This window comes from Lissotriton vulgaris, chromosome 5 (genome assembly GCF_964263255.1).
Source record: "Lissotriton vulgaris chromosome 5, aLisVul1.2, whole genome shotgun sequence".
Taxonomy (NCBI): Eukaryota; Metazoa; Chordata; class Amphibia; order Caudata; family Salamandridae; genus Lissotriton; species Lissotriton vulgaris.
The window spans coordinates 1,624,074,754-1,624,218,932 of NC_141693.1; positions in this window are offsets into that span (position 1 = coordinate 1,624,074,754).

Below are 144,179 nucleotides of genomic sequence, written 5' to 3' on the forward strand. Positions count from 1 at the left end.
ATGAAGCCGCGAAGGCAGCTGTACAAAGGGCTTCCGTAGCTGCAATCACTCTTTCAAAACAAAAATAGACGGTGAAACCATGCTCACTGTCAATTGCAAAGCAAAGGCAGCGGAGTGGCGTGACTTCTAAACTATTCACTTGAGTGTACATACATAATTGATGCAAACTCTGTTCCTTTAGCTCGAGTTCCTGGAGTGGGGGGATAGGGTAATCCCAAACAGGAAAAAGAGAGATGCTCTGATTCATGAAGCACATGTGGGAGAGGGTCTGATACATCAAGGGATCTCAAAATCTCTATTAGAATTAAAATAGATGTACTGATGGCGAGGGATGAAAGCCCACATTTAGGAATTCGGAATTAATTGCGATAACTATTACAGAGATCAAAGCTTGGAGCGCCACTAGATTACTGACTACAATGTAGCCAGCCCAGTACAGACACCATTGTTAGATAGCATTAGACTATCCACACTCAAACGTCTCTATGGGCAGAAGTGGTCCCACAAATACTAGGACAAGATACCTTTAGATGTGGCCTCAGCGCTCAGCTGACCCCCGAACTGTTACAAAAGATTTGCGAGTCTTTATTGGCACATAAGCAATCGGCATGCTACATTCTGACCAGGGTCCTGCGTTTAGCTCTCGAGCTTACAAAGAAGCCATGGCTAGCTTGGACGTTGCATTGCAGTACTCAAGTCCATTCCATCCTGAGGGAAATGCGGTAGTGGAAACAAAAAAACGAGACATAAAACAATCTATAACAGCTAGGGTATTAGGTTAGGGTGCCGGGTGGGTTAAACAACTAATAAGTGTCCAACGTAGTATTAATAACCTGCCAAGAAATTTTCTGAGTGGAATCACTCCATATGAAATTCTTTTTGGAACTAGAATGATGGTTGAAGACCTTGATTGTCATACTTCAGTGGTAGAACAAAAACCCTTTGATATCAAAGATCGTTTGGCTGTCTTACAGGACTTAAACGAAACAAGAAGAAACCTAAGCAACACCATCCAAAAGCCAATGACCACTGAAGAAAAACCACTGTCCCAGCAAGACCTGTCTGGATTCCAAAGATTGGGGATCTGGTCAGAGAGAAAATAGCGGATAAGAAGGAATTTGGGCCTTCTTACAGAAAGCCAGTACCTGTACTAGCAATCCACGGATCAAGAACAGTGTTACTGCTGCCCCTTGCTGGAAGAAAGGAGAACCGGTCCGTATCAATTGAACTGGTAAAACCACATCATGAGGCCGATAATAAGTAGTAGGCCCAGTGGACACACAAGATGTAGCAGATGACCAAATCTTTCTACTATCCAAGAGGTTCAAACTGAAAGACTCATCACCTTTGAAGATTCTGCAGTGAGAAAACAAGGAATATGAAATCAAGTCATGGAACTTGTGCCTCTTGAAACTCAAATAACAGTTCGTCAAGAAACACCCGTCTACAATGATGTAGCATCTGACTATACTAACATGTCAAGGGAACAAGCAGCTCCAGCGATTTCAAATAATCCGGAAGCAATACCAACTATTGATAGAACTGCCTCTGGCTATTTCATCAACCTTGATACCTTTTCTGAGGATCCCAGTGAACCTGAAACAGCGTCAAAAAACAAAACTTTCAAGGAACAATTAACGGAACCTGGTCAAGAGCTTGCAAATAAATATCTGGTTTCACCATGGGTTGAATTTTGGATTGGATTAGGTGTATTTTATCTCCTACCATGGCTCATTCCCATTTTAAGTTTGGGAAAGCTGATAGATGGAAAACATATTAAAATGGACACAGCAAGTAAGAACATTACTTTGCTCCTGAAACCACACAAACCATCTCATTGTGAACAATGAGACCTGTCATCTGTGAACATCACAGCGGTTCCTCTAACTGGTAGAATAGCATGGGATAGAACTGATTGTGACATTTATCGCCCTGTCGAGCTGCTGAAGATTCCACATCAATTTAAGGTTTCCTTGAGTGATTTTGTTTCACCTAGTACATTTTCTGATGATTGGTACTTTGAGACTGTTAATAACAGGATGACAGACTTAGAAATGTCAGCAAAATTTGCAAAACATGAATACTTAGAAGGTTCATCAAATTATGAAGAAATTTATTGTTTTAATCATTATGGTCATCATTATTTGCATAATTCAGCAAACCCTAGAGATATTTTAACTTACAATCAATGGGAACATTGTCCAACACCTCCAAAAGGTAGTTCTAAAACATTCTATAGAAAATGTCCATATTTTACAGGTTTTAATGTCACAAACCCAGACAACTTTTTCTTCAAAAATGGTAATTAGACAGGCATGAAAAGCATGTTGACAAAAACAATAAACAGATTAATTTTGCGGCCTTTTATGCAATTGTCCACATTAGGCTTTGACTTTTGGAAAGACAACATTGAGACAAAAACAGTTTGGGGCACAATAGACTGGCAGGTACAAGGTTTAGAAGCATTGTTCAGAGCCTGCATTATCCCAGAACAAATAATGTTCTTAAATTAAACTGTTCAACAGACATCTTGTCTTGTCCTGGCTAAGATAAAAGATTTAAACAAACCGTCTATACCTAGACCCACACCTGATAGTAATAGAACAACACATGAGGAGGTAGACGTAAATTATATTTTACAACAAAACAGAACAAATCCTGATAAGAAAAAATGGTTAATCTGGCCCACAGACACGAATAACTGTCAAGATAGATTCCTGAACAAGACACAAGGGTTTACAGTAACTCGGCCAGATCCAAGATATGTCCAGAGACAACATCTAGGGATAATAACAACTTACAGTGTAGGAAAATGTTGCCTTGAATGGCTGCAAAAATCCACACTCCCAGATATAAAACAACACTTAACTTTACTTAAAGATGGCGTTGACTTACGAGAATTCTTACATGGGCCTCGCAAACCATGTCATAATCGTTTCATATACGCCAATATTTACGCTGCTTACAATGAAGCTTGGAAAGTCACGCAAATGGAAACTGCAGAACGAATACGAGAAATTGATCGTATTAATTTAGAGAAAGCACTCTCTGTAGTTGACAATAGATTAACAACTCTGTCGTCCAGAATTTATTCTTTGGACAGCATCGCATCCTCTGCCATAGACATACTGGAACAGGACCTGCAAATGTTACAACATGGCCAGTCTCAATTACGTTCTATAAAGCTGTTAGGCTGGAAGTTACAAAACCTTTGTTCTGGCTATGTGCCTTGGTGTCTAATCAACACCACGTCATTGTTTTCTGTATTTAACCTTACAGATAAACAAATCTCTTTGTCACAGAGGGGAGCAGACTATACGGTGCTGAGCATAGAAAAACTGAAAAGATTACCTTAACCGTTTCTGAGAAGCCATCAGTTGAATGGATAATACATGGCACCGTCACGATAACAGTGAAAATTTTCCAGTTTCAATATTGCTTAAAACACATACCAGCAGGCCTGCATGAAAGGTTGGGTAAGGAATACATAAAGACGACCTGGGATTTACCATACACACACAAATGTTGGAGTGGGGAAAAGGAGGTATTTCTTAGTGGTAGAAACTGTAAAACCACATTAGGCGGTACACTTCTGTGTCAAGGTATTAATTTACATGGAGCCTGTGAGGGTTCTTCAAACAAGTTATCATGCCACCTGCAGGGTTCCCCAGCAGCAGTGATAGATCCAATTTTAAGGAAGCTTTCCAATGGAAGCTACATGATGCTGAATGATCACAGCTGTTCTGGAATGATGTCAGGGACAGCCTATCTCGTTAGTGTGTCAGCCAGGGTCACTTGTTGTATGCAAGTATTGTTTCCAAAATCTAAGACAGACGAGGAGTCACCTCTATGGCCTTCACTGAACATCTCTTCTATACGAATTGATACTTTAAGCAGAATGAAAGCCATTCTTTTACAAAAACTGTGCCACTGAGCTTGTCCAAAGAGACGTATGATCTGAAAGTTGCATGGTCCTCTGCAGAGATACATGCATTATTATCAACAAACTCCCCAATACATTTCGCAGAAATGTTAGGTCGTATCTTAAACATGTCTGATACCAGCGGTATTGTACATGTATTTAAGATCATTTTTTCGAGACTGTTAGCACCCTTTGAAGCAGTCCTGGCCATTTTTCCTAACTTTGTGTACTCTGTGTTCGGTGGCCTGCCTCTCATCTTGGGACTCGTAGCAGGGATTCTATTTTCATTCCTCCTGTTCTGTTATGGCTAGTCCGGCCCCTAGCGAGACCCAAATTACCATGGCGAATGCTCTTCTGGCAATGACGTATCATGAAAGAATAACACAGATCCTTGGCGTGGCTCGTTGGAGAGATCTGAATACCACATTGTTCCAGTCATTCAGGCCAATCTGGCAAGATTGCATCTTACCTGTTCTACGATGCCTGCTTTGTGGAGAGGAATGCGTGTTAGATATCTGTCTAACACTTCCATTGGCAATGCCAACGGATGTTGACGCATTACTGGGTCCGGTAACGGCTCATGTATTGTGTTGCCCCCAACGGCTACCAATCCTGATGACGGCATTCATTGAGATCTCACCGGCAAATCCAGCTGGAGGTGAGATACGCGGACCAACAGGCACACAGGTACCATCTGCTGCAAACATTGCTAATGCGACTGACGCTGACGGTGATGTTTCACATCTGTGTACAATTGACCTTCTTAATGAAGTGGTTCAACTTTCATCTACTGTGGTAGACGATGTCTTTGCCAGCCTTGATGACTTAATGTTTTCTTCTGACACCGAGAATAACTTTTGAAGTTAGCACACAGCGTTCCTTGAGTTCTGAAATTCGACCTTCACTTTTTTAAAACAAATACCTTCTAACTTTGGAACTCTATTTTTCTACGATTTGACTTGACTTTTTTCCAAAACACAATGAACTTTGGCAATCTGCTTAAAGTAGAACTATTCTTAGAGAACAAGAATTCTTTGAATACTTCCTAGGAACAATATTGACCAAAACTGTTAGTATATTCTGCTATGGTATGGTCTTGATTTTTTCTTCTGTAACTAAGAGCCATTTCATAAATGTAATTTTCATGATTCATTCGGTTACCATTGCTAATATCATATCCTCACATTGAAATCATTGCTTTTAAAATGCGTACTGTACAAATGCTCATTTTATGTGTACAACCATTTTTAAATGCATTTTATGTATTTTTGGGTGGGATTGTAACACATGCTCTAGATTATATGTTTTAAAGCTTGATCTTAGATGAACATGATAATGTGGTGGGTGTTGTATAACATTTTAAGACCCTATTGTAATTTTCCAGATTCACGCCCTCATATAGGTATAAATCACCATATACTTATAAAGGCATAAGAATCATAACCATATTTAGACATAGCTCTTTCAGTCCAAATACGGCAGGGCTACTTCCACTAGTTTTGAAAATCTACAAGATTTCTTGGAAAACTCGGCTTCAGCAGCTAGGGACTTCCCCTTGCACGAAAACTGACTTTTCTAAGAACTCATGAAGTTTTCAAAGAACTGAGACTCTTTGATGACGTTACTATGTCCACCTTTACGTCAAACTCGGTACCTTCAAGGTATAAATATGCGCTCACTTGCCATAGCAAACATTCCGTGGTTTGGAGCAGTTCGACTATCTACGTGCCCAACGCATCCTGTTACAGCAAGTGCAAAAGGAAGCCGACCCTCCAGCAGATGCACTGAGTTAGACCCTGTCTTTTCTCTTGCGGAGAAAACCAGCTCCAGTGTTTCCAAGCTACCCTCATTCCAAATCAAGGTAAGGAGCTGATTAGACCCTAAGAGAAATCTTGGACAGATTCTTGGCAAAGAATATTACATTTATGCTACACCTCACTTACTTCTTCCCTCGTACTAAGCTTAGGTTAGGTACATAGGGGTCGGAGTATTTTAGAAGCACAAGTTGAGTACTTTTAGCCTCTGTTATTTATGTATGTATTTTTCTATGGTCTAGGCACCATACAATGCTATTACAGTATTATTTTATTCTACACTTTTTACTGTATGCATTATATTTTGCAACCAGTTGTACGATTGTAGCAGTTCATTTCTTATGCTTGAGAAAGAAGACTGTTCAATAAATCCTTTTATTGAAAACGCCCGTCTCTCTATTTCTCTGGACCTCTGGTGAAACGAAGCATGCACGATTGACTGAGTGAAATATCTATCTATTGTTTCCATGACTCTGAAGATCAGTTTTATCTTGGGGAAACAAAGTTGTCATGTTTATGCATTTGTCAGAAACTAAATCCCTTCTTGTAAACTCGAGAAAGTTTCTAGTGACCTCTGAGCTAGCTGGCACTCACAATTAAGTCTAATATATTTCGATAGAGACCTAGTCGACATAAGTCCTACGTCACATCTATAGGATATATTATTCCAATGCGCAGAGCCTATTGGGAATATAGGAACTACGATACATGGCGGCCAACATTTGGTAAGGCACTGATTTAACGCTAGATACTAAAGTAACTCAGTCGTGCTTTTCACGGAGACCCCCTTTTTCCCGTAAAATACTCCAATAGATGTCTGCAGTAGGTTAAAGGATAAAAAATCCACCATAACTGAGTAGGACAAAAAATCCTATGTATTAGTTTTTGATTTGGTTCAACATTGAAAGATACAGTGTTCCAAAATATTGTTCACCTTATCTTTGTTTCCTTGAAACTTGCTCTGCAAACATTCATTAAACAATGTCGAATAACGACAACACCGGAGCATGTGGAGCTGCAGTACATGCAAACCAACCGGGCTTTGACGTTACAGGGTTTAATTAAGACGACGTGGATGCTATAATCATCCCGGAGAATGTTAGGAAAACCATAGCTATAAAACTTATAGAAAATGGCCTATCAGCAAGAGGTGGTAGAGTTATATTTGTCATAGAGGCACATGAATATTGGCAGGCAGAGGTATTCTATTCATGGATTATCTTTCCACAAGCAAATCCAACAACACATGTGTTCCTCTTCTAAAAGATAGAGGAACTTCCAGCGGAATACACTCCTTTCGAGGATATTGAAATTCCACTAACTTACCAAGAGCATCAGCTCTGGTTTAAAGGCGCCCTACAACATCAAAATCACATTACCAGGCTTGGTCCACTAGGTAGACCAGGAGCAACATGGCCGGTACTAGCTAGATACACACCACATCTTCACATTAAACAAATGACAGGTCCAGAGCTATTAGCTCAGTTAAATAATTGATTAAAATCCATAGACAATTGGTACAATATGTCATGCGGACTCTAACAGTCCAACCTGATATAAGAATTCCACAGAACACCCCTCATCAGTGGAATACAAACAAAATTACACCACAGACTATACAATCAGCCATTGGTAAATTGCCCGCAAAAAAGGAACAAATTCCATTCTGGTTAGCTCAAAAAATTACTCAAATAGAGGCAGTATTTCCCAATAGTACACCTCATGAGAAATACAGGATTCTAACAATCTGTTTACCAATGGGGATAGCTCCACACGTGGAGGACTGTGACACGTGGGGTACAGTCTTTGCTTCAATCTACACAAAAACACATGGTGTTCCGTCTATGGCAGTAATACCAGACGTCCAGAAACAGATTCAAAATGAATAAGGACCAGAACCTGCCTTGAATCTTGGTATGAAATTACTGAAAGATTTCAAACAGGTCTCAGCTATATTATTAGCTAACATTAAAGGTGAAGCAGCAACCGTGGCAATCCGCCAAAAACTAAAAGAACTTGATGTAACTGAGCAACTGTATGAACTGGCCAGAATAATGGAAAAAACCTATAGAACTAGGAAGAGATAGTTTGGGAGGGAAACCAGTAAACCCGAACTAACAGAAAATCCGGAAAAACATTTATATTAAAAACACACTCACTACTCCTAAAAAGAAGTGGGAAAATACTAGACAGACACTTCCTAAAGAGAAGCGTTCTCAATCCAGAGGTAGGTCTCCTCAAAAGGAGCACTCTGAAAAGAGGTATAACCTCAGAAATAGGATAATTTAACACCATCGCTGCTAGAGAGATTTTCCTCCGGTGCTGGTGTTGATGAAATCCCATTGTTCATGACGAGCTCAGCTCGTCATGAGCACAGCTCCACTGTGCCTCATGATGAGCTGAGCTCGTCATGAGCATCGAAGGGGTTAAGAACCTGATAGATATCAAGATACTGATACACATTCCTCTCTTACCTTTCAGACTTCCTCACAGAAATCCGAAAGAAGAGGACGATCAGAACACAAGGAAGAACGCGTGAAGTCCAAAGACGGTCAACACATTCCAAAAAATAAGAAAACCCAATTCACGAAAAAGAAAGTAGCAAGTCTTAAAATCAGACATGCCGAGGATCTTGTGGACACAACTCAAGAATGGGCAGTGGGCCCAGACAATGCTGGACAGCGCAGCAGAGGTTACCATAGCTCGCAAGATCCTGAAGGATCATCTGGAGACAGTGGACCTGAATGAATGCATTCAAGTTGAAACTGCAGATACCAGGGTTAGTGTACCACATAAGTTATATGAAGTAACACTCCGAATAGATGGGGACATAACTAGGAAAATAAAAGAACTCTTTTGGTAAAAATGATCTAAAGGTTATGACATCCTTCTGGCTGAAAAAGACTGGCCACCTGAATTTGTCAGGGAGTGCCCACACGGCACAGAGATCATTATGCTAGCCTTCTCAAATCATATTCCTATTCATAAAAAATACACCTATGCCAGAAAATGGGATGTGGCCCAGGCTCCAGAATTATATAAAAATCATGTGGGATGGGATGAGGATTCTCCTCACCACAAAATCCAGTAAAAAAATCAACCAACTGCTCAGAAGCAGTATCCAGTTGTGCAGGAAGCTAAAAAAACAAGTCAGGGAGATCTTAGATCAACTTGAATACCAAGGGGTGATTGAAACATGCACCTCGTCCATGAACAATCCTTTGTTTCCTTTCTCCAAACCAGACATTACATATCGTCTTTTTTGGACTACAGACATTTAAATTCCAAAACCTTTGCAGTACAAAATGCACACAGTGCAGCACTGATGAATAACATTGTGCGCAAACAATATAAAACAACACTAGATATTACAAACAGTTTCTTCTGTCAAAACATTGCACCTGAAAGCAGGTACTTGGCCGCTTTCTCAATAATGGGGACACAACAACACTTTTGTCCTCCTCTCCCCTAGGGATTCAAGAACAGTCCAGAGTTATTTTCAGCCAGAGTAATAGAGTTACTACAAACGTATGATGATGAGGCATTATCTTATGTCGATGACATCTATCTTACAGATGATGATTTGGACAGGCACTTGACCAGGGGGAACATCATAATTCTTGGATTCGCCTCTGAAGGGTACAAATTCAACTTCAAAAAATCAAGAATTGCCCACCTCAATGTCCTATTCTTGGGATACGAACTTTCAAGTGATGGGAAAAGCCTGGCAGCAAACTTTTTAGAAAAATGTGCGCTGCTCCAACCTCCAAAAACGCTGAAAAATGTACAGTCAGTTCTAGGATTCCTGAATTTCGGAAGAACTTTCATTCTAAATTATGCAGAAAGGGTTAAACCTCTCTACAAATTAATCAAACCTGATTTCAAACCTACTAATTGGACTCAAAAACACACAGAAATGTTGTGTTCAGTGCAAAGAGACATGTTAGCAACAACCCATTTACAGACACGTGTAAACGAACGCAACCTTGTATTCCGAATCATCCCAGGGAGATGCGGATTCACATACCTAACCTTTATTGAAGCTGAAAAGGTACCATTAGCTTACAAATCACACTTGTACACACAAGCTGAAATGAAATTCAATTCAACAGAAAAAATTCTGTCAATGGTTCAGACTGCGCGAGCAAAAGAGAGAGCCCTCGTGCTGGGTAAACGCATAAAAGTCGTTACTCCTGTACCTGCCTTAGAGGCAGTGACAAAGGCAAGCATTCCGAATGCAAAAGCTCTACATCCGAGATGGATACAATGGGTCAATTCTCTTGCTGCAACAGACGTTGAATACGTTTTTGACCCTTACTTGAAGACACAATAATTTCTCCAATAGGAACAAGAATGTCCTCTGCCCACTGAAATTCTGCCTCTAGAACATTACAGCTGTATAATATATACAGACGGATCAGCACAGTCTGCAATTGGGGGTAAACAAGCTTATAGTGCTGCGTGCGCGATTGTTAAATGTCGCTGGCGTGATGGTAAATTCAGACCCATGGTCACAAAAACTCAATATCTCGGAGACTGTACAGTTCAGCGAGCTGAACTACAGGCTTTCAAGATGGCACTTGAAAATACAGATTGCGAATTCCCCACACTCATAGTGTGCGATTCGTATCACTGCGTCCAGTCTTACAATGAATATCTGCAGAACTGAATTCAAAATGGATTTTAAAACGTAAAAGGTGGCATAATCTGGGAACAATTAGTTCTTTTACAGAAAGAACTACAGAAGACTCACGTGATCCATACACTGAGTCATCAGCGTGATGGCGTTCACGTTGAAGGGAATTCATGGGCTGATGAAGCCGCGAAGGCAGCTGTACAAAGGGCTTCCGTAGCTGCAATCACTCTTTCAAAACAAAAATAGATGGTGAAACCATGCTCACTGTCAATTGCAAAGCAAAGGCAGCGGAGTGGCGTTACTTCTAAACTATTCACTTGAGTGCACATACATAATTGATGCAAACTCTGTTCCTTTAGCTCGAGTTCCTGGAGTGGGGGGATAGGGTAATCCCAAACAGGAAAAAGAGAGGTGCTCTGATTCATGAAGCACATGTGGGAGAGGGTCTGATACATCAAGGGATCTCAAAATCTCTATTAGAATTACAATAGATGTACTTTTAGCTTATGATATTTATTTATGTATTTTTCTATGTTCTAGGCACCATACAATGCTATTACAGTATTATTTAATTCTACTCTTTTTACTGTATGCATTATATTTTGCAACCAGTTTTACGATTGTAGCAGTTCATTTCTTATGCTTGAGAAAGAAGACTGTTCAATAAATCCTTTTATTGAAAACGCCCGTCTCTGTATTTCTCTGCACCTCTGGTGAAACAAAGCCTGCACGATTGACTGAGTGAAATATCTATCAATTGTTTCCACAACTCTGAAGATCAGTTTTATCTTGGGGAAACAAAGTTGTCATGTTTATGCGGTTGTCAGAAACTAAATCCCTTCTTGTGAACTCGAGAAAGTTTCTAGTGACCTCTAAGCTAGCTGTCACTCACAATTAAGTCTAATATATTTCGATAGAGACCTAGTCAACATAAGTCCTATGTCACATCTATAGGATATATTTTTCCAATGCACAGAGCCTATTGGGAATATAGGAACTACACTACTGGGCCTCTTTTCTCCAGGAAAGACCGGATCCAGTCCAAGGCCACATCCCTGATCCAGAGTATCTCGGGATCATGAGATACTCCGTTTGAGGAGTATCTTGTTGTACATGGACTTTGTCTCTTTTCCCCAGGTTTGCATTTCCTTGATACTCTCTTGATGTCAGAATCTGCCAAAACACAGGATACACTCACCCTAGAACAAGTTGCAGGGATAAACTGAATGTTGAGTTGAGAAATGTTACTCGTCTTCAGCAATGCTCTGTTATATAAATACGCTAGCTCAGACAGCAATCTAAAAATATGCCTTTCCTCTCAAAACTTTAACAATGACGCCTTAGGGAACAGGCTGTCCAGATAGTAGCAGACACTGGTGGGGCCAGGCAAAGCGTTACTTGTAATATAAATAAAGTTTAAAAGTCAATGAGAGGCTTTAAAACAGATAATAAACAGAGGCTTACTTGAAAGCTGTGAGGTCGTTTTTCTTTTGTAGTTCCGGTTCTTTTCCTTTATGTAGAATAAGTTTCAGTATATCTTAGGTTTCTCATTTTAATCCTTATTTATCCTCGAGAAAGCTATATTTTACTCACTGTAGGTCCTTTAATCTTCTTTTGCATGCTGTAGGTTCGTAAATCTTTTTTCGCACGCTGTAGGTTCTTTGAAGATGTCCAAACGTGTTTTTGCACGCGTGGGTTCGTATCCCATCCTCGTCGCCAAAAATGTTGTATATAAAGAAGTTCTTGGGTCATGGTATAAATTTCATGTATCTTTATTCATGGATAGTTACAGGTCCAGTTCTTATGATGATAAATAAGAGACCCCACCAGGAGTGACCTCCTTGTCACTCAGCCTGCCTCCAACTGTCAGTAGGCTTAGGCAATCACTACAACATTCTATGATGTCACTTGGTAAACAAACAGTGACATCAAGAGAGTAACAAGGAAATGCAAACCTGGGAAAAGAGACAAAGTCCATGTACAACATATCTCATGGTAGTCTCAAACGCGGCACTTAAGTCCAAAAGGACCAAGGCCGCAGAGTCCCCAGCATCCAAGCTACCCTGAATGGCTTCCAACACCACCAGTAGCGCGGACTCGATACTATGCCGAGATCGAAAACCAGCTGTGATGGGTCAAGGATATCATTCTACTCGATGAATTTAGACAGAGTGGACTTCACATGTGATTCCACCAACTTGTCCAAAAAAGGGAGCTGGGAGATGGCTGGTAGTTTCCCGGTTCGACGGGTTCTAGGGACGTTTTTTTTAGCAATGGGATAACTTTAGCGTGTTTCCACGCCTGAGGTACAGATGCTGACAACAGAAACAGATTACTCAGATCTAAACTTACTTGCGGAGTCCAAGATGGCGGAGTGAGGGCTCTGCTGGCGGCGTTCTGAGAATTCCCTCTCCCTCCACGCTGATGTCGGCAGCGGCGTTTTCCCGAGGATGGTAACGGGATCCACTGATACGGAAGGCTGAAAATTAAACTTGCGAGGAGGGAAAAAGACGGCTGGGGGCCAGCGGCAACAGACGAGTGGAGCAGCTTAAGGGGCAGAAGCAGAGCGCCTACCCAGATCACTCACCTGATACCGGCAGCAGCAGAGGCTTACAGGAGCTTGAGATGGGGCTCTGCTGGCGGCAGTTTGAGAACTCTCTCTCTACACGCTGATGTTGGCAGCGGCAGCGGCTTTCAGGCATTCAGGCGTTTTCCCGAGGACGGTAACGGGATCTACTGATACGGCAGGCACAGAATTAATCTGACGAGGGTAGAGAAAGACGGCTGGGGCCGGCGGCAACAGACAAGCGGAACAGTTGAGGAGAAGAAGCAGTGTGCCTATCCGGATCATTTACCTGCACATTCGCTCTTGGTATTACACGCAGCACCTCCTCATACTGCCTATGCTGCTCTTAATAGATACTCTTGCTGATGCTGTGGCTTGTCCCAAATATTTGGCGCTCAGTGCGAGACTGGCTGGGAAACAGGCTTGCACGATCTGGCAGCGATTTGCTGGGTCTGGCTAAGGCGAGGTTTGCTCTCGTTCCAACAGAAAATATGTCGCCTAAACATCCTCCGCGTACCACGCGGAATACCTAAACCGCTGCAATTGCAGCAGCAGCAGCCGCTATTCACAAGCAAAGTATGGAAGCTGTTTCTACAACATCAGCCCCAACCCCAGCTCTAACTCTTGCTACTCTGGCTATAGACGTAGCAGCTACAGAAAAAAGCGTGATGGGGGGGGCGGAAAAAATGAAAAAGAACATTGAGACAGCGACTTTGGCAGCACCGGCAGCTACTTTAAAGGGGAGCGACAGGAAGGCGGCAGGTAAGACAATTCTGCGCCCTCCTCAATTTGATTGTGGAACTGTTCCTAAAAAAATAAGGCAGAAGGGTACAGAAATTAATGAAGCTGCTCCTCTGGATTTGGATGGAACAGCAGTAAGCCTTAAAACTAACACAACTTTGGTTAATACAAATAATGATGTTGACTCAGATTTACCCACTCAACTGGCAATTTCTCCCATTTCTAATGCAGACTGTGAAAGTCAAGAGACACTAACGTGTGCTGAGGCAATACTAGGAAAAAAGGTGGTAAATGGGGCGGTAAATGGGGTGACAAAAGAGGGGTCCCAAACGTTAAGTATTGCTAAGTCAGCTTCAGATTTGGCATTAATGACCAGTATCATTACACTTGAGCCGCCCATAGCCTGCACTATTCGCTATTTAAGTCGGCTGTCATAATATATGATCAATACCTTCTAGTGACTCTGTTTCTCCTATGTTTGTCTTGTACCTGTCCTCAATGTTAAATGTACAGGTGATCTTGAGAAGGGAAGCCCCCTCTCACAGTTAGATACACTTTAGGGCGTGTAGACACATAGACTACACTACACAACCCCTATTTTAACCCACACATATTTTATTGTCCTGAAGAAAGCCAGATTAGTATAAGGCACTGGCTGAAACATGTTGACACTCCAAGGACGTAGGAGGTCGTAACCCGCCTCTAACGTCCCACAGCCTTATTTTTAACCGCTGACGGAGGCCCTTTTCATAAAGTATCCTCACCCCAGGGACCATCCGCCAAGCCGTTTTAATTTCACATACCTTAACACCCTACACCGCACACACAGTGACATACCTGCTCCGCTGTAATCAGGCGTCGAAGCACACCCGGGACACGCTAGGTGTCACTGGGTGGGCCCGATGATGAAGCATGCCACCAACTAGGTTGGTGGGTGAGGGCTTTCTAAAGACACCCAACAGGTGCCACTGCCACTTGGCAAAACGATACTGAGTCGCTATGTAATTAATAGTAATCTATCATATTAATGTCAGATTAACCCATTCTAGAGCTAGTCTCCTTTTGATATCCATACATATAAACCGGGGATCTGGACTAGATTTCTGGTCCTCTCTCTCCCTCTTGATTCTCGCAATTATTGGCAGCGCGCAGCTGTGAGAGAATACACGACCATGGCCGAAAACCATGGACTGACTTTCTCTGAGAGTGACTTGACAGACATACTGTCTGACCCGTCATTCCAAACTGATTTTAACATCTCCAACACAATCGCACAGACCACGGATTGGGAAACCTTAACAGAAAAGAAGCGCAACAGGATACGCACCATCCTCCACGGCACAATACTAGCCCAATACCTACGAACCAACTCTGCACCAAGGGGGCTACTGGTATCTAATGCACCTAGGATCTTCCTTGACGACCCCACGTTCAGGAAGGACTGGGCACAGATCGCATGGCACTGCACCAGAGACTGGATGATTCTTATCTTAAAAACCGCCAAACGTTTGTCAGACATCCTATCCATCGAGATAGAAGAGACAGAAAGACATTTTAAAGCCACTATAACATCCTTCAAAAAGAAACTTGATGACCAGAACCGGGAGATAAACGAGTACAAAGACTACCTGACCCAGGCGAAATTCAAAAAATTTGAGAAAGACCTCAAAAAATTCTCCTATGCCAAAGTATATCCATACTCAGAGGAGAACTACAACCCTCCAACCAAGGAAACCAACACACCCAACTCCTCAGGGGACGACAGCTCCGTCTCCAGTGACTCCAGCAGCGGATCACAAAAACGAGGAGGCAGAGGACGAAGAGGACAACGATGGCCCAACCACTGGCAAGGAGGACAACCTAACCAATTCTTTGGTTTCCCACCTAACTTAGGCCATATGCAAAACCCCTACTTCGGTTTCCCAAACATGTACCCCCAGGGGCCAATGCCGCTCTTTGGGGGCAACCAGGGCAACACCTTTCCTTTTTTAGGACGGGGCCAGAGACCCGGGAGCCGCAGGAGAACAACCCAACACAACAACGCACAGGTACACTGGGAAGACGAAAACCCGGTGAGTTCCAACACACGCCAGAAGGCGAGGGAAGCAACTCCGGGAACAAGCAGGTAGACAATCCTACTAACCAGCCTTCACTGGTATTCAACCTGTCCAGCACCCCATTATCCTGCAAAGAAATTGCTGTACTGGAGAAAGGCCTGTCATTTGTACCTACCACACGACTGGACAAGTTTAAATTACAAGCGGAATTAGCCCAATTCTTCAGGAAATTGAAACTAAAGTCCTTCTTTGAGAAGGCAAACCAAGATGCCCCCCAACCAGATGAGAACCCCAATACCACAGGACTCAGAGTGAAATCCACCTTTGTCCCTCCACCATCCACCGTGCCAGCAGAAATAACGACCTTCGAGCAAGCGGTTTACAATGACATCGAAAAACTCAACCCGACCAACCACTACAATAATATGTCATGGGAAGATAGGCAGACGATACAACGCCTGCAAAATAACCCCACTCTGGTAATCAAACCAGCAGACAAAGGGGGTGGCATCGTGCTATTGGACAAAACAGACTACGATGCGGAATGTCGGAGATTACTCAGCGACAGCCGGAACTACCGCAGACTGGAGCAGGACCCCACAGAACAACTACGCAATACAGTGCACAACCTTGTCAAAAGGGCAGCAGATGACGAACACATCTCCAAACAGGAGGCCGAATATCTCTGCCCGGATAACACCAGAACCCCATACTTCTACACAGTACCTAAGGTACATAAAGGGGTAATTCCACCACCGGGCAGACCAATAGTATCGGGCATCAACTCCGTTCTAGAGCCACTCTCAAGATATTGTGACTTCTACCTAAACCCCCTGGTACAAAAAACCCCCACTTACATTAGGGACACCAAACACCTTTTGCAGGTCATTGATAACATCCCCTTTGACCCCGAGACTCAGCTACTGGTAGGACTGGATGTGGAAAGCTTATACACCAGCCTCCCACAAGATGCCACCTTACAGGTCCTACATGATATCCTGGAAGAATCCCCCTGGCCATACCAGACACCCAGGAGTTTTGTCATGAATTGTGCAGCCCTTGCCCTTAAAGAAAACTACTTTGAATATGAGGGCACCTTTTACCTACAAACCAACGGAACCTCAATGGGCAGTGTTTTCGCGCCGAGTGTAGCTGGACTCTACGTCCACCACTTTGAGAGCACACACATAAATACGGAAGCCAACCCGTTCAAGAACCACATACTAAAATGGCACCGATATATCGATGATATATTAGTCATCTGGAACGGGCAACAACCTGAACTAGACAACTTCCTGCAATGGCTCAACAACAGGGATCCATACCTCAAGTTCACCTGCACGGCCAGTAACCAGCAACTCGCTTTCTTGGACCTACAAATAACAGCTAAAGGCGGAACCTTGACAACAACAACATATTACAAACCCACGGCAAGAAACTCACTGCTGCATTTCAACAGTTTCCATACCCGGCCCTTAAAAGAGAACTTACCCTTTGGCCAGTTTCTCCGCATTAGAAGGAACTGCTCGGATGTAAACGACTACAAAACACAATCAGCGGACCTAGCCCAAAAACTAGAAAACCGCGGTTACCCTAAGGCGATCATCAAGAAAACCCAGAAGAGGGCAAGAAACCAGAACCGTGACGCACTACTTGAAGACGTCACCAAAGAAAGCGACACACAACCTACTACATGTGTGACTACCTTCAATACTGCCTCCAATGACGTGGCTAAAATAATAATAAAATAGCACTGGAGAATCATTAATTCAGGGCAAAGGAAATGGGAACCCCCCAGGTTCGCCTATAAAAGGTGTCATAACCTCAGAGACCAACTAGTCAGTACCAGACCCAAACCACCACCTAAACCCGACAATACCATCCTCAATGCGTGGGGAATGCCCAAAGTAACCGGACACTACCCATGCAATGACTGCAGTGTCTGTCATTTGACATCCCACACCAAAACCCTGAACTTGGAACCGAATAAAGTGTGGTCCCAAAGGAGCCACACTAATTGCAACTCGCAGAATGTGATCTACTTAATAACCTGCAGATGTGGACTCAGATATGTGGGCATGACCACTCGCAAAGTGAGAACCAGGATCACAGAGCACCGCAGCACAATGCGATGCAAGAAAAACATTAGCAAGTTGACAAACCACTTCATTACCCACGGTCACACCCCCAATGACTTCACCTGGACAGTCATTGAGCAAATACCAGTCAGCCCCATCAACAATGATAAAAAACTACTAAACAAAGAACAAAGATGGATATACCGTCTATCCACAGCCACTGATGGGCTTAATGATGCTATCCCCTGGAACTCCCTGACCCTATGATGGCAATCACATCACCCGGCCATGCAACTCTATGGACCTGTCCAAACACCTACCACCCAGGATATATAACGTCCTCTGGTCTCTATCATCCCCCCCCAGGAAGGCCCTACCGCATGACACTGTGCTAACCTGGCACTTGAGATCAATCTGGTGTCCAAAGCGCTATTCCCCTTGCCATTCATTCCATTTATATATACCAGCACCTGAGAACACCCAGGGCCTTAAGCGCTATCCATTATGCCCCATTAAAATGCCCCTGTCACCTAACATGAGCCAGTGCAGTAGGTAACGGAGAGGTATTTTATTTGATTTTATTTTACATACTGTAGCACTCTGGGCCGTAATCGCTTCTCATAAAGCTACAACATGCTGCCCCCGCCACGCAACTTGAGCCAGTGCAGCAGGTAATTGATCGGCAGCGTGAACAGGGATACTCTCCCATTCGCGCACCGGAATACTAACTACGGCGCATGCGCGGACCACTTCTCGGCCGCGCATGCGCTGTTAACTGCCGTCTACGCATGCGCGGACCACTTCCCGACCGCGCGTGCGTTATCCACAGCCGCCCCGGCACCCGGCAGCCTTACACGCCCACACAGGCGCTTCAGAACCGGGCACTTCAGCGTGCCAATAAGCAACACACCTGAGCGCTATCTAGACCCGCCTAGCGAGTCTCTCTACCATTACTCTTCCAACAGGTGCCCTCAATTATCCAATTCATGACAGTATAAAAACCGGCAACAGCAGCCATTCACTACCGGTTCTGCGAAGGAGGCACAACAGGTCCCACGCTGGTGCTGGCCAGAAATCCTGTGAGTATGCTGAGTATCACTACAATGGGTAAGCGCTTCCCAACTTTTCTCCTACAGGTTCCCTAACCCCAGTGGTCCTACCTCTTTCTCCCTACTAGGGCCACACCCTGCCACTTCAATAACCTTGGAGCAAAAAACAAGCCTTGAAAGCGTAAGAAATGGTCCTTGCGCCACAATTCTTCACCTTTCACTGCAGTAATTTTTACCGCTGTTTTAATCACTTCACTCTCGAAGTTCTAGTGCGATTCCACATTAATGATACCACCAGTATCATTACACTTGAGCCGCCCATAGCCTGCACTATTCGCTATTTAAGTCGGCTGTCATAATATATGATCAATACCTTCTAGTGACTCTGTTTCTCCTATGTTTGTCTTGTACCTGTCCTCAATGTTAAATGTACAGGTGATCTTGAGAAGGGAATCCCCCCTCTCACAGTTAGATACACTTTAGGGCGTGTAGACACATAGACTACACTACACAACCCCTATTTTAACCCACACATATTTTATTGTCCTGAAGAAAGCCAGATTAGTATAAGGCACTGGCTGAAACATGTTGACACTCCAAGGACGTAGGAGGTCGTAACCCGCCTCTAACGTCCCACAGCCTTATTTTTAACCGCTGACGGAGGCCCTTTTAATAAAGTATCCTCACCCCAGGGACCATCCGCCAAGCCGTTTTAATTTCACATACCTTAACACCCTACACCGCACACACAGTGACATACCTGCTCCGCTGTAATCAGGCATCGAAGCACACCCGGGACACGCTAGGTGTCACTGGGTGGGCCCGATGATGAAGCATGCCACCAACTAGGTTGGTGGGTGAGGGCTTTCTAAAGACACCCAACAGGTGCCACTGCCACTTGGCAAAACGATACTGAGTCGCTATGTAATTAATAGTAATCTATCATATTAATGTCAGATTAACCCATTCTAGAGCTAGTCTCCTTTTGATATCCATACATATAAACCGGGGATCTGGACTAGCTTTCTGGTCCTCTCTTTCCCTCTTGATTCTCGCAATTTTGCTATATATGTCATGTACTGTGAATAAATCGCTGACATCTTTCCTGACATCTTTCCTGACATCTTTCCTGACATCTTTCCTGACATCCTTCCTGCCATCATTGCATACCCAAACCCTTGTATTTATGGAATAGATTTCCATGGCTGAGTCATCTTTTATGATTAAAGCCCTTATGACTCAGACACCACGGACTCTGCCTCTCATTTATTGAGCTATTTTCTTTAACTTTCCGAAATTATCTGGCAAATTCGTATACGGTAAAATATTTACCACATAATTTGGCGCCCGAATAGGGACCCCTCCCCCACCCCACGCGCCGGTGATGCGTCGCAGGCTTTGCCCCCGACTACAGCTGTGACGGACCCCATGCGCATCTGCAGGTTTTCCTGTATCTCCCTCAGGCCTACGGAGGTGACAGAGACTGCGGTCGACATCCAGACGAGGCGGTGAGGAGTGCGGAGGATCCCGACCAGAGCCCAGCCGAGAGAGCAGTGTCCGAGGTATCGAGAGGCCCACCAGTAGTGTCGAGGCGCATGCGTAGTGCGCAGCAGCAGCAGTGACGTCGTAGCGGTCCAGTCCAGTCGAGTTTCCGAGGCCTCCTGTTCTGTGCTTCCCGGTGAGTACCGTTGCTGGGGACGTATCAAGACGGGTGCATTGATTTGTGTCCGGTCAAGACGGGTTTGGGTACACAAATCCGGTCTGCACTGTTTTAGCAGTGTATCTGTACTGTTTAGCAGTGCATCTAGTATCCAGATATCCAGTTAATATTGTTTGTTTCGAAATGTTTCAATGTGTTTTAATGTCGTGGTATGAGTGATTGTTTGCATTTTCTTACTGTGTTTATTGTGTCGAGACCGAGGTAGCTATGCCTTTGTTTTCGAAATTGCGACAGATAGGAACTAGGAAAGGGATACTTGAAGAAGCAGTTCCCATCTCACCCAGGGACACTCCAGGATATTTTATGTACCACAAGCACGGCTTAGATGCCATATTATATCTAGACTTGTGGGTGGATTATACGAAAGACTTAGCAGAGAATCAGAGATGGCCCGTTACAGGGACATGGGATGCCGAGTGCATCATGAGAGTAGAGGAAGCGTTATGGAAAAAGAAAGCCAGACAATCACAGAAAGATGCCATTGAATTATGGCGTAAAGAATCACATAGACGGACAGAGAAGGCGCTCAGAAAAGTAGAGAAAAGCAAAGAAGATTCCGAAAAAGCTAAAGGAAAAGAACTACTAGAAGAAGGACAGAGAGTCAGAATAGAACAACACGAAAGACAGAGTAATGCCATTATGATAGGATTGTATCCAGTCCTGGCCGAGGGCCTGCCCAAGGCGACCCCGGAAATACCGAAAGATCTGCCCCCTCCATTGGTTCCGACTAAATTACGTCACAAAACAGCAGCAGATATTTTTCTTTCTTCCTATTTAGACGACGTAGCTCCCGCATATACCAATGTAACCGTACCACCTGTACCTGTACCCCCTGTTGATCATCTGCCCCCAGGTCCGCAACAGCAGACCCCTCCCGCACCACTTCCTGCACCTGTTGTCACTTCCCCTATTGTCCCCCCTGGTATTCATCCGCTTAATCCCTTTGGGGCTGGCGCTGCTCAGGTTCCAACTCCGTTACAGATACCGACCCTACAGCCAGGTTATGCTCAAGCCTCCGCCTCAGGAGGTGCTACAGGAGGTTATCGCACCCCGCCACAGGTACAACGAATGACAATGAGAGAATTAGCAATGCAGCGTACGCCTAAAGCAGCCCCAGCCGAAAAGCTTAGAGAACAGCTTACAGATTGCAGATATGATACAGTGCCCGGTAAAACAGGACCCATGATGTTAGCATCCCTACGTTTAAGACGTGTTACAGATTACTTGGTGTTATTACCAGAAATGCCAGACCATCTAGACAATATATATCATTTTATTAGAACAGGAGAAAGACCCGAGTGTGTTGGTGAAGCCATGTCACGTCAGAAAGTTGAGACACAAGGTTTAATAATGCGATTTTTGGTTAATTGTCTGATAAGGGAACAAGATCAGCCTAGTTTTCCCCAAGAAGAGATGGAACGATTGTCAAGATGGAGTCAGAATATTGCCGAGGGTAAACATGATAGAGAGAGGAGTATTCATGCAATGGTTAGAAAGATCCGTAAAGAAATAATAGTAATACATGCCCGTCGAGAATGTGAAAGGCATTCTGGGTCAGACGATAAAGAGACCTCAGATGAGGAAGTACCAGAGAACGCAACAGAAACCTCGCAACAAGCGGGGGGAGACATGATGGCATATGTAGGTAGAGAGAAACTACATAAACAGTACCCTCTTGATAGGCCCTTCGACAGACCCATTCGTTTGGAAAACAAGAAACGTTACCTTTGTCCGATACCAGAGCGATGTTCCCTTGAACATATATTCCAGATTACTGATAAAGCACTGAAAGAAAGAGTAGGTTATCACGAACTCAATACCTTACGTGATCAGGAACTAGCCCGGTCCGCGGTACAGTGGGCCGGGATGACAGCATATATAAAGATGATTCAGTAGTGCAAACATTTTTAAGTCTTACTGCAGAAGAACAGCGACTAGCTGGTATATACATGACCCAACACCTCATTATACAGTATGAAAACCAAGCATCCGACCCAGGCCCCTGTATAATTTATTGCAGGACTTACTCATGAGAAGATGGAGAGGTCTAGGTACCGATCTAATTGAAATAATTCTAGAACAACGTCACAAGTATAGAACGTTCTTAACTCCACATCTTGTTTCCGTTCCACCCCCAGTCAGGCAATCATATCACCTAGACAAACAGAATCCTTTACGAGAAGTACATCCAGTCAGGAAAGCCGACGATACCCTTGAACGCGTGTTTGTATACACGCCTATAACTAAAATGGAATTGTTAGAAATGAAGAAAATAGTGCCCAGTCATGATAAAGACCCTGCAGGTTTCCACCGTGAAATAAAAGACATGTTACTAATGGGAGACTATACCTATCCCGACATTATGAAGATACTGAAAGTGTTATTGCCTGCCGGTATTTACGAGAAACTCAAGGAAAAAGAATGGGAGGTGGGAGACAAAAAGATTAATTGGGCTGAATTAGAAACTGAAGAAAGTGGTCGAACCCCAGGTTTAGGTCTTGGGGCGAAAACTAAAGCATTACCAGGATTGTTAGTACAGGTCTTGCCAAGATTATTGGCAACTAAAAAGGAGGATTGGGATGCAATCTCAGCCTGCAAACAGAAACACGACGAAGACACTAGTGATTTTTATTCCCGATTCGAGAAATGTTTTATTATCAATAGTGGCCTGAAAACAAGTAGCGAGTCATACCCACACCTTTTTGTATCAAAGTTAGTCGAGAACTCACTGCCCCAGGTGAAAAACCGTGTACTGAAAGTCGAGAGCACATGGCAAGCTAATACGCCTTCCCAAATGTTACAAATGTTACAGTACCACCAGAATAGAATTAGGGAAGAACATGATCACGAACAGAGACGTATGAAAGACACGAAAATGAAAGTACTAGTTGCTCAGTCAGTTCCAGCTGATGGTCATAAAAGGGGTACGACACCATCCAATAATTCAAATTCAGCAGCTCCTGTTAAAGGGATATGCAACTATTGTAAACAGCCAGGTCACTATGTAAACGATTGTGCAGTTCTGAAACACAACATAGCCACAGGTAAAACTAAAGAGAGACCGCGTCCTCCTATACAGGACCAGGTCCAACAACACGTTCCACAGAATGTTCAGCCTATGCAGGTCCCACAACAGACCGTAGCGGTACCACAGCCACAACCCATTGCCGCAACACAACATGTTACACAGCAGATGTACCAGTATGCACAATCTGACTATCCCGATTATCAGCAATACACATGAAACAGCCTAGAGAGGGAGGTTATATATTTACAACAAGGGGTGGTGAGGGACAGAGTCTCTGAATTAAGCAGAAAGCTCTCACCCAGTCAAGAGATCAGGGCTAGATCCAACACCGTTTTTTAGCTCACTGCACCATCCCAGTTTCAGAACCTGGCTGTATGCAAATTAGTCTGTTCCTGTCCCAGTGCATGATGGGAACAGGGCATACCAAACTACAAAAGCCAATTCTTACACTGGGAAGGAAACAAGCTCCCGGGGACCGGTTTCTGGCATTACAGCCGTCTTCGGCCCGGTTTGCTTGAATCCTGATGGTGCAATGAGCAAGGGTCTCACATCTGAGAATACCCTTCCACGCTTAGGGTGGACAAAAATATTTACAACAAGGGGTGGTGAGGGACAGAGTCTCTGAATTAAGCAGAAAGCTCTCACCCAGTCAAGAGATCAGGGCTAGATCCAACACCGTTTTTTAGCTCACTGCACCATCCCAGTTTCAGAACCAGGCTGTATGCATATTAGTCTGTTCCTGTCCCAGTGCATGATGGGAACAGGGCATACCAAACTACAAAAGCCAATTCTTACACTGGGAAGGAAACAAGCTCCCGGGGACCGGTTTCTGGCATTACAGCCGTCTTCGGCCCGGTTTGCTTGAATCCTGATGGTGCAATGAGCAAGGGTCTCACATCTGAGAATACCCTTCCACGCTTAGGGTGGACAAAAATATTTACAACAAGGGGTGGTGAGGGACAGAGTCTCTGAATTAAGCAGAAAGCAAGCCGGGCCGAAGACGGCTGAAATGCCAGAAACCGGTCCCCGGTAGCTTGTCTCCTTTCTGGTGAAGAATTGGCTTGGTAGTTTAGTCTGCCCTGTTCCCATGATGCACTGGGCCAGGGACAGACTGATTTGCATATAGCCAGGTTCTGAGCTGGGAAGGGGCAGTGAGATAAATAACGGTGATGGATCAAGCCCTGATCTTTGGACTGGGTAAGAGTGGTCTGCTTAATTCAGACACTCTGTTCATCACCACCCCCTTTTCTGAATCGTTTTTGGCCACTATAGGTGTGGCAGGGTATACTCAGACATGAGTCCCTTTCTCACTGCTCCATCAGGATTCAAGCAAGCCGGGCCGAAGACGGCTGAAATGCCAGAAACCGGTCCCCGGTAGCTTGTCTCCTTTCTGGTGAAGAATTGGCTTGGTAGTTTAGTCTGCCCTGTTCCCATGATGCACTGGGCCAGGGACAGACTGATTTGCATATAGCAAGGTTCTGACCTGGGATGGGGCAGTGAGATAAATAACGGTGATGGATCAAGCCCTGATCTTTGGACTGGGTAAGAGTGGTCTGCTTAATTCAGACACTCTGTTCATCATATCCCCTTTTCTGAATCGTAGAGAGGGAGGTTGGCTTGCCCCTTATTGAGGTTCCTGTAGATCAAGAAGGCCCTTATGTACACAGTCAGGTATTAGGGAAGGATAGAAAATTTTTGATTGACACAGGGGCAAGCAGAACGACCATCAGTCATGAAGAGGTTCCAGGGGCACCCCTCTCAGGCTCACAGAATGTTTCCCTTGGATTTTCAGGAAAGCCTATAGTCAATGAAGTATCGAAACCTGTTCCCCTAGCAGTTGGTCCATTATCTCGTACTACAGACTTATTACTCACGAAATCATGTCCAGAAAACTTGCTCGGTATAAAGACCCTGAAAGCTCTAGGAGCTGTAATTTGTTGTTCTCCGGAAGGAGTAAGGTTGTTTCTTCGTGATTTCAAAGGACATTATGTATTGAGAGATTTTGACCCCAGGTTACAGAATGTTCCTGCACATTTATGGGCACAAGGCCCCACTGATGTAGGTTGTATGCACATTACTCCATATCGTGTTACACTCAAGCCAGGAGTAGTACTACCACGTATTCGGCAATACAAGTTACCACCAGATGCTGTAGTGGCTTTACTGAAAATCATTGACGAGCTCATTGCACAAGGAGTGGTTGTAGAAACCGACTCCAATGTTTGTAATTCCCCTATCATTCCAATTCTTAAACGTACAGATCCAAATGCACCTCCTGTTTATCGATTAGTCATCGATTTACGAGAATTGAATAAATATATTATACCACAGTATCCTGTGGTCCCGGACATTTCATCCCTATTGACTGCTATTGATTCTGAGGCGACGTTCTTTACTGTAATCGACCTCAAGAACGCCTTCTTTAGTGTCCCCATTGATCCGGAAAGCCAATATCTTTTCGGATCTGTTTACATGGCCGAAGCTTCAAATTTGCACGTGCACCTCAAGGATTTACAGAGAGCCCCAGCATCTACAACCAAGCATTAAAACGACAACTTGACAGTATTCTCATGCCTGCCAACACTGCCAACACTGCCCTACTCCAATACGTCGATGATCTATTGATCACCGCCCGTACCGAACCAGAATGTGAACAAGCATCACTGACAGTTTTGCTTTTCTTGGCGGACAAGGGACACAGGGTGTCTCCTTCGAAGCTACAATTCTGTGCCCAGCAAGTGGTGTACCTTGGGCACTTGCTGTCCAAGTGGGGTAGGCAGCTGACACCTGAACGAATTCAGTTAATTGCACATCTTCCGCAACCCAAGACACAGAAAGAAGTACGAGCCTTTATTGGACTCACTTCCTATTGCAGACAATGGATTCCACAATATGCATTTCTAGCTAAACCACTTATACAGTTGACAACACAGGAGGCAGCGTCTTCGACTGTCCTCCCTTGGACTCAGGAACATACACAAGCTTTTGATGAATTAAAGAAAGCTTTATGTCAAGCACCAGTTTTAGCGACACCATGTTACAGCAAACCTTTTACACTTTTTGTCACAGAACGCGATGGCACAGCTTTGTCGGTTCTCACTCAGGTACAAGCAGACAAACACAAACCGTGTGCTTATTTTTCAAGTACATTAGATCTAGTAGCCCAGGCCCTGCCTGCGTGCTTAAAGTCAGTTGCAGCGACAGCTCTAGCAATCCGACAAAGTGATACCATCGTATTAGGACATCAATTGACAGTACAAGTTCCACATTCTGTAGAGGTTCTCCTAAACAGAACCCAGACTCAACACTTGACTGTAGCACGACTGACAGGTTATGAATTGACATTATTCCAACCACACATAGAAATAAGACGTTGTAATACACTGAATCCTGCTACACTTTTACCATCGAGCACAACAGAACCTACTCCACATGATTGCGTGGAGGTAGTTGACACAGTTACTAAACCCAGACAAGACTTGACAGATGTCGCATTATCCGATCCAGACCTGACACTTTATGTGGATGGTTCATGTTTAAGAACAAGCACAGGAAAATTAGTGGCCGCATATGCAGTGACCACTGAAACTGGAGTTATAGAAACCCATCGCATTGACACCCTGTCAGCCCAAGCAGCAGAGCTCATTGCTCTAACCCAAGCCTGTATACGAGCCAAGGACTTGAAAGTAAACATATACACAGATTCCCGTTATGCATTCGGAGTCGTTCACGACTTCGGTGTCCTCTGGCAAGAAAGAGGTTTCTTGACCTCTCACGGAGCCAAGATACAGCATGGCCCCCTCATTCAAGCTCTGTTAGAAGCAATACATTTTCCTACAGCTATAGCTATCATGAAGTGCAGGGCACATACGAAAGTCATCGACAAGATTTCTCAGGGCAACGATTTTGCAGATCGAATAGCGAAACATACAGCACTGACTCATACTCAAACAACGGACATGACAAAGACTGATGTAACCTCACTGACACATAGTATGACAGTCAGGGACCCCACACAAGATGTCATCGACATACAGACACATGCTACTCCAGATGAAATAAAGAAATGGACTGAACAAGGAGGGGTCCAGACAGATCAAGGATGGATGACGAAGGGAAAGACCACATGGTTTCTCCCCGACTCTATGGTTCAAGTTATCATTAACACAGCACATAGTCCAGCACATTTAGGAGAAAAAGCCATGTTAGACAGTTTACAGAACCTCTGGTTCAACAAGCATTTACGAGCAGCAGCCAAACAGAAAGTGCGTACCTGCATGATCTGTTGTCAGTTCAACCCAGGAAAAGGTGTTCCCGTAGAGCAAGGTGGATTTCATCCTCCCGACTATCCTTTTGAAGTCCTCCAGATGGATTATATTCAGATGGAAAGATGCCGAGGATTCAAGTATGTCCTCGTAGTTGTCTGTGCTCTATCCCGATGGACAGAAGCATATCCCGTCCCAGATTACACTGCCCCGACCACTGCCAAGCAGTTGGTTCGTGAGTTTTTCCCTCGATACGGTTTGCCCCGTGTCGTGTATTCAGATAATGGTCAGCCATTCTCATCCGAACTTATGAAGCAGGTCTCGCTTCTATTGGGGTACCAGTGGAAGTTTCACTGTGTCCGGCATCCTGAGGCAGCAGGTCTCGTGGAGCGGCACAATCAGACTCTGAAAACTCGCCTTGCAAACGTGTGTAAAGAGAAGGGAGTAGATTGGATAGTAGCTTTGCCAGTTGCTCTTTTTTATATGAGAATGGTAGCCCACTCTAGGACAGGGCTATCCCCGTATGAGGTGGTCTTCGGTAGACCTCCTAATATGTGGGGGACGCCTCTGCCTCGAAAAATCACTGATGTTGATAGTACTATGTTGACAGATTACCTTGCTTCCTTGATGTCTGCACTACAATCATGTCGTTCACAGGTTGCAGCAGCCTTCCCAGACAACACCGAGGTGAAGCCACATGAATTGGTCTCGGGTGATGTTGTCGTCGTTTGGAACTTTGACAGATCAAGCCCTTTGGAGCCCCGCTGGAAGGAGCCGAAGATCGTTTTGTTAACAACAAGGACAGCTGTAAAACTGGAGGGGCGCAAAGGTTGGGTGCACTCCAGTCACGTTAAGAGATTCTTTGGACTTCCGCCAAAATCTGAATCCCAGAACTCCCACGTACCAGTGACTGATACCAAACTCCCCCTTCTAGAGAAAACTCCCCAAGAGGAGTATAAACAGAAATTGAGGTCTAGTAAGTCAGACAGTTTAATTGTTTAAGTCCCCTCCAGGGTGAAGCGGTTAGGCAGTTTCTGACAATGTACAAGTTAGACCCAAATAGAGAGAGAGATAGACAGGAGACCAAGAAACGAAAATATTGTAAAAGTCTCCGGAGCAGATGCGTCTGCACATTACTTATTATGTTTTTTCTGAGTCTTGCGATTATTGCAATAAGTTGGATGTTATGCATATATTTTCCTCTTGCACATTCTTTTCCTAATGACACCGTCGAGCACACGTTTAGTGCTCTTCCTCCACACGAATTGTCTTATCGACTTGCGCTGCGTAACAATACATTTATTCGTATGTTACACCATTCTCACCAGATCAACAATGCTACTAATTGTTGGATATGTGGCCGACTCCCTCCCTATCAGAACTACAAGGGAGCTCTGCCCCTCTTTCCTTACCCGTTTACACATAATGGTTCCTGTGGTGCATGGTTTAGTTTAATATCCTCTATAAACACCGAGTCTAGAGTTTCCCAAAGCAATTGGATATGGGGTAATCTAAATACAGTCATGAACAAGGCATGTTTTCCAGATAAGGAGGGTTTTCCGCAAATGACAGGGACAGATCTAGAAAATGAAGTGTATGGATTAGCCAATTTTACACTTAACCTCATGATTCTAAATGTTCAGTCAGAAACCAGTCCAGACTTGCCATCCATATCAGTTTTACCAGCGAAAGGTGTATTATGTGTCAGAAAGAATGGTTCAGTACATCTAGGTCACAGTGACAGCACTACTGTGGTCGAATTCAGTGATAAAGGCAAGTCTACATTTAAAGCTTCCCGACATTCCTATTTCATTTGTGGTCAGACCGCCTATGTCCGTTTACCCCCAGACTGGGATGGTACCTGTTTCATTGCATTCTTACTGCCACCAGTATTCCTAGCCCCATCTGACTATCACAGGAATTCCCGCCTTAATATTGTAAGACACAAGAGAGACCTCCCCATAGTTGATCAGACTGAAACTACATGGGAACAATATACAGATTTTAATAAAGGATTCTTTCCCTATCTAGGTACTGTCTCCAATAGTAAACTGATACGCAAATTAACCAGAATACTTGAAGCCGTAGTGAATGAGACTACTTCTGCCTTGGGCAACTTAACAGAGGAGCAGTCCGCTGTGAGACTTGTCGGTCTTCAGAACCGCCTTGTCCTTGACGTCATCCTGGCCGATAGGGGCGGGGCTTGTAGAGTCATCGGATCCAGTTGCTGCGTGTACCAGACTTCATGAAATTGCCCATCTGATACACCAGAATCCAGGCTCCTGGACTTGGTCCGGTTGGCTCTGGAGTGTAATTACAGCCTGGGGATGGAAGCTACTGTCATTCCTAGGAATCATTTTGGCCATAGTATTCAGTTGTTGCCTATGTCTGCAATGTGGGCCAGCGATTTGCGGCTTGTGCGCCACAGCTTGTATTCCCCATCCAAGTTCACGTTCCCATTCCCGAAGAAAGAAATAAGAGCAGATGTTGTTATATGAACAGATTGATGGTCTCATGAACATCGACATATCATGAAGGGTCCGTAGGGGACAAGGAGGGAATGAGGTCATTGAAATTTTTATGATTAATTGTGTCCCCTATCGTGTACCCCAACGGCTCCATGTACGAGTTTCAAGTACATGTAATTTCCCTCCACCACCGAATCTGGAGACGCAAATACATTTGCGTCCACCGTTAACATGTCCTCTATCAGATCCACCATGAATGGATTGATAATTCAGTTCCTAAGTATGCCGTGCCACCGTCTTTTTATGGTGTACTTTCACGTTTTTCCTGGCTCTGCCGAGCTAGGCCCTGATTTTCTGTCTTCAAGCCATGTCTGCCTCTGCCTCTGAAAGCTGCAGCATGAAGATGCATCCCTGACCTCTGCCTTACTTCCTGCCAAGCGAGCGGTGCCCGGCTCGGCCTGGCCTGCCTGCCAAAAACAGTATTTTACCTTCAAGTTATCAGCGTAGCCTGCTCAGCTCCTCGAAAACACATTCCTGTCTAGTGATTTAGGTAAACATATCCCCGGCTGCAGAGCAAAGAGCAAGTCTCCCTGTCTCCGTGCAAGTAATTTACAGTTCCCGTTGCCAGAGTAGGCCCATGGCCCCGCACGTAGACACGCAGGCACCTATACACGCACTAACATTCAGTATAGAGTAGCCTCTGCCCAAGTGACCTTTCACTCTAGATTAAACATCCTCCAAATACTAGATATCAGATATGTTATAGGGACAGGTCGATCTGACATGCCAGACTTCTGTCTCTTCTACTAGTGCTAGAAGTCAGACCCTTAGCTTCCTCCCGTTGCACGTCAATCACACGTCATATTAGCTGCGCACGCATCCAGGCCACAGGTTTCAGCTGACTCTGCAAGAATTCCCTAAGCATCCACCCACTTGTGACACTTTTCTGTGACGTTTCTAGTACACGCCTATGTGCACACCCTTGTTCACGCCTTTTTGCTACGCACATGTGTTCTTATCATATACATTTCACTTGTCACGCCTACTGTATTCAATGCTATTGTGTCATTTTGCTATATATGTCATGTACTGTGAATAAATCGCTGACATCTTTCCTGACATCTTTCCTGCCATCATTGCATACCCGAACCCTTGTATTGATGGAATAGATTTCCATGGCTCGAGTCATCTTTTATGATTAAAGCCCTTATGACTCAGACACCACGGACTCTGCCTCTCATTTGATTGAGCTATTTTCTTTAACTTTCCGAAATTATCTGGCAAACTCGTATACGGTAAAATATTTACCACACTGGGATTGGGACTCTCAAGTGCAGAGAGCACATAGACTTCCATTTGTCCAAAAACGCCAGAATAGTAAATTCCCACACCCAATTTCGATGCATTTCGGTAATTTCTTGCTCCGACAAGCTGTATGGCAAAAAGCTAAGCCTAATACACCAATAATTATTGACAATCTTACCATCTTTGCACGGTCAGACCTTAGCAAAACTACGATGGACAAAAGATGGGAAATGCGTAAATTAATAGATCCAATCAACAAATTGGGAGGCTCAGCATATCTACAAGAACCTGCCTGACTAAAAGTAATCATGAAAGGACGTACAAACTTCTTCAGCGAAGTTTGGGAGGCACAGGAATATTTGACCAACCTCAATAAGAGTCAACAAAAATAAAGATGGAAAAAAAAGAAAAGCGAGGAGTACATTAGCTGTCTTTAATCGAATTTAAGAATTTAAGAATTTAAGCTACAGATTGGGACACGGATATGGACACTTTCAACACACAAATACTCATCCTTTGCCACTTTTTCTTTTTCTTTACTTGACATCTCGGGTGGGGAGGGGGATTCTTGGTTCCGACCGCAGGCGCTGCCTTGTCACCGGCAGCAGTAGGCAGGGGTGGGAAGGGGGGGGCGTGTCTTTGCAGCTTTGGGTGGGTGTGGGTGATGGGGGAGAAGGGGGAAGGTGGAGGGAGGGTTGGGGAAGAAAAGAAAAATATTTTCAACCTGGTAGAAGAGCGTGACGAGAATCTTTTGTTATTAAAATGTATTCTTTATTTTGAACTATATAAAATAATGCTGTATATTGACACCACTTTTGTCATTAGAGATGCATAACATTAGATGTTTGGCATGGAATGTGTCAGGGTTGAACAACAAACGCAAGAGGCAGTTAGTGGCTGAAGAGTTAAGATTATATAATCCTCATTTAGTGTTTTTGTCAGAAACTCACATTATAGATAAAGATAAGAAGTTGCTAAGTCAATTGGGTTTTGAGTTAGTAACAAATTCCGCAACTACGTCTTCTATAAGAGGGGTTGCCATATTAAAAGACAGAAGGTTCAAGGCAGAAATAACTAAAACACAGGGTGATAAATGGGGGAGATGGGCAATCGCCCAACTTTGCTTCAATAATATGAAGTATGTTGCCTGTGTGGTATATGGACCAAACAAAGAAGAACCAAGAATATTTGAACAACTAAACATTGTGTTATTAGATTGGGAGGGAGAAGTAATAATAATGGGTGACTTCAATTGTATTTTGAATTTTCAGACAGATACAACACGCCCGGGTAATTATAAACGAATGCGTAAAAATAGAACATCTATCTTAGATCTATGCAAATTACATAATGTCAAAGATGTATGGAGCTCGCTATACCCAAACTCTCCAGGATATACTTTTTTCTCAGCCCCCCCATAGGCTATGCTCGCGTTTAGATATGGCTTTTATATCGGACACCCTGATGAGAACTACAAATATGGTAATTTATCCACGTATTACATCTGACCACAATCCCATTATGATTGAGTTTTCGACACCTTTCAAACATAAACCTCCAAGAGCTTTCACTTTTCCTAGGAATTTAATATCAGATACAGCTTTCATCTCACAATTAAAACACCATATAACAGAATTTTTGACTTTTAATAGAAACACAGCTTCATGCTTAACAGTATGGGATGCTTGTAAAGCGAGTATTCGAGGATTCACGCAAACCTTTGTTCTGAAACAGAATCATGAAAGACGAAATCATAATTTAACTTTGACTACCGATATTGCAGCTGAGGAGATAAAGCTTGTAAAAGCTCTAAGAGACAATCTTTCAACCCTGGATATTAGTGCAAACCTTAGCCAGTTAAAATGTAAAACTAAAGAAACTTTATTAAAGAAAAGGAGTGCACAGATCCATAAATATAAATTCTCACAATATGAGGGTGGTGACAAAATTGGAAAAATTTTAGCATTTAAAGTAGCAGAAGACAGAGCAGAATCTATGATATCTCAAATCACAGGGGTTGATAACAAGAGATATAATCGGCCAGATGATATCATTCAACAATTTGCCAAATATTATGAAATCTTGTACATACCAGAGAGCATACCCGACGACTCCATAATCGAAAAATATTTAAAAGAAAATACAACAAATAAGATAACAAGAAATGAGACAGAAGAACTGACCTTAGAAATAACCAATGAAGAACTAAGAGAAGCCATAAAATCACTGCCATTAGGAAAATCAGCGGGCGAGGACACTATTCCCCTGGAAGTTTACAAATCATGTTTGGATGAGCTAACACCCTTTCTTTTAGAAGTAATAAATTACATAGGTAGAACCGGGTCAGCACCCCGTTCTTGGAATAAAGCCAAAATAATTTTTTTCCATAAAAAGTGTAAAAAAGGGTTCCAAAGACAACCAGTAACCAAAGACCCTTTTTATGTTGCCCGGCGGTATCGCCTCTATGACCCACCAATGTTAATCAATGAAGAAGCAGGCGCTGGAGACTGGAAGGCAGGAAACGAGGATTTTATTCTCTCCGGAGGAGAACACATCAATTCAGACAGCAAGTATCGTCACGAGGTGCTCTAACCACATCTCTGAGGCCTGGCCTCTTATACTAGGGTTTATGACCTTTATTGCACATAACACATTCTCGCAACACTTTAGTATTTGAAAGAACATCCTCGGAATCTCCCCTTCAGGCCCGTTCCCACATACATTTACAGTTGGATTCCCCACCCCGGTCACAACAGGTGATGGTTGTCGCACAGCAGGGCATTCCGCCGATTCACGGAATGCATGGGGTTGATCGGATCTCATGGGGTGGGGGCTTTGATCGGCTCGAGGGTCTTTTGATGGGGAGGGGAAGCTTCCTACTGTACGGGGTAATAAACAGTATCCGCAGGGCCAGGTGGCGGCCTGGGAACAAGGAAGACAAACGGGGACACAGGAAAAGGGGGGTTGCATCAAAAGGATCTGAGGCCATGAAAGGAATGAGGGGAGGTGCCGCGCTGGGAACAGGATGGGATTCCGTGGTGAAGCTGCGCTGAAGGGGGGTTTATGACCCAAGGCATGAGAGAGCGGGGGTTGTCAGTGCGCGGGGGATGCTTGCGAGGTTAAGAGAGAGAGAGAGACGCGCTGGCTATCAGCGAGGGGCAGGGAGGCCATGGTGTTCAAAATGGCTGCCGCTTACGCGCACGAATGGGCTTGAAAAGGGGCAAGATGACGCCGATAATGTTCACCAAGTTTGTGTTAATTTTCCACAGTCCTCCCTTTAACATTTCCAAGACATCTTGCTGGCCTATTTAAGCAGCGATCATAAGTAAGGGAGAGGGGACTTAGGCAAAACAACTGTACATAAACATCACATTATAAACATCATATTGAAAAATCTCTTCATCTAGTAGGCGGGTTCATCGTTAAGTTGGTTGTAGAAAAAAGTCATCGTAATGCAATATCAGACTAGAATTACGTAGCGAGGGCGGTGGGTACAGATCATAGATGCTTATAGTCATTTGGAATAAGAACTGGTAAGTTATCATACAAGTAAGTCCTTTTTGCATTCGGCGGGTGCATAGTTAGTCCGATGGTGATTGGGAGAGAAAGGAGATATAGTAAAAATACCAGAGTTCTCGTTGTCTTTTGTCGTCTTCTGTTGGCACTGTTAAGCACCTGGATTACAATTCGGTCTGTCAACAGGAATGTTCATGTGGATTGAGTCGTTGGAGGTCTGCGGGCAGGGGTACATTTTGTCTTGTTTCGCCAGACCTCATAGGAGCAATGCGTTACGGTTTTGGAGCAGGTGCATCTTCTTCCGTAATGCAGAGCATAGATTTGCAATGGAAAATGCAATTGTTCCAGAATTGTGAGATCTGTTTGTTTCTTGAGTCTGTGTGGTGAGCATTTCCAGTCGCTTCCATCATCTTCAAGGCGTTCAGCAGCGGGTAGAACCACATACTTCGTTCATCTTCTCTTTAGAGGCGACCCTTGGTGGAGTTCTAGGTCACCGTTCTAAGATTAACATAGTTCGTGGCCTACTTAGTCGGAGCTCCCTCCCTTCTGACGCAGGGAGTACTCTTCTCTGGGTAGCTCAGTAGGATTTGGAGGAACTTGGGAGTTCGTGTGGAAAGGTGCGGGTGTGAACAGTCCTTATGGTAGGTCGGAGGAGGAGGGGATGGAGCAAGGCCAAGTCGGGGACAGATCAGGGGGGCGGAGGGTTTGCGACAGGCGAGTCCGTAACCATGTTCAGAGAGCGGGGACTTTTTGGCACACGTTGATCATAGAGCAGGGGCTTCAGGTCAGCCCTTTCCTTAGCTTTGTCTGAAACAGTGCCCCGTCCTGCGTCTCCTTACTGCTGTGGTCTCGCCTCGGCCTCCGTCGCTGATGTTCCACAATCCGCAGTCAGGCCGCGTGCTCCCACATCCGGTCTCTTTCTCCTCCGACAGTGATACCCTTAAATGAGTTTTGAAAAGACAGTCTTTAGAGATATTGCAGAAGAAGGTAATTACATAAATCTATTTCTCTCCCAACACCAAGCAACTGGGGTAAGCACTCGCTACATTTGAGATTCTTGCGGCTAACGTATAAACAATTGATGATGGGTTTGCTGGATTCCTTACAACTTCCTTTTGCTGGCTAATTCTTTGGCGCTTTGATGGTTACCACGTTCATTTGTAATAGGTACGAGGTCTGGTACTCATTTATTGCATACGTCTATTATAGTAGATGTCAGTTCTTCTGGTAGAGACCCATTTCCCTAGTACGAGTCTTGCAAGGCTAGGCTGGTCTTCAGGGCCTTGTATTTTACAAAAAAGTGCAACGTGCTATTCACCATAATCTGATAGGCATCCTTCTAAGGGGTGAACATAGGCTAAACAAGTCTGCATTACATAAAAACATCTTATTTGCAACAAGGCTTACTGCAACAAGTCCTTTCGATTTTCGATCTAATTTTCAACTTTGCACACATCTTTCTAACTTTCTATATAAATCCTCGCAACCTGGTTACTACAAAAACTCGGGGGGGTGGTTTGCGATAATTATTAAACTTATCCTCGGGGAAGGAGGGATCTTATGGAAAACATTTGGGAACACAGTGAATTGGAGCAGGGGGCGTTTTTCAGGCTCTCGTTCAGGGCAGCTGACCCCAAACTGGGGGCATTTTTGGGAAGACGGGGGTGTCTCGATCATTGCTTACTGCTTGGGGTATGGGGACAATTTGGAATGGGGATGGTCGCATTACCACAGACATATTTTATCATAGAAGCCACTGACAAATAGTTCCCTGGTTGTGGGTCAAATTTTGGGAACCTCAGTCGTCTTACCTGTCCCTTTCCTATTGGCCAATTTAAATTTCATCCATGTTTAGCATGAAAGGAGAGGTAGTAACGTGGTACCGATACAATTTTATTTAGGACAAATTTGTGCAAATACTTGTGGTATTTGGGGCCAATCAGGAGGTGCACCAGGTTCGTCAATTAGGTGCCAGTCGCTAGGAAGAGGGAAAGTGTGGAGGGGTGAAAGAGTGAGAGAGAGAGGGAGAGAGAGAGAGAGAGAGAGAGAGAGAGAGAGAGAGAGAGAGAGAGAGAGAGAGAGAGAGAGAGAGAGACAATAGGCCAAACAGTACACGTGGGACATGGAGAATGACCGTGTATTGTTTGGGCTATTCAGTGCGTTACCCAATCGTTAGACGTTTCGGGTCTGTGTTAGGATGTAGAAAGCATGCAGTTTTGGGACAGAAGAGCATTAGATCTGGTACAAAAAGGTCGTGTATTGGATAGGGCGTCCTTTTTGTGTCGTCTTGCAGCGGTAGTCTGTTTTCATGCATCGGGCGTGACGTGGTTCCAGATCCCTTATGATACTCTAATCGGGATTCTGATGTAACCTGCAGAAGGAAAAAAGGAGGGAAAGGGGGAGGTGGGGGGACAACTTTCGAACACATCAAATGTACGGGCACGAAAGTCCTTTACTTACCGCATACTCGTACTTATCTCTTCGGGATATAATCCCTTAGGGTTTTGGTTTCCGAAAGTCAAGGGGGCGGGCAATGTGATAGGTGGTTCATGGGGAGGTTCGAGGATGGCACTAAGGATCGTGTGTAGAGAAACGCTTAAAAAGGAATCAGAGGTGCCTAGCGTGAGGTACCTGGTTTTGTAGATGTATCCGGCCTTCGGGATCCTTAAATCATTCCCAAAGCTGTGAGGTTCTAAGGCATATCAGTTCTTCGTTTAACCCGGTACCTTAGTACCTTCGACCACCATATCTTAATAACATTTTATCAATCATCCCGCTTTACTTTACCCATTCTCAGAAGTCGAGGTCCTTCTTCATACGTTAGTGCCTGAGCTTAGTCGCATATTTTGGAGGCAACGTATCATACCTGGGATCCGATCATCAATCCGGGGCCGGACAACCATTTCTCGGATAACCTTAAAAAAAGAGCAGAACGGTTGCGCACAGAAAAACCCTCCCACCGATACCCGCATTTACAAAAGTATGCGATGCCTATTCATAGTTTTTAAGACCTTTATTTGTATAATCATTCAGTACGTAAAATGTGAGAGCACAATCATAATTTGGCCTGACATGTCGTCGATGGAAGCACATACAGTAGGGGTTATTTTATAGCACAAGAACATGTAAAAAGGCCTAATTTATTATTTGCAAGTAACTAAAAACATTTCATTGCGTGACGAGGGAATCAGGGGTATTTTAGTTCATAAATGGAAACACAGTCAAGCTCATCGGAATCGCATTTCCTAGATGTAAACCGTGGGTGTGCATCATAAGCGACGTTATGTACCAGTTACAATAAATATCAAAAAATAGATCGTTCATTGAAATCAACATTTTCACGGAACCCTTCTCAAACGTTCGCCAAGTGAACCCTCCTCCCTTTCCCCTCGAGTGCACAATGGTTCGTATATATATCTTGGTACATCAAGTTTCATTAGTTAAGGAACACCACGAGGCATCCGTTAGTTTCCATTGATACCGGCGCCATTTTGGGCGAGGCCGGCTTAATCCGGAAGTAGCATCAGAGGAAAAAAATGTCCCCGACGATTGGCGGTTGGACCAGGGTCCCTTTCGGCAGTTCAAAAAACTGTGCTAACAGAGGGGCTGGTGGTGTGGACCGTCAATCAAGAGAGGGAGGGGGCAGAGTCTTTCTTACCGGGTCACGTTGATGTTCAGCCGGAACTTGCTCGAGTTCGTTAGCCCATAATGTTCCTGGGTGGTTCAGACGGAAGCTGATGCAGACACGAGAGCACCGCCATCTTGTTGCTGTGCCGTGGTTATTTCATTAGTGATCAATGCAGCTGTTCCCCTCCGGAAGCCTGAAGGGGCTGAGGGCTCTTGGGACTTTGGTAGAATCTTCAAAGTCGAGGGGATGTTTGTCGATGGTGGGGGCTTGCGCCCAGGTGGGCAAGTGCCCGAGTTGCAATTTCGGACAAAGTTACTCCAGCGGCCTAGACCCGCCTTTCGAGGGCCCGGACGCCATTTTGAGGCCCTCCGGCGGCCACCTTTGCCGTATCCATCAGGAGTGGAAGAAACTTCTTGTGATGGCGAAAGACAGAGCATCATGCTGCTGGAGCAGGACATTTTGGTTCGGGGCGCCAGGGTGCAGCAGTGGAGCCTTCGCCTGGGGAGGTGAGAGAGGCTCGTCCGTGCCGCCTTCCTCTCCCGGCGCATCCTACGCCGTCCCTTTGAATCAGGGGCGCACATGATGACCACCCTACACCCCTGATTCCGACTCTTGGGGGACCACTGTACATCCGGTGCTCCGTAATATGCCCGACGGACATTGTGTGTCCTGTACTATGCAAGTATACCAGCCGGGTCTTGTATGTCCTGTGCTAAGGAAATATACCAGTCGGGCATTATGTGTCCTGTGCAGCGTAGGTATATGGCCGTCGCCCGGCTGGAGGACATTGGCGCCGGACCAGGGCAGGGAAGCCTCCTACCTGTGGAGGTGGAAGAGGCTCGTCCGCGTCGCCTCTTCCTCCCTGCCCACCCTGCATCCGTTCCATGGAGGAATTTGTGATGGCCGGACCAGGAGATACGAGGGAGGGGGTCATTTGCAGCCGCCCCCTCCCTACTCGCGGCCCGGGGGACGCCATCCCTGGAAGGGTAGTATGGGAAGACCATTTCATTGCCTGCTTGGTGGAGCCTCCAGGACCTTCTCGCCAGCGGTCTCTTTTTGGCCCATGGTTGCCGGCAGGCCCCGCCCCACACGTGCTATGTGTTTCGGATGGGCGGGACCATCGAACTGTTACATTTGGAGGACTTCCGGAGTGAGCATAATATGTTTTGTATTTTTCCTATTAGTAAAGTTTGTTTTAGAGAGAGTTCTACTAGTTATTCTATTTACCGTTGGTTGTGTGTTTTCTTTACCGTAATTAAATCCTAAGTTATATAATAGACGCTTGGCTTCCTTGAGTCTTTTCTGTAACGGGGGGTAGTTTACACTGGTCTGTAATTGTGTTTGGTTTTTCAGAGTGGGGGAGTAACAGAGAGCAATCAGTCCCAGAACTCTAGCATGTCGTTAAAATTGGTCTGACGAAATCTGTGCCATCGAGCATAATCAAACGGGGTGGTTCTATCTGTCCTGTCCGTACTAGTTTGATTGGTTTTTATTTCGCGCCTTTTCCCTTTTTGTCGGCTTGTCCTTTCTGTCGACCCTCCATTCTTACCTATGCTCTGCAAAGTCGGACATTGGGCTTTCCAGTGCCCGAGACATTTACAGAAAGCACATTGGTTTTGTTTTAAATCTGTTCGTCCTGTGCGTAATGTCGGGGGATTACCTTCGGGTCGTTGTGTTCCGGGGTTGGCTTGTCGGCACATCCCTTTACACCGTTCGCTTTTCATATCTACTCCTCGGGACTGTGCCATCGCTGGCCCTTCCCTTTGCCTACTAGACGTTTGGAGCGTTGTCCGTCGTGTCCCTTCACCTTTTCTAAATTCGTCGCCTTCCCTTCGTCGTGTGGCTTCTTTGCGCCACATACCGAGACTATCGAGCATAATAGGTGTTGTTTCATTCCTACGAAGGGCTATTTCTACCGTTTCTATTTTGTCAAGATCAAAGGATCCTCTCAGTGGCCACTGTCTTTCTCGATCCTTTTTCGTATATTTATGCCACAGCTCACTATAGGCTATAGCGATTAATCCATGCTTCATGAACATGTCCTTATTAGGGGTGCCTTCCAGCGGAGCCGGATGGTTCATCTCTAATAAGCGGTCCGGGTTAAACAGGCTACTAACCAGTGGGGAGAAGACAGGCATGACGGATCACAATGGGATAATAGTCAGCACTACCTATCTTATCACTGCGTGCAAAGACTAGACAGAATATTTCTATTCTACGTTGTTTGCACGTAGTGAATACCTCATGAACCAATCTTGAGCAATCAATCAATGTTAGGTCAAAAATAAAAAATCAATATGGTCAATGGGGAGAATAAGTAAGCTCGCAAAGGTTCGCGTCACCTACCCTTTCACTATCTGTAAAGAGGGGACCTATTCTTCCCTGTTTGCAGACAGAGAATCTCCAGAAAACAATCTATAACAGTTAATCAATGGGGGGAAGGGGCAATTGTTCAGTGGGGGAGAAAGATAGGTCCGACGGGTGCGTACCTATCCTTCGCTGTTTATAAAGGGAGAGCCTGTTGTTTCTCCGTTTGCAGACAGCGAATCTCCAATAAATTAACAAAAAGTAATACTAGTATTTTCTCAACAATTATCAATCACTTTCAATTATCTATCACTTTCGCAATTCGTCGTGTTTACACGACCTTACCCGGACCGCATGGACAGTTTCCTGTCTTCCGAATCCAGCGCCCGATCGTCCTCTTCTCTTCGTACTTCTCGTGGCACTCCTAATGGTTCCCAGTCAGGACCGCAGATCACTCGAGAGAGGTCTGTTCGGAACCAGTGAAGTTCGGATGATCGGCTGTCAGACGAGGGTCTATCGGACAGGGTACCTTCCGATCGTTGCAGTCGTTCACTCTGTCGTCAGGACCTCTCCCACTGGATCCACGAGTCGCTGATGGGCCCCACGTTTGGGACGCCAATTGTAAAAAAGGGTTCCAAAGACAACCAGTAACCAAAGACCCTTTTTATGTTGCCCGGCGGTATCGCCTCTATGACCCACCAATGTTAATCAATGAAGAAGCAGGCGCTGGAGACTGGAAGGCAGGAAACGAGGATTTTATTCTCTCCGGAGGAGAACACATCAATTCAGACAGCAAGTATCGTCACGAGGTGCTCTAACCACATCTCTGAGGCCTGGCCTCTTATACTAGGGTTTATGACCTTTATTGCACATAACACATTCTCGCAACACTTTAGTATTTGAAAGAACATCCTCGGAATCTCCCCTTCAGGCCCGTTCCCACATACATTTACAGTTGGATTCCCCACCCCGGTCACAACAGGTGATGGTTGTCGCACAGCAGGGCATTCCGCCGATTCACGGAATGCATGGGGTTGATCGGATCTCATGGGGTGGGGGCTTTGATCGGCTCGAGGGTCTTTTGATGGGGAGGGGAAGCTTCCTACTGTACGGGGTAATAAACAGTATCCGCAGGGCCAGGTGGCGGCCTGGGAACAAGGAAGACAAACGGGGACACAGGAAAAGGGGGGTTGCATCAAAAGGATCTGAGGCCATGAAAGGAATGAGGGGAGGTGCCGCGCTGGGAACAGGATGGGATTCCGTGGTGAAGCTGCGCTGAAGGGGGGTTTATGACCCAAGGCATGAGAGAGCGGGGGTTGTCAGTGCGCGGGGGGATGCTTGCGAGGTTAAGAGAGAGAGAGAGACGCGCTGGCTATCAGCGAGGGGCAGGGAGGCCATGGTGTTCAAAATGGCTGCCGCTTACACGCACGAATGGGCTTGAAAAGGGGCAAGATGACGCCGATAATGTTCACCAAGTTTGTGTCAATTTTCCACAAAAGGGTAAACCCAAAGAGGAGATGGGCTCATATAGGCCAATCTCCTTGATTAATGTTGATGCAAAGATTTTTGCAAAATGTTTGGCTAGAAGATTAGCACCACTAATGCCAAAAATTGTTAATATGCAACAACATGGGTTTATAACAGGGAGAGACACATCAGCTCATGTTAATTCGGCAATAACGGCGTTCGATATAGCAGAAATAGAGGCTACCCCCCTGGCTATGATAATGCTTGACGCTGAAAAAGCGTTTGATCGGGTGGGGTGGGACTATTTATGGCATGTAATGGGGTCAATGGGGTTTGGAGGAAAATTTTTAAACCGGATTCGGGCACTCTATGACAATCCAATAGTATATACTAGTTATGGTGGTCTTACGTCACATTGTTTTCCAATCAAAAGAGGTACACGTCAGGGGTGTCCCCTTTCACCCTTATTGTTTGCCATTTCATTAGAACCGTTTTTAAAAGCTCTTGATACTCAGACAGGAATAAGACCCTTTAAGACTGACAGTCAAAGATTAAAAATCTGCGTATGCGGATGACATCGCTGTATACTCGATTGAAACAATTGATTCTTTAACAGCTATCAAACTCAAAGCATCAAAATTTGGCAAGGTATCAGGTTATAAGTTAAATGTCTACAAAACTCAAATAATAGTGAATTTTGTTCCCTCTCAACCAGTGCCTGAAATATGCAAGATTGCGACATATCTCGGAATTAGAATTACCTCAAATAATAAAGAAATCAATAACATCAACTATAAAAATCTAATGAAAACTACTACTGCGAGCTTAAAAAATGGCACCGACTTCCATTAAATTTAATCGGGAGAATAAACGTGATAAAAATGAAAATTATACCTAAATACCTATATTTATTTAGAGCAATTCCTTTGGCACAAAACTGGCTTTTTTTAATCAATTAGACAAGATTTTCTGTAACTTTATCTGGGGATATAAGAAGGCTAGGAGATCACTGAAAATGCTAAAAAATCAAATAGGATCTGGTGGTCTTGACTTTCCAGATATGGAATTATATTTCTTTTATAAGACGTATTCGATCGCTACTAAATGAAGAGGACACACTGTTTTATCATCATTTATCACTAAAGGGAGATGCTAAACAATTTTTTCTTCGTATCACAGATCCTAACTTCTACAAAAGAGTTAAATTTAAGACTGCACGAGATATAGTAAGAATATGGAAGGATATACTCACTCACTGTAAAACCACTATATTTCATTCACAATTAATATTATGGGAAAATCCCGGGCTGCCTAGTATATTTAGCGACGGGGTATTCCGTAGATGGCATTTGAAAGGTATTATGTTTCTGGGCGATTTATATAATTCTCAAGGCATGTTGGATTTTTCTACTTTAAAACAACTATATGGATTATCTGATACGCATAGATTCAAATATATGCAAATATATGACTTTTTAATACGGAAGAATAGAATCAACACCCTGGCGAGCGGGGGTATTTGGGAACTTCTAAATTCTAAAAAAGAAAAATCAATAATTAGCTCGGCATATAAATTCTTTATAGGTCTAAGATCTGACGATAATGATACACTAGCTAATAAATGGAATCTAAAGCTCGGAACTAATATAACAGGAAAACAAATAAGTAAATCCTATACTAATATTCATGATCATGTAAGATCATCTAATTTGCGATTACAACAATATAGAACTATATACATGTTATATTATACCCCAGAAAGACTTTCTAAATGGTCCCCGAATAACGAAATGAGAGAAAAAACTAAATGTCCGAAATGTGATGAGTACGCGGCAGACCTTGTCAAAATGCTGTTCTCATGCCCGAAATTAGAGAAATTCTGGGAAGAAGTGGGAAAGATCCTAAATACAAAAAATATTCTTAGCTCACCAATAACTGCACCCATGGTAATGATAGGCCCTCATCTGTCAAACCAACCACATTACATATTATTATCAATCCTATTCTCCTGTGCCAAATTAACTTTAGACAGGGCCTGGATTAATCCCAACCCACCCAGTGTTCTGGAATGGTGGAACCTGGTTAACGAAATAAAAATTATGGAATGTACGCTGGCAGAACTCAGGGGAATCCGGTCACTAAAGAAATATGAGAAAATCTGGGGGAACTTTGAAATGAACTAATATACCAAAGACTTTTTGTTTATCTGTCTTCTCTCTTATATGATATTATGTCAAATCAATGTTTGAAAAAGCGAAATGATTGATCAATTTATGAATAATTGTATATTTACTTGATGAATGGAGACTATGTCGAATGTTTTGTCGTTTTAATACCAGGTGAAAATAAAAAAAAAATTGGAAAAAAAAACAGATCTAAACTTACAGGAGAGATCAGAGAGTGGAACTGTCGAAAGTGGGCAGGTGTAAAAGGGTCGGCCTGAGAGCCTGATTTAATTTTTGAGCAGAGGGCCTCAAATCCTCCTTAACAACCACTGCAATACCGCCCCCTCTCCCCGCCTCTATTAATGGTCTCTAACACATAGCCTTGAGGAAGAGCCAACCAAGGCTCTGCCGTTGAGTTTTGAGTGAGCCATGTCTCCGTTAGGAATAAAGCATCCGGGGACTCATCAGATAAGAAGGCAAACACCTCAGTGTGGTGTTTCACCAGAGAGCGTCAGTTCAAGCTGAAAAACATGTACTCCGTATGTCCTGATGGACATAAGACCCGCTCCACCAGGGCTAGTCCCTGCATTTAAGCAGTCCGGGCGGTCTGGGCCCCAGCAACTGTCCTGCTGACCTTACACTCCCCCCAAGGTGACGGAAATGCTCCAGCCGCCCCGGGAGAGCTACCACCTAGTGCCTTACCCAGCCTCCCCGGACTTCCCAACAATGCAGGAACAGGTACATTTAAAAGCGTAGCGGCGATGCAAGCTGGGAAACTTGTGTAAGTTTAAAAGCATAGCGAAATGCTGTAAGTGTGTAGGAAAATTGTTAAAAGCAAAGTGCTAGAAAGAAACAAAAGTTCACGCTCCCGGCTCACACCTCAATTCATCTGCACATGGCCATATCTCTCTGTAGGAAAAATGAGGATGCACTGTGAATGTGACTGATCATGTGCACGAATAGGCATGCCACCACCAATGTCAGCACACCTGCAACATTGTGCACCTGTGTCTGAGTTGTGTGCAGGAATGTGCATGTTCATATAGGTGGACTTTACTACACATACACAACCTTGCGCATAACTCAGGCACACATGCACAATGTTGCTGGTGTGCTGACATATGTGGTGGCATGTCTCTTTGTGCACATGATCAGTCACATTCACAGTGCTTCATCATTTTGGCGTCAGAGAGAGATGCGTCCTGGTGCAGACGATTTGTATACGTGTGGTGATGAGGCAAGGGAACCATTTTGCCACACTGCCACTTCTCAAGTTAATGTGCCCTTTGCAATTTGATGTAGAACTTATTTTGTTGTTTGATGTTGATCTTGGACTATATTGGACTTACTTTTAGTGCACATTTCCAAGTCTGTGTGCCTGCCAATATGTGTTCCGCAATGTATTGTTTGAGTAGGGTGATATGTGTCTATGCCACCATGGACAAGGGTATCCGGGACATGATACACAGTAATTTTGGGTATGCAATGCAATATATTTGATTGTACATGAGTGCCATTGGGGCCATCCACCCCCGTCATCCCAGTCCCTGGTTATTACTCACCCTGGTGATGTTCTATCTAGTCACGTTCAGCAGGACCCTGGCCCGCAACCCCAACCACCGTCTCAACACTGATGACTTTGGATACCTACTCCTCCAACTCATCTAGCTCATCCTGTGGCGCTGGACTCCCACCTCCAGTCTGCTTTGCTGCTTTCAAGTTGACTGCTAGTTTCTCCTCGGTCTTGCACTTAGTATGAGGCCAGCGCTTCTTGCAGTTGTACACTGTCCTCCTCCTCTCTCCGACGGCATTCACCTTGGACACAATGTCCTGCCATATTTCCTTTCTACTTGCCAATGTCACTGTGGAGGTGGCAAACAGTTCTTGCTGGTGTAAATTCACCTCCACAATCAGGACTTGGTTTTCTTGCTGGCTGATCTTGGGGTTCCTCTTCCTCTTGTCCTTCACATAGGTCTCTGGCTGGTCCTCTTGGGGATTTGTGGGGTTGTTTGTGTCCTCTGCACTAGTCCCAGCTTCATCCATAGCTCTGCTGCTATTTTCCATTTTTTTCTTCTGCTCTGCTGGTCTTAAGTAGTGCATTGTTATGCTGAACATGAGAAATGCAGGGTTGGTGCAAATTACCAATCCGATTCTGTTGTTCATTGGCCCATCACCACTTTTTTTACGTTAGTGTAAGACTTTTTATTGCCGTCACGCTTGTTGCTAATACACCGCTAACACAGCGATAGATTACGGCATTCACCAGCGACAAAACATCTCACGCTAAACGTGAATAGCGATAAATATTGCCATTTGTTGCTAATATCCCCCTATGTGTTTAGAAAATTGCAGAACATACCATGTTTTTTACATGGCGTTTTGACTCTTGAGAATTCCAACACACTCGTTTTCGGAAATACTCAGAGATCCAAAGATGATAGTCCTCCCTCCAAGTCTTCAATAAAGCTTGGAAAATACTTTGTATTTGCCCCACAAACTGGAGAAGGTCTTCAAGCTTTCTCAGTTCCAAAGGAAGGGGTTTCTTGTTTTACAAAATGTGATCAAAAGTTATTTTCATATCCTTACTCTCTAAACCTCAATCTAGAATAGCTGGCTCACAGTCACAATGTCACAGTTCACCCTAGATTGTATATCTGCATTCTTCTACTCAGAAGCTGGAAGCCATTACCTTTGTAACACTCAAGGTTCCAATGAAAGCCAATCCAGAGCATTCGGATTGATGAAATATAATGAAGCCACTTCACCCGGAGGGGGGCACATTCTGCTGTATTCTATACCTTCTGTTTTTTTCAGACATTGATGTACTGTAACCCACTCTGGTTAACATGGGCTAGTGGTACCCTCTGAAGTCATGGTCACCAGTGGTAAATCTTTTTTCAGGATTTAGAGGTCTTTTAACCTCCTTCAGCACCTGAAGTTTTAAATACCATATCTTCATCATGAAGACAAGTTTTTCGGATGGTCCGAGCGAAGCATGGTGCTCCATGCCAGCTATCATTGTGAGGGTGATAGGAGAAAGAAAAGTCAGATTAATCAAGCTTTATACACATACATTCGTCAAACAAATACATACACCTACCCTGTGTCTATACACTTAATCTGTCTTGAAGTCAACTAGACAATTCATCAGAACTAGAGAGACTTCACATTGATTTTGAAGAACACATCCAAAATCTACTTTTCATAACAAGGGCACAACTACAATTCTTCACTTGACCAACTGAACATCTAATAGATGATGGTGATATACAACAATTGTAAAGGGAACACTAAAATTCCCAGGGATTATCTTAACAATATTAATATCAAACCCGGCAATGTCTGGTTTTGGAACAAACAGAACCAGCATAACCTTCCCTGAACTTTCACTGTGTTTGCTCCATCTGAAATCACACCTATAGAGTAAAAAGGTAGTGTTTCCCATGAAATATCATTCTTCATAAAAAAAATCCTTTAAAATGCTTACAAATTTGAACGTATTGATATACCGTTTTGAAGAGGCAAAGAAAATGTATTTGTTTTCAATAACCACCTCAAAGTCATTATTGAAGTAATGTACTGAGGTAAAATGGTTAGCAGAAGCTGGAAATTCCCTCCCCAAGACAGTTTTAGGTATGTCAGCAAGTAAATGGGATAATATAATTAATAAACCCTCTACAAAATGCTTTTCTGTTTTCTATGTTTTCACTAACCACACCAGATTTATGCAGATACCTAACTCTATTAGCCATCATTTCCGTGGTTAACAATTATATGGAGAACCGGCCACCATAATCTTTTTCTTGGTACATAACATTTCAGTTAAGTTTGTCAAACACAGTGCTGTTGAGCAAGAATTATTTTGGTAAATGTAAGACAGTGAATGTGGCTGAAAGTCCACCACAACTAACAAGGTCACTAACCTGTTAGGTCCAGCCAAATGTTTCAATAATTTAAACCTACCTCAACCCCTGGTAGCTATGGCACAGAGGAGACAGGCTTAACTTAAAGAAAGTGTGAAAAGTGTTTAAAATGATGAAAACAGTTAAATGTCAAAGACACAACATAATAGAAATCCCATCCTAATTCATAATGATAGAGAACAATGCAATGAGCAAAACAACATCAAAGTGAATAAAATCTAATAAGTGGAACAAAAGATATACATTTGAGAAGATTAAAGGTATTACATATGCAAAGAAAAAGTAAAGCACTAATGATATATAGTTGTATTGATTCAAATCAAGACACAATTTCAGGCCAAACGCAATACAGTATGGATCAGCTACACCAAGCAGATTCAGCCCAGGGAGAGATTTGACCTTGGGACTTAATCTCTGGAATGGAAGTCTAATCCTTCCAGTATGGCAAGTTTACAGACAGTATGTGAGAAGACTTCCATAAGACCAGACAGCCATTGGACGGAATACCACTGGAGCTATTGGTTTGGGAAGGAAATTAACATTTCATACCTCTTGTCTTCTAGATACTTTTCATGCCTTTGCCTGGTCAAGAATTCGTAATTTAGACTTTGTCTCTTTTTCAGAGTCCTTCAGCAGGAAAAGGTTGCAGGCTGTATCTGATGAGAATTCCACAGGGCCAGATACCATATCGCAAATAGCCCGCTGAACTGGACCTGCTGCTATGGAGAAGCTCCAAGCTGAAGTAACTTGCTTCTTTAGGTCAGAGCATCTTGAATTTTTGTTCCCAGTCCTCCATATTTCTGGTAGTCTAAACATTTTTCTAACTTTTCAGAGATGTTAGGTGAAGTCCAGTTAGACACAGTCCAGGGACTTATGACATCGGGGACAACACCTGGGGTTGCAGACTCACTCCAGGAGAGGTCAATAGCAGGGTCCAGCACAGGTCCAATTGCAACTGGTCAGGCTGAAACTCCAGCGATAGGGCTCTTGCAGCATGTCGTGTCCCTGTAGCTTACACAGGAGGTCAGCCAACTTAATCATAGGTTCCCATTCTTTGTACTGGGTACAAGTGGGGAAGGTCCAGCACTTCTGGTCTCCTCACAGGTGTCAATCAGTGCAGGGGAGTATTTTACAGCATTGTTAGTCCAGCACCACAGGCCCCAAAAGGAACCAAATATGTGCAATTTACCCATCGAGGCACCTGCTTGGGCCTCTGAGGGTCCAGGGGCACAGCACTCTGCCTGGCTTGGTAGATGGGATGAAGGAGCTAACGGCTTCCAGTCAAGAAAGAAAAATCTGTTGTTGACACCACCATGAGCGTGCTCCACCACAATATGACATATTTAATATCATACTGGAATAATAGACCTTTGAACGTATTGAGTTAAGTGAAATGACCACTCAGGGAAATCACCCATATATTAGCTTCAATTGATATTAAATTCTGAACGGTGCTATAAGGTGAGGAGAACCACCAACATCCCCCAAAATTGCACATGTCTGTAGAGTATCTAAACATTTATCTGCACATGGCATGCATAAATATTAGCACAGTATTTTGACTTTCTTGTTTTTCTTTCTTTATTCTTATAGTTTCCCTTCAGCCAACACGTGTTTCATCGCATACACTGGGAAATCGTCCCACGACTTTCTAAAGGCTGTATAAATACAAACAAAATACTGATGTAACACCATACATACACTGGTGTACATTATCACATTAGAAGTACCCTGTGTCTAGAGGTATAATTATACACCTCTAAGGAGAAACATCTGGTAAAACCCACAAGGTAGAACAAATGAACATGACACTCATGCCAAAAAGGGCGCAACCTTACTATTTAGCCAAACTATAGGGGGCGAAAATGTGAAATCCCTGATCACCTGGTGATTGGTGATGGAGAAAAAACAATTGTGATGACAAAGTGAAAAGGCTAAATACCAATCTGTGACCGTGTGCTGGTTCAAAAACCGTGAAGACACTTATCTGGCATTGATTAAAGAACAGCCTAAAAAGGGACTGTTGATTGTCAGATGCGAGCGGCAAATCACATAAAACAGACAATAAGTGATGTATTTATATAAATAAATTAAAAAATAAAACAAATTTCAGTGCATGCGCTGAGACGCTTTTGCCGTTTCAGCGCACGCAATGAAATTCATTTTATTTATTTACTTATTTACATCACTCTGGTCAGACATGGGCAGGAGTTTACAACCCCTCACCATGCCCCTCGCCGCCCCACACCACTGCCCCAAACCACTCCCTCCACAAGCCGCTACTGACTGTGGATACATTGTTAAACTTTGAGGGACTGTGCAGGGAGTTAGAGATAGTATACATGTGCCAATTGGGCGTGTGTTATGGAGATATCTGTTAAATATCTGTGTATCAATTGGGTGCAGTGCATATGGATTTGTGTTGGGATCGTGATGGGACATATACGTTTCTATCATAGATACGTTAACACACTTGTTGCTACTCTGACAACATAATGGATATGCAAGCGGGGACATGCGTTTGCATTTTGGACAAGCAAGCATGACCTCAAAAGTTTGTGGCTGGTTGGTGTGTTATGGGATGAATAAGGTGGTGCTGTGCCTCGGTGTCTATTGATTTCTGGCTTGAAAGTTGAGATATGTGCACTTTAAGTATTGTATGCATCTTACATAATGATAGATACGATTATTTCGATTATTCCTTGTAGGAGATCATACAGTATTACATCCCCTGGATGTTCAGTACGTTCAGTAAGAACAAGAAAACAGCACTCTCAGGGGGGGCTATATGTGCCAACAGTTCTTTATTAGCAACCCAGCACAGACAAGATGCGTTTGACATCAACATAGAAAGAAGACTACGAAACAATGCCTTAGACATCGCCCATCCAGGGCAATATTGGAGTACTGTAAATACGGTAATAGGAGAGTTGATTTTAGCCTTCTCTATTTCACAACTTGAAGACCATGAATTTTTGAATGAATATACTTTCTTTTTTCATGTTTAAATTGCACTTTCCAAAATGGCGACAAGTATGCAATTTCGTAGTCTTCTTTCTATGTTGATGTCATACACACTGTGATTGAAGCAATGCATTTAAAAGAAATGGCGGCGCGTTCAAATTTGCAATTGACAAAGGCTAAGCGCCAAAACGCGTCGTGTCTGTGCTGGGTTGCTAATAAAGAACTGTTGGCACTTATAACCCCCCCTGAGAGTGCTGTTTTCTTGTTCTTACTGAACGTGGAGGAAATTTGGGAGCTGTTATTTTTCGGCGGGCACACCCCCGTCTTGAAGAGCACCCGCTCGAGTGTGCAGCAGGATGGTGGGTTCTGGAGCATGAATTTAACTTTTCCCGCTGCATCGTGAAGTAAAGATTGAAACTGTGACCAACGTGGATCAACGCGGCCGCTTGGGATATGGTTTACCGGGAGCCTTTTTCCACAAAGACGTCATGAGAAATCTGTGAATAACAGCAGTCGACGTTTGGATATTGTATCAGACTCCGGTAAGCTGCTGTCAACTCTGTTTCCTCACACGGTATTTCATTGACTTTACTTGCACAGAGCGAAGAGGGATTAGCGCACATAACTGGAAAGCTGCGGCCGCAGCATTCAACTACAAGATTATGTTTTGTGAGACAGAACGCAAGGAAGCCTCGCTAGGAATGTTAAAAAAAAGCATAATGATAATGAGACTAATAAAGCGGGTCTGAGTAATGCAATTGGAAATGCCACCAGCCTAACCACGAAACTAGCCACTTTGGAGCGCTTATATGAACGCGAAATTCGCAAGTGGTGGGAGGCAACCTCATTACAAAACTATATTGAGGTTAATCGTGTGCCAAGAGGCCTTAGAATCTACACCATACCTGCTTACGAAAATCCTGACCCTTTATTATTGGATGCATGGGCTGAACACATAGCAGACTCATGTAAAGGCATGTTGGTGATTCTGATACGATTTGCATGGAGTGACCGCGATAAAGCATTAGCCTCAATAAAAGATCTAGAAGAAGAACTACTTAAAGAACAGGATCAGGATAATTTAAATGACAAACGAGAACAAATGAAAAAACGATTGAAAACATATGAGAAAAAAATCAAACAACTTAAGGAAGATAAGTTTGACAGAGACGAACGTGATTACAGACTGGATAGAGTACTAACATCCTCTAAAAAATATGACAACCCTAGGAAAGAGCTCCAGAAAAAACAAACAGGTCCTCCACCTATTGTGCCTGAAACTTCAGAATCAGAAGTAACACCGGATGAGGACTCGCATGAGGAAGGGGCTGGGGGCTCCCACTCCCTCACATTTTTACAAAGAATTCAAAATCATGAGAAAGCAACAACTGGAGGGCGGCAGAGGGAAACCACTGGAAAGAAGAGCGGGACGAGGAAGACGAGGGGGGGCCAAAAACGTAGTAGGCTCACCCCCAATGACCCGCAGCAAAAAGACCTACAACAAGAGAAACTAAAGTTGATAGACAATCTTTCTGTTATCAACTTGACACCGAAAACACTAACTAAGGAAGAGGAAGTCATACTCAAACTAGGTCTTTCTTTCTGTCCACAAAGAAAATTTGAATTTGCACAAACCCGAATAGACTTGTTCAAATTTGTGAGAAAGTTAAAGTTGCATAAATTCTTTAAATTAAGACCTGCTCCGGTGAAACCTATCAGGAGAGCACAGCAAGAAACCTCAGAAGGTTTATCCTGTAAAGACTTGGGTGGAGTAATTACCATGGAAGAACTTAGAACAGAGATCATGGAAGGGGAACATCTCAGTATAACTAACACACAAATGGTGACAGCCATGGACATCCAACTAAAAGGTGGCTGGAGCTCTTTCAAACCTGCGTCTGTTTTTATGCCTCCTACTATGACTGATGCGATTGACACTTTTTCGGAAGCTGTGATTAAAGATCTTGTGAGATTAAGACATGATATTCAATATCAGAACAAAACAACAAATTTCTCCAAACAACATCAAATGGCTTTCAATAAACTTTGTGATGATTCATCCCTTGTATGTAAACCTTCGGACAAGGGAGGTAATATCGTGTTAATGACTAAAACACACTATATGAAATGGAAGCCTATCGACAGCTAAGTGACACCAACTGTTATTTGAAAATCACGAATACTGATTACCAACGGAGTATTTAGGAATTTCATGACATGATCGCGAAATGGTATGAGAAAGACATGTTGAACAGTGATGAATTTCTATTCTTCCGTTGTTTGAATCCTATCACCCCAACATTTTATCACCTTCCTAAGGTGCATAAAGACAATCTTAATCCTCCAGGACGACCTATTGTAGCCTCACTAGGAGGACTAACTAAACATCTCTCTATGTACATTGACTTCTTTTTGTTTCCATTTGTGACTGCCTTGAATTCCTATCTCAAGGATACTACTATTTTTTTTTATCTGATGGGGAACTTTGTCTGGCAAAATGGATACTGTATGATGGCGATGGATATCACCAGTCTATACACAAGTATTGCACATACAGACGGGTTGAAGGCTGTCCATAGTTTTTTACAAACGAGAGAGATTGGGTACTTTGAGCACAACAAAATGCCAATTGAATTTCTAACTTTCAGCTTGAATAACAACATATTTGTGTTCAATGGACAGCTATATAGGCAAATGTCAGGTGTAGCCATGGGTTCCTGTTCCTCCCCCAGCTACGCAAATCTTTGCGTTGGCTGGTGGGAGGAACAGATAGCCTGGGCTAACATCAATGTCATATGGAATCACAAGATTAAAGCGTGGCATCGATACATTGATGATCTTTTTATTATCTATGGGGAATCTATAGCTGAAGCCACTACATATGCTGATGTACTGAACAATAACAATGTTAATTTGAGATTCAGTGGTGAAATTAGTGAACAAAGTGTTAACTTCTTGGATCTTACTGTGTATATTGAAGGAGGACAACTGCAAACCAAATTGTTTCGGAAGAGTACTGCTGGCAATTGCACATTGCATGCAACCAGCAACCGCTCGAAAAAACTGATCAAGAGTATCCCGTATGGGGAACTCTTGAGGTTGAAAAGAAACAATTCCACAGAAATTGAAATCCAAAAATCTGGGAAACTCAGCATGGACCGCTTTAGAGTTCGTGGGTACAAAGAGGAAGTGCTAGAACAGGCCTTAAATAAAGTCAATAAAGGCCCAGATCTGAGCTGCTAAAAGCCAAACATACAGAGGTCAAAGATCAAGGGAGTTTTAGACTCATTACAACTTATTCAGAGAATTCTGAACAAGTGAGAAAGATACTTAGTAAAAACTGGAACATTTTACTGACGGACAAAATAATCAAAGATGATTTACCATCCAATCCATTAGTAACATTTCGCAAAGCTAGGGCTTTGAGAGATGATCTGGTGCATAGTCATCATCTGACGAAACCAAGTATCTCGAGTAAAATACCATTAAATGGTTTCTTTCGCTGTGGCCGCTGTAAAGCCTGCAAAATCAGTAAAAGGACCCTGACATACACCATACCTGGCCTTAAATTCCCCCAGAAAATCAGCACATTTCTGACGTGTACCACACCATATGCAATTTATTGCTTGGTATGTCCTTGCGGGTTAAGATACATCGGTAGCACGATTAATCCTGTAAAATTGCGCATATTGGAACATATGCGTGCTATCAATAACACCGATGAATCCTATCCAGTTGCCAGACATTTCAACAAACTACATGGGCACAATAGGGACCTATTGGCTTATTTCTGTCTGGACAGCGTACCACCCCTTCCAAGAGGAGGAGACTGTCTGCAAAAATTACGACGGTTAGAATCACGCTTTATCATAGATTTACAGAGTAAGAGTCCTTTTGGGCTTAACACACATGAGGAATTAGCTGTACATTTGGGGTATTAAATATAAGAATGAATTCCTTTTATTGTTTGTTAACTGTTTTATATATTGTTTTCTCCATTTTCAGGAGGAATATGCTTGATGAACTGATACATTTATTATTGCATTGTTTTAAATAAGATGTGACACAACAGTGATAAAGCCCGTTTGTGGGCGTTAATAACAATGCCTTAGGCATCGCCCATCCAAGGCAATATTGGAGTACTGTAAATACGGTAATAGGAGAGTTGATTTTAGCCTTCTCTATTTGACAACTTGAAGACCATGAATTTTTGAATGTGTATACTTTCTTTTTTCATGTTTAAAATGCACTTTCTAAAATGGCGACAAGTATGCAATTTTGTAGTCTTCTTTCTATGTTGATGTCATACACACTGTGATTGAAGCTATGCATTTAAAAGAAATGGCGGCGCGTTCAAACTTGCAATTGACAAAGGCTAAGCGCCGAAACGCGTCTTGTCTGTGCTGGGTTGCTAATAAAGAACTGTTGGCACTTATAACCCCCCCTGAGAGTGCTGTTTTCTTGTTCTTATAGAACGTGGAGGAAATTTGGGAGCAGTTATTTTTCGGCGGGCACACCCCCGCCTTGAAGAGCACCCGCTCGAGTGTGCAGCAGGCTGGTGGTTTCTGGAGCATGAATATATATATATATATTTATACATATTTTCAGAGCTTGTGGATTGGTCAGACGGAGACTTTTTCTGAATAAATAAACAATTTTAAAGCAGAAGATGGATATTTTACCCTTTGTGGGTTGGAATATCACCACATAAGAAGTAGGTTCTCCAGCTGTGTGGCAGATTTAGAAATGGAAGTAGGCATACACACCAGTAATTTGTTCTGATGGGTTTTCTTATTTTCACAGAAGAATATACCAAAGATGTAGAGGTATTTGAAATGCATTCTCACATACGCATGACTTTGGGCTTTAAGGTGGATATGTTGATCACTCTTCGATCACATATTGTCTGTTTTATGTGATTTGGTGCTTGCATCTGACAATCTACTGTCCCTATTTAGGCTGTTCTTTAATCAATGCCAGATAACTGTCATCATGGTTTTTGAACCAGCACACAGTCACAGATTGGTATTTAGCCTTTTCACTTAGTCGTCACAATTGTTTTTTCTCTAGTGCCAATCACCAGTTGATCAGGGATTTCACTTTTTCACCCCCTAAAGTTTGGCTTAATAGTAAGGTTGGGCCCTTGATTGGCATGCGTGTCATGTTCATTAGTTCTACCTTGTGCATTTTACTACATGTTTCTCCTTAGAGGTGTATAATTAAACATCTAGACATAGGGAACTGCTAATGTGATAATGTACTCCAGTGCATGTATGATGTTACATTGGTCTTTTGTTTGTGTTTATACAGCCTTGAGAAAGTCACGGGAAGATTTAACAGTGTATGTGACAAAACACGTGTTGGCTGAAGAGAAACTATAAGAATAAAGAATGAAAAGTAAAATAGAAACTTAAAATACTGTGTTAATATTTATGTATGCAATGTGCAGATAAATGTTTAGACAAATTACAGACGTGTGCTGAGGATTTCCTTTGTATATTGCAATAATAGTTACATTGTTGGAAAATGGCCCTCTCTGCAGCGTCAACCCCTAACTTTTTGCATTCCTCCTTTACTTTTTGTGATATTGTTTTGATGGCCCTGGGGCTCTTAGCACTGTACCACTGCTAACCAGAGCTAAAGTGCATGTATTCTCCGTAAAGCATGGTAATATTGGCTCATCGCTAGGTGGCAGATTTAATTTACTTACAAGTCCCTAGTAAAGTGCACTTTATTTTCCCATGGCATCTGTAAAGAAAATGTTACTAGAGTGCCTGCAGCACTTATTGTGCCACCCACTTCAGTAGTCCTCTAGCCATAGCTAGAGGCCCGCCATTGCAGAGGCAGTGTGTGCATTTTAAATTACAATTTTGGCCTGACTAGTTACTGAAAGCAGGGAATCCATCAGGAATGTGTGTGTGTGATGTTGAAAATGATGAAAGAGCAGCAGTGGAAGGAAAAAGGTGGCTAAAGGATACCCTGGAGAAATTCATAAAAAGGTCAGTGAGGTCTGGTTATATACACCCTGCAGACTTTAAACAACTATCAACTACTAAAAAGTAAGTACTAGAAAGAGTATCTTCCATTTAATTACAACATCATCTGAAATCAGCAGCAGTTTTGTAGGCTGGCAATCTAGATTTTGGCCCAAAGATGGGAACTAAGGAGGCTCTAGTAGATGTTGAGATATCGATCTGAACCATCAAGAACAGAGGAGATTAATTCTCTAGATTGTTTTAGACTTCTCATTTTGCTAGGACACCCTTGACCATTCAACTTCATTGGAAAGACTGAGAGCCAGATGTAGGTAATCCCAGTTTACCGAATCTGAAATAGCGAATCATACCGATTCGGTATTTAAGAGCAGGTAAATAGGATGTAGGTAATTTTTTGTTAATAATTACCGAATCGGTAAATTAGGTAATTACCAAATCAGTATTTACCGATTCGGTAATTACCATTCATTCCTATGGGCCTGGAGGCCCATAGGAATGAAGGTCAATTACTGAATCGGTAAATACCAATTCGGTAAAAGGGGAAAACATTGAAGGGTTGTAGGCTGTCACTTTGACACCCTGTTGCACCCCTCAATTGGGTATGGGTGCACATGTTGCAGACATACATGCCCTAAGGGCATGAAAATGCTTTTTGAAAGGTTTTCTTAATTTACCACCAACTTCTAGTTGGTAGTAAATAACGAATTCTTAACTAAGGAATGCACTAACTTAAGTGCTTCCTACATCCTGGATTCGGTAATTTACTGAATCAGTATGTTAATAATTCAGTATTTTACCGAATTATTAAATTATCTATTCGGTAAAATACCGAATCCTACAAAAAATGACACCTACATCTGGAAAGCCCAACACCGGTAGGTAACGGCCGAAATTCGGTAATTTTGGGTGACCTACATCTGGCCCTGAGGGAGCTGTGGAGTTAATGGGTAGATGGTTTGAAACATTTGTATATAATCACTAAACAAGGAGTTTCCTAGTTTACGTATTGTCACTTTAGTATCAATTGTTCTATGGTATCTCCAATGGACTTGTGGGAACATCTTATTTTGTCTATTTATATACTCCAAGATGACAGAAGTACAAGACAAGATGTCATGATTATGAGACCAATGGTATTGGTCTTGTCTGTCACCTTGTTATAAAAAGGGATACTGAAATGAGTGCAGCATTTATGTACTTTTTCGTTAATAATCATGTGAAGTCTAATTTCACATTGAGTCCACCAGGACCGGAGCATTGGGAGAAATTCCAATTGTGCTCTTTTAAAAGTACAATACAATCAACATCCTCATATTTAACAGTGATTTGTTCATGCATAATCCAACAGAATTCAGAATTCAAATGATCCAGTTATTTAAAGTGAGTGACTAGTTTTGTAGTCAGTTTTTCACATGTTCTTGCATTCTTACTTTCCTTTACTTCATGTCATACTAATGTATATGTTCGGTAAGGGACATGTTAATTGGTAGATTAAATTAGCAAAATTAAAATAGGTTTAGCTCCTCTGTTACCAAACATGTCCAGATCTAAGGGTCACTGATTTGGTGTGTTTAGTCTGGGAGCACACATTAGAGTTTCCAAAAGAACTATGTCCAATAGCTTAGGGAGGCCCAACAGAGTAAGATGCTTCTCTACTGTCCTCATTGATTGGGGATGTTTCAAATGTACTTCAGAAATGTTTGTCTGTCTTTGGAAGGAAACCTGGCTACTGATATCTCTGCACCACCTGTCTATTATTATTTTCTTCATGCTAGCAGCTAATAGATCAGATGTCGAGACAATTGTGATGCTTCATTCTTTGTTTTTCCTTACTAATGCTGCCCATGGTGTGTTGAATACAAGTTTGATAGCCTCATCGATTTTGGGTATTGTCTTTGAAATATTTTTGGCTTGAAAACATCTGATTGCCTCATAATGTTTTTAGTACTACTCCAAGGTCTCCTAACTCTAAAGAAATTAACCACTGTTGATTTGTTCTATATATTTTGTAGATAGAACAATGTGTAATCTAACAGTGAGTTCTAATCTTTATTTTTATGTAGTACACTAATCCTTAGGGCCCCTCTGAGGCTTCCACCTGTAAGTCTAAGAAGGTACTGCCCCTGCCCAAACTCAATAACCTGCCAAATACAAAACACGCCATCTATGAATATTCTCCACAATTTGACATTTGACTTATGGGGGTTGTACTCTGAATGTAAAATGTATTTTGGAAAGGGGCGAACACTCGGTCCCCCCGAACGTATGGTGGGGTGCCCCGATCCCCCCGGGAAACCATTTTGGGCGGGAGGCGTGTCTCGGCTGGTATGCCCGAAGCGGCGTAGCCGGGGCGCGCCTTTTCCCGCCCAAGAGGGGTTGTCCTAGACACCTACACCGTTGGACACGCCCCGTAGGCGGTTGGAGGAGGGTCCACGCCCCCCCGAGGAAGAATAAAAGGAGCAACAATCCAAGAAAGCATCCTCTTGTTCCTGTGCTTGGAAGCTGCACCCCCTCGTTGCACGTGTGAGCCCGAGACGGAACAAGGAGCCAATTTTGAGAGCTTGTAATTTTTGTGTTTCTCTTTCAGTGAGTCCGAAGCTTTGGATCCAGGACCTCGAATCGAATATCCGTAGACGATGCCTGGCAAGAAGGTCGGAAAGAAGGTTGGGACCGAACAAATGCTTCGCATGGGACATGGCGAACATGAAGAAGCAGATGGCGGCAATGAATGGCACGGGTAGACCGAAGAAAGTCATCGGACCAGCATTGCCGGGAGTAGTCCCTGCCGGGAGAGGTAAAAGGGCCAGGAATAGGGCGGCAGTAGGGGAGGCCCCGGTGCCCGAGTCCCCTCCAGCAAGCCCGGTCGGTCCGGTAGAGGCCCCAGTTCCGATCCCGAACGCGGGACAGCCGATCCCTGTAGTAGTGATGCCCGTTAGCGAGGAGGATATGCCCCCCGAACTGGCCGCCCAGTTGGCGACATGGTTGGGCAAGAACAACGAGAGTGGTGGGGCACCAGGAGACACGGCCGAAGAGGCCAGGTTAATAATGAAGCAGTTGCAGCAATCGAGAGATTCTGCGAAGGCACCTTGTCCTCTTGTTTCCCCGCAGGTTCCCTTGGAAAGGCCGGCGGCAAGCGTTGGAGCGGCAGCAACAACAGATACAGCTACCGGTTCGGGTAAGCAGCCGTTGCCAATGGCGGGGGTGGGGTCGTTACCCTCAAGGAGGGAAAGGGTGGTGCAGCATATTCCGATGGATGTGAAAGAAAGGATCTGGTCTGATAAATATGTGAATATGTTTTCTCTGTTGACCGATCACTATGAGATAGAGCACGTTAAAAATCAGAAGGAGTTGTTACATCCGAGTGTATGGCGTGCAAAAATGGCGAGTTTCAGAGTAGATGAAACGATCGCTAATTGGGCCAGGGCCTTTGGAATGTTCACTGCAATCATGGGGGAACGTAGGCCTGAACTGTTGGCGGAATTAGCCTGTTATCAAACACGTATTATGGAATTTTATGAATCGTACGAAGGCAATCAATGGATGAGTTATGATAACAAATTTCGTAAAGCCAAGGAGCACGACTCATCCCTGACGTGGGATTGTTTCGACTCCATTTCATGGCAGAAGCAAGGTATGACGAACTCGGCGAAGTCGTCTTCTTTGGGCGGGAATGGGACAGAGCCTTCCCGCCATTATTCGGCGGCGCCCTTTCGGGCAGGCGCCAACGGGGATCAGCACACAAAGAATAATGGAACCTCAGGTAAAAAAGGGGTTTGTTGGAGCTTTAACAGAGGCAAGTGCACTAGGCCGCAAGGGACATGCAAGTTCAGGCATGAGTGTGCAGGGTGTGGGCAGTCTTCACACCCCGAGAGTTTGTGCAGAGCCAAGAATGGCGAGACGGGAGGTAGAGGAGGAGCCAAACAGGTCTAACATCGACCGAGGGGCACCGTTACCTACTCCCGTTGACATCAGGGCAATGATCCCTTGGCTAAACGAATACCCTGATCATGTCTTCGCTGGGGTGTTGCGAGATGGTTTCTTGTATGGTTTCCGCATCCCGGCGGGGGATTTTCAGGGGGAAGCACAGTGTAAAAATCAACTATCTGTTCAACAAAATACGGCGGTGGTGCAGGAACAAAATTGCGAAAGAGGTGACCTGAGGTCGGGTTGCGGGACCGTATGCGAATCCGCCTGTTGTTAACTTTGTTTGTTCACCTTTGGGAGTAGTCCCCAAGAAGGACCAGGGTGAGTTTCGATTAATCCATAATTTATCCGCTTCTAGGGGTCTTTCGGTGAACGATGTGATTGACCCGGGAGTTTGTTCGGTGCGGTACGCATCCTTTGATGAGGCCGTCGCCATGTTGAATCGCCTGGGGCCCGGAGCGCTGATGGCTAAATCAGATATCGAGTCAGCATTCCGGTTGCTCCCGGTACACCCACAAGATCAGCGTCTCTTAGGTTTTGTGTTTCAAGGGCGCTACTACATGGATAAATGTATGCTGATGGGTTGCTCCATCTCCTGTGCGTATTTTGAGAAGTTCAGTACGTTTTTGCAATGGGCGTTCACCAGAGCCACGGGCTTCACTCAGGTTATGCATTACCTTGATGATTTTCTGTTTCTGGGGGCAGCCAGGGGCACGGAATGTGAACTGGCTTTGAATGAATTTTGTAATATCATGAAAAATTTCGGCGTGCCATTGGCACCAGGCAAGACAGTGGGGCCATCTACTTCACTCGAGTTTCTGGGAATTGAGCTCGATTCAGTGGAGGGGTGCTTCCGTTTACCCATGGGGAAGGTAATGAAATTTAAGGCCTCTCTTGGAATATGCCTTGGTGAGAGGAAAGTAACTCTCCATCAGTTGCAACAAACTGTGGGTCAGCTGAACTTCGCCCTTAGGGTAATACCGATGGCTTGCCCCTTTTTCCGCTCTATCGCACAAGCCATGGTGGGCCTCAAGGAAGGGCACCACCGCACACGACTGTCAGCAGAGGTTCGCCAGGATATGCGCATATGGCTGGCATTTCTGGCGGATTTCAACGGTCGTGTCGTGTGGAACAAACCATCAGCTTCCTCTGAGGAGCTGGGGTTGTGGACCGACTCGGCAGGAAGTGTGGGTTTTGGCGCCATCTTTGGTAATCGATGGTCGGCGCAAACATGGCCAGCGTGGTGGCACGATAGTGGGCTCACAGGTAACATTGGGTTTCTTGACCTGTTCCCCATTCTGGTAGCCTTGAAAACTTGGCCAGAGGGGTTTCGTGATCACGCTGTAGTGTTCTGGTCTGATAATATGACTGTTGTGGAATGTATCAACAATCAGGCAGCACGCTGCAAGTGGATTTTGAGATTACTGAAGGAAATTGTCCTGCTATGTATGAGATTAAACGTCCAATTTAGGGCAAGACACGTGCCGGGGGTACTGAACCAGGCAGCTGATGCACTCTCTCGTTCCCATATGCAGGCCTTCCGGGGTTTTCTGCCCTCAGCGGACTTGGTGGCGGCACCATTTCCCGAAGCTCTCTGGTCTCTCGGTGCCCCGGATTACAAAACCTCGTGGGAGAGAGTCTAGCGCCCAGGACAAGGAAGGCATATGAAGGAGCGTTCCGTTCCTATTGGTCATTTTTGGGTCCAGCTAGGGGCGAGCATTGGGGGCAGGAGGAGTATGTCCTGAAATTTCTGGTAGCATTACATCAGGCAGGCCGATCATTGGCAACAGCCAATAGGCACAAGGCCGCCATTGCCTTTATGGCACAGGCACATGGCATCCAGGACCCCACATCGTCCTTTCTCGTAAAGAAGGCACTGCGTGGGTGGCAACGCCTTGAGGGCCGTAGGGAGGATGAGAGGCACCCGATAGATCTAGCGAGGTTGTCCATGTTAATGTCCGTACTCCCTGCGACTTGTTCATCTCAAACGGAGACAGTGCTGTTCCGGGCCACTTTTGCATTAGCATTCCATGGGGCTATGCGGGTAAGCGAGCTGGTAGAGAGGAATAAGCAGGATACGGGGGGAGGTCTGTGTCGAGAACACATTCAGATAAGGGGTGACACAATGGTGGTCACAATAGCCAAGTCCAAGACCGATCAGGGAGCCATCGGGGACAGTGTGGTAATCCAGCGGATCCCGGGGTCTCCCATGTCCCCGGTAAAATGAATGAATGAATTCGGATTTCTAAAGCGCGGGTAGCTGCCCTGAGGCGTCCAAGCGCTAAGAATATTGCTGAGGTTTAAGTTGGAAGGAAGGCAGATTCAGCTTCATTGATTATGCAGTAAACAGTAGCGTGTTCAGCTGTTTGCGGAAGGAGAGAATGTCAGGGTTTGATCTGAGATGCTGAGGCAAGGCGTTCCACTTTTTTGCGACATTGTAGGAGAAGGAACGGCCTCCGGACCTTGATTTCTTTATTTGCGGCACAGTGGCTAGATTAGCAGAGGTGGAACGCAGCTGTCTAGTGGGTAGGTAGGGTGTGATGAGAGGGAGATTGATAGCCGGGCCTCGAGACCAGAAAGTCTGGTGTGCGATGCAGAGTGATTTAAAATCTACTCTTTCCTTTACGGGGAGCCAGTGCAGTATCCTTAGTCCTGGTTTTACTGAGGATCTGCGGGGGATTTGTAAAAGTGTTCTGGCTGCGCAGTTCTGTATTAATTGTAGTTTGCGTAAAGTGAAGTCAGGAGCTCCGAGATACAATGCGTTTCCATAGTCCAGCCGCGATTGGATCAGGCCCAGGACTACGGTTTTTCTTGCTTCAAAGGGGAGTAGAGGCAGGATCTTCCTGATGACTCTCAAGATGCCGAAGCAAGTGGCAGAAAGTTTTGTTGCCTGTTGGTCAAAGGACAGGGACCTGTCGAGCCAGACACCAAGGCTCTTAATAGCGTCTTTGGGAGCTGGAGCCGGACCTAAGCTGGGGGGCCAGAGAGTGTCTATGGTAGATGGTAAAGTGTGACCCAGGAGCATGAGCTCTGTCTTGTCTCCATTAAGTTTGAGACAAGACTTGGTCATCCAGCTTTTGACCGTTTCCAGGCAACCTGCGAGATCTACATTCGCCGAGGGACCGCCTGCCTGTGCCAAGGAGACCACCAGCTGGGTATCGTCCGCGTAGGTAACGATCTTAATACCAAACGGGCGGACGATCTCAGCCAGCGGCCTCATGTAGACGTTAAATAACGTTGGGCTTAGGGATGATCCCTGCGGGACTCCGCACCCCAGAGGCTTGCTGGAGGAGGTGACATTGCCCTCGTACACCTGGAAGGATCTATCGCTCAGGTAGGATTTGAGCCACTCCAGAGCTCTGTCAGATATTCCGATGTCCAGGAGACGCTGCAAGAGGATACCGTGGTTAACGGTATCGAATGCGGCGCTTAGATCGAGGAGGATGATTGCCACCGATCCTCCCCGATCTACGATTCTCCTGGACTCCTCCGTGACTGCCAGCAGTGCCGTCTCGGTCCCATGCTTGGGGCGAAAGCCAGTCTGGGATGGATCGAGCAGTTGGTATTGTTCGAGAAAAGTTGTTACTATACTGTTTATGTGTTTCTCCAGGATTTTGGCTGCCCAAGGCAGCAGGGAGATCGGGCGGAAATTGTTGAAGTTCTTGGTGTCAAGGTTAGGTTTTTTGACCAGGGCCCTCACCATAGCCTGCTTCCACGCTGTTGGTACTGTGCTAGTAGCGATCGAGGTATTGAGTACTCCAAGCAGTGTGGGAAGGATGGTTTGAATAGCCGAGACTAGAACATATGGGGGTGCTGGGTCTCTGGGGGAGCCCGACTTCACTTGGTGCATGAGGGAGGTGAGGTGATCTGCCTGCAACTGGGGGAATTCCTCCAGCACCGGAGGGTGATAGGGTGAGTGGTTATGAGGGGGACCAGGGAGTGCTTTAGTCAGAACAATCTGTTCTGTAGATGGAAATGATGAGTAAATAAGGTTGATTTTCTGAGAGAAGAAATTAGCCAGGTCTTCACAGCGGAGCTGTGGATTCTCCGTTATAGACGGAGGGGTAGGGAGGGTGGTGAGGCTTTTGACTATTTTGTATATCTCTTTCGAGCTGGAGCTGGCCTCTGCGATCTGGTTAGAGTAGTATGATGATTGCGCACTTTTTATGTCTTTTTTGTATAGTCTGATGGCGTCTCTGTAAATAGTTTTATCTGTTTCCGCGTATCCTAGTCGCCATTTGCGTTCCAGTCTCTTACAGAAACGCTTTTTCTCCCTTAGTTCGATGGAATACCAGGGAGCTGAAATTCTAGATCTTTTGAAAACTGTTTTCTTCAAGGGGAGCGTGGCGTTTAGGGAACTCTGGATCCATTAATTGAATATTTCATTGGCCTGTGAGGGGGTCTGGCCGATTGAGGGAATAGATTTTTGTAGTTCCTGGGTCCACTGGGCCAGCGGTATTTTAGACCAATTTCGGGTTTCTTGGACAGTGGGTGTTGGGAGTGTAGGTTTCTCTGTTGTCCAGAGCAACGGGACTAAGGCATGGTCTGTCCAAGGAAGTGCTATAGAAGGACAGGCCTTCAAATGGGGACAGTTGCTGAAAACTGGATCCAGCAAGTGGCCTTTCGTATGTGTAGGAGATGAGACCAGCTGAAGCAACTGCAGGGCAGATAGGTCCCTGCTTAATTTGTTAGCGATGGAGTTATTGGTGTCGTCAAAGTGTATATTGAGATCGCCCAATAGCGTGAAGTTGGAAGGAGAAACGGCCAAACCGGCGACTAGCGGTGGCAAAGTTTCGTAGAACTGTTTGGGAGTGCCTGGTGGGCGGTATATAAGTGTTCCGGAGAAACTTAAATTGGGGGAGAATTCCAAGGTAAAGGACATGCTTTCACATTCCGGAAAGGGGTTAGGGGTGCAGCGACAGGTGAAACAGTCTTTAAAAATGATGGCTTGTCCACCCCCTCTATCCTGTTCCCGGTCCAGTCTTACAATTTGATATTCCTTCCCCAGGATTTGAACCAATTCGGGGTCAGAGTGAGGGGTAAGCCATGTCTCCGTTAGAAAGAGAACGTCCGGTTTTTCCTCTTCAATTAACAGGGAGAGCTCTGTGCAGTGTCTGGGAAGAGACCTGCAATTCAGTAGGAACAGTCTAAAGAGTTGTTGGTTTGATGTGGGGGGTTTAGGCTTGAGGTGAGTCTTGCAGTCATTGCATTGGGAAGGTAGCTCGAGTGGGCCGTGTTTATGGGCACAAGACAAGTTTACCTGAGAATTGATGGTTCGAAGTTCATCGGAGGTATAGTGCCAGGTTTGCGTAACAGGAGATGTAGGGGTTGTGGCCCCTGGTCCCGGCCCGTCGCGGACGGGCGCAGACGGGCTTGCCTTAGGCGCGCCTTCGGCGCGCAAACGGCGCGCCCGCTGCGCTCGTCCGCTGCGCTTCCTAGGGTTACACATTTTTGTATGGTCAGGGAACAACGCTAGGGGCGTGGCCTGAGAAGGGGGCGTGGCCAGCAAACTCGCCGGTAATGTCGGCGTGGTGCTTGATCCTTTAGCGAGGATCCGCTGCGCGCTGGCAGGGAGGTATGCCCAGTTAAAAGGCGTGGAGGAGTATTTAGCGCAGAGGGCGGCATCATGGGGGGGGAGCTTGCTGAGACACAACGACGCCACCCCACTGACTAGATTTCAGTTCCAGCGGGTGTTAACAATGGCAATCGCGGCAGCGGGCTTGAACCCGAGCGATTTCGGGACCCATTCCTTCCGGGTAGGGGCTGCTACAGAGGCTACAGCCAGGGGTCTGAGTGTTGAAAAAGGGAAACAGTTGGGGCGTTGGTCCTCGAATTGTTATAAGAGGTATGTGCGGTTGCACATGTTGTGAAGCTAATGTCATGCACTCACGCTTCTTGTTTTCTGTTTGGTTTACAGTTTCGCGAGCAGGCTTTGCGGGGCGGACTGTGCAGTCGACCCGACACCTGGGGACCAGCGGTCAAAGATCACCGGCTGAGGGAAGAGTGGTGTGGGTCGTTGGCCACTCATACGTGAGGCGCGCCGCGGACGTATTCAAAGCAGGTGACATGATTCACGTGGCTGGGGAATACGGGTATAGGGTGACCTTCCACGGAAGGGGCGGGCTCTGTATTGACCAGTTTCAAGGTTTTATGGAGGGACTGTTAGGGCGGACAAGGTCACCGCCGTCTGTAATCATAGTGCATCTTGGGGGCAATGATTTGGTGACCATTGGTCGACGAGTACTTCTCGAGTCAATCTTATCCTCAGTAAGTTGGTTGGCGAGAAGGGTTCCGGGGTGCACGATTGCATGGTCACACATGATTCCTCGGAAGGTGTGGCGGGGGGCCCTCTCTGTGTCAGCCTTGAATCACTCAGTAAAAAAGGTTAATAACAAACTGGGTAGGTTGTTTCGTACAGGAAATTTGCATTGTGTTCCGCGTGGATGTATCCGGGGGGACCATATGTATCTGGAAGACGGGGTCCATTTGTCCCGGGAGGGAAATGTCTTACTCATAGGTCACTTCATAGCTTGGTTAATAAGTTGGTGTAGCCATGACCTTTAGTAGGAGTTTTTTTGGGGGTCCGGATAGCCGGTCAACTATCCGGCCTGTGGCGGTAAGGTCATGATCGGTGAGCAGTAATTGGAAGATCCCTAGAGGTGGGGCGCCACCCATTATGGATGGGAGCGCCCGGGGGGAGCCGGCCATTGGCCCCTCACACGGGGAGGCGGTACCCTCTAAGGATGGGGCCGCCGAAAGGGAAGGCGGTCAAGGCCCCTCCCTGGGGAGGAGGGGCTACGGGCCCCTCCTGGGAATTTCCCGGGGCCAGGACATCCGCGACGGCGGATGTGGTAAGCAGTGTGGGGTGGGAGGGGGGTCTACGCTACCTTCTAGACACCTCACACGAGTCCTCGGACGACCACCAAGATGGCGTCGAGTAAATATGGGGCCCCTGTTAAGACAAGGGAAATTGGAAGTTGGCACAGAGGTACAGTCCTCTGTGCGCCCGCCCCTCACAAGTAAGGGGGGGAGTTCTGGTTTAGGGATCTGACACCGGTTACGACCTTGCCGTTGGCCCGTAATGTTAGGATGTACAATTTGAATTTTGAGAAATGCATTTACAGGATGTTTTAGAAATCGGCTAGGAGAACCTTTGTATTAGAGATATGTTAAGGTTAGCCAATAAACATCGAATGTGTAAATGAAATTGTACATGATATGAAACTGTTATTTTAATGTTTTAATTTTGTTTCATATTTTTAATAAATACGGCCGGGAGGGTAACTCCCTCCCGCCTTCCAAAAGCTCAAGAACTGTTTCCGTCTTCCCATTTCTTGGGGATTGTGTTGGGATGGGGTGACGGGTATCCCGGCCATATGCAAATTCACTGTCATAAATGTTAACCAGGCTGGGGAAGACCCTAACCCCATAGACACAAACTGAAATGTGAAAAAAGCAATTGTTCCTCAAACCTGCAATAGTTTCTTGTAAAGGTAAGTTGAAAGCATTGCAGTATAAAGGTACAAGGTGTATCATAAAACCACTCACTTTTCTCTGAGTCAGAATCTAAACCTACATCATGTAGGGTACTCCATATATCTGTAGTGTTTCTCACAAAAGACTGTTTATTAATTATTGTTTACCTCAGCAAATTGTCTGCATATATTTAAAGGCCACCTTAAAGGGAGCTAATGAACGACCTCGGTACCCTGGAAGTGGGATGACATTTATGTTTATCTTTTGCAGAATATAAAAAGCTGGGGTCTTAGGCTTCTTCTCAATCATTAACTCTGCTTCTGGGTGATTAATCCAGCCAGACATGTAGCTGTCTGCTTCTAAGTTCTGTATTATTTCCTGTTCCTATTTAGTAGTATCTATAGTAAAGGGAGTATGGGTTTGCCAAGGAGGCAAAAACTCATCCAGAATTTCCCAGAATTCTTTCTGATAGGAAAAAGTTTATTCAACTTTGTTGAGAAAGAAGACATTCTTTCTTAAGGATTCTTATAATGTATGGTGAAATAAGTATTATTTAAATGTACATCTGTGCACATTGATATAACTTATTTCATCTCAGATATATGTTATACAAGTTTTGGTGTTACATACCTTTTCAGAGAACCAAAGAATTCATGGTCTTCTTTTGCCATCAATTTCTTTATACTTATTATCATATGAATTTGATACGTAGGGTAAAACAATGGCATAGAAAAACCTTTAATCTATTCCTTTGCAGATATATTCATGGTGTGTAGGAGATGTTGCTGGGTCAATTGACAGAGCCTCCATGGGTTTTACCATCACAATCACCTTTCTGGTGGCCCAATGTCAGTGGAAATCAGGACAGAGTGACTGACATTTCTGGGCAACCTTTCTGATGCAATCTTCAGGAGCAGACTATGAGCCTCAGATCCGATGTAAATCATTTCATTGCAAGAAATAACCCGTTCTTAGCTGTGTTCCCAACATGCCAGTGCAAAACTTCTAGCATGTGGCAACATTTCTTTTTTCTGAAGATGGAGCTGTCCTTGAGGTTCTGAAATGATCCCAGTATGCATGGTAGACATGAAGTCACATTCCTTTTTTACTCCGATTGAAATTTTAAACATGGTAGCCACTTCAAGGAAAAATATCAGCCAACAAGGTTTACCAGTCTGAATAAAATAGCTGGGACTCTGTATCAGTCAGCATTAACCTTGTGTGAAGGATTCATTGGGAGTGATGCTTTTTTACATCTACCATCACACTGAGCAATAACCAAATTCACAGGAATCTGACAGGAATAGCGGTTTACTTGTGGAAAGGAGATTTGGATAAGAAAGAAAATAGAGAGACAGGACGCCTCTATTCTGACTCCTCATTTCTGTTGGTCAAGGATATTGTGGATGTCTATTAGACAAAATGATGTATTTTGAAACATATCTTGAAGGGTGTTATACTAACTCTCTGTGCTTTAACGTAACAATGGTAATTCCAGAAAATGAAGCATACAAAGTATGACAATCTCATATGCAGCATATATGCATGCTAACAGTTCTCCCTATGATGTGAACAACTAAATCAAGCTACATTACTATACATTGTCTTGTGGACGATGAGTTATAGTTTCGACTTTGATTTCTGTTATTCCTACCAATGTTAAATTCTGTTGTTCACCACAATTATCAATGTGTTTAAGACTTTTACAAGTCCTATAACTTGTGCATCACATCCATATATACTTATTCAAATTAGTCAGTTCTAAGTATCCCTTCTGTCCTGTTACAGGATAGTGTCAGAGTAGTGTTTATAATTATGTAACAATTATGTAACAAGCAAATTCTTGAAAGAGTTCAAATAAGTGTTCGAGAAAATATTCTGAATTACAATTATGTAACAATTATGTAACAAGCAAATTCTTGGAAGAGTTCAAATAAGTGTTCGAGAAAATGTTCTGAAGTTTGCATTCACTAACTACATGACTCTTCAGAAAGGTTTTCTGTATTCCCAATGCTCAAGAAACAAGTCAATGAAATAGGTTTCTGCAAGGAAATTCTGAGTTATGTGTAAAAAGGTATTTGCCGCAGCTTCAGAGTATTATGATTGCCTAAAAAAGGACTTTCTCAGCCAAAGGAAGGTATACCTGATAATTCGAAAAAAGACAACTTTTTCTCCATCATGAGCACTACAACTAATGGCCAGCTGAACCACACCCACATCCAGAACCTATGCCAGGAACTGCAGAATAATCATCAACAGCAAACTGGAAGTGACTGGACAAGTCAAGGCCATCACTGCATCCTGCCTCCTCACCTGAAGATGCTAAAGAAGATCTTCAAATGGCTACCATGCAACACAAGAAATACTGTCATTCAAGCTCTAGTCATAGAGATCTGATAGATGTTATTTATTCTTTATGTATATTTGATATTTCTTCTTTGTTGTTATGTATCTAGTTTTTCCTTTTTTTCCTCCTATTTTATCTTTTTTACATATATATACTCTTACTTTTTTAGTTTACAAAAGACATATTTACATACAAAACATTAGGATAATTTCACATAAAATCCGTTTTCTTTAAAACAACATCATCTCTGTTTGAAACTTAATATAAACGCAGAATTAATTCCTTCAACGCGTTTCGGCGGTCGCCTTCCTCAGGAAATCTGCCTTGTTCTTTGCTATAATAACCGTGGCTAGAATGATGAAAAAGTAATACTTTAGTATTTATCTTATGCACAGATTTATTTAATCCTCATGTCTAGCTGTTTACTTCATTCTGTTGTATCTCTATAAATGATTATATCCTTATCTGTTACATTTATGCAAGTCCCTAAGCGATCAGTAAGCCCTCACTGGCTAGGTGCTGTCATATCTACATACATATGCATTTTTTTTACACACCATGTACATACTATTCATCTATTTCATTTTCTCTGTATTGTTCTATACAGTATGTACATCTCTGTCAGATTTACTTTTTTGACTCATTAAACATCATAATTTGGCCTTTTGCTTGCAGATGGGAGCTTCAAGGGTAAAAAACAAGACTTATTGGGTGTCGAAGGAGCCCAGGACAAGTAACCCAAATGGGAGAAAATCCTTCCCTTGAAGATGTGTCCCGTTTTTACTAGGTCTTATACTAGTAAAGATAGTAGCATTCTAGTACCTTGTTTGTAAGGGCGTCGGGGCTTCCAATAGATTTATTTTTACACTTGTACCAGATTTAACAAGGAACCGGGTCTTTGTTTCTGAAAGAAGGGGGATATATCTATCAACAACTTTCTCTTTACCTAAAGATTATTATATTTCTATCCCGCTGCCTAAATTACCTCCAGTGTTGGTTATCCTTAACTGTACTTGGCTGTCTATCCGTCTTGTATCCAAAATGGCAAAATTGCTTCTATTTTGTCAAAACAGGTGCTCAGGATATAAAGGTTATTACCTACATTGGAGGACACAAGGACATCGTTTTCTATTTGAATCTGTGGATGTTATCACACATTTTATCCATTGTGTCGATCTAGCGTAATTTACCTGTAGATAGTCAGTTTGCTCCGCTAAATTTTCTGCCTCTTTCAGTTTAGCCGGTCTAGAAGTCCGGTTGACCAAAACGTTGTAATTGCCTGCACTCGAGATAGCAGTGATATATGACCTATGACAAGAGGCACAGTAACATCGTTTTAATTTCAAATTTTAACTGTTAAATCGGTATGCTAACCTCTGTTTAGAATGGCACAACCCTTACCTTAAGTAGGTTTTCAAAGTCTTTTACTCTTATTAGTTTGGCCAGCTCAAAGGGTTTTACTTCTTGATAACCCCGGGTGTTACTTCCTTACGTTTAGCCATCTGTCTTAAAGGGGGGAAAGAGAGTATATACTTGGTTGTTTATCTTCGAAACCAGTGACCTCATTAAAAATATTGTTAGTGCCTCTATCTATTCGGGTGTGCGAGACATACCTGATGTTTTTTCGGATGAGGTCCTCGATGTGCCACTGGTTCTGGTTCGGGTCTAACAGCCGCTCGTTAGTTAGAGCCTTTTCATAACAAACTATCTGGCGCCAAAATTACTTACGTGGCGCGCCCTCTCGCGAGATTACGCGTTGGTATAGTGCTGCCTGTTCTGTTTACCTGTTGTATCTCAGCTAATGGTTCCGCCATTTTATCCTAGTTACTCAGGCACTGGATCTGTATGCTGGCTCATTGTGAATTGAGAAACGTGATCACTACGTTTACCATAGCCATTTATTGTTATGCTATGATGTTTTTTTTTGATGAGCCAAATCTAAAAAGTTTAAAGTGGATCCCTATATATTACAGTGACAACGAGGGATGTTTTACCAAGAATAAACTCTTTCTAATTTGTGTTCTGCACCTAAAGTATTCGATCGGTTTATCTTAAGATACGTTCACATCATTATATTTGTGAGTGGATAACAGGGCAACAATGGGATACTTATTAAGATAGATTACTGCCATCTGCAGGCAATGTATGTCATCAACAGTATTACATCTGAAATCTAATATACATTTTTTGCTGTTATGGTTCTGTGTATAATCTAAGTACACAATTTCTGTGGTCTTGCTATCCCCTATCTAGTTACTAATTCTTTTTATTTCTTGTTATTGGCTACACACCTATCATAAGATGGCTTGCTCCCATGGAATTTCAGCATTCAATCCACTGATAGCCGTCCCCAAAACAAAAATCCAGTATACTTCTCTCATTTTGCGTATTTTTTCTTGGTCATACCCTGCTCTTGGGTGTATTCTCTCTAGAATATACCATGTTATGTCATCCGGTGTGTGTTCTTCTTCTACAAAATGACTAACCATAGGGGCAGCCAACTTCCTTGTTCTTATAGCTGACCTTTGCTCAGTTAATCTGACGTTGAGGGCTCTTCCTGTTTGCCCTACGTAGCCTTTACCGCAGGGGCAAATGATGAGGTAGACTACATTTGTACTTCTGCAGTTGTTAAGGTCAGCAGGTTGTATTAGTTGCTTATTAAAAGTCAGGCTTGTCCCCTCTATGGCCGATCCACACGATTTACAAGTAGAGCATTTGTAGTTACCTACTACTGATTCCAGATTTGTCAATGATTGTTGCTTAGGGTCAGTTTTGATGGCCATTCTAGACCTTACTATATGGTCTTTCAGTGTTTTATTTCTTTTGTATGCAAAAATGGGTTTAGGCAGTCTATCTTGTTTGGGGACATTTACATTTAGTATGTGCCAATTGGCACTTACTGTCTGTCTGATTCTTTCGTTAATGCTTGAATGCTTTGTAACGAAAACTAGCTGGGGAGTGTTTTTCTCCGTTTTGGGTTGTAACAGTATTTGACGGTCAAAGAACCGAGCTCTTTTGAATGAGTCTCTTATCAGTTTCTTGGGATACCCTCTGGACAAGAACTTTTCTTTCATTGCTGTGGCTCTAGTGTCATAGTCCTGTATGTTAGTACAATTGCGCCTTAGCCTTAAAAATTCTCCAAATCTCACGCTATTTTTTTGGATTGTTGGGTGAAAACTATCATAGTGGAGTAACGTGTTTTTTGAAGTTGGCTTGACGAACATGTCCACTATTAGTGACTGATCTTGATGTTTTATCTCTACATCTAAGTAAGATACCTGTTCTCTGCTTGTGTGGTGTGTAAATTTGATATTGTTGTCGCATAGATTTATCCATTGTAAGTATTCGTCTAGCGTGTCTTCATTATCAAGCCAAATGAAGAACACGTCGTCTATATATCTGGCCCAGTTACATACAGACTCAAAAAATTGGGTTATTTCATTGAATACAAATTGTGCTTCGAAATGGGCCATATAAATATTGGCAATTGTAGGGGCACAAGAAGCCCCCATGCTGACTCCTTGTTGCTGTTTGTATAGCTTGCCATTGAATTCGAACACATTGTCATTAAGCACTATGTTCAAGCATTCTAGTAGAAAGACACTTGGGCACTGTATTTGGTACTTCTGTATAAACCAATGTGTAGCTGTTAGTGCTCCTGCTATTGGAATGTTGCTATACAGGGCTACAATGTCCATTGTAACTAGAATGTTAGCCGTATTGCAGAATGGTACATTCTCCACAAGGTTTATAATTTGTCTGGTATCTTTCACATGTCCTGGGATGTTTGCTACATGTGGGCACAAGATTGTATCTATGTATTTGGCCAGGGGTTCAGTTACTGAACCTATGGTTGTTACAATGGGTCTTAGAGGCCGATCTTGTATGTCTTTGTGCACCTTGGGGATGCCATAGATGCTTGCTAGTCTTGGCTTTTCCACATTTAGGTATTCACTTTCTTTGTCACATATTTCACAGTTTCTTAGCGCTTGATTGGTCACTTTTCTGATTTTCTTTTTGTCTCACTGGTCAGATCTTTGGTTATTGGGGCATAAAAGTGTTGATCGCTCAACATTTCTTCCATTTTCGCTATATATTGCGCTGTTTCATAGACCACAATGCCTCCCCCTTTATCACATGCTTTCACTGTGATGTTTTGATCTTTTTTGATCATATTCATTGCTTCATATTGGTTTTTGGTAAGGTTAAACTGTGGTCTAGGAGCATAGTTGGCGATATCTGTGAACTTTTCGTTCATAATCTGCTCAAAGATTGCTACCTGAGGTGGCACCTGTTCTAAGGTTGGTGTGAAGACAGACTTGGGTTTTAGACCTGACAAGTTAGATGGTTCTACGTCTAGATCTTTGTTTAGGAAGAAGAATTTTAATCTTATTTTTCTAAGGAACGTTTGAAGATCTCTAAATAAATCGAATTTATTTAGTCCTGAATGTGGGGCAAATGAAAGACCCTTAGATAGTACTGTGATGGTATTGGGTGGAAGAGTCTGTGATGTCAGATTAAAGATGGGTAATTGATCTAGTTCCTCCAATACCGGTTGTTCCTTGTTTCTAGGTATTGGTCGTATCCCATCTCATGATGTGCCGGGTACTGATATTCCTGTGGTGGAGGATTCTGAAATGTTTGATGGTATTGTGGTCTCCAATTCGAGCGTCTTGGTGGGCGCTGTCCTAAAAAAGGCCGTCTACTTTGGTATCTAGAGTTTGGCCTGCCCCGTTGGTATCCTCCATCATATGAGGCACCATCACTGTCTGTACCTGAGGACTCAGAGAACGTGTTCACCCTTTTTCCATATCTGTTTTGTCTGTACCCCCAGTTCTCTGCCCCATTATCTTTATTGGTGTAAAAGTTGTCCGATAAATAGGGGTATACTGTTTCTTTCTTAAAGAATTTTATGTCTTTCTGCAGTTTTTCTGTTTTTCTTTTTATAAGATAGTCTGCATATGAATTTAAGTCTTTTTCTATGTCATCCAGTGTCTTTTTTACGTCTTCCACTATTCCTGATTTTTTGATTTTATCTTCAAGTTCTGCTATTTCCTGTGCCAATTCTTGTAGCATTCCTTTGGATGTTTCCACTATTAGCATCATGTAGTCCCTGGAGCACCTGTTCGATATCATGGACCAGTGCTCCAGGAACTCCCTGATGTGTGTGAATAGGCCTGGGATATTTCGTATCCTAAGTCCCTTTGGTATGATCCCAGCTTTAAGGTATTGGAGCATAAAATGCCCATGCTGTTCTATGCGTTTTAACTTTTTTCTTAGCCCCAATAAGGTGATTACATCCTTATTTTTATCTTCACCTGTTGTTGAGGATTCTCCAAATGAAACTGAGCTCCCCACCATGTTCGCGTATTGTTCGTCTGTAAATCCAAATGCTGGTAATTTGGCCATCGTAACACTATTTATGCTCTTAGTTAGTGTTTAATGAGCTAGTAGAGTGTAATTATTGTATCGCACTAGTAGTTATGTATTGCACCTTGGCCCGAGGCCCACCATCAACTTAGGGATTCACTAGATCTAATTGATTGGACTTGACAAATGCTTGTCGTCTCTGATGTGAAACTTATGAACCCCTCACGGACCTGCCGCGAGTATATCTTTCTAGGAAAAATGGGGCCCCTGCCTTATAGGATAAACCCTAGCAAGGTAAAGTATTTTTGGGAAAATGGAATGTGCACACCGGGTTATGTGTACTGGTAATTCATGAGTAACTTAGACATGCATTTTATAGAGGGATGGCCCACCTAACACCTGATTATTCCGGTGTTAAAATTTGTTCTGCCTGCGCTTTGCCTTGTTGTTGATTTGCTGAGAAGGCTTTGAAAGCACTGCATTGTTTGTATTGACAGAGTGTTATTTGAAAGCATCTTCCTATCCTGTGATGAGGGGAGAGGACAGACAGCTGTTGTTTGGAGATATAAAAGGCTTATGTGGTTATTTAGGGTATGGCAGATACGTTGCATCTACCATATATGGAGAGATACCCTTCCCCCAAAATGCGTGGTTCCCACTTTTCAAGAAAAATAGGGCTTGGTTCACAAACTGCATTTTCATGTGCATACAGTAGTACTACAAAAACAACAATTGATGGACAGAATGCAGAACAATGTCATACATTCACCCCAGTACAGAAATCTGGGCCTAAATCCATCGTTTTTTTGCACTCCACACCACCCCAGTTCAGACATGGCCATACGCAAATCAGCCTTGACCCTGTGCCTCATGGGAACAGTCCAGCCCGAACTGCAAAGCCATGTCTTTCCTGGACCAGAATCAAGCATCCTAGGAGCGGTTTCTGGCTATCAGCCGGCTTCAGCCAGGCTAGCTTGACTCCAGTGGTGTGGAGAGCATGGGACTCACGTCTGAGCATACCTATCCCACTCGGGGTGACAAATGCAAAAACAACAATTGATTGACAGAATGCAGAATAATGTCATACATTCACCCCAGTACAGAGATCTGGGCCTAAATACATCGTTTGTTTGCACTCCACACCACCCCAGTTCAGACATGGCATATGCAAATCAGCCAGTGGTCAAGAGACAGTCTTTAAATGCGAAATCTTATTAGAAATTTGATTTTTTTACATATGTTTAGGAATGCCAGACATCGATCATGTGATTCACGATGTGCATACCAGACACTTCCTTATGAACATAAAAAGTAAAAGGACGTCAATTCAGACTACTCTGTTTTGGCTATATGTCTGTTTTTGTTCTTATTAAACGTTGTCATGGTGAAAAGAAGATATTTGTCATAGACGAATGTTGCATCAGGTATTCTATCTAGGTCAATAATCGAATTACATGACATATTCACAGATCTTACAAGGATAAGGTCATACAACGTCTGCGTTGAATGGTAGACATGACAATGATTCTGCATAAATCTATAAATATGGTGACTCCTATTGCCTAAGATTGTGAAGATGGCAACCTCCATTATCTTAAATGTCATCAGAGCCTAAATAGAATAGAGTCAGACCTTAGGGGCTTTACGTCAGAACTTCTTTGCTAACAAAATGTTTAAAATAGTGCCTATGGATCCTATCAAACTGAGGATCTAGTGCAAGACCTATTGCAAACACCTAGCAAGATTGTAACAAATGGTTAAATGCTCCACTTAACGGCAGTCCATAGCCCTTGTTATTGCCACATAATGTTCAGAGAACTGAAAATAGCCTAACACTCACCCCATCACTGCCACCAACAGCGCAGCAAGGAATGCACTGCTCTGCTTCAAAAGAAAAGGGCAGGAATACACTATGGGGCAGATTTATGAGGCCCTTGCGCCACGTTTACGCCGCTGTTGCGTGACGCAAGGCGGCGTAAACGTGGCGCATCCCTACGAACGATTTACAACGTGACGCATCTAGGCAGATGCGTCACGTTGTAAAGCCCTGCGCCGCTTGTGGGCGTTCTGGCGCAGGGTGGGCGTTCCGGGGCAGGTGCGCCTCGCAAAAGTGGCTGAGTGAAATCTATGAGATTTCACTCAGTCACTTTTAAGCCAATGCTGCGTCAAAAGCCTGCGCCTGCTTGAAGCAGGCGTAGGTCTTGACGCAGCATTGTTAAAATGGGGCACCCCCGAGCCTTGCTGGAGCTGCGTCGCGCTTGCGATGCAACTACAGCAATGCGCCACATTTCCGGCACAGATGCGTCACGCATCTGTGCCGTTTTTGCACCATGGTGCGCCGCATTATAAATGCGGCGCACCATGGCTGGCGGAGCTGTGGCGCACTGTGGCGCACGTTAACTGGCGCATCCCTGGGGATGCGCCAGTTAACATAAATCTGCCCCTATATCTTTGAGATATGGTGCATTCCTGTCCTTTTTTGCTGGGCTTGCGCACAATGGGTTGCTATGCGCCAACGCAGGCACCCTTACACCATGGTGCAAGGGTGTCTGCGTTCTAGGGGTGATTGTTTTTGTGCAGTAAGGGAAACTTTCCTGCACAAAATTAATCACAAGATGTTTTTTCCTCTTTCTATGTGTGCTTCAGAATGAAGCACACATAGAAAGAGGAATACACAAGGAGAAATAAGGATATTTCTCCTCGTTGCACCTTCCTAATGCCACCCCTGGGATGGCGCTAAAATCTGGAACATTCCCACGTTTACAATTCTTCGTAAATCTGGGAATGCTTCAGGTTCCATGGGTGTTGTGTGGGAACATCCACAGCAACAGATATGGAACGGCCCTTTCACGTATTGTACTGTGTCAAAGGGGCACATGTTTACAAGGCCATGAAAAGCCACGCAAAGTGGCTTTGTGTGGCCTTGTACATATGCTGTAGCACATTGCACAACTGAAGCATTTAAAAAGTGATGCTCAGGTGGCGCAAAAGTGCAGCAAGAGGCCTAGTAAAAGAGGCCCTTAGCCCTCAACAATTAAGGTGGTACTCCCCTACTGAAACTTCAAGTGAGGATGTCATTCGCTTTCAGGTGTTGTGTGCTCAACATAACATCCCTTTCAGGCTTCTGTTACAAGTGGAAAGGTTCTCATGAGCATCAGACCCCACTACCCACAATTTGGGCCCAAAGAAGTCTGTGTGCAATTAGACTGTGATAAAAGCAACGGTTATTGAGCAGGCTGACTCACCCGTATATTCACTGTCAATATTCTGAATTAAGACAAATATTTAGGACACTGACTGTAGCCAATCGCTCACCCTAATGTATACTCGAAGGCAAAATCAGATTTAACGATCCAACATCATCGATATCCTATCTTTCAAGCTATTGAATTGGAAAATAAATATGTTTAAAAAAATGGTCTGTTTGACACAAGCCCATGCTACATTAGTCTCTGAGCTGTTCATCCCAGTATTCATTTGGGAGACAAAAATCTGTCCACCCTGTTTTATATTCCTTCAGTGGTATTACTGCTTAGTGATACCTGCCCGCCATAGACCTAATTATTTAGCTAGCAACAAATGTTCACAGGGAACTCATTTTGATTTCTTTTCTCCATTTTTCACAAGTTTTAACCTTTGCAATAATTTAATCATAAACTGGGAAAAATAAACAGAGTCTAGAATAGGTGGAATCCATCTACCTAGATTAATTAAATAATTATAATATTAATTGATGCTGTGAAGAAGGTAGCCCGAGGAATATATTGATTTTTAATCACTTCAGACGAAATTAGTAATATATGTATTCATCATTACAAAAATATTTATAAAATAACACACCAATGTATATTTACAATGCAGAAGCAGTGATATGTACGTTTGTTTAAGAAGGAATAGACAGTGACCCCAGTGAAGTGACCATAACCAACGCTTATTAAAACATATAGGGGCATATTACCAAGCAATATCGATAATTATCGCTATTGCTTGGTTTGAGGCAAAACTTTACCGTTGAGCTGCGGCGATTTTTATCGCAGATAAACCTTGGTATTACCAAGGTTTATCGCAAATGCGATAAAAATCGCCCTAATTCATGAATATCGCTGAAAAGTCAGCGATATTCATGCATTACCGAGCTAATGCTCTTAGCCATGTTATCCACCTCCCATTGGATAACATGGCTAAGAACTGCTCAGGGCAGGTGTTAGCTTTTTAGCGCGAATATCTCCAAAAGTTGGTAATAGGAGATAGAGATGTTAGCGACTGTTTCCAGTCGCTAACATCTTGGCACGCCCACTTTGCATGTCATTAGTGATAAATATCACTGACATGCAAAGTGGGGCCCAAGATGGTCGCTATCTCCTACTAACTGGTGTTAGCGACAGCTAGGTAATAGGGAGATAATTTTATCTCCGCTTTCTTGGCTTTTAAAGCCAAAAAAGCCGAGATAAACCCCTTGATAATATGCCCCATAGTGACTTTTAAAATGTCAAACTACAGGTCATTGGAGAAAAAGGGTGTCTTTTGTGTTTCTTATTCACTTTTCCAGACCAAGGACCAGGCTTCTTCTCTGGCGCTTTTAAGACTATTCCTAATGGTTGCTGACAACGTTTCAACTGTACTGTGTATCGGAGGGTCTCTTCAAAACAGGGATTTCCTGGGGTCTGCAAGGCTTTGATTGTAATTAGTAGGGTTTGTTGGGTGATGTTTGAGAACTACGTGAAAGAATTATTGAAGAAAAAGGCTTACCTAGGAGCACTTAAAGTAAAGTGTAGCATGTCTTCTTTAATTCCATTAATCGATACCCTGTCTATCGTTAATTCTAGTACTTCAGCATTGATGTATATTCTTTTTTAGTTCAGTTCCTAGAGGGGGGGACGATGGAGGAGGTTTTAATTGACAGTGCAGTCATGATAACTAATATACATAGTGACTGAGGGGGTTGTAGCTCACCATGTAGAACATAGAATCAGACATAACGAGGATCGCCAGTGGATGTGAATGATATCATCCTGATCAGTGGGTCTCAGTCATAGGGACAGAATTAACGCGGATGTGACTTAATTGAAGCAGCCCATAAGTGCAGAGTACCGTAGTAAGGGACTCGTCACAAGTAGGGCAATGCGGCTGCTCGTGACCAGATATGATTTAAGAAGTGTTGCGGTTAGCCAAATTAATCAGGGAGGAAGCCATTGTTACATGGCCAATAGTATATACTTGGATCAAGAAGCCATCGGAGAATGCCAATCAGCGGATCCCCTAGAGAATCACTTCCATCCAGTCTCGCTTATCAAACTCTGTGGTTTCGTTATAGAAATAGAAGAAGATGTGGCCTCTTGCAGGCCGAATGCAAGGACGGGAAGGGGCATTTTGAGAAAGAGATAGTTCAGTCAAAAGTGGAGGCCATCTTGAAAGGCGAGAATGTGTCCAGTTAATCTCTTCAAAGTGTGAAATCTTATAAGTTACTTTTGGCTCTGCCTTAGCCTAGCCATTTAGCCAATTGATGGACTATTAATGCAATAGATTTTTGATAATATCATACTTTGTACAGTAGAGTAAATTATCTGTGTTTGATATGGCAGCCATCTTAAAGTTGAGTTGTCAGTCTTTTATACATCAGCGCATCTCCTATGCACAGCTTGTTGTTGGTTTTCAGCAATCACAGTGACAGAAGGAGTACAATTTGAGGAGCAGGTCTAAGAGGCTCATTTAGATATGGAGGCCATCTGAGAGGGAGTCATTGGTGAGGGAGTAATCTGTCAATTATTACATGTACATATTATGCACAGTATGTTAATAATTCACATGCTAATGTATGTTATGATCGCGCCAGATATTGTGTTTTCTCAAATATTTTATACCACATGTAATACCATCTCAGAACAATTTTAGGTACATGTTACAGAGTAGTTGCATCAGGGATCACGAGTGACAAAAAAGTGCATGATGCAGGATTTAAATTGTGACAACATTGTCATGGGATCGCGTAGTTGGTTTTACAGTGACTAGAATGCAGACAGCTTGACAATAGATCGTATCTTATAGGAGGTCATCTCACATGTATTTCATCAATGATTATCATTATAGAGATTAATTGGATTCACCCAGTTTATCTACTACTCATGGATGAGCATCCAAAACCATATCTACTGTTTATACGTCCAGACTGGCGACATACGTCTAGTATGATCATACGTCTAGGCAGATCATAAACCTAATTCAGAGTAACATACTTGCACCATTCCTCTAGACTGTTTAACACCTGTCTAATCCGTTGTATTTGTATATCCATTTACACTCTAGACTCTGTAAAATCAAAGAGAAGTCACCACCTCTTTGGGGGATTTTAGCTTTTTCAATGATCTACCAATGCAGGTCATCAGCTGTGTGGGTTTTTTCTTTATAGTGTTGTACTAGTGGGACATTTTCCGTTAGACATCGTATTTGACTTGTATGCTGTCCACTATGTGCCTTGACAGGTTGTGATGTCTGACCAATATATATTAAGTTGCACAGACATCATATGCAGTCAATTACATGTGAGGTGGAACAATTCTTATGATCCTGTAGGGTCATCCTAATATCTTCATGTACTAATTCCTTGGTGTAAGTGGTGTTAGTGGTGTAATGGGTGGTAGTCCCCACATGTTAACAATTGTGCCCTCCTGTTTGTAAGTGCTAGTGTCAGAGTGTACCAGATGATCTCTAATGTTATTACCTTTTCTATGCGAGAAAAAAGTGGAAGTTCTTTGAATATCTTCATGGTATTCAGTGTGGGCCAGTGCTGTGTGCTGGTTTTGACAATTGTTGTGCTATGTGAACAGAGGGATGTTGCACAAATATTTTTGTTAAAGGGGTCTTTTGTTTGGGCTTTAGCATCTCTTCTCGTGGGCGATACCAGGCCCTTTTCATGGATGTTTTGACAAAACTTTTCAGATATCCTCTTTCTCTTAGTTTGCCACTTAGTATACTTCTTTCTCTTCTTTTTCGGTGCAATTTCTACGCAATCTCCAAAATTGGCCATATGGAGTCTATCTTTTATAGCCCGAGAATGGAAAATGATGTATTGTAATAGTGTGTTCCGTTCTGTAGAATTCCTGTATAGGCTCACAATATGTTCATTATCTGTGTTCTTTAGCTCCAGATCCAGAAAGGGGATCCTTTTATATTGGTATTGTAAGTGAAGGTGAGTGAAGATTGACAACTATGTAGATATGATGTAAACTGTATGAGTCGGTCTTTAGTACCCTTCCAAATCAAAAAAATGTCATCAATATAGCGCTTCCAGCATTTAATGTTCTCATGGAACGGATTGTCTCTGGAAGTAATGTGTTCATGCTCCAGATTGCCAACATACAAATCGGTTAAATTTGGGGCAAACATAGCCGCCAGTGATGTTCCTTAGCACTGTTGCTGGTATGTAGAGTTGCACATAAAGTGGTGAGAGGTCACCACAATTTCTAAGACATCTGTGATAAATGCCATGGGACCTGGCATGCTGCAGGGCGTGAGTCAAGGATTCTTTTTATTACCTCAATGCTTTCATTCTGGGGAGTGTTCATGTATAAGGATTCTATATCTAGTTACTAGAATATCTTTGTAGGACCTGGATTCACCAGTTCCCCGGGGGTAGCTTGGCCCTAGCAGGTAGGCACCCGAAGCTTAGGTGTAAAGTGACCACACAGCACACACATCCACTGAGACGGGGAACAAACACAATGACTGAGACCACATCAGTAAGTTTTGATTCAAATCAATACATTTTATCTAAGCATCAAAATCACGACTGGTAAATCATTTAGTGCAGATCAATAATCACAGTAGCAATGACTCATTAAACATTTCATCAGGGGAGCAACTATTTCACCAGGCAAGAGCAAAACATTTCATGGGGTAAAGATAAGCATCACATCCGGTAGGAATGAAACCTTTCATCTGGTAAGAGTCAACGTTTCATCACGTAAGAATAAACATTCCTGCAATTAGAAGTACACAGGTCATTAGAAACCCGGCAACATCTTATTATGTAGGAAAAAAACCTTTCATTAGACAAGCGTAAGTAGATCACTCTTGTAGCAGGAGTAGAACATTTCATCAAAGGTAAATCACTTTATCAGCAAAGTAAAACATTGCATTAGCCAGGTGAAGCATGTAAAACTTTGGGCCAGGGGACTAATAAAACAGCCCAAAACATTGCTACTTTTAGGACCTGCCTAGGGGCAGGTAAGAACAACCAGTCCCCCAACGTGGGGCTAAATCTTTAATCAGGCTCTGGCCCCCCCAAAGTCATCTCTCAGGGCTCTGGCCACGTGCCAGTACTTTAATTGGCAAATTAGGGCCTACGGGCCCAACAACAGTCTGCCCCAGGGGAGGGGAAAACTCTGCCTTCTCCGGCCTTCCGCCCTCCTCCCCGGGGGTTACCTTGGTCTTCGGGCCTCCTCAGCCCCTTGCGGCACCGAGGGCCACCTGGGGCAAATCACAACGCCTGACAGGGCAGCCTCAGCTGCACGGACAACCTGGGCTGCGGCGGTGAGTGGGGGGCAGATAGCGCTTCGAGTAGACAGTGCTCCAGGGCACACACACAGCGCTGGGTAGATATATTGCTTGGGGCACTTAGCAGGTTACAGCGCTTCAGGCAGCCACAGTCTTTAGGCTCACAGCGCTTCTCAGAGTACAGCAGGGGTGCGCTGAGGAGCAGCACAGTTCGGTTTAGTTTTAGGCAGGTTAGCAAAGGGGATGATGCAGGATAGTGCAGGGGCCACAGGTGCAGACAGAGGGGGCAGGGATGGCACAGCCCAGTACCTGATTGAACCCTAGTAGTCCTGTGGCATTTAGGTTTCTTCTTGGCGCTTGGTGGTTCCTGCGCCCTTGGTAGACAGTAGGTTCTTGGTTTCTTGGAAGGGGGAGTTGAGTTGAAGGCTGCTGACAGGTTTCCTCAGCAGGTCACTGCAGGTGGTCCCTGGGTTCCCCTCCAGCTGGGCCAGATCAGTGGGCTAGTTCAGTGTTCCTCACACAGCTAGGTAGGCAGCGCCTAAACCCTGTAACCCCCAGTGGTATAGGTTTCTGACTAGGCCCTAGTCTCCTGCGTAGGGTCCCCCAGGTCAGTGATGCATCAACTGACTAAAAACTTTCCCTTCTCTCTTTATATATGCCCAGGTAAGGTGACAACCCTCAAAGCCGGCAAAAACAGACTCCGCCCCTATTCTAGAATGTTCCAGGAGCTTACCTAGTCTAGCTATGGGCAGGCAAGGCAGGGTGGTATGGCAACAATGTTTAAGGGTTCCAGCCAGCTCCTGGCAACTAGAAGTGCTTTTAGGACCGGAGCTGAATGCTCGGAGATCCCGTCTCGGCGTCTTTACTGGCGGTAGTAAAGACGCCGAGACGGGATCTCCGAGCATTCAGCTCCGGTCTCTTCACCTTTTCGAGCACTTGTTGAGTCTGATGCGTACTTCATAGGACTCACAGGCTCCCTGTTGAAAAGTCAGCATACACAAGACTCTTTCAACCCAAGCGCACAGATTACATCGACTCTCAACCAGAAGTGTAACTTGCAATACAACTCCATCTAGTTTGCGACCCCTGACGAAGGGGCTCGTGCCCCGAAATGCATTGGGTGGACATCAAATGTATTGTCATTGTGATGTATGATATATACTTGAAGACAGTTATGTATATGTTGACAAATTAATATGCGCTTCAACAAATGTAACATGGATTTAAATGTTATGCTTATTTAAGTTGACTTTTTGATGAAAATTTAAATAAATGTACTAACGTCCAAATTGCAAATCGAGTAGTGCGTGCTGGTGTCCTGGTTCTCAACCAGGCCTAAAATACTTCTCCATTCTATTACAACGGACCCGGTGGAGAGGGCAGGTCACAAGGAGCAGCACAAGGCAGCTAATCTCCGACACACATAGGAGCAAAGCCTTATGCGTGGACCACCGGGTACTGTTGAAGCCTGGTTACTATACTGAATCGGGTAGATCCAGGTTAAAACAGGTACATTTACTAGTAGATGCTTCTTCTGCTATGAATAAACTGTGTTACCAGTAGATTTTAGGTGTAGATAGTTTTCTTTTTTCGGTCCTGAAAAATCACGAGTACATTCACGTCACGCGAGAAACATGTTGACCTACGCCTTCTAACAAAGGACACTCTGACACTAAACATTACACTTGGATGAGTGCCTTGTTCACTGTTTTTAACTAGGATAGGAGACCCCCAGAATAAATTAATCTATGCCAAGTACTCCCAATCCTATTTTAACTCACCACTGCAAATCTACATGATTCTGGCCCCACACCCACACTTCTCCATACGGCTGTTGGATAAAAGATCTCCGATAAAGTGCCCCTTTTTAGGGAGCCCATTGGGTATTGCACTGCAGACCCAACGAGGAGCAGCTCATATGATGAAGCATGACACCTGAGAGGGTGTGTGAGGGCATTACAATCCAACTAATGGATTTCCAACTGTAGACCCAAAGTGGCCATAGCTGGACCCAGTCTTTTGTTGACTCTGTGACTCTGCCACTAGAGGACCAGCTTAGCACCACTTTTCTGATATTGCAACAGGGGCTCCTGTTTATGCTGGACCTCCCACTACCCTGCGAGTGGAATAAGCCCCACCCTCCCTCATCTTTGTATACAACTCTACTCTATGCCACTACACTATATAACACTTTACTCCACTGTTTGCCACTCTACGATACTCTATTCCTCTTTATGTCATTCTATAGCACTCTACTCCACTGTACTCTATGACACACTACTCCACTTCACTACTCAACTCAATGCCACTGTATGTCACTCCACTCTATGGCACTCTAACACACATAACTCTATTTAACTCTTCAACACACCACTCCACTCTCACCCCTTCACTCTAAGACAGTCTACAACATACCTCTCTTTGACACGCCACTCCACTGTACTCTATGATACCCCATTCTAATGTTTGCCCCTCCAGTCTACTCCACGGCATGCCACTACACTCCACCCTACGGCACAAAACACCACTCTGCTCTACGAAACTCCACTCTACATCACTCTGTGCCACAATACTGTATTGCAGGACACTCTACACGAAAACACTGTATGCCACAACACTGTATGCAATGACACTTTATGACACCGCACTGTACAACACAACACCGTATGCCACTCCACTCTGTAAAACAACACTGTACAGAACTCTACTTCGTTCTAGGGCTCTCTATGCCCCTCTACTCTATGACACTGTACTCCGCTCCATGCCACTGTATGCTACTCCCTCTATACCATTCCATGTCACTTTACTCCACTCTTCTCTGACACACTACTTCAATCTACAACACTAAACTACTACTCCTCTTTACCCCACTCTATGCCACTGCACTCTACAACACTCTATGTCACTCTATGACACACTGTACTCCATTCTATGCCACTCCACTCTACAATACTGTGCTGTACAATACTCCACTGCACTCTTTACCACCCCACTCAACTCTAGGACTCTTCACTCTATGTCACTACACTCTAGAACACTCTACTTCACTGTATGCCCATCTACTCTACAGTACTGTACTCCACTCAGTGACACTCTACAACATGCCACTCCCCTCTGCAGCACACCACTCCACTTTATGGCATGCCACTCCACTGTAGAATAAACCACTCCATTCTATGATACTCCTCTCCCCTCTATGAAACTCCACTCTACTCTACGACACTCCATGCCACTCTGAGGGATTCTATGACATGCCAATCCACTCTACTCAACATCATGCCACACCATTCTATGGAACTCCTCTCTACGCTACTCAAATCTACACCACTCCACTCTAAGGCACTGTGCAACATGCCACTCTATGATACACAATTCCACTCCATGCCACTCCAGTCTACTCTACGGCATACCAGTCCACTCTATGCCACTCCACTCTATGGCATGACACGCAACGACATGACACTCTTTGACACTGTACTCTGGGACACAACATTCTTCACCACTCAACTCTAAAGCACTCCACTCTATGACACACTACTACCCTCAATGCCACTCCACCCTATAACACTGTACTCCACTCTATGGCACTGTATAACACTCCGCTCCACTCTTTGTCACTCTAAGATACTGTACTCCACCCTGCCAAACTGTATACAACTCCCTCTATTCCACTCCATGCTACTTTACTTCACTTTACTCTAGGACACACTACTACACTCTACATGACCTCTCCACTTTATGCCACTCCACTCTATAACACTCTTGCCATTCCACTCTATCCCTCTCTACAACACTCTACTCCACTTTACAACACTCCACTCTACAACACTGTACTGAACTCTATCTCACTCCACTCTACTCCACTCTGTGATACTGTACAATACTCCACTGTACAACACACTTTCTTCTCTACGACACCCCAGTTTATGACACTGCACTGTATAATACTCTCCTCCAATGTACTTTACTACAATCCACTCAATGACTCTCCACTCAAACACATTCCACTGTATGATTTCAATCACATTTTTATTTAAAAAAAACAATGAAATTCAACAAAAACAGTAAAAGGTTACAAATGTGTTATAGTTAGGAAAATGTCAAATAATATGTCTGTACAAAATAAACAAACAGCACAAATATTAGAAATTCAAAAGTTATAGTTATAATTAAGAGTTTTAATTTACTCCTTGGTCAAAATTCAGGGCCTAGCATGGTCGGTAAAACTGAGGAGGTGAGACCTTTAGATTTTCCGACAATCAAGCTGGCATATCATATTAATCATTATTTGAGAAGCAGCACATGAGGGGGGCTTAAAGGTCAGTGGAAAGGGAAAGTAGTGCAGATCGTGAGAGGTACTTAAAACACAGTATGTTTTCAAATAACCATGTTTTAAGAACTTCAAAACAGAGAAAAGGTTGTGTATATTTTTTCTCTGAGTGAAATCGACACCATAGCAGACTGAAAGCTCCTTTACAGACCTATTTATTCAAAAATGTATTAGGGCAGTATATTACCCCAAACACCCCACTGAATCCATGTTCTGCCAAAAGTTACTATAACTACCAGACCTCCGTACACAATATTGGAAACTTGTTAGGAAGATGACATTAACTATAACTCTCACCTTCTCCACGCATAGCTTATGACCTTTCATATTACATAATGTGTACTGTGTTAAGTCATGACATACATGTTAAAAGTCATACCATCTAAAATTACATCATTTTCCAAAGGAGTGTGCAAGTGCTGTTCCTAAGGACAGCTCCTAACATCTCAGAAAACCTGTGATTTGAAGGAATTTGGGACTTAAGTCCTCTGGAGGACCGGGCCAAGACTGGCAAGCTATTCCACCTGAGGCGCGTTGTGTCTGGACTGAAAAAACAGGTTTCTCCTAATTGGAGCTTCTCACAAGCAGTATATCCATTTCAGAAGGTCATTGGTGTGAAGGTATTCAACCTCATGTAGCCCTCTCCAGATACAGCCCACAGCCTTGCCCCACAGCAGGATTGTGAAAAAGAGGCTAATTCTGAACATAGAAATCTTCGCGGGTCAAAGGCACCAAAAGTGTTTGACCAGCAAGAGGACTATCCTGGACGCAAAACTAGAATTTTACAGCTTGGAGCTTTTCCTGCCAAAAACAACAGCTTCACCAGGACATCGCCAATTCCTACCTAATTTCATTGAGCCCTCCTTGGATATTGACTTCTACCTTGCCCCGCTGAACGATTAGTTGTTTGGCATTTCCATTCAAAATTTAAATAAAATACATATTTCTGGTTCCCCTTCTTAGATTTAATTCCTTTTTATGTCATTATATTCACTACATTGTTCTCCTTTTTGTATGCTTTACACCTTTTTTTTTAGTTAAGCCTTTCTGCTCTGTGCCATAACTGACCGGCTTTGAACTTGGGTTTGACTTACCGAAACCTCTAGCAGGACCTAACAAGTTAGTGAACATGTTACTTGTAGTGGATCAATATCAAGCCTAATTAAACATGCCCTTTGTCACAAAGATCAAGATGAAAGAACATGGTGACAAATCAAGATTATCATCTTTTTATTCCTGGAGTTAAAGCTTAGTTGTTCTCTCATTTTCATCCTGTTCCTGTATTTAAAATGAGGTTTTCATGTCAATATTTTGCTGCATTTGATGTCACTCACTATTGTGGCCTTACTTTTGAAGTTGCTTCACACTTGGACGATTCATTGCATATTTCATTCTCCCCTACTGAAATCTCATGTACGGATCCTTCCCAGCAGCTTCTAACTCACCTACTGCAAATCATGAGAAAAGGACAAACATTTCATCAACCATATCAACAATAAATGTTACAAATTTGTGGAGAGCTAAACAAATAAAAACATAATACCACTTTTTGAATTAAAGAACTATTTCATTAATTTCTTGGGCATATCAATATTAATTCATTAGTTCTTCATTTTTATTTTGCAAGTTTGCATCATTACATTCGTAACCTTACTTCCAAAATGCAGTGTTGCTTGTTTAAATGATATTTATGTAGTACAGTCAAACACTTTCAAATTTAAATAGTCAATTCACATTCATATCAAATGCAAACATTGGTTTATTTGATGCTGTGCAGCCAACACGTGTTTTGTGGCTTACAATTAACTGGCGCTTCTTCAGGGCTGTTAAGAATTAATATTTGCTGCGTAATAAGAAAATTCACATTAATTGGTCAAATAAAAAAAAGCATATCATCTAAAATATAGACAGCAATGTTCTCAAATTCATGAACATGATTTACTTAATATCTCAAAGGAAACCGAGGTAATAAAAGCAAAGCAGATTGAACAACAAATGTGTCATTACAAATAAGCATTCACAGCATTAAAAGCTCTGGCTTTTCTGTTGAAGTTGCCTAACACTTGGAAGATTCATTGTATATTTCATCCTACCAAATTGAAACCCCATGTCCTGATTCTTACCGACACCTTCTGACTGAACATCTGCAAATCATCTTACAAGAAAAAACATAATATGGGGGGGAAACAAACTGTGATTCTCTGTTGTTTCAAGTCAGTCATAAAGCTGTGTTTATTTAGACCGCAGTCTATAAACATTCCCACAAATACATCCTACAACAATACATACAATACAAGAGGTAAAAAGAGAAACATCCAATAAATAAAACCTACAGTAAGGTATGTGAAATAAATATCACTGGGGATCTCGTATAAATCAACCTATTCCCTTACATGTTACCGAACAAACCTTTTAAAATCCCTCATATAGCGATAGAAAATGCATCAATTTCAAACGCAACATCCAGGAACAGGCTATGAGCTTGGTCACGGTTTAAAATTCCATGTTTGATAAAAAGTGGTTTCAAAAGTGCTTTCGGCTCATCTAAAAACAATAAAAGCAATCCATTACATTTTGTCTTCAACCCACAGGTTGACATACTCTGCTCATCTCATCTCTCATCACTGCTTTTGCATTCCTATCTACATAACATAGGTTTTTCCCAACCCTAAATTTTAAGGCAGGGTCCCTAAGCATAAGATTAGGTAGGGCATCAATATATAAAAAACAATTGTCCTCGCTCTATTTAACATAAATTGAGTGGAGGTTTTTCCCCCCAAACACTGCAGATCCTCATCTATTGCACTGTTAGCTACAAGAAAGCGTAGCTCCTGTTTGGGGATCTGCAATCCCTCCTTCGACTGTCTGGATTTATAGTCAGCCTAGTACAGAGCACCTTTAACATATATCTTACTTGAGTCTCTCATTTCAGTTCATTATTCTCTATCTCAGCTTTACAGAGTTGAGATATTTTGATGGTGTCTTCCTTTGTTAATCTCTGCCAAAACGTCAGAGTGAGCAAATTGTGGGGGCAAGATGGCCGCTGACTGACTGCAGCGGACAGTCGCACTCAGCTCACTCTCCTGCCATGGAGAAACCTGACCATGAGAATGCTGGCATGATTGGGTCGATTGAGCTCTCCTACCTTTTACGGAATCTGGCACCTTCGCGCTGGATACATAGAATTGCGAAACTTTTGACTCACCGACTTCTGCGTCCCTTCTCTGGCAAGATCTGGCATCTACAGGACGGTGTGATAATGGCACCAAAAGGAATCAAGCAGCAACAGAAGGAGATGGATCCCACAAAGCGGCCTCCGCCAGCAAGCGGCGGCAAGGATAGTAAGGAGGCACCAGTCCTGGCTTCACGAACCGCAGCACAACTTAGGAAAAACCTGGGAAAGCAAACAGAGATATCTCGTGGTAATGGCGCTGTAACCGAGACAAGAGGTGCAAGGGATTCCACGAAAAACATCGCTAGCGGTGGCACCAGAGTAAGATCCGCGGGAGCAGGCATCAAGAACCAGCACCTTCGGCAATCTACGCTAAAGGAGGCATTTCCAGCTAAAACCACAGAGAACCCAGTATCGACAGGCAGCACGGCAGAGAACGAGGCTGGTCAAACCGATGATGCCGGGAAAGCTGTTGCTGAGCAACAACGGAGGCAGAGTCAGAACAAGCCACAAGCCGATGATGCTGCTGTTGCTGCTACACCCGAAGAAGCTGCAGGGGAAAGGCAAGAGGAGGACATTGCCAGACCCGCGAGGAGTTCACAACTGCAGCACACAAGTAAGGGGGCAGACTCTATAACTAACGATAACAATACTGAAATCCCTGAAAACCTGGAAACCAGTTATAAAGAGACTATTGGTATATTCACTGGGTCGGCATGCTCCCCTGGGGGAAAAACTTTGGAAAGGCCAGTGCAAGCATTGAGGCAAACATCGAGGGAGCAGCAGAAGGAATGTCCCAACCCCCGGCAAAGGGGGGTTTCCAGGTACACCGGAGGCTGAATGTTTTTATTCAGTAAACGAGGAGTCGGACTCCTATCACTCATGCGAGGGGGGAGATGATAGCTTGCCCACAGACTCAGGCTCGAAGGTTGAAACAAAATCATCTGTCCAGAAAGCACCACCAGGGCATAAAAACTTTCAAAAAGCTAGAAAGAAGATTAAATCTCAAATGAATTCTCCACATAGCCCCACAGCGCAAGGTTCTGACTCAAAGCTTTGTTGGGACAACTCGGCGACCTCCCTGTTATATCAAGAGGATGCAGCTGAAGGCCCCCAGATTGAGGGAGGTGGTATTAAGAATACTCCTCTGACCACCTCTTTAGACTTATTATACACAACCCTGAAACAGATGCAGTCTGAGGCTAGATCTGAAAGTCGCAGAGCTAAAGTGGCGGCAAAAAAGATCCAGAGCTCCATGAGGAAAATGAATAAATTATATGAGGAAATGGCAGACACAGTTTCTCATGCGCAGGAGCGGACAGGCAGATTGGAAGAGGATGTTAGTCTCTGGCAGGAATTTAACCCTTTAATTGCTGCCGTCGGCCAACGGTCGTCATGAGCGCTACCTCCCCAGTGCTGCGCACCACCGTTGGCGGACGGGTCAGCATTCGTCCTCCGAACGTTCAGCACTGGGCGCTGAACGTTCGACGCTGGGAACGGGTTAAAGAAGTGCAGGAAAAAATCTCAGAGGACATGCAATGGAAAATGGAAGATTTCGAGAAGCGCCAGCGGCGAAACAGCATAAGACTTTTGGGGGTTGCAGAAGGACTGGAGGGGCAGGATGCTAGGGCATATGTGGTTAGGATGCTTAAGGGTGCTTTTCCTGAGGCCACAACATGGAATTGGGAAAGCGAAGTGCAAAGGGCACATCGTTTTCCTCTAGTGCAGAGTAAAACCTATGGGGCCTCACAAGATCCAAAGCCTAGAGCGATCCTGATATATGTTGTGAATTTTCTCGCAAGGCAGGAGATAATGGATAAAGCAAGGCCAGAGGCAAGGCGCACATTTGAAGGGGTATCTTTTTTTGCACGTCCCGACTTCTGCCACGCCACTGTGGAGAGAAGGTGGCGGCTCAGACAGCTTATTACACCATGCCAGAATCTAGGGCATGAAGCATACCTGCTATACCCAGCAAGATTAAAGATTATTGTAAAAGACCATCCAAGGATGTTTGCCTCCAAAATTAAGGCCCAGGAATATATTAATGAGCTGAGGAAGCAAAAGGGTGGTTAGAAAGGAGAAGTCTCAGATGCCTTAAAGATAGGTTTAGGCTTGGGTTGTTTTCTCTCTTTCATAAGGTCAGGAATTCTAGAAATACACATAGGAGCTACATGGGAGAAGGGTGGGTGGTGCACTCAAAAGTTGCCACACATAGGTCATGCTTGACCTATTTGCCCGTAGAGGGGGGGGGTCTGGGAGGGGAGGGAGGGGACGAAGGGGGGGAGGTTCGGGAAGGGGGGCACTTTCAGGTTGCACAGCTTGTACAGTACACACATTATAGTATGGTTGTATTTCTCTTTGTTATTTTGTTTGAGTCGGTTCTATTTGAAGGCAAGATATTTGTTGTATTCTAATGACATGCAGAATTGCATCGATTAATATCTGTGGCCTTAATGAGGCGAACAAGAGACTTAGAGTTGCTGCACTGCCTACAACACTTCGTTTGGACCTAGTCTGTTTACAGGAAATGCACATAAAGGGGGCGAAGGGGTACCTTTTGGAGCAGCTGGGGTTTAATCCATTGGCAAACACTAAGCAGGGGACAAGAACTAGTGGTGTAGCGGTGTTGGGTAGGAGCAGGGACGTGGTTGTTATTAGGAAGAAAGAGGATCATGGGGTAGATGGATAATTATGGAAATAAACTACAAGGGGGAGAAACTCACGCTGGCTACAGTATATGGCTCTACGGAGGATGACCCCGATATTTTTCAATATCTAGATACAGAGTTGGCACAATGGCCCGAGCCAATTGCTTGCTGCGCTGATTTTAACATTCATGACCTTGCTAGCTCATTTACAAAACAAGGGGAAGAGGAAGAAGAAAACATATAGAGCACTTGCAGCCATGGAACAGCATAATTCCTTAGTAGATCAATACATTAGGGCTACACCTGAATATAGATGGCAGCACATTCTTCTCCGCCCCCCACAAAGTTATGGTCAGGCTGGATTATATCTTGGTATCAAGCCCTTTTGGTTCCGGGTTCCCAGCTTGAAAGACAGCCCCGGGTTGTGTCAGACCATAGCCCATTGGTTCTAATGATTAAAATAGGTCAAGCTCAAAGAAGGGATACGCATTGGACTTTTGAAGGAGCATTGTTAAAAGATGAGGCATACCGTAAGTGTATGGAGGTGTGGATTAAGAACTTCTGGGACATAAATAGAGGGACAGCATCTCAGGGGATGGTCTGGGATGCCTTCAAGGCTAGGATCAGGGGAGAGACACTGAGCTTTGCATTACATAAACAGAAGAAGGAGAAAGCTACGGTAGGAGAACTATGCAAATGTCTCCTTAAAGTGGAAGAAGAACTATCCCTAGGTATCCAGCAGCAACTTCCAGTGGAACCACATTTGCTAAAAATTATCGCGCTTAGGGCAGAAGCCGCAGAATGTATTGCCAAGAAAGCCATGGAGAATTATCTCACTAAAAAGGAAAGTGCATACGAGTTAAGTGAGAGAGTTGGCCATATACTAGCCATACGTACCAGGCAGAGACTAGCTTCATCCGATATCAAGGAGATCATTGATTGGCAGGGTAATTCTGTCTCTGAACCAGATATGGTGAGAGAAGTGTTTAGGAAATTCTACACGGATCTATATACTCCGGATATTGGAAGGGGAGCGGTGGATACAGTAAGGTGCCTCAGCGCTATTCATCCTCCGAGCTTGCCAGAGGAAGAAAAGATGGCTCTAGATTCACCAATTCAGCTAGAGGAATTCACCTCAGCTTTGAGCAGCCTCCCCTCGGGCAAGACTGCCGGCACGGACCAGATCCCGGTAGAATTTTATAAAGTATTTCAAGGAGTATTGTGTTTCTATATGTTTAACACGATGGTGCAGGCACAGCAGGGGGAATCTATCCCAAATTCATGGGGAGGGGCGGACATTATTGTAATATTAAAGAAAGGGAAACCCCCGCTAGCTCCAGGTTCATACAGGCCAATCACATTAATGAATGCTGACGCAAAAATCTTCTCCAAAATATTAGCGAAAAGGCTAGCTAGGATCATTGAGAGTTTGGTAAGCCCATCACAGCATGGTTTTATCCCTGGCAAAGGCACCACCCAGCATATCAGGCAGGTAGTCACAATGTTTGACGCGGCAGGAATCCCGGGAGACCCTATGGCAACACTGTTTTTAGATGCAGAGAAGGCGTTTGATCGGGTCTCCAGGGATTATCTCTGGGCAGCTATGAGGTGGTGCGGAATAGATGAAGGATACATAAAGGCTATCCAGACCCTGTATAAAGAACCAACTGCTAGGATCAGGGTTAATAGGGGGTACTCAATGGCGGTTAAGGTCTTCAGGGGAACTAGGCAAGGATGCCCCTCCTCACCCCTACTGTTCGCACTATACCTGTATCCTTTGCTGCGAAGATTGGAAGCTAATCCCGATATCCCACCACTAAGGACAAATGGTCGGGAGGTAAAAACACTGGCTTACGCGGATGACGTGGCTATTTTAACATCCAACCCGACTTTAGCTATTAGGGAGGTGGAGGACGAAGCTCAGTTGTTCGGGCAGGTCTCAGGTTACAGATTGAAACAAAATAAGACTCAGATATTGAAAATAGGTATACATGCTGTAATGATCTATGAGTCGTTAGCTCTGCAGTGTACTTGGGGGTGGAGATCTCGGCCGATGTGGATAAGGTGGTGGAGAATAATATGATTCCTCTAATGACAACTGTAAGGGTAGACTTAGAAAGAATGAATAATCTGCATCTATCCCTTGTGGGTTGCACTAATGTCATCAAGATGCTGGTTCTCCCAAAATGTCTTTATTTTTTTAAAGCTATTCCTTTATATTTTGAAGCAAGGTGGTTTAATGCATTGGAGGCAATCCTGAATAGATTCATCTGGGCTCATGGCAAGACACGGAGGGCTTATAGGTTTATCTCCTTTCCAAGAGAGCGAAGTGGTTGGGGTGCCCCTGATTTTAGGTTATATTATTAGGCGGCAGCTCTACAATACATGCGGGGGTTGATTGGGGGTAAGGGTCTTGATCAAAGGGTTACTAGCAGTTCCACTGAGGTTTATGCAGCGGTTTTGGGGGTCGAGGTGGAAATTTTTTTTTTGAATTGCATTGATTTTGTATATTATAAGAGGACGAGATTTAAGACAGTTAGCGCCGCTATTAAAATTTGGAATACTTTTCAGAAAAAAGCTGGACTGGGGAGATATAATAGATATACAAATCTATATAGGAATAGATCCTTCCCAGAGGCAGTCTTCGCGGACTCAACTATGGCTGGATGGGCTGATAAAGGGATAGTAAAGATTGGGGATATCATGGACGATACCGGGGTGGTACAGTTTGCAGTACTAATTAAAAAAAATATGGTATTGACAGTAGGAGTTTTTTTAAGTACTTGCAGGTCAGGAGCTTTTTGAATACTAAACAGGGAGGGCCTGCTGGGTTTGGTAGTAATGAAATAATTTTGGATAAAATAAGGAAAGGTGGTGACTGCTCGATTTGTAGCTTTTATGCATGTTTAGCTGCAGGTAAACCTGAGGATATAGGTAAATATAGTAACAAATGGGCAGGGAAATTAAGTATCGAACCACAGTGGTTCCAGGAGTCATTGGACCTGAGATGTACAATTCTCTGCTCGGCTCCTTTGAGGGCTCAGCACTACAAAACACTATACTCGTTATACTTCACCCCAGCTAGGATAGCAAAATGGGGGGGTACCGCGGAGATTTCTTGTCCTCGGTGTAATTTCCCAGTAGCAGATATTGTGCATATCTTTGCAACCTGTCCCCAATTGCATACTCTTATTAGAGATATAGAGATCTTTTTAGATAGCTCATTACGTATTCAAATAACACTTACACCTACCTGGATACTATTAGAGGTTAGCCCAGAGGCCGATACCTTCCAGCGGGAATTTATGTTTATAGCCATGGCAGTCTACAGATTAGGTATAGCCAGGGCTTGGTTGGATTAACCCCCCCCCCCCCCCGGTACTACAAATATGGCTGTCTAACCTTTTGGCTGCCTATAATTTGGAAAAAGCAATCTATGCGTGGAAAGGCAGGAGACGGAGACAGCTTGGTTTGAGAATATGGGACCCTATTAGTCGATTGAAGGAGGATTTGGAGCTGGTTTGAATACTCAGAAGAGATGCATCTGCCATTGATTGTTGATTGTTGTATGTACTAAACCATCTGTACTTTTTTTTCCTTTTTTTTTCTCTCTTGTTTTTATTCTTTAAGGCTCTCTTATCCTGTCTTTTTGGCTCCCATAGATTAGTGAGAGTGTTTTTTAGGTCAAATGCTTCAGTCCCTAATGGATATCACTAAGGAGCTCACTACGCCATAACTTATTGTAATGAAAATGAATTGCAATATATTCTTAGTTTATATAAACTGTTATGGTTAGGATGTACTGTATAAGGCTGTGCTATGATGTATAATATGTGGAAGAAAAGCTGAAACATTTTTTAATAAAAAGATTTTTAAAAAAACATCAGAGTGGTTACTACCCCAAACAGCTCTCAGAGTGGCTACTACCCCCAAAAAGCTCCAGGCCATGAGCTGGCACTCTAACCTTATGGCTTGAACCATTGCTGAGGGAGGCAATGTGAAGTGCCTTTTCACACATTTACCATCTTCAGGATTACAATCCAGTGTGGCACTTCAGATTAGTACTTTCACCCCGTATTGGAATTGGGGGTGGGCCATTGCAATAAGAGCAGATTGTATGGGGTGTGAGGACTGCCCACCATATTTCTGGCTAAATTGTTGTAAGCCCCATACCAAGGACAATGCTGTTATTTCTAATGATTCAACATGTGTCTCCAATGTACCTGTGTATCAAACCACATGCCCAGGTATTGGTATTCTTCTTGTTTTTCAAGGTAATCCTCAATTCAGAAAGATGGAGGTGAGGGTGTTATATTTCCTACTGCCCCATCTTTTTATTGAACACTTATGGGCTACAGTGAAGAAAATATGTCCTCAGGCATACCTTTGTAGCGTGACTGCTGCGGCTTTTAAACATGCAGGTGAGCCTGTTAAAATAATCCCTTTTGATTAGCATGAAACCTACTTAAACATATTACATATATCATCACTAAGTAAGTCTTGTAGCTCACAAAGTAGGATGCCCAGTATTTAAATGTGACACATGCAAGAATTTTGTGTTGGCATGTGTCTACATTGACTAGCCCTAAAAGCTAATATTATTATAGAGGTCTATAGCTGGCCCCAAAAAGAAAAGTTCAAAATAAAATATTATTTCTGTAAACTAGGGATTAAGGAAACTACAGTGTAAAATCAACCACTGATTATAATATTTATAAAACATTCAATTCCGCGGTAAAGTTGTATTTTTGAAAAATACTAATGAAAAACAACTTAAAAAACGAAAGTTTGTGTGTCTAAACCTTCAGTAGGTTAATAAGTATTATGTGAGCAGAAAGCCAATCCACACAACAAATCAATGTGATCTTAGTAATCTTCAACAAAGGTTTAAGAAAGCAGTAACACGGATGTGTTCTTTTTGTGTCGTTTTATTTAATTTTTGATATATATATTGAGAACATGAAACCAGCCGACACGTGTTTCGTCAAGCAGGGAGTTAACCCGTGACTCTTCAGGGCTGTAAAAAGGGCATGAGGACTGCGGGGTCGGCAGACCTGCACCATACCCGGCGAGACCCGCCACCATTCTACTCCTGGATTACCCTCGAACACCAGATGTTAATCACGACGACTACATCTTCTTCTCGGCTTTACCCGCCGTTTTTCTATCGCCCATCCACGTTTACCAAGACACATTCCCACAATCAAGTTTGCTCTGCGGGAACACCCGATTAGGACCGGGTATCACTGTTCCACCGACCCCGCTCCTCATGCCCTTTTTACAGCCCTGAAGAGTCACGGATTAACTCCCTGCTTGACGAAACACGTGTCGGCTGGTTTCATGTTTTCAATATATATATCAAAAATTAAATAAAACGACAAAAAGAACACATCCGTGTTACTGCTTTCTTAAACCTTTGTTGAAGATTACTAAGATCACATTGATTTGTTGTGTGCATTGGCTTTCTGCTCACAAGTTACTACAGGGAAGGATCCCTGCCATCCCTGTTTCACAGAGTTTAGGGTGCCATTTGCACCAACCATAAATAAACATTGCTCCCGACTGATCCACTACTCGTTGAGCGCCACTACATTTCTGAAAACAAACAAACCCATCGCAGAACCTCAGTTAATAAGTATTAGCCTATGAGTATCTAGTCAATGTCACTGCTTCCTCTTAATGACTCGGTTACTTACCGGTAATGTTCATTACTCCGAGTCATAGTCTTCCTAGTCACAGTCACAAAGGAGCACCCCGTGTTCCAGACTCAGCATTTACCCATAAATTAAAAAGGTCCTCACCCAGTATGGCAGCCTGACAGGAAGTACCTGTCACCTGGCCTATAAGAGTGGGACCAGCACAGGAAACATCCTGAAATACAACAGCAGAAACAAAAGAAAAGACATGTGTTCGTCCCTCCCACCACCAAGGGAGGGCGGGAGGGAATATGACTGTGATGAGGAAGACTATGACCCGGAGTAATGAACATTACCGGTCAGTAACCGAGTCATTACCCTCCTCGTCCGTCTTCCTCGTCACAGTCACAAAGGAGCGTATACCCAAGCGCCGGACGAACAAAGAAACAGACATCCAGGATGTAAGGAAAAAACAATGCGGACAATCACAACCATTGAACAGCCGCAAGGACGACGGAGCCAGAATCCCCAGAAGACCCAATCCCAACTGCAAAGAAACAGGAGAAGAAGACATGTGGGGAGGCCCAAGGCGCCAAAGCACAAAGTACTAACAAGGAGGCCCCTAGAGAGAAGTCCAGGAGGAAGGCACACACTGAGTGGAACTACCCCGAACAACCGGGGGAAGGGAGATCCCCGGAAGCAGGAATGCCAATACCAACCAAAAAAGGGGCACAAACCCACAACCCTGAGAATAAGAGTCTCAAGCCGACCCTGAGGGAAAGAGTCACAAGCACAACCGACTGAGCCAGCCAGGGAGAGAAGCGGACCGAACCCAATGGGAACAGAGGCCTGCGCAGGACGACGGCCCTGGCGGGCAACCCCAAGGGCAACAAGAAAAAGCCCACCAGGTGAAGGGAGGCTGCAAGCTAAGGCAGCACCAGAGCCCAAGGCAAGCCCGGGAACGAAGCCGTAACCCCAGCCCAAAGTGGGGCAGCGAGGACATTGATGAGAAGGACCGGGCAAGACCAAGGCCCAGGTAAGCAGGGAAGAAACGCAAGAAGAGGATTACAAGCAAAAGACAAGCACCACCAACGGTGCCCAAATGAAAAGAACCAGAATGCAAAGCACGAAGGACCAAAGGAAGATCCCCAAGGGGGAACAGGTGAAGCAAGGACAGGCCGTCGCAGGAAAAAAAAAAACAAGCAGAAGTCAAGAAGTTAAAGACCCAAGGGAGACAAGAGAGGACCCCCGGAGAGCCACAATGGCGGACAACCAGCAGTGGAGAGCAGAGAAACACAAACCGCACCGAAGGAACTCAAGTAAAGAACCCTCCCACAGCTAACAGGGAGAAACCCAGTGAAGAAGAAAACCGCCAGTAACGGCCCCAGACCCCAAGGGTACAGCACAAGGAATAAGTATGAACCAAGTGTTGAGGGAGCCAGAGCTACCAGAGACACAAGACGCTCCACAGAGCCACAGCTCCATGGTTGAAACAGTGCCTCAACCATTGACCGTAAACAACAAATCAGGGAAACGCCTGAAAATGAACACACAATCCGTGGAGGAAGTATTGTGACCTGAAACACCAGGCCACAACAACACCGCCACCAACCTCCAAACCTCCAACGCCAATCGGCTGAGCGCCAGACGAAACAGGAGAGGAAAGCGGAGTGGAGAAGGGGACAGCGGGAACCACCACATAGGTGCTAAAGCCAGGAAGGAGCTGGGGACACCAAGGCAGGTGAGGCACCAATCACCAACACCCCATGCAACGAAGAAGGGTGGAAACCACAGCAGAAGAGCAAACTGAAGGGATGTAAGAGAACCAACCAGGACCACCTGAAGCACCCTGCCAGGACCAGCCAAACCACACGCGACCCATCCGCGCCGAATCAAAAAGAGGAGAGCGAGCGTCCCCCAAAGGCGAAGGAGGCACAGGTCACACAAAGACCAGATGGACCTGAACTCCACACATCAACAGGAGAAGGTCAAAGGGCACAGGAGCAGCGAACACAGCAGCCAGTGCCACCCAAGATGAGTACCCCCAGCGAAAAGGGGGGGTATCAAGAACCCTGAGCCAAAAGTTAAGCGCAGGTAAAGGGCATAGATGGCCAAGCCACAACAACGCCAAAACAGCCAGGACAAAATGTAGACGAGAAAGAAGTACCAGTCGACCCGAACCAGCCACCTGCGAGAGCCGATGCCACCAGAGGCACAAGACCAACCGTTGAGTGAAAACCCCTGGGAGAACCAAGCCCCCCAGGAGCAAGCATTAGACCCTCCAGGGGAGCCAAGGCCGAAGGAAACACGCGAGGGACAGACGGCAACCCAAAGAAGAGGATACAAAAAGGAGGAGCCATGGTGGGGGAAGTCGCCCAAACCCCCATTAGCAAAGCGCACGATCACCCGTATGGAAAGAGACACTGAAAGACAATGTTTGTTGCCCAACTCAATGGCACACACAACATCGACCTGAGAAGGACGAAAGGCGGAGCGGGCCCTCCGGGATTGGAACCTGTGACCAAGAGGAGGAAAACAAGCATCAGCAGTGGATGCATTAGTCCACCGAGCAACCAGCCCCTCACCACAGGTAGCCCACAGCACCAGATTAACATGGCAGGCACACATCCAGGAACAAACTAGGCCCGACCATGCAGCACCTAGGGCAAGAACAGCAACACTTCTGAAAGAGAGGATGACCGAGAACAAACAAGAGCAGGAGTTCAAAGGTCATACAGCTGTAGGCACCAAAGGGTCAAGGAGCCAGAAGGGCCCCCGAGGAAACGAGAGGCAGGAGCCGCACTAACACACCAACAAGCCCGAAAGTACATAGAGGACCATGGTCAAGAGACCCAAGAAAGGGCAGAGACCACTGATGGGACCGAAACAGAGAATACAACCATAGAGCGAACACAAACCCAAGGGGAAGAGGCAGAGAGGGCCAAGGCGACTCAACGAGGCGAAGCCGACTGTGAAACCTGAAACAAAGCAGAAGGCACACAAAAGAAGCAGCGGACACGCAGAGCTGGATGAACCAGCCTTAGAGCAGCACCCCAGGAGGTAGAGAACACAAAGAAAGTATCAGTGCCTGTAGTAACACGTCAGAATTATTTCCTGTGTGAGGTAGCGCACAAGTGGTGCAAGGCACCCTGATTGGGGCACATGCGAGCACAAAGAGACAAGCCAGGCATAATGTCCGGAGATTGCTAAATTTACAAAAGAAACCCCACCCCGAAAGGGCCTAGAGGAATCCTGTCCAAGAAAGGGGATGAACGCATGATCCAAAAACTCTCATCAAGTGAAAACCAAATGTAGGAGGGGAATGGCGGCTGTATACAAAGGGGGACACTAGAGCAGACCTCGGAAAATAACAAAGTCAAGATAAATTACCGAGACCGGACAAACAAACCGCCTCGGACACTGTAGATGGGTGTTCTGCAGGAACACAGAGAACAAAAAAGGATGTTTCCTGTGTTGGTCCCACCCTTATAGGCCAGGTGACAGGTACTTCCTGTCAGGTGGCCATATTAGGTGAGGACCCTTTTAATTTATGGGTAAATGCTGTCTCTGTAACACGGGGTGCTCCTTTGTGACTGTGACGAGCAAGAAGGACGAGGAAGGTAAGGAGCTGTGAAACTGCTTCCAGAGCAGAAACAATAGCCCACACCTTTTTTCCAGGAATACCTCAGTTTTTGGCATCTGCCTCCTGTTTTCTGGGTAGGGCAGCAGTGTTGAGTTTAGTAATTTCATTAACTAAAAAGGGGCGTTATAGTTGTGTGTCATAGGAGAGGTCTCCGGTCAGGAGGCATGCATAGAACTTCACTCACACCATTCACATATTATGGTATGTCTGGGATGCGTGTGCTGGTTCAGGATGCAACAGCAAAAACAGGAGAATGGACCACAACTCCCCCAAACCATTGGAGTTGTGAGTAAGGCATTTCCTGAGTGAAACCACTTGATTGGCAACAGAATATAAATCCCTCCCATGGAACAGACCAGTGGTTGACAATCTGTTATGGTTAGCAAGCACAGTACTTGGAGATGATCTGTTGTTCAGCTGTGGCGAACCTGTCTCACCCGTGAACTTCCTCGTATTCAGTTCAGTGTTCCAGGATGGGTGTGTGTCCTTCACTGGCAGTGTTTCTTATGTAGCGTCAGTTCGGGCCACATTTTGGTATGCTGAGCCGTCGGTGAAGACAACCAGCCACAGTCTCACCAGCCAGAATCCTCCCTGTTATGCTTCAGAGCATTTCTCCAGCTCAGAATCTTGCTTCGTTTTCACGCGGGACGCAGAGGCATGCATATCCCTTGCAAAGTGAGCCTCGTCAACTTGTGAGGAAAACAGGAGAGGTGAGCAGTACATGAATTGGGACTGTCAGCTTACAGATAAGTGCATGCATAGCGCATTTTTCGTGCTATTTTCTTTTGTACTTTTATTTTTACTGTCAGAACTACTCAGAGCGATCTATTTCAGAGATGTCTCATGCTCTGTGATCTGGGACATTTCAATGCATCTGTATTCCTTTCCACACTGCAATTATAGCGGTCATTTTGGATTATGATAGGCAAGACTTTCTGGGATGCAGGGAAGGCATGGCTTGGCACTTTGGACTGGACTGTTCCCATGAGGCACAGGGTCAGACTGATTTGCATATAGCCATGTTTGAACTGGGGTGGCAGAGTGGGCTAAAGAACGGTGATGGATTAAACCCAGATCTTTTGACTGGGTGTGAGTGTTTGATTGATTCAGATGCTCCGTCCATCACCACCCCCTTTTGTACCGCTTTTGGCCGCCATAAGTGTGGCAGGGTATGCTCTGGCGTGAGTCCCTTGCTCACATTGCCACTGGATTCAAGCAAGCCGGGCTTAAGACGGCTGGAATGCCAGAAACCGGTCCCGCAAGCTTGTTTCCGGTCTAGGGAAGGCATGGCTTGGCAGTTCGGGCTGGATTGTTCCCATGAGGTCTGATTTAGTTTTGGCAGATGGGATAGACTGGCTGAAAAGGCGGGGGGTTATTAATTCTCGCAGGTGTTTGAAACAGTGCTAAATGAAATAGTGTGAAAGGTGTTTTGTTTGGGAAAAGTAAATGCGGTGCCACAGGTGGGGGAAAAATACTCTCAAACCCCCAGAAATAGGGACCAGATGGTCCGAAACAATACATTTCAACAAGTCCTATTCACACGCAATAGCGTACAACACAAATAGTAAAACACTGTTCTTGTAATTCATAAATGAAGAAGTTGTAGTCCTTTAGCAGTGTGGTTCGCTATATAATGCAGTGTGCCTGCGTAAAACCAGCCAACACCTGTTTCGTCAGTGGATTGTGATACCCTTGACTTCTTCAGGGCTGGAGAACAACATGGAAAGTAAATTATGTTATAAAATTGTCTGCAATGATAGTGAATGTACAGACAAAAAACACAAACACGACACACCTGTATAAATAGTTACAATACCAGGTGTGCCCAAATGATAGAATGTTATTCCAGAAAACACCCCAAGGAAAACGACCAAACTACCCATGAGAAAGTAAGAGGTATTAGATTTGAATCTATGTAATTTGAAAAGGAAAAGACAAAGATCCAATTAGGGATAAGGGGCGTAAAAGGGTCAAAAGATGGAAAAGGAAGCTGTAGAAAAAGAAGAGAAAGAAAATACAATGAGGACAATAAGGGAAGTACTGAGAGGAAAAGGAAAAGAAAGAGCGGAGACCACGATGTTCCAGTGGGTGAAGTCATGGCCGTGTGTGATTGAAGCTGGAACCCGAAGAGCGGCAAATGTGACTTGTCAGAGAGACCACTTACTAAGGAATAAACCACCTGCTGTTTAGGTGCCAGTGAAACTGAAGCTATGTTAAAAATGAATGAGCTAAAACCAAACGTGCACCTATGCAAGACAAGACGTACCTGTAGTGAGTTAAATAAGTGCTTAGACCTATGGGACAAACAGAATAAGCATCCCAGTTAGACACTAGTATTTCAAACTGATTGAGTTTCTAATTGAAACGCACCTAATCGGACAGACTACAGCATGAATGCCCCCATTGCTCACCTTTAAACTGGTGTTAATTCTGACACAGTCGGTTATTCTGCAATAACTAATTCTGTGTAACTCCAGTATTTCCAAATCTGTGGGTTTAGAAGACCATGTAATCCCTGTCAATAATTTAATCTTTAGGGCCATCCAAAGGTTTATCCAATACTGGCATTCGAGCACACTAAAAGGCGAAGGCGCAAATAGTATCTGAGTACTTCAATGGCCATAAAATTAGAATATTCACATTCTAAACTTCTCCTGCCAAATCCAGAAGCTTCACTCACATCTCGTCCAATGGCTACCTGACTTCAAGAGGACATCTTCAGATACAGCCTACAGCCTTGCCCCTAGACTGCGCTATTGTTTCTCCATTTGCTGTCGCCCAGAGTAGAGTTCTGCAAACTGCAAACAGCATTGTGGGAAATGTTGGTGCTTGAAGTGCAAAGGCTTAGACGGGAGAAAGATATCAAATTCTTCTTCGTAAGCAGAGTCCATGCCATATATTGGGAGAAACAGGCATGGATAATGCTTATGAATAGCGCTTTCCAAGATGATGGTCTTTCCAGAGATTACTCTCTGAGGGCCAGATGTAGGTAATCCCAATTTACTTATACTCAAATACTGGATTTTACCAATTTGGTATTTAAGAATAGGTAAATGGGATGTAGATACAGTTTCGGTAAAAATTAACGAATTGGTAAGATTCGGTATTTATAGAATCAGTATTTACCGATTCGTTAATTGCCATTTATTCCTATGGGCCCGGAGGCCCATAGGAATAAATGGCAATTACCGAAGCGGTAAATACCGATTCGGTAAAATGGGGTAAACATTCAAGTGTGCCAAGGTGTCACTTTGGCACCCTGTTGCACCCCTGAATCGTGCTTGTGTGCAGATGTGGCACACATACATGCCCTGTCTGGCACATGGCACAGTTGAAAATGCACAGATTTGCATTTTCAAAGGTATTCGTTATTTACCACCAACTTATAGTTGGTGGTAAATAATGAATCCTAAAATGGGAAAAGCACTCATTTGAGTGCTTCCTACATTGTGAATTCGGTAATTTACCGATTCGGTATTTTAGGGAATCTGTAATTTACTGATTCCTTAAAATACCGAATCGGTATATTACCGAATTTGCAATTTAGGCCACTTACATCTCAGTAGCCTAATACCGGTCGGTAACATGCAAAAATCGGTAATTTTGGCCGTTACCGACCGGTATTGGGCGACCTACATCTGTCCCCAAATGTCCTTATTCAAGATGAAGTTGAGTGTTTTTCTGTGATGTCAGTTCATGTTCATTAAGTCTTCATTGCGATTTTTCATCATAAAAGACAGGAATTTCCTAAAATAAAACAGATTTCATTCATTTCTAAAATACACCATCATTCTCTAAGTCTAAAACTGTACCACAACAACAATAATTAATAAGGTAATTTATATACAAATACATGTTAAGAAGTTCCTAAAAAAAGATTAAATATGTTCTTTGGCAAAAAGACTTAATCTTCATTAGTTAATTTACAAAAACCTAATCTGCTTATGAACCACAAAATACATTAATATTCAAACTACATCCGCTACTAAAGGGTCCCATATTTCATCATTTACCAGCTACTTTGCCCCCCATTTTATTACGTAAGGCCCATGCCCAGCTCAAAAACTTTGTTACACCAATTACGACAAGGTTTGTAGTGTCTGATTTCATTATTCTCTTAGCAACCATTGCCGATCTTGTGCTCAAAATCCAGCATTCTGGTGTCAATCAAATACTCCTCGGCTGGTGATAAACAGGGCATACAAATAAAAAATGTTCAATGCTTTCACTGAGATCATGGTAAAATATGCACTTATCGCTACTTTCAGAATTCCATTTGCTTTTGAACCTCCATAGGGGTAATGTACCTATTCTAAACTGGTGGTACAATTTACAGTTATGAGGCTTCTTAATAAGATCCCAGTATCCTTCCATGAGAGTATCATCCTTTAGGTCAAGAAAATCCCTTGACAGTGACTGGGAGATATGAGAGGAGAATCTCTTGATTTTAACCACCTCCCAGTAAGCTGCTCTAAAGGACCTTTTCGAGGGAAATTCTGCAACATCTGGGTGTTCCCATAGATTCTGCATCCCCATATCAGCCAACAAGAACCTTATTGCAGACAACGATGGGATCTTATGTGATCGACTCAACCCCCTCACTTCCAATAAAGCCTTAGCGTACAATGAAAGTTCTGGGGTGGTCCATAGATGCCTCCAAAAAGCAAGTGGTCTGTAGGGTGCTACATCTACATGTGCGAGACAGCCAAGGTCAAAAAACAGTGGTAAGAGGGGGGACGGTTGCAGCAAACCTACTAGCAATCTCATAAATTTATTTTGGGCTAGAGAAAGTGGAGATAAGTTGCTAAAACCCCAAATTTCAGCACCATATATTATGGCTGGACTAATTTTGGTTGTATATATCTTAACAATTGGGGCTATAGGTTTAGTTAAGGACAACCTATGCTCCGTAACCAGGGCGTGGGCCAACTGGGCATGCTTTAAAGCTAGCATTTCAACTTGGGGCTTCCAACTTAATTTCTCATTAAATGTAACGCCCAAGTAGGTAAAGACGTCCGTCTGCTCCAGTAAGGCGACATCCATATAAACACTCACCTTAAATGGCTTGGACCTGTGGAGCACCATAAACTTTGTCTTTCCTACGTTGAGCACCAGCTCATGTTCGCAGCAGAACTCCTCGAAACGAGACAGTGCCAGCTTTAGTCTCTGTCTCGTTTTGGAAATAAGCAGGGTGTCATCCGCGAACATGAGCAGTGGAACTTTCATGCCAGCTAATATTGGCGCATCAGTTGGGTTGTTTTCAAAGTACTGGACCTCCCCATTTATAAATAGAGAAGACAGGGTGGGAGCCAGGACACACCCCTGACGAACCCCTTTAGTAACCTTAAACCTTTCTGTGGTTTTGCCTTTTTTGCCCCAGCGAACCTACCCGTAAGTATGTTCATGTAATTTACGAAGATGGCAACCAAACAATGAGGCATCCCCATTTTCAATAGTGCCCTCCATAATTTCTCCCTTGGAACGGGATTAAATGCGGATTGTAAATCCACAAACGCCGCAAAAAGCGAACCCCCCCTAAAACCACCTCCTTCCAATAGATTAACACAAATCTGAAAGCCTGGTCAAGAGTCCTATATGAGACCGAAACCCTGCCTGTAAGGGTGTTCAGATGTCCCCTTCAATTATCCATCCCTGGATCCTCCCCAGGACTAGTCTCAACACTATTTTATGGGCAGCCTCAATTAGACTGATAGGTCTGTAATTTGCAGGTGCAGAGTGATCCCCCTTCTTTTAGATCGGTATGATCTCTGCACCTGACCAGGATGCTGGGGGCAGAGCACCACCAGCTATAGCATTTGCTAGTAGGTTTAAATAGGGAACCCATAGGTCTTGATTTTGTTTAGACAGATCTGCGGGGATGCAGTCTGGCCCTGGGTCCTTACCACTTGGGACTAGTTTCAACACAGACTCCACCTCTCTGCATGAAAACTTCAATGGTTCTTCAGATAAGATAAGAGGAACAATCTCATCGCTGCTAATTGATGCCCTAAATTGAGATTCAAAAAACGACACCCATTGTTCGGGTTTGACGTGGTTATATGGTTTCTGTGGATTATTCCCCCATTTGAGTAAGTGCCAAAACTGGGTCATGTTTCTCCCATTGCATGCCTGCAACAGGTCCTTCCATCTATCTTCATCCCACTCTCTCTTGGCTTGTCTCCGGGAGGCTTTATAATTTGCTCTGCACTGTTTAATATCGCCCAGTGACCTTGACCTGATAGCTACCACAAGGGATTTGTACGCCAATCTACAAGTATTGTTGTACCATGAACTTAGCTTAAGAGGTCGTGTCAAGTGCTATTTTTAATAAAAAACTTTTTCAGACCCGTAAAAAGTTCATTGTGTACATCCGGTAAAATCAGATTTAACTCCTCCTGAGTCTTACAGTCAGAGAGTGACGTCAAGGAACCCGAAACCAAGACCCTGATCTGTTTAATGTTACTCTCATTAATGGCTACCCTTGCCCAATGGACCCTTCTTTGGCCATTTTCAATAGTTAAAGTTTCTTGGGTTGTATCCCCTTCCCTCTGCAAGAGACTACAAAAACGTCTATCAATCATCTTTAAAATCAGAGGGTTGTGATCGCTTTCTGGCCTCATCTGAACCTCCAAACCATTGGAGATGTGAGTAAGGCATTTCCTGAGTGAAACCACTTGATTGGCAACAGAATATAAATCCCTCTCATGGAACAGACCAGTGGTTGACAATCTGTTATGGTTAGCAAGCACAGTACTTGGAGATGATCTGTTGTTCAGCTGTGGTGAACCTGTCTCATCCGTTTACTTCCTCGTATTCAGTTCAGTGTTCCAGGATGGGTGTGTGGCGTGTGTCCCTCACTGGCAGTGTTTCTTATGTAGCGTCAGTTCGGGCCACATTTTGGTATGCTGAGCCGTCGGTGAAGACAACCAGCCACAGTCTCACCAGCCAGAATCCTCCCTGTTATGCTTCACAGCATTTCTCCAGCTCAGAATCTTGCTTCGTCTTCACGCGGGACGCAGAGGCATGCATATCCCTTGCAAAGTGAGCCTTCCCAGAACGCCTCGTCAACTTGTGAGGAAAACAGGAGAGAGGTGAGCAGTACATAAATTGGGACTGTCATCTTACAGATAAGTGCATGCATAGCGCATTTTTCGTGCTATTTTCTTTTGTACTTTTATTTTTACTGTCAGAACTACTCAGAGCGATCTATTTCAGAGATGTCTCGTGCTCTGTGATCTGGGACATTTCAATGCATCTGTATTCCTTTCCACACTGCAATTATAGCTGTCATTTCGGATTATGATAGGCAAGACTTACTGGGATGCAGGGAAGGCATGGCTTGGCACTTCGGACTGGACTGTTCCCATGAGGCACAGGGTCAGACTGATTTGCATATAGCCATGTCTGAACTGGGGTGGTGGAGTGGGCTAAAGAACAGTGATGGATTAAACCCAGATCTTTTGACTGGGTGTGAGTGTTTGATTGGTTCAGATGCTCCTTCCATTACCACCCCCTTTTGTACCGCTTTTGGCCGCCATAAGTTGGCAGGGTATACTCAGACGTGAGTCCCTTGCTCACTTTGCCACTGGATTCAAGCAAGCCGGGCTGAAGACGGCTGGAATGCCAAAAAACGATCCAGGAAGCTTGTTTCCGGTCCGGTCCAGGGAAGGCATGGCTTGGCAGTTCGGGCTGGACTGTTCCCATGAGGTCTGATTTAGTTTTGGCAGATGGGATACACTGGCTGAAAAGGCGGGGGGGGGGAGGTTATTAATTCTCACAGGTGATTGAAACAGTGCTAAATGAAATAGTGTGAAAGGTGTTTTGTTTGGTAAAAGTAAATGCGGTGCACAGGTGGGGGGAAAAAAACTCTCAAACCCCCAGAAACAGGGACCAGATGGTCTGAAACAATGAATTTCAACAAGTCCTATTCACACGCAATAGCGTACAACACAAATAGTAAAGCACTGTTCTTGTAATTCATAAATGAAGAAGTTGTAGTCCTTTAGCAGTGTGGTTCGCTATATAATGCAGTGTTCCTGCGCAAAACCAGCCAACACATGTTTCGTCACTGGATTGTAATACCCTTATCTTCTTCAGGGCTGGAGAACAACATGGAAAGTAAATTATGTTATAAAATTGTCTGTAATGATAGTGATTGTACAGACAAAAAACACAAACACGACACACCTGTATAGATAGTTACAGTACCAGGTCTGCCCAAATGATAGAATATTATTCCAGAAAACCCCCCAAGGAACACGACCAAACTACCCATGAGAAAGTAAGAGGTATTAGATTTGAAACTGTGTAATTTGAAAAGGAAAAGACAAAGATCCAATTAGGGATATGGAGCGTAAAAGGGTCAAAAGATCGAAAAGGAAGATGTAGAAAAAGAAGAGAAAGAAAATACAATGAGGACAATAAGGGAAGTACTGAGAGGAAAAGGAAAAGAAAGAGCGGAGACCACGATGTTCCAGTGGGTGAAGTCATGACTGTGTGTGATTGAAGCTGGAACCCGAAGAGCGGCAAATGTGACTTGTCAGAGAGACCACTTACTAAGGAATAAACCACCTGCTATTTAGGTGCCGGTGAAACTGAAGCTATGCTAAAAATGAATGAGCTAAAACCAAACGTGCACGTATGCAAGACAAGACGTACCTTTAGTGAGTTAAATAAGTGCTTAGTCCTATGGGACAAACAGAATAAGCATCCCAGTTAGACACTATTATTTCAAACTGATTGAGTTTCTAATTGAAACGCATCTAATAGGACAGACTACAGCATGAATGCCCCCATTGCCCACCTTTAAACTGGTGTTCATTCCGACACAGTCGGTTATTCTGCAATAACTAATTTTGTGTAACTCCAGTATTTCCAAATCTGTGGTTTTAAAAGACGATGTAATCCCTGTCAATAATTTAATCTGTAGGGCCATCCAAAGGTTTATCCAATACTGGCATTCGAGCACACTAAAAGGCGAAGGCGCAAATAGTATCTGAGTACTTCAATGGCCATAAAATTAGAATTTTCGCACTCTAAACTTCTCCTGCCAAATCCAGAAGCTTCACACACATCTCGTCCAATGGCTACCTGACTTCAAGAGGACATCTTCAGATACAGCCTACAGCCTTGCCCCTAGACTGCGCTATTGTTTCTCCATTTGCTGTCGCCCAGAGTAGAGTTCTGCAAACTGCAAACAGCATTGTGGGAAATGTTGGTGCTTGAAGTGCAAAGGCTTAGACGGGAGACAGATATCAAATTCTTCTTCGTAAGCAGAGTCCATGACATATATTGGGAGAAACAGGCATGGATAATGCTTATGAATAGCGCTTTCCAAGATGATGGTCTTTCCAGAGATTACTCTCTGAGGGCCAGATGTAGGTAATCCCAATTTACTTATACTCAAATACTGGATTTTACCAATTCGGTATTTAAGAATAGGTAAATGGGATGTAGATACAGTTTCGGCAAAAATTAACGAATTGGTAAGATTCGGTATTTACCAAATCGGTATTTACTGGTTCGTTAATTGCCATTCATTCCTATGGGCCTGGAGGCCCATAGGAAAAAATGGCAATTACCGAATCGGTAAATACCAATTCGGTAAAATGGGGTAAACATTCAAGTGTGCCAAGGTGTCACTTTGGCACCCTGTTGCACCCCTGAATCGTGCTTGTGTGCAGATGTACAGAAAACAGAACAAGGTGGCTGGACAGGAAAGTTGACAAAACAAATTTGTGCCACGTAGTCAATATATACCACGTGATCACCGGGTAGGAATCCCAAAACACATTTATTTTCTTTTTTTGACTCAAGTTATTAAAGTTTCAAAGACACGAACACAAACAAAACGACTGTTACGACAGTGGATTCATGATAACAATATCTACAAATGTACAATTTTTACAGATATACAACACTTACAAAGATGAATCAAGCAAAACAATTGGGCAAGACACACCAAAACAATACCAAATTCAGTGAACAATATAGATTGTGATTATATACAGTGCAAAAGCTTCAAAGAATCAAGCAAATATGTGACCAGTCCGTCGAACTATGGGACCATGGGACAGGCGGAGGAGATGGAATGGAATGCCTGCCTGTCAACCGAGCCTGTGGTTAAATGTTTTATAGTGGGTTGCACCACTAGGACCCAAGGTAATCGGTAGAATTCTATCCTAGGGGCACCCTTGGCGTTTGCCACAGGGTGGAAGTGTCGGCGCGTTTTGAACCAGCGTTAGTACAGGTTCTATTCAGGACAGGGACTGGGGATCGTGATTCTGTACAATGGCAAAGAAATAGCCTTGATGTCGGTAAATCTCAATCAGACAAAATTTCTGTACTTCGTCCAGGGTTGGGCTGGAAATGCTGTGCCCGCAAGGCGGTACACGTTCGTGGTTGGACACAGCTCACATGTTGAAGCGTCTGTGTTTATCGTAACTGAAGGAACAACCACACCAGCAAGCGGTTAATTGCTCGTGCTGGGACTTTGAAAGGTGGAATCAATCCGGCGTTTCGAGAAGCAGCGCAGTCAGTAAGACTTACTGACTGCGCTGCTTCTCGAAACGCCGGATTGATTCCACCTTTCAAAGTCCCAGCACGAGCAATTAACCGCTTGCTGGTGTGGTTGTTCCTTCAGTTACGATAAACACAGACGCTTCAACATGTGAGCTGTGTCCAACCACGAACGTGTACCGCCTTGCGGGCACAGCATTTCCAGCCCAACCCTGGTCGAAGTACATACATTTTGTCTGATTGAGATTTACCGACATCAAGGCTATTTCTTTGCCATTGTACAGAATCACGATCCCCAGTCCCTGTCCTGAAGAGAACCTGTTCTAACGCTGGTTCGAAACGCGTCGACACTTCCACCTTGTGGCAAACGCCAAGTGTGCCCCTAGGATAGAATTCTACCGATTACCTTGGGTCCTAGTGGTGCAACCCACTATAAAACATTTAACCATAGGCTCGGTTGACAGGCAGGCATTCCATTCCATCTCCTCCGCCTGTCCCATGGTCCCATAGTTCGACGGACTGGTCACATATTTGCTTGATTCTTTGAAGCTTTTGCACTGTATATAATCACAATCTATATTGTTCACTGAATTTGGTATTGTTTTGGTGTGTCTTGCCCAATTGTTTTGCTTGATTCATCTTTGTAAGTGTTGTATATCTGTAAAAATTGTACATTTGTAGATATTGTTATCATGAATCCACTGTCGTAACAGTCGTTTTGTTTGTGTTCGTGTCTTTGAAACTTTAATAACTTGAGTCAAAAAAAGAAAATAAATTTGTTTTGGGATTCCTACCCGGTGATCACGTGGTATATATTGACTACGTGGCACAAATTTGTTTTGTCAACTTTCCTGTCCAGCCACCTTGTTCTGTTTTCTCTGTTGTTGCGATCCTGGCTGGGCAGACGTTGGATCCAAAACCTTCACTGTTTCACAGTGTGTGCAGATGTGGCACACATACATGCCCTATCTGCCAAATGGCACAGTTGAAAATGCACAGATTTGCATTTTCAAAGGTATTCGTTATTTACCACCAACTTATAGTTGGTGGTAAATAATGAATCCTAAAATGGGAAAAGCACTCATTTGAGAGCTTCCTAAATTGCGAATTCGGTCATTTACCGATTCGATATTTTAGGGAATCGGTAATTTACCGATTCCTTAAAATACCGAATCGGTATATTACCGAATTTGTTATTTAGGCCACTTACATCTCAGTAGCCTAATACCGGTCGGTAACATGCAAAAATCGGTAATTTCGGCCGTTACCGACCGGTATTGGGCGACCTACATCTGTCCCCAAATGTCCTTATTCAAGATGAAGTTGAGTGTTTTTCTGTGATGTCAGTTCATGTTCATTAAGTCTTCATTGCGATTTAAGTCTTACTGACTGCGCTGCTTCTCGAAACGCCGGATTGATTCCACCTTTCAAAGTCCCAGCACGAGCAATTAACCGCTTGCTGGTGTGGTTGTTCCTTCAGTTACGATAAACTCAGACGCTTCAACATGTGAGCTGTGTCCAACCACGAACGTGTACCGCCTTGCGGGCACAGCATTTCCAGCCCAACCCTGGTCGAAGTACAGAAATTTTGTCTGATTGAGATTTACCGACATCAAGGCTATTTCTTTGCCATTGTACAGAATCACGATCCCCAGTCCCTGTCCTGAAGAGAACCTGTACTAACGCTGGTTCGAAACGCGTCGACACTTCCACACTGTGGCAAACGCCAAGGGTGCCCCTAGGATAGAATTCTACCGATTACCTTGGGTCCTAGTGGTGCAACCCACTATAAAACATTTAACCACAGGCTTGGTTGACAGGCAGGCATTCCATTCCATCTCCTCCGCCTGTCCCATGGTCCCATAGTCCGACGGACTGGTCACATATTTGCTTGATTCTTTGAAGCTTTTGCACTGTATATAATCACAATCTATATTGTTCACTGAATTTGGTATTGTTTTGGTGTGTCTTGCCCAATTGTTTTGCTTGATTCATCTTTGTAAGTGTTGTATATCTGTAAAAATTGTACATTTGTAGATATTGTTATCATGAATCCACTGTAGTAACAGTCATTTTGTTTGTGTTCGTGTCTTTGAAACTTTAATAACTTGAGTCAAAAAAAGAAAATAAATTTGTTTTGGGATTCCTACCCGGTGATCACGTTGTATATATTGACTACGTGGCACAAATTTGTTTTGTCAACTTTCCTGTCCAGCCACCTTGTTCTGTTTTCTCTGTTGTTGCGATCCTGGCTGGGCAGACGTTGGATCCAAAACCTTTACTGTTTCACAGTGTGTGCAGATGTGGCACACATACATGCCCTATCTGCCAAATGGCACAGTTGAAAATGCACAGATTTGCATTTTCAAAGGTATTCGTTATTTACCACCAACTTATAGTTGGTGGTAAATAATGAATCCTAAAATGGGAAAAGCACTCATTTGAGTGCTTCCTACATTGCGAATTCGGTAATTTACCAATTCGGTATTTTAGGGAATCGGTAATTTACCGATTCCTTAAAATACCGAATCGGTATATTACCGAATTTGTTATTTAGGCGACTTACATCTCAGTAGCCTAATACCGGTCGGTAACATGCAAAAATCGGTAATTTCGGCCGTTACCGACCGGTATTGGGCGACCTACATCTGTCCCCAAATGTCCTTATTCAAGATGAAGTTGAGTGTTTTTCTGTGATGTCAGTTCATGTTCATTAAGTCTTCATTGCGATTTTTCATCATAAAAGACAGGAATTTCCTAAAATAAAACAGATTTCATTCATTTCTAAAATACACCATCATACTCTAAGTCTAAAACTGTACCACAACAACAATAATTAATAAGGTAATTTATATACAAATGCATGTTAAGAAGTTCCTAAAAAAAGATTAAATATGTTCTTTGGCAAAAAGACTTAATCTTCATCAGTTAATTTACAAAAACCTAATCTGCTTATGAACCACAAAATACATTAATATTCAAACTACATCCGCTACAAAAGGGTCCCATATTTCATCATTTACCAGCTACTTTGCCCCCCATTTTATTACGTAAGGCCCATGCCCAGCTCAAAAACTTTGTTACACCAATTACGACAAGGTTTGTAGTGTCTGATTTCATTATTCTCTTAGCAACCATTGCCGATCTTGTGCTCAAAATCCAGCATACTGGTGTCAATCAAATACTCCTCAGCTGGTGATAAACAGGGCAGACAAATAAAAAATGTTCAATGCTTTCACTGAGATCATGGTAAAATATGCACTTATCGCTACTTTCAGAATTCCATTTGCTTTTGAACCTCCGTAGGGGTAATGTACCTATTCTAAACTGGTGGTACAATTTACAGTTATGAGGCTTCTTAATAAGATCCCAGTATCCTTCCATGAGAGTATCATCCTTTAAGTCAAGAAAATCCCTTGACAGTGACTGGGAGATATGAGAGGAGAATCTCTTGATTTTAACCACCTCCCAGTAAGCTGCTCTAAAGGACCTTTTCGAGGGAAATTCTGCAACATATGGGTGTTCCCATAGATTCTGCATCCCCATATCAGCCAACAAGAACCTTATTGCAAACAACGATGGGATCTTATGTGATCGACTCAACCCCCTCACTTCCAATAAAGCCTTAGCGTACAATGAAAGTTCTGGGGTGGTCCATAGATGCCTCCAAAAAGCAAGTGGTCTGTAGGGTGCTACATCTACATGTGCGAGACAGCCAAGGTAAAAAAACAGTGGTAAGAGGGAGGACGATTGCAGCAAACCTACTAGCAATCTCATAAATTTATTTTGGGCTAGAGAAAGTGGAGATAAGTTGCTAAAACCCCAAATTTCAGCACCATATATTATGGCTGGACTAATTTTGGTTGTATATATCTTAACAATTGGGGCTATAGGTTTAGTTAAGGACAACCTATGCTCCGTAACCAGGGCGTGGGCCAACTGGGCATGCTTTAAAGCTAGCATTTCAACTTGGGGCTTCCAACTTAATTTCTCATTAAATGTAACGCCCAAGTAGGTAAAGACGTCCGTCTGCTCCAGTAAGCCGACATCCATATAAACACTCACCTTAAATGGCTTGGACCTGTGGAGCACCATAAACTTTGTCTTTCCTACGTTGAGCACCAGCTCATGTTCGCAGCAGAACTCCTCGAAACGAGACAGTGCCAGCTGTAGTCTCTGTCTCGTTTTGGAAATAAGCAGGGTGTCATCCGCGAACATGAGCAGTGGAACTTTCATGCCAGCTAATATTGGCGCATCAGTTGGGTTGTTTTCAAAGTACTGGACCACCCCATTTATAAATAGAGAAAACAGGGTGGGAGCCAGCACACACCCCTGACGAACCCCTTTAGTAACCTTAAACCTTTCTGTGGTTTTGCCTTTTTTGCCCCAGCGAACCTACCCGTAAGTATGTTCATGTAATTTACGAAGATGGCAACCAAACAATGAGGCATCCCCATTTTCAATAGTAACCTCCATAATTTCTCCCTTGGAACGGGATTAAATGCGGATTGTAAATCCACAAACGCCGCAAAAAGCAAACCCCCCCTAAAACCACCTCCTTCCAATAGATTAACACAAATCTGAAAGCCTGTTCAAGAGTTCTATATGAGACCGAAACCCTGCCTGTAAGGGTGTTAAGATGTCCCCTTCAATTATCCATCCCTGGATCCTCCCCAGCACTAGTCTCAACACTATTTTATGGGCAGCCTCAATTAGACTGATAGGTCTGTAATTTGCAGGTGCAGAGTGATCCCCCTTCTTTTAGATCGGTATGATCTCTGCACCTGACCAGGATGCTGGGGGCAGAGCACCACCAGCTATAGTATTTGCTAGTAGGTTTAAATAGGGAACCCATAGGCCTTGATTTTGTTTAGACAGATCTGCGGGGATGCAGTCTGGCCCTGGGGCCTTACCACTTGGGACTAGTTTCAACACAGACTCCACCTCTCTGCATGAAAACTTCAATGGTTCTTCAGATAAGATAAGAGGAACAATCTCATCGCTGCTAATTGATGCCCTAAATTGAGCTTCAAAAAACGACACCCACTGTTCGGGTTTGACGTGGTTACATGGGTTCTGTTGCTGTGGATTATTCCCCCATTTGAGTAAGTGCCAAAACTGGGTCATGTTTCTCCCATTGCATGCCTGCAACAGGTCCTTCCATCTATCTTCATCCCACTCTCTCTTGGCTTGTCTCCGGGAGGCTTTATAATTTGCTCTGCACTGTTTAATATCGCCCAGTGACTCTGACCTGATAGCTACCACAAGGGATTTGTACGCCAATCTACAGGTATTGTTGTACCATGAACTTAACTTAAGAGGTCGTGTCTTATTACAAGTGCTATTTTTAATAAAAAACTTTTTCAGACCCGTAAAAAGTTTATTGTGTACATCCGGTAAAATCAGATTTAACTCCTCCTGAGTCTTACAGTCAGAGAGTGACGTCAAGGAACCCGAAACCAAGACCCTGATCTGTTTAATGTTACTCTCATTAATGGCTACCCTTGCCCACTGGACCCTTCTTTGGCCATTTTCAATAGTTACTGTTTCTTCGATTGTATCCCCGTCCCTCTGCAAGAGACTACAAAAACGTCTATCAATAATTTTTAAAATCAGAGGGTTGTGATCGCTCTCTGGCCTCATCTGAACCTCCATATCTAAAACTGATGGCCATAATTCCACATTGACAAGAACGTAGTTTATACGACTACCTGTTCTACCATTGTCAAATGTATTTGCTCCCTGCCTATCAGACTGTGTCCTCCCGTTAACCGCCCTCAAGCCCCTTTCCAAACAAAGCCCCTTCAACTGGAGGGCGGCCTCGGACCATTTCCTTATTGGTTTGAGGTCCAACTGTGGTATGCCCCATATTGCATCCACCTCTTCACTCAGCCTTCCATATTTGCAACCTAAGGGTTCAAAGCAAGTATTAAAATCCCTGTCTATGATCAAACTACTAGTGTTTGTTTCGGAAATCAGGTGTCTTTCAAGAGTTGTTATAACATTTGAGCTCCTACCGCCTGGTTGACCCCGCGAATAGACATTATAGATTATTAGGTCTAGCCCGTTTAATGAGCTAACCCGTATAGCCATTATGTCCAGGTAATCAATATAACAACAAAGAGAGAGACAGGGAGAGTTATGGGACACTCTTTTTCCCCGGTTATGTCTATTAAACAAGAAAAGAGTGTTGTATGGTTTACAAAAAGACCACAATAGGAGCAAAAGAAACTAGACTCACTTAGGTTAGTTAGGAAAGCCGTCACTCACCAACCTGGTGGTGACATGCTTCATCATTGGGCCCCACTAAAGAGGCAGAGTGCCTCTTTAGTGTGCTTCAACGCCAGGCCTACTGCGGAGCGGGTTTTTTTGTGAGTTCAGGCGTGCAGTGAGAATAAATAAAATTAAATGGTGGTGAGGGATTAAAAAATGTCTTCAGTGTATCCAAAAAATATTTATTAAATGATCACTAGGACATAAGTAAAAACATTAGTGTAGGAAATTAGTCCACAATTAGTTTGTGGTTATTTCCAAGATTATCTACTGTCAGTCTAAGGTGTGGCATCACACTGTCCCATTAGCGTGGGTAGTAGATTGGGCGGTATTCCTTGGGTTGCTATTATATAAACTTTGTTCTATCTTTTCTAGCCTTTCAACCACTAAATCCAATCTCTTGGATATTGGGTCGATAAGAGCTGCTAATTGTTTACTTATTAATGAGCAGAGTTCCTCTACATTAAACTGAGTGTTGAAGCATGTTACCTGCTTAGGTTGGGAAATTAACGAAGTTGGTGCTGGATTGGTGGCACAATCAGCAACCGAGATAGTGGCACCCGACTCCCCAAAATTGTGTACCCTATTGGGTTTCTTAGTGGTAGCTAGTGGGTTGTGAATTGGCTAGTATTCGGCCTTTCCTTTTTTTAGTTGGTGGTTCAACCATGTGACCCCCATAGCTTTCTTCCCCCTAGTTGTTACCATGAAAGGGCTTTGTATACCAGCCTGGGCTTGTGGATTACCCGTAGTGGGAGATGAGGACACATCATGAGACAGACTAAGGGAAGTTATGTCACAGGCTGGTTCTAAGTCATTACTTGGCAAATTTTTAGGTATCTGGGCAGAGGTCAGGGAGCTTACCCAGGGAGGTAAAGGTTCCAATGAGAGCCTTCGCTCGGTAGCCTGAATCTCATGCAATAAAACAGATTCTGCGCGATTTAAAAAAGCATCGAGAGTTCCCACCACCCTATCCTCAACCTTCCTTTTACTCATATTCAAGCGGGCCTCGGAGCCAACAATTAAATACAACTAATCAAATTTACAAAGAAAGGAACGTTAAAAAGGGAATGAAATGCTTACAGTTCTACACAAAGTGTCAATACAGTGACCCGGCCTGGCCTCCTCTGGCCTCTGATGGGCGCGAACGGGCCCGCCCTTGGCCCGGGCAGCGCCCAGACAGGCCCGCGTGCGTCCCACGCCGCGGCAGCCCGACCGTCCTTTTGGGCGCCTCCTGGCGCTGTCTGCTGGCGTCAGTGGTGTGCGCACCGCATGAGATGCTGGAAGGTGTAGTTTGCCTCCCCTCCGGCGTCCGTCCTCACGAAAATGGCCCGATGACTCTCGGTGGTGCCGGCTCCAGCAACAATGGTGCCCCAGCAGGTAAGATCAGGGTGAGAATGACTCTTGGCAGTGGCAGGGAATACACAATGAGCTCCCGCGCCACGGGAGCCTGACCGTCCTTTTGGGTGCCTCCTGGCGCTGTCTGCTGGCGTCAGCGGGGTGCGCGCCACTTGGGACGCTGAGAGGTGTAGTTTGCGTCCCCTCCGGCATTCGTCCTCACGCCAATGGCACCGATGACTCTCGGCGGTGGCGGCTCCTGCAACAACGGTGCCCCAGCAGGTAAGATCAGGGTGAGAATGACTCTTGGCAGTGGCGGCGAATTCACAACAAGCTCCTTCATGTTCGAATTGCATACAATGAGGTACCGACAAGTGACAAATGTGTCACAACACATTTGCTTCCTTATTTTCTTTTTTTTAATTTAAACAATTTTTATTGTCAACAAGACAGCAATATTTACACATTATGATGAGACATATTTTAGATTATTCAAGGAAAAAATACATAAAGAAGCACAGAACAAAACCTTCTTAAGAGTACTTCTCCATCCATATATAAACACTCTTGACATAATAATATATAATTTAGATCCTTATATTCTATAGCCAAACTTAGGGCCTCATTAGGATTGAGGTTAAGCCGCATCCTACGGGCCGGCGGAAGTCACCGCCGGCCCGGAGGATGCGGATTAACCGCTGCAGACAGAAAAAAGACCCCCCGGCAGATTAGGATGGCTGGGGGATCTTTTTCCGTCTGCCGCTTTTCCGCCGCGGTCGCCTTCCGACTGCGGCAGAAAAGCTCCAACATGGCTGGCGGTGTCTATCAATCATCAATCAATCATGGGCATTTGTATAGCGAGCTACTCAAGGTGCTGGGGGGGAGTGGTCCGTTATTGCTCGAAGAGCCAGGTCTTGAGGAGCTTCGTGAAGGAGAGATGATCCTGGGTCAGCCGGAGGTGGATCGGGAGGGAATTCCTTGTCTTGGCTGCCAGGTAGGAGAAGATTTTCTCCCCGCGGTGGCTTTGCGGATGTGTGGTACGGCGGCGAGGACGGGGCTGGTCGATCGTAGCTGGCGGGTTGGTGCGTAGAAGGTCAGGCGGTTGTTGAGGTACTTGGGGCCCAGGTCGTGGAGTGCCTTGTGTGCGTGTGTGAGGAGCCTGAACGTGATCCTCTTGCTTACGGGGAGCCAGTGGAGGTCTCTCAGATGGCCGGAAATGTGGCTATGTCGGGGGATGTCCAGGACGAGTCGTGTGGAGGCGTTCTGGATGCGCTGGAGTATTTTCTGAAGTTTGGCTGTGGTTCCGGCGTAGAGGGTGTTTCCGTAGTCCAGTCGGGTGGTGACGAGTGCCTGGGTGATCGTCTTCCTGGTATTGGTGGGGATCCATCGGACGATCATACGGAGCATGCGCAGGGTGTTGAAGCAAGATGACGAGACGGCGCTGATTTGCCCGGTCATCGAGAGGGAGGAGTTCAGGATGAAGCCCAGGTTGCGTGCATGGTCCATTGGTTTTGGGGTGGATCCCAGGGCAGAGGGCCACCAGGAGTCGTCCCAGGCGGAGGGCGATGATCCCAGGATGAGGACTTCTGTTTTGTCTGAGTTTAGTTTCAGGCGGCTGTTCTTCATCCATTCGGCTACGTCTTTTATCCCTTCGTGTAGGCTGGTTCTTGCGGTGGTGGGGTCGTTGGTGAGGGAGAGGATTAGCTGGGTGTCGTCGGCGTAGGAGATGATGTTGAGGTTGTGTTTGCGTGCGATGGCTGCGTGAGGGCTCATGTAGACGTTGAAGAGGGTTGGGCTGAGTGAAGACCCTTGTGGTACACCGCAGATGACTTCAGTGGCCTTGGATCTGAACGTGGGGAGGCGGACTCTCTGGGTTCTTCCGGCGAGGAACGAGATGATCCACTCCAGTGCCTTCTCTCGGATTCCGATGTTGCTGAGGCGCTGTACTAGGGTGCGGTGGCAGACAGTGTTGAACGCTGCAGAGAGGTCCAAGAGGATGAGGGCCGCTGTTTCCCCATTGTCGAGCAGGGATCTGATGTCGTCAGTGGCTGCGATGAGGGCGGTCTCGGTGCTGTGGTTGGCTCGGAAGCCGGACTGTGAGGGGTCGAGGGATCCGTTCGTCTCGAGGAAGGCGGCCCCAGCGGACGGTCCCTCCTACTCTGGGGTGGCGGACAGACGCAGGCCCGCCCGCCATCCTAATGAGGCCCTTAATTGCTTCCTACTCAATGGAGTTTATTGCCCTGGCTGGATCAATTGTAAAAAAACAGCAATATCATTCGCATAAGCAGTGACTTTAAGCTGAGTTGTACCTGATACTAGTGGGATATTTTTGGGATTATATTGCAGTGCACCTAAAAATGGTTCAATGTAAAAGGCAAACAACAGGGGAGAGGGAAGGCATCCTTGTCTAGTACCGCATAGGATTGGAAATGATAGTGATTATAAGCCTGAGTATAGTAATTTAGCTTGAGTTTTAATGTAGAGAGATTGTATCCATTACCCAAATTGCCCTTTAAATCCCAATGTTGCAAGTGTAGCCCACAGAAAATCCCACCCCACCCAATCAAAAAACCTGTTTGGCCTCTAAAAGAAGCATGCTAAGATCAATTGACATCATTCCAGCCATATCAAATGCTCCCACTGTCGTATTAACATGAGCTGTGGTACCCCTACCATGAATAAAACCATGTTGCTGGCTAGATACCAGCCCGGGTATTATTGGAGCTAAATGGTTGGCCAAAATCTTTGCGAAAATCTTAGCATCAAAATTGATTAGTGAAATTGGTCGGGAAGAACTGCATTCTTTGGGTGGTTTCTCTATTTTCAGAAAAAAAAACGATCTGTCATGTTCCAAGAATCTGGTATCGCCCCACTTGAACCGATATACTGGATAGCAGTCCTAAAAGGTGGGATCAAAATATTTTTCAAGGCATAGATTCTTCCCCAGCTACCTTCCCAGAAGGCAGAGTAGATATTGCCATACTTATTTCTTCATACAAGATGTCATTATCTAATAAGGCCGCCCTCCTCCTCACTTATAACTGGGAGATTACTACCATTGTAAGTCTCCCTCTACTGATGTTGTACTTTGTGTATACAGCTTTTGATAAAATACGAAGAACTGTTCCAAGGTTGTTTGTGGATGTGTATGTAAGATCCCGTTTGTACCTTTTTATAGCTTTTATCTGGGTTTTAGCACTCTCATCTGCAACTTTGTAAGCAAGCACCATTCCTATTGGTTTCCCATATTCGTATTGTGAAAACTGGTGCTTGCTGTAATTCACAGCAATTCTCTCCCTAAATGAATTTTTTGTAGTTGTTCCTGCGTCTATCACATGGAGAAGCAGCTGATCTTGATCACTAGTGCCTCATGGAATCGCATCTGCATTTTGCATTTTAGCTTCCCGTAATGCTTGAATGACAGCCCTACCTGAAGCTTTCCACTCTTTATTCTGCTGAAAAATGTATTGTTGAGTTATCCCTCTTATAAATGGCTTCATTGTATCCCGGACAATAATGGGGGAAGCTTATCCTACATTCTCCTTAAAAAAAGCCTCTTGTTGTTTATTAATAATAGTCAAGTACCCACTATCCATGAGTAAATATTGTGGGAAGGAAAAACATTTGAGTGGCCTACATTCACTTGTAACCTTAAAGGATAATAGAATGGGATTGTGGTCAGAAGTGATCCGAGGGCACACTTCCATTTCTGCTGTCAATAAAATATTATCCGAGACACATGCCATATCTATTCTAGAGTATTGCCTGTGTGGGGCAGAGTAATAAATATAACCTGGGATAGTTGGATAAAGCGATCTCCATACGTCTTTTAAAGACTGCAGCTACCCTATTTCTAGTCTTGCAGTCAGTTTCTTCCGCATTCTTTGAGTAGCTGCCTGATTTGTTGAATTTACACTATTATCCATAACACAATTAAAATCTCCCATAATCAGACGCTCCCATTGCCAATTTAACAGTACCATATTTAAGGTATCATAAACAGCAGGATCATCTACATTGGAGCCATATACTGAACCGTAAACATATTTCTTGCCCTTCATTATTTGTGCAAGTGCCAATCTTCTCCTCTGATCAGCCAATTTTTTATGCACATTACAAGCAAACTTTTAATCTTTTAATATAGAAGATTACCTAACTGAAGTCCTTTGTGATGTACATACTATTGTTTCATATCCAAGCTGCTTCAGTAGACCCCGATCCTTGTAAGGAAGATGTGTTTCTGTTAAGAGAACTATCTGAGGTCGGTACATTTTTACTTCCTCCCGTACCAGTTGCCTCTTAATTCCACTATTAAGGCCTGCAACATTCCAAGCTATACACTTAACCCACTCTATATTGATGTTGTTTACGTCAATCGTGCTGCTATCACTTCTAGTACTATTCTTTATTATCCTGAAAATTTTGTATTTTTTCATTCTAATTACAGTTGTACTTACTAAATAACTATGTGCCCCACTGTTGACATTTTGTGTCCCCTCTACCTTCTCTTCATACACCCACCCCACTCCCTTTTCACCCCATACTACACCCCCACCCTGTGTCGCCAAGGAAGAATCCTCCCCTTTTCAAGCTGCCAATGAATTTGGCAGCTGCATAGAGACAGAGCAGCCACGGTGCCCCAACACATCACCCCACACACAAAAAAGTTAAAAAAGAAGAAAGGACTGGCACATTTGAAAACCACAAACCAAGGACAGAAAAAAACAAAGAAGGCACAAAGAAGTCAGAAAGGAGGAGAAAGAGATCGAAAGAGAGAAAGTAACCACATCAGCAAATCCCTGTGAAGGAAGGGTTAGCTTTCACCCATGACTTTGCCTAGACCAGCTAAGAAGACCAGAAATATAACTCGTAAGTTTTTTTCTCCCCTTCTATTTGCCATTTACAGAGAGTTTGCTAGGCCTCTTGTTCAGCAATGGCCAGGGGTCTCGAGATCCTTGTTTTTTTTTACCAAGGGACATCTATGTGCTCTTTGTAATTGACAGCCCCAATCCCAATCTGACAGGTTGGGATAAGCCTTTTGAAAGAGCTGGACAACATATGCTCTAGGGTCTCACCCCTCCTTCGCCTCCAGAACCCCAAACAGCCATGAATTGTTCTGTTGCTGTCATTTCACTGAATCCTCTATCTTGGCCTGCATAGATAGTACCTGAACATCATGTATTTGGACCGAGCTAGCCGTTAGAGTAGTGGATTCTTCTGTATCTGGGACTCTTTGCTGTCGTCCAAGATGTCTTGCAAGAGTGTCCCAATTTTCAGTGTCACCTCCTTTAGCGACTGTTAGATACTGTGATTATCTGCTCTAGCCTGTGCATAGTGCTCCTGTGCTTTGAGTCTTTGGTCATTTAGGCCTGAATGATCAGCAAGAGTGATGGCTAATTAAGAACGTGAATGTGGTCCAGAGTATTCTTGGACTTGTGTTCCTCCATTTTCTGACCATCCTCATTAGGAGGGACAGATGTTGATGGCGAACATGAGACCCAGGGATAAGTGTCCGTCTAGTAGCTATTGCTATCTCTGGGCTGACACCCACTGTATCCCTTATTTCAGTAGTGACACCGTTGTCTATTATGCCAGTACCTGAAAGTCATGATATTATTGATTTAACCTCTCCCTTGGCCTGTACCCATCTGCGCAAGAGGCTTCTATATGAGATATTTTTACCATGTAGGGGAACGTTCTGCTGCAACTGGCTTCTATGTATGTAACTTTAGCCTTTTCCTGTTTCTTTCTGGCATTAGATATATTAGGCAAACTTGTCTCAGCTGGGCCTGGGCTTCATATACTGGTTTCATCAGCACTGGTGATGTCGACACTGTTGGCTACTCATGCCTTATCACATATGTCATAGGACTATCTGTTTCTTGGTGAGTCCCTTGTGACTCAAATAGCACTTCCACGCTACCCGATATTCTTCCACTGCTCCTGGGCAGAACCACAGCCACAAATAGTGAAGTGTTGGGACTCACACTAGTAGGAGTTACTACTTTGTCTTTGTGTCTCTCCGTACAGCCAGCCAATTTGCTAGATGTTAAAATTTCCCTCTCAGATTCTGTGGAGATTCCCTCGTGCTCCTTACTGGCTTCCATTCCCTCGTTAAGATTGGCCCCTGTTCCCAGTACATCCAGTAATGGTGATCGCGCTTCGGTGAATACATTGTAGCGCTATCTAAATTCATAGTATTCCCAGTCTGGTTCATGAGAATAATTTGCTCTGGCCAAGAACCTCTGGGTCTACACTGTAGCCTTCCTTATTTTCCAGGTGTTGCACTGGAATTGTTTTCAATATGACATCTGCAATTGTATTGCCAGCTGATTTATTTAGGGAGCTTGTTAAAAAGAGATCTGCCGCTTTATCCTACTGCAAGAGTCGCAGAAGCGGCATACCTACTTTTCACCTCTTCTTTCTGCCCTCATACCAGGCAGTGGTAAAAAGATGTTGTTAGTAAGAGAAAACAGAAGGTCAACCTGTCTAACTTCAAGTAATTGGTAGGCCTCTATTAGTACATGGTGTTTCACTAGGTTTTATTCTGTTGCCTTTCCTACTCAACCTCTATGTGATGTACCTCGTCCATCTTATCCAATCCCAGGGATTCTCATTTTTCATCTATATTTATGAAACCCAGACCACCCTGCAACTCAGTAAAAAAAGCTATACAATAAGTCACCAACCTATCCTATTGTTGGGCTGTGTAAAAAATTGGATAAGATGGAACCAACTCAAACTCATGGAATACAAAAGATAAATTCTGCTTCCCCCCGGGGCCTTTGCTGTTCTGGGACCCTCCTATTAGCTCGAATCCTTAAAGGAGAGATTTGTCTTACTATTGTGCATTGAGAACCTGAGCATAACATTTGAGAACCTCCATCTGTCTGCTCTGAAAAATGCCATTGTAGATGAAGTTTTTGTTGACGGGTGCTATCAGGGTTCACACCCACCTTGTCATGACCCAGAAGTTTGGCTGTGGCACATGCCAATCTGGACGTCTCACCCAGATACCACCAAGTGTAGAGTGAATTTTTTCGTGTTCAATGGGTTTGTGCCTTCAAAATCCTATGGGTTTATAGGTTAATCCCGAATTCCACACAGAATGTGTTTGGTAAAGGAATAGAATACTCTGTTAAAGTGGTCTTTTCTTGTTTATTCGAGAAAATGATTGTAGAAAGTAAAGAAAAAGCCAAATCGTGTTTTGGCCAAGGGCCAGCAGGCTAGAGCTTTCTCAAGGCTGTTTTTAGTTGTATATAGGAAATAAACACAGTGTGTCCACAGGAAAAATTATATAATGATGAATGGTGTGTGGTGCCCAATCGAAAAGGTTATAATGGTGCAATAATAGACCATGATACAAAAGATAAATCTCCCCCGTGATGAAAGAGATTTTGTAGAGTGGGATTAGGAAGATAAAAAATATATATATAATAAGCAAGGCATAATAAAATAAGGTACACATCTAAAAAAACTGTGAAAAGGGCATCACTAGTGATATATATATATATATATATTTTGAGTAAAGAACATATTTAGAGAGGATGTATGTTGGAGGTAAGGATACACTCTTAAACTGTGAGACATATGTGCTGCATTGGGCACAGACACTTTGTGGTCCAAGGTATGCATTACGATATTCCAATAATATAGTTTCATTTTTCAATAGCTAATTAGCCAAAGGTATCACAGAAAACAATCCTAATTGGACATCAGAATGGAAAGGGGCGACCACTCGGTCCCCCCGAATGTATGGTTGGGTGCCCCGATCCTCCCGGGAAACCATTTTGGGCGGGAGGCGTGGCTCGGCTGGTATGCCCGAAGTGGCGTAGCCGGGGTGTGCCTTTTCCCGCCCAGGAGTGGTTGTCCTAGACACCCGCACGGAAGACCACGCCCAGTAGGCGTACCGGAGGAGGGTCCCCGCCCTCCCGCAGATGGATAAAAAGAGCGGGAATCCGAAGAAGCATCCTCTTGTTCCTGTGCTCTGAAGGCTGCACCCACTCGTTGCTCGTGAGCCCTCGACGGAACAAGCGGCAATTTTGAGAACTTGTAATCTTGTTATTTCTCTTTCAGTTATTTGGAGTACGAAGGATCCAGGACCTCGTTGATCAACTAGAGCTGAGTACTCGAAGCCATGGCCGGCAAGAAAGCAGGAAAAGGCTCCGAGATGGAGAAGGTATTGCGCCATTTGTCCAACCGAATGGCGAGCATGGACCGAAAGCTCGGAAAAGTTGACTCAATCGGCCGGGGTTTGGCCGAAGTTAAGAAGCAGTTAGCGGCCCAGAACAGCTCAGGCCGCCCTAAAAAGGTAATAGGCCCGGCCTTGCCGGGAGTGGTCCCTGAGGGTAGGGGAAGCGTGTTAAGAGGAGGGCGGTTTCTGGGGAAGATCCGGTGCCCGAGGTACCCCCAGTCGCCCCCATTACACCGGCGGTCAGCCCGGTACCAAACCCAGATATAGGTTTTCCGATCCCGGTTGTAATTACCCCTGTTAATACGAGGAGGTGCCCCCGGAACTGGCCATCCAGTTAGCGGCAGTGCTGCCCTGGCTCAAGAAGAAAGCGGGGGGGTAGTGGCCGCGGGAGACCCGGCCGAGGAAGCTAGGCTAATAACCGAGCAGTTACGGCAATCGAGAGAGGCCGCGATGGCGAATGTTCCTCTTGTTCCTCCACAGGTGGCGCCGGGAGGACCTGCAGTTAGCTGGGAAAAGGCGGCAGACACGACGGTCGAACCTGGTAAGCACACATTGCCAATGGCAGGGGAGGGTTCATTACCTTCAAGGCGTGAAAGGGTGGCCCAGCACATCCCTGCGGCCACGAAGGAACTGATATGGGGGGAGAAATATGTGAATATGTTTTCCTTGTTGACTGACCATCGCGAGATGGAATATGCAAAATCCCAGAAAGATTTGTGACACCCCAGTGTATGGCGGGACAAGATGGCGGAATTTAGGGTCAATGAGACTGTAGCAAATTGGGCCAAGGCCTTTTCGATATTTACGGCAGTCATGGGGGAACGCAAACCAGAAGTTATGACCGAGTTGACTTGTTATCAGAATAGGATTATGGATTTTTATACCATGTATGAGGGGGATGAGTGGAAAGGATATGATATGAAATTCCGTAAAGCGAAAGAGTTTGATGCGACTTTGACCTGGGATTGCCTCGACTCGGTGTCATGGCACAAGCAGCTCTTGCTCGGGGCAGCAGGTACGTCCTCGCCGGGCGGGAGCAGGTCTGAGTCAGTCCGCCAAAAACCCACGGTGCCCTTTCGAGCGGGCGCCGGTGGGGAATATCAGCCCAAGGCCGGCAGGAACGGCGGCAAGCGGGGGGTTTCTTGGGGCTTCAATAGAGGCAACTGTAACAGGCCCCAGGGAACATGTAGGTTCCGGCATGCGTGTGCAGGCTGTGGGAACTCCTCACACCCGGAGAGTAGCTGTAGATCAAAAAACAGCGGAACAGGCGGAAAAGGGGGGTCTAAGCAGGAGTGAGGTGGTACGTTGTACCCGGTTGCCTACACCTATCGATATCATGGCGCTGACTCCTTGGTTGAACAGATACCCTGATCATGTGTCCGCTGGGGTGTTGAGGAATGGATTCCTATATGGCTTCAACATCCTGGCGGGAGATTTTCGGGGGGACTCTTTTTGTAAAAATCAGTTATCTGTCCAACATAACCCAAGTGTGGCTGCAAGGAAAATCTCCAAAGAAGTCAGCTTGGGGCGGGTGGCGGGGCCTTTTCATCGCCCGCCAGTGGCGGATTTCGTGTGTTCTCCGCTAGGGGTGGTCAAAAAGAAAGACCCGGGGGAGTTTAGACTCATTCACAACTTGTCTGCCCCAAAAGGTTCTTCGGTGAACGAAGCCAATGACCCGGATATTTGTTCAGTGCGTTACGCATCGTTCGACGATGCCGTGGCCATTTTAAATCACCTGGGCCCCGGAATGCTGATGGCGAAATCAAACATCGAATCAGCATTCCGGCTGCTCCCGGTACACCCGCGAGATCAGCGATTGCTAGGTTTTGCTTTTCAGGGGAGTTATTACATGGATAAATGCATGCCTATGGGTTGCTCTATTTCTTGTGCCTATTTTGAAATGTTCAGCTGTTTTTTGGAGTGGGCATTCACCGAGGCCACAGGGCATAGGCATGTTATGCACTATCTGGATGACTTCCTGTTCCTGGGAGCAGCCGGCGATACGAAATGTGCGCAGGCACTGCAGGACTTCTGCATCCTCATACGGGAGTTCGGAGTCCCATTGGCACCAGGTAAGACGGTCGGACCATCTACTTCACTGGAGTTTCTGGGAATTGAGCTCGATTCTGTGGAGGGATGTTTCCGTTTGCCGATCGAAAAGGTGGCCAAGTTTAGGGCTTCCTTGACACAATGCCTGGGCAAGGAGAAGGTGACCCTGCACCAGTTACAGCAAACAGTGGGTCAGCTTAACTTTGCCTTGAGGGTGATACCAATGGCCCGCCCCTTCTCACGCTCTATTGCACAAGCTATGGTCGGTCTCAAGGAGGGACACCACCGTACGAGACTGTCGGCAGAGGTTCGCCAGGATATGCGCATTTGGTTGGCATTTCTGGCGGACTTCAACGGTCAAGTTGTGTGGAACAAGCCACCAGCATCTTTAGATGAACTAGGTCTGTGGACGGACTCAGCTGGGAGCGTGGGATTTGGCGCCATCTTTGGTAACCGATGGTCGGCGCAAGTATGGCTGACGTGGTGGCACTCCAGCGGTCTGACAGGTAACATTGGGTTCTTGGAACTGTTCCCCATTTGGGTTGCTCTGATGGCATGGCCAGACCATTTCAGGGACAGCTCAGTGGTGTTTTGGTCGGATAATATGACTGTGGTTGAGTGCATTAACCAGCAGGCAGCCCGCTGCCACTGGCTCCTGAGACTGTTGAAAGAAATTGTACTACTTTGCATGAGATTGAATGTACAGTTCAGGGCAAAACATGTGCCAGGCGTACTGAACCATGCAGCTGATGCACTCTCTCGTTCACATATGCAGGCGTTCAGGGGCTATCTACCCACAGCGGACCTAGTGGCGGCACCGTTTTCCGAAGCACTATGGCTAATCGGTGCCCCGGATTGCAAGACCTCGTGGCAGCCAGTTTCGCCCCCAGGACAAGGAAGGCATACGAAGGAGCGTTTCGTTCCTACTGCACATTTTTGGGTCCAACAGGGAGACAGGGCTGGGGTCAGGAGGAATCCTTCCTGGGGTTCCTGGTAGCGCTGCACAGAGAAGGCCGATCAGCGGCAACGGCCAATAGGCATAGGGCGGCTATTTTATTCATGGCGCAGGCGCATGGCATAAGAGACCCGACGGGTTCCTTTTTGGTTAAAAAGGCGCTCCGCGGCTGGCAACGCCTCGAGGGCTGCAAGCAGGATGCGAGGCGCCCAATTGGTTTAGACAGGTTGTCTCTACTTGTAGCAAAGCTGGATGAGACGTGCTCCTCCTCTTTTGAAGCAGTTCTGTTCCGGGCAGCTTTCGCCTTGGCATTCCATGGGGCTATGCGAGTGAGCGAACTCGTCGCAAGGAACAAGAAAGATATGGAGGGAGGCTTGTGCAGGGATCACGTCCAAATAAGGGGTGATTCGATGGTGATCTCGATAGCCAGGTCCAAGACTGACAAGGGAGCTATGGGAAATAGTGTTATCGTGCAGCGCGCGCGAGGGTCCCCCACGTGTCCGATAAAGTGTTTAGAGGAATATTTGGCACTAAGGACGGCTACATGGGGGGGGAGTTTGCTTAGGCACAAGGATGGCACCCCACTGACGAGATTTCAGTTTCAGAGGGTGCTGGCACTGTCAATCGCTGCTGCGGGCATGGACCTTTGCGATTTTGGGACCCACTCCTTTAGGATAGGGGCTGCTACTGAGGCTACAGCCAGGGGTCAGAGTGCGGAGGAAGTAAAACAGCTGGGCCGTTGGTCCTCGAATTGCTTCAAAAGGTATGTGCGATTGCACATGTTGTAAAGATCAATTGACATGCACTCACGCTTCTTGTCTTTTGTTTGAATTACAGTTTCGCGAGCCTGTCACGCGGGGCGGAATTTGCAGTCGACCCAACATCAGGAGACCAGCGGTCAAGAAACACCGACTGGAGAAAGAGTGGTATGGGTCATGGGCCACTCATATGTGAGGCGCGCCGGGGACGTATTCAAGGCAGGTGACGCGACTCACGCATCTGGGGAATACGGGTACAGAGTGGCCTTCCATGGGAAGGGCGGGCTCTGTTTTGACCAATTTCAATCGTTTTTTGAGGGTCTTTTAGGGCGGCAAAGGTCACCGCCATCTGTAGTCATAGTACACCTTGGGGGCAATGACTTGGTGACACTGGGTAGACGAGTGTTATTAGAACACATCCTGTCGGCTGTTAGCTGGTTGGCTAAAATAGTCCCGGGGTGCACGATTGCCTGGTCCCACATGATCCCCAGGAAGGTATGGCGGGGGGGCCTTTCGGTGTCAGCGCTGAACCACTCAGTGAAAAGGGTTAACAATAAAATTGGTAAACTGTTTCGCTCTTCGCAGTTGCATAGCATTCCTCACAGGTGTATTCGGGGTGATCACATGTATCTGAATGATGGGGTTCACCTGTCCAGGGAGGGAAATGACTTACTCATAGGAGACTTCATAGCATGGCTAAGGGGTTTGAGGAAGCATGACCTTTAGGAGGAGTAGGGGGGGGGTCGGATAGTCGGTCAACTATCCGGCCTGTGGCGGTAAGGTCATGATCGGTGAGCAGTAATTTCAAGGTCCCTAGAGGGGGGCGCCACCCAGAATGGATGGGAGCGCCCGGGGGGAGGCGGCCATTGGCCCCTTCCACGGGGAGGCGGCACCCACTAAGGATGGGTCGCCTAGGGGGAGACGGCCATAGACCCCTCCCAGGGGGGAGGCGGCTAGATGCCCCTCCTACGAATTTCCCGGGGGCCGGATATCCGCGACGGCGGATATAGAGTGTGGGGATGGGGGGGAGTCCACGCTGTCCTTCCTACAGATACCTCACGCGGGAACTCGGACGACCTTTAAGATGGCGTCGAGTGGAAAGGGGGCCCCCACGACAAGGGAAGTTACAGTTGGCAATGAGGGTAGAGTCCTCTGCGCATGCACCACTCACACCGCGAGGGCGAGATTTTGGTAGTAGGGATCTGACACCGGTTAAGACCTTGCCGTTGGCCCTTAATGCTAGGATGTACAATTTTAATTAGAATGTATGCATTTTCAGGATGCTAGACTCGGCTAGGAAACCTTTGTATTAGAGATCTGTTAAGGTTAGCCAAAGAACATGTCTTCATCGAAATGTAATAAATGTAAAATTGTACATAATTCATGAAACTTTTATTTAATGTTTTAAATTTTGTTTCATATTTTAATAAATACGGCCGGGAGGGGAACTCCCTCCCGCCTTCCAAAAGTTCAAACCTGTGTCCGTTATCCCATCCATTGGGGATTGGTGTTGGGAGGGGGTGGCGGGCATCCCGGCCATATGATCATATGGGAAGCAGCCTGGTGATTAATCAGACACAGCCTCAGATGGAACATTCTGTATTAACACTGCTAGATCAGATCACAATCATAGATTAATGGTGCAAGTTAGTACTTACCAAATTATCTTTTGCTAAATGCTGGTCAGAAATAAAGTCTGCGACGGTAGAGAGAAGTCAGAGAGATAAAATGTGAGCGGAAGGAGAGGAAACGCTAAAATACAACCGTCAATACCTTGTTTTATCATCCCCGGACTTAGTTTATGACCTTTCCTTTCATACGTTTGCTCAAAACTGCCACCACAGGCATGTATGCTATCTTTATTCCTTTCTTCTCTCTCAAGACCTTTTTGACTTTCTGGACATTCTTACTTTTCCCCTGATTCTTAAGACCCGGCCTGTTGCAAGACCCTGGTCCGATATGCCCATTGTCGCACAGTAAACATTTATATCTTTTAGAGATTTTCTTTTGTCCCTGGAAGTCCATCTACCCGTGGATATCCAACCATGTGCATTTGTTTTCCTTCCACTACATGTTCTGCCCGTTATCGACGTTAACAGTATGTTTACTTTACAGCCTACGACCGTCACCGATGCTCTTTTTCCGTCTGGGTATTTATTTAACACAGCTAATCGAGCTGCTGCGCTCAAATCGGACCGCAGCGATATCACCTGCTGCTTATTGAACCTTCCAGCCTGCCACGTTTGGCTCATCTGTTTTCGGTAATCCTGAATGACACAAACACAACCGTGCAGAACCCATTTTCACTTGGCCATCATTATTCTTGTCAAGTATACTTAACTTAACCACTTGGATGCTAATGACAAGGGTAACTCGTCATGATGCACTGGTTGACCTGTGCTGATGACAAGGATAACTCGTCATGATTAGTGGGAATAATCAAAGTTCAGCACAGGACGGGAAAACCCCTTAGCAGCCAAGTGGTTAAAGAAAGCATGTTACCCATATGCTATACCTCGGGGTCTTTGAACACACCACGTGCAACCACTGTACTAACTCAGAGCATATAATACACCACCATGATTATCAGCACGACCCCACTCATATGCTACTTTATCATCCAACCAATCGTTTTGTCCCTTGCCGAATTAGGACACGCAGCACATGCGACACTAACTGGCACGTTGCTGTGGTTTTCCGTATCACTATATTTTTTATACAGAATATTTTGGGCATCAATCAGACACCTACTTAAGCACCTCAGAATAGACAAATATACGTACGTACCACGTCCATGCTATAAGTCTCCTTTTGGTGACGGTTGTATTTTAGTGTTTCCTCTTTATACCTGACAAGCATTTAGCAAGAGATAATTTGGTAAGTACTATCTTGCACCATTAATCTATGGATCGGATCGGATCTAGCAGTGTTACTACAGAATGTTCCATCTGTGGCTGTGTCTGGTTATTCAGGAGGATGCTTCCCATATGTACATTCTGATGTCCAATCAGGATTGTTTTTGGTGTTACATTTGGCTAATTAGCTATTAAAAAATGAAACTATATTACCGTAACATCCTTATGCACACCTTAGACCACAAAATTCCTGTGCACGATACAGCATCTATGTCACAATTTAAGAGTGTATCCTTACCTCCCACATACATCTTCTTTCAATATGCTCTTTACTCAATATATGTATCACTAGTGATGCCCTTTTCATTTTTTGTGAGATGTGTACCTTATTTTATTATGTCTTGTTTATTATGTTATTTTGTTTTCTCTTCTTAATCCCACTTTAGAAACTCTCTATCATCACAAGTGTGATTTCTCTTTTGTATCCTGGTCTAATATTGAACCATTATAACCTTTTCCATTGGGTACCCCCCGCACCATTCCTCATCATATCATTTTTCCTGTGGACACGCTTTACTATTTTGCTAATTTCCTATGTACAACCACAACTAAAACGAGCCTTGAGAAAGCCCTGGCCTGCTGGCCCTTGGGCGAAACACATGTATGTTCATTTTATAGTGATTACATATGTTTTATTGTTTATCTTTGATGGCCAATGGCCGAAATAAAGATTGAATGAATGAATGAAACACGTGTTGTCCTTTTCTTAACATTCTACAATCATTTTATCGAATAAGGGAGAAAAGACTACTCTAACAGAGTAGCCTATTCCTTTACCAAACAGGTTCAGTATGAAATTTGGGATTAACCTATAAACCCATAGGATCTGGAAGGCACAAACACATCACACATGAAATAATGCCATTGTAAATACCAGCTGCTTCCACGGTCAGACATTAAAACAGATTAGTAATTTTTTCTCATTTCCATAGAAGGTCTAAATCATGAATGCCTTTATAACAGTCCATATTGCGTATTGTAGCATCTTCAATATTAGTCTGCGCAACTCATCTTTAAAAAACATCATTTGGTGCGTGACTTTGCACCTAGACAAAGCGACTGATATCCCGTCCACCAATATTTAAATCCTGTAATATCCTATGGGATTTATATTTCGAGAGACGGGATATCCGCCACCGTTGTGACAGAGAGACCCACCCACCAAGATCTGAATCAGGCCCTAAGGTCGAGTCGATGGAGACAAGATCAAATTTCCTCAGCCCTGATCTCCCTACGCTGGTTGTTAGTAAAGCAGGGTGCTCTTTCAACCACTTTTATTAAAGATAAAAGTCATAAATGATGAAAAGCAGGCATACCTTGTCCTACATGTCAACTGGCAACTGCAGGGTCACGTGCTTAGATATTCCTGATTCTTCTTCTGATTCCTAAAGGTAAATGAACTTCAACTGGGTGAGGGGCTGGCAGAGCGTTCTACATCACTGCTGTCGTCAACTGGAATTTTCTACCAGTTTCCATTCAGTCTGAATCCACTGTGCCTAAATATAGGAACGCTCTGAAAAGCTGCTTTATCCGCAGCAGCAGCCGCCTTGCAGTTGTTTCTCCCTCATCCAGCTCTCTCTTGGATTTGTGCGCGTTTATGGCAAGCTTTATAATTCTACTAAAATGCTCCATTACTTCTGACTGACACTCATGCTTTAGAAAATTCACAAATAAAATAAAATGCGAACACGTTTGCTCCCTTCAATCATGCGCATTTGATCACTGGCCTTTTGTTTGGGTATGACTGTCCTTTGAACTGTCCTTGGGGCTGGCCTTGTGTTTGTAGAATGAGAATAGGGTTTGCCAATGGTGTAACTTTATCTTTGTCGATAGGGTTTGCCCATTGTCTCAATCTTCGTCGACTGGCCTTATGAATGCCTTTAGGAATGGAATGTGGGACTTTAGGACTGGCCCTGATTCTCGGTGATTAGCCTTGGCGCGCATAATATTTGCCATTTCTCAATTTTTCTAGAAAATAATTCCTTTTGAAATGGCCACGAACAGTACCTTAAAATGAGTCTCGACACCATCCTTTGCCTATGGATGCTGGTTTCAAGACTGATAATGGGCTGGCTCGGGATTGGCCTTTAGGGAAGGGACCTCCATGCATTCACTTTGACCCTTTATTTGTAGAAATGATACAAACACAGACTCTGGCGGGTTCTGGAAGCGATGCTATTGTGGACTCCCATTCCTCAGTCGGAATATTTGAGGGATGTTAAAATGCAACTGCTGTGCGTTGCTCTTCACCCAATTAACGATTGACCGGTTTTCTCTATTAATGCTTGGCTTGTTTTCTCTGCTAATTATGGCGAGACAAGGGGATTGTCTGGGGACAGTTTCCCAGAAGGTTGTCTAGCAAATAAAAACACTGGCTGCACCTGTACCATTATTAGTTAAAAAAAACTCCTGTGTTTGCTTCTTCCAACTCCAAGCCATCAGCGATTATCTCCCGCTCCTCATCAGAAAACAGCTAATGTCGACAGAGGGGAGCCAGCAACATTAGCCGCTGCCACATTTGTGTTTTTCTTATTTAACAGTTATGTGGCTGCAATAAATCTCCCAAGTTTGGGTCTCGGTTCGTGGCGACCTCATTGATTTCTAGGTCTGACAAAGTGAGTATGTCAGTCTGTTGTTACTTTTTCATCTCATTTGCAATTTGTGGTCCAACTATGAAGGGAATTGCTTCACGCTGTTTTCCTGGGCCTTACTGTAAGTAAAGAACATTTATAACATTAGGGTGTCTCTTCACACAGCTGCCTGTGTACGGAGATATGGATGGCTTCCTTTGCACCATTTTAGACAACCACAGCATCATAGGGACTTGTCCTACTTTGGGGAGGGAGTCTCAGAAAAGAAGTAGGCGTTAGAGCGAGAAACACCTCCATAATCAGAAGCAGCTTTAAGTGGAATCCAAAAAGTACGGGGTCTCTAAAATGTGTGTGGCCCATGTAATTAAGGCATGACTAAAAAACATGTGGGGCCTTATTTATGGGTCCTTGCAACACTTTTATGCCGCCATTGCGTCACTGTTTGTGACACACTGGTGGCATAAAAAAAGCGCCATGCTGCGCCCTATTTACAAAGTGACCCATCTAAGCAGATCCGACACTGTGTAAAGCCCTGCACTACATTATACCAGCGTCAGGTATAATGTATGCAAGGTGGGCGTCCCCCTGCAGAAAAGCCTCGTAGAAGTGGTGCAGTGAAATCTATCAGATTTCACTGTGCCACTTCCAGGACACTACTGCGTCAATACCTTACGCCTGCCTCACAGCAGGCGTAAGACTGATGCAGTCTCTCTTACATAGGGCTTGCCCCATGTGAAAGGACACATTGCTGGAGTTGCGTCGGTTTTCAGACACACCTCAGCAATGCGTCACTTTGGCACCAACAGTGCCATCAGTAATACTGATGTATCTGTCATTCCTTGCGACATGATGCGTCATACAGTAAATATGACTCATCCATCATGTCGCAAAAAGGGCACAGTGAAAACTGTCACAGCGCTGTTTTCATGCAGCAATGCGACAGTTTTCATAAATGAGGCCCAGAGATTACATTTCTGTGAATCTAAAGTTTGCCACCTTAATGCTATTTTGGCTGCTCTCTGAACTTTCTGTTATTACATCAGATACATTAGTCTAAGGAAATTATAGCTAGCGAAGATGACAACAGAGCTTCTTGATAAAAATACCTCCTTATACATAAAATATATGAATATGTTTAGGAAGCACCCTAATATAAACAGTGTGTAAATATAGAGAAATTCTTCTCATGGTAGTATTTTTTTTTTGTATAGTTCATGAGTGATTAAATATTACAAACATTCAATTGTACGTATCAGATTTAAAGATAATCATTTCAGAAAAAATATAATTAAATTAAGCAGCCAACATAGGTATATACAAATCCAGATGATAGACGAAACTTTAATTCAGGCAGTGCGGCAGATGTCTACAACGCGCGTTTCGGCATACACGCCTTCATCAGGTAGCCGTCTATTGCTCATATAACTTCGTTCAGGATGTGGAAAATGATATAATGTGGTTCCGCAATTCTTTACTTTAAATTAAGGTTCTTGTAGAGCTGAGGGCATATGTAGAGGAGATTGGCCACAAGACTATGATAACATCTTGATATGGACGTGAAAAAACATGCGCTTCACTTTAGAGGACGATTTCAGATAATGCGAGATGATCTCCTAAATATAAAAAATTGCGATCCAATAAGGCTTTCTGTCCAAAAATGCAGTTCATCAGGGAGGAGGCCAACCAACTGGTAAATAACGACCCAATTGGACCAAGGAATATCTTCTGATATAAAAATGATAACGATCCAACGAGGCTTTCCAACGGAAATGCCGTCCGTCAAGGATAAGGCCAACCAGCAGGCAAATTACGACCCAAACGGACCGGAGAATATGTCCTGACGGGTCGATAGCTTCGGTCCAAAAACGCCCCTTGCTAGGATGTCACCGGCAGAGAGTATTACATCAGATACATAACACAACAACTGAGATACACCTAAAATCAACCAGAATTATTGTTTATTTCAATGGATGTTATCTGTATAAGATACATGAGTAGCAACAATGATTTTGTTTCAAGTAGTTATTTAAAATGTTTCAACTCTGAAACTGTAAGACTGTGAATTAAACATTGCTGAGGCATGGGAAAGGGGTAGTGGCAGGGGCGGCTCCTCCATTTGAGAGAAGGAGCTTTGCCCCACTTTATTGCCCCAGAGACAGACAAGCACACTATAAACCTCTTGACCCAGTGGTCTTAGACAGCCGGGTTGACAGCTTACACAAGCCTCCAGTGTCCTGGGGAGCAGTGAGAGAGGCCGCTCCCTCTGATCCCGGTTCTGCTCTCATACATCGTGAGGACTGGTTAAGCCCAGCTGGATGTGACTGGACATGATGTCAGGAGAAGGAAAACAACCTGAGGGAAAAGGACGTTTCTCCGGAAAAGATTCTAGGTACCTTTTTATTTCTTTTGTGTACTTAATTGTATTTTAGTACTTTAAAAAAAATTATTAAACCTTTTTATTGCCCCTCTAATCTGCGGACTTTCCAATCAAAATGTCTCATTCATGCCTGTTATGCTCACTCTATGTTCTAAACGTACGCCCTTCTTTACTCTAAATCTTGTCCACCCGCATTTCTTCCACCATAATCTCTTTCCTTTTCAGCACCTTCTTTTCACTCTCTCCTGAATGTATTTCCTAGCATCTCCTTCACTTCACCACCCCTTAACACACAGCGCATGTAGGTACTGTATTTTCTTCTACTTTTGTCTTGTCAAGCTTGATAACTCTATCTCCTTAACACACAGTTCCATCCAGAGAATCACAATTGTAACTGGAATATGAGATGATTGTTCTGTTATCTGTGCAGACAGGCTAAGGATTGGATGACTGTGCATTCTGAACAGCTTTCTGTCTTTAGACACTGTGAGAAACTCACCCTGCCTTCCGCCAACGCTCTAGATGTCTCAATGGTGGCCCGTAAGAAATTCAAAGTAGGCACTATACAAGAGTGCCATGCTATACGAAAACAAATGACAAATTCCTTCCTCAGATAATCAGCTGAGGCCAAGCGTGTCATAGGAAAGTAAAGGGAGCAGAAGAGAAGTAGGCGAAAGAGAAAATCAAGTAGAAATAGGGGTTGTCATAAGCATGCTTTCACAGCACTATATAACAGGTCTACGTTTTTAGCTATAGGCAGGGCCATATACGATTATGCGACTGTGGTGATTTGCACAAAATAATGTATTTGCCACATAAGCCATCATCTGCTTCAGAATCTAAGGGCCTCATTTACAAAAAATCAGACGCAGCGTGGTACTGCAGACCATTTTACTGCACGAGCTGCATAATTTTTAGAAGCAAAGGAATGTGTCATATTAACAACAATACAACGCATCCTTGTGCTTTCCCCTGTGCTGCCGCATAATTGGCCGCATGCGCCAGTGCAGGCGCTCTTGTGTCATGTTGCAGTAGTTCCTGTTTTGCGGGGATGATTGTTTTTGTGCTGGAAGGGACACCTTCCTGCACATAAACAATCATTTTTGTCTTTCTATGCGTGCTGGAGAACACAACATCCAAAGAAAGAGGCAGAACAGAGCAGAAACTAATACACTATTTTTCAGCCTGGTAGAATACTGCATTTCTTAGCTTGCTTAGTTTACTGCACACCATAGCATGATTAGTGCACTGCACTTTACTTTTCTGCATGGTTAGTACACTGGCCTTATCTGTATGGATAGTACACTGCACTTCTCGGTGTGGTTAGGACACTATTCAATATGGTATACTGCTCCTAGCATGGTTAAACACTGCACTTCTCAGCAAGGTTAGTTCATGTTAATAAACCAGTAGCCGAACTTCTAAGCAGAGCTGCCTACTTTAATTTGGATAGCATCAGGAACTCTTAGCCACACTATCATAGGATCAGAGGGACAATATTATAATGCTTCAGAAAGACTGCAGTACATTAAATTGGACATTAAACTTGTCAGCAGAGCT